This window comes from Gymnoscopelus braueri (genome assembly GCF_963280865.1).
Source record: "Gymnoscopelus braueri genome assembly, chromosome: 18".
NCBI lineage: Eukaryota > Metazoa > Chordata > Actinopteri > Myctophiformes > Myctophidae > Gymnoscopelus > Gymnoscopelus braueri.
The window spans coordinates 2083670-2196774 of NC_137618.1; the positions used below are offsets into that span (position 1 = coordinate 2083670).

Below are 113105 nucleotides of genomic sequence, written 5' to 3' on the forward strand. Positions count from 1 at the left end.
TTATACAGCTCTGCTCATAGAGCCAACATTACACTATATATATTATATAGTATATATATATATATATATATAACATTATACAGCTCTGCTCATAGAGCCAACATTATACTGCAGTGAGAGGTCTCCGTCTTTATAATTTTTATTTTGTCTTTTTATTTTTACTATAGTCAAAATAAACTAAAGTAGGCCTACTTCACTACTCACTGAAACAAAGGCTGTTTTGTGTTGTTTAAAGTCTATGGTCCAGGGTGGGAGGAGCCTCTCAGGACCCCACCTTCTCTGTAGAATACACTTTATGGGCAGAAATGTAAATATGTACCGCCAGATGGAAATTCTTTATTTCACTCCACTGCGCCCCCTATAGGTCTAGTTAATGGTATATTTATATTGACCAGACCTGTAGGGGACGCAGTGGAGTAATTAAATACTTTTACTTCTACTCCATTACATCTCAGAGGCAAATATTGTACTTTTACACTTACTTACACATACTTTTACACCACTGCAATTATTTGACAACTTTAGTTACAAGTTACTTTTACTTTTGGTACTTTACGTATATTTTGATGCCAATGCTTTTGTACTTTTACTCAAGTAAATTTGTAATACCTCTCAATGTGACAGAAAAACGCAACCACGACCGGATTCAATAGGTCACTAATTCCGATGTAACACCTACCACAGACACACCACAGAGAGGAGAGGCTGAAGTCCAGGTTTGGGTTTGGATTTATTTCAGTAAATAACAGCTAAATAGTGAAATATTAAACAACAACAACATCAATAACAGCTAAATAGTGAAATATTAAACAACAACAACATCAATAACAGCTAAATAGTGAAATATTAAACAACCAGAAGTCAGATCATGACTTATAGTGTACTATTATCCAGGATACATGAATTAAAACTCTGGTTCTGGTTGAGCTATAACTCTTTATGTGTTGTGTAGTGTTACAGTGAAAGCTGTGACCCTACAGTAAAGTGTGTACAGTTGTTTGATCCAATGAGAGCTGATATATTATTATATTATGTATTATATATTTTTCTTTTATATTATATATTATTATAATATATGTTATTATATATATTATTATATTATATTAATTGGTGTAAAGTAACTAAGTACATTTAATGCTGTACTTAAGTAAAATTTTGAGGTATGTTTAAGTTTGCTGGAGTATTTCCAATTCTCAGTCCTTTTACTTCTACTCCACTACATCTCAGAGGTCAATATTGTACCTTTAACTCCACTGCAATTATTTGAAAAGTTTAGTTACTAGTTACTTTGTAGATTTAGATTATTATTACAAAACATACATGGCTGTGGCCATGAGCGAACACAGGCTGAGGTAAGTAGATGCCAACTCTGTCGTTCTCTTGGCCTTGACCTTTATTGATGGTAACGGAGAAAGCTAACCTGACAGGGAACTGGCGTCTGCATAATGTGAAGGGAAGCTCTTCACTTCTGTCATGGTGAGGGATCCTTGGGAGGAAGGTTCTTTCACCCTTGTTTGTCCCTACTGCAATCTCACATTCAATGACTTTGTCTCCATCATCTGTACCACCACCATTCTGGTGCCATTCCTGAGAGTGCGCTCGGCACCTGCTTGCAGGTTTCTAAGCAGCATGACTGGGGCTCCTAGTTTCAGTTTCAGATTATGGTCAGGGAGTCCAGAGGGTGTCAGTGAATTTAGGAATTCCACAGGCATAGAGTTCTTGTGGTTGTCCTCCTTAATTGAGTCAGCTGAGAAGTACACTCTGTCTTCTCCAGGGAACTCAGCCATGCACCTGTTGTTGATTTCCCGGATATCGTTGTTTATGTCGTTGAGTATACAGTGCCTTTGAGAAAATTGTGTCTGTCAATACATTCATTCTGCAGGTCAGGGAAGGTGTATGAAATTAATGTATTCAAGTCTTTAACCAAGTGGTGTGGCGGAATGTGGATTTGAACTTCAGTGTGTCCATGTGCGAGTCTGTCTTCCCCTAATTCAAGGAGGTAATTAGAGAAGTCCTTCTCAGCTGTATCTATCCTCATGTTGATGTTAAATTTATGCTTCTGCATGGCAAGATATAGTGGTGACATCTGGATGCAAGCTCTAACTATTTGGGCCCTACCTCCTCTCTTGATAACAGGGAGAGTCTGCCAACAGGACCTTTTGATGTTTCCCAGGGGAACATGACAGCATGGCATGAATTGCAGACGCTATCCATAGTTGGTGTGTGAAACTATTTCTGTGGGTTGGTGTGGAGGTGTCCATGCTCTTCTGAAGTTTCTGTCCTTTTTTGTGGTCCTATTACGCTTTACGCTCTTGCTTTTACAGCGTGTTGCGTTTAGATGTTCTACTGCACGAAGGAAACACTTGCGCTTGGCGTTTCGGGTCCGACGGCCCAGAGATTGGGCCACGAAAAAGTTATCTTTTCCGTGGCATGGCTCTGTAAGAGATATTTATGGACCATGACGGCGACCTGGCCTAATTATAGCTCTGCACACACGTCATGCGAAGTCCGACCTCATTGCTTTGCGGCCCTAACCTCTAGTCACATCCTCCCAACCTCCCAACCTCGGTCATGTGATAAAGAGGTCAGACTTCCTGTGTCTGGTTGCTATGGCAACCTGCCAGATCAGGCTGAGGGTCTGATAGGCGTATCAGAGAATCAATCAAACCGAGAGTCCGATCACTGATGGAGGTGGAGTAAGATGCCTAAAACATAGCCATAGCTCTGATCAACAGTCTGTGACGGGTCTTGGAGGCATATGGAGTGATCCTGTGCTTGCGAATCCCTGCCGAACTTCGGAGCTTTTGACAATTATATAGTGGTAAGATTAGTCCTATATACGTTTATATATTATATATTATGTATTCTATATTATATTGACCCGTACAGGTGTTCACAATGAGAGCGGTGGTCCTGGCAGCAGGGTATGGCACCAGGCTGCAGAGAGACGTGGAGAGAGACACCAGCGGTCAGTTCAGCCATCTGTCCGGCAGAGCCAAGCCTCTGCTGCCCGTCGGACACCAAGCTTTAATATCACACTGGGTCCATGCACTGACCTCTGCTGGCTGTGTGGAACACATCTATGTTGTTGTAAGTGTTAACATTCCTTATGGTTATGTTTCCCCTCATTGGATCACTCCAATGTGGGTATCACTCCAATGTGGGTATCACTCCAATGTGGGTATCACTCCGCAGCAGAGGGATACATTCGAGGTAAGGATTAACTGATTCACTACCGTGCGCACTTGTTCGTGCGTGGGGGTGTGGCCTCCCCTATATAGGCACTCCACACCCACGCGCGCCTGCTTTTTCATTTCTTGGCGGAACATTCAGGTTCAAGGTCGGTAAGTGCAGAGAAGGTATGTAACCTCTACTATAGCTCAATTATTTCACATCCAAGTGTTTTCAGTGGCTAGGTTTAGCCTGGAGCTGCTAACTTTGTAGCCCTCCTCACGAGAACTCTTGATTATTGTGCCGTGTGTACCATTTATGCTGGTTGCTAAATGTTTGTAGCGCTGTTAGCGCTGGTTAGCAGCCGGCTGCACTAACCAAGCCTCAGCTTGTACTAGCTTTGCTAGCTGTTCTGAGGTCTTTTTGTGCTTTCTTTTCTTGTTTTGCAGGAATCCCAATTAAAGGAAATTCTGCTTTATATTCCAAGGTTTGTATTTACAGTCAACATTACACAAAAAGTCAGTTTTACCATAACCTGGTGCTGACTGTTATTCCCCTTAGCTGACAGGCATCTCCATAACCTGGAAGCCTGGTCAGTCTGTGCTTTATATTTCAAGTTTTGTGTTTTCAGTCAGTTTTACCATAACCTGGTGCTGACTGTTATTCTCCCTTAGCTGACAGGCATCTCCATAACCTGGAAGACTGGTCAGTCTGTTGTTTGCTGACTACATTTATTACTGTTTAAGAAATAAGTGTATTGTTTTCAGTTACAAGCGTGACACTGGTGTAAGACCCTTACGGGGCGGCCATTGTCATTGGGCCTCTCCTCTGGTAATTCCCTTACGGCGTGCCAGGTGCACAGGTCCACCACAGGATGTCAGCCCTTTGTGTCAAGTGCAGAGAGGACATCCCACCTGGGGATGCGCATGCATCTTGCATGCACTGCCTGGGGCTGGCCCATGCAGAGGAGGCGGTGAGGCGCCCTAATGGCTGCCTGTACTGCTCAGTCTTCTCTGAGCGCCTGAAAGTGGCCCGACTGGGGGCCATGCGGGCATCAGCAGGTGGACGCTGACCAGGGAGACGACATTCTCTCAGTGGAGGCCAGCGAGGGCCTTTGGCTGGGAGATGACGCCGGCACTGTTAACCGCAGTCCGAGCAGTCAGCGGGGAAAGAGGATCAGAGTTACCCTGGACATTGCCCAGGAGGGTCCTCTGGGCAGCCCGCCAGTGGTGCCCATATCCAGTGCCTTCAAGGAGGCCATGATGGAAGGCTGGGCTGAAAAAAGAGCCGCTTCCACTTTACCTCTGATTCGGGGCCATGGGCTTTCATGGCAGAGCCTGATTCCCGTGGCCTCCGGGAGTACCCAACCATGGACTCCATGATTGCAGCCATGGTCCTGCCAGATAAGGACATCATTGGCAAAACCCCCCGTCTTAAGCCTGGTCCTCCCAGGACGTTTGACGATGACCTCAAGACGGTCTATGGTTCACTGACAGCGGTGGGACGCCTGTGCTCGCCTGTGCTCCATCTCAGGCCTCTACAACTGTGGTTCAACTCCCACAGATTTCACTCGAAACGACACAGACATCGTCGCCTTGTGGTGACAGCACAGTGCCTGAGGGCGCTGTCGAGGTGGCACTAACGCTCCTTTCTATGTCGAGGAGTGGAGCTGCACAAGGTGTGTCGCAGGGAGCTAGTGACGCCTCCCTGGCAGGTTGGGGAGCAGTGCACAATGGCAGGTCAGCGAGTGGCCAGTGGAAGGCCCCGTGGCTGGACAGACATATCAATGTCTTAGAGCTCAGGGCAGTGCACCTGGCTCTTCAGAGTTTCCTCCCGTCCCTAAGGGACAAACATGTGTTGGTGAGGACAGACAATGCCTCAGTGGTGGCCTACATCAACCACCAGGGCAGGGTGAGATCTCCCTGTCTGCACAGAGTGGCAGAGAGGTTGCTCTTGTGGGCTCATGCGCATCTAGCTTCTCTACATGCAGCGTTCATTCCTGGGGCTCACAACACAGCAGCGGACATGCTCTCGAGGGCAGGGCCGCAAGAGGGGGACTGGCGTCTGCACCCTCAGGTGGTGCAGCAGCTGTGGATGAGGTTTGGCCAGGCCCAAGTGGACCTCTTTGCCGCCTCAGGGAACACTCAGTGTCCCCTCTGGTTCTCAGTGACGGGGCCTCCGGGACCCCTGGGACTGGATGCTCTGGCCCACGACTGGCCAGAGGAACCGCTGTATGCATTTCCTCCAATTCCCTTGATCCCTGCAGTGCTGGACAGGACCAAGCAGGCAGGTCACAGGTTGATACTAATTGCCCCGTTTTGGTTCAGTCTCCTGTCGTCTCTCCTTGCAGGGACTCCATGGCAGTTGCCCCTGAGGCCCGACCTGCTCTCGCAGGCCGGGGGGACCCTGTGGCACCCCGAACCACGGGGTGCCACAGGGTGGGGCCTGACCGGAGGAGTGTGCTTTGCCCTGTAAGGGCTCTGCAAGCATATGTGAGTCGCACGCAGTCGCTGCGCAGGACAGACCAGCTCTTTGTGTGCTATGCAGAGGGGGTCCTGGGGTCAAGTCTGTCTGAGCAGAGGCTGTCCCATTGGACACAATCCAGTTGGCATATGGTCTGGCTGGTAGGCCTGGGCCAGTTGGTGTGGTGGCTCATTCCACCAGGGGAATGGCCTCATCTAGAGCCCTCCTGCGGGGGGTTCCACTCTCTGAGGTGTGTGCCGCAGCCAGTTGGGCCTCATCTGCCACCTTTGCCAGATTTTATAATATCAACGTGGCGACACCTAATGCAGTGGTGTCGGCAGTTCTGGGCAGCTCCTCCTGACCTCACAGACGAGGCGGCTAGTTCGGGGTAGGTTCTATGCTTTCAGCCTTCTTGTTGGCCTGACTGTTCCTACCTCAACCACCAGGTGAATCGGGTACTTCTATACCCACATTGGAGTGATCCAATGAGGGGAAACATAACGAAGGTTACGAAGGTAACCACGGTTATGTGACCCTATTGGATCACTCCAATCCTGTCGTGGTGCTTGAGGCGCTTCGAAATGTCCTTCAAGCAGGCGCGCGTGGGTGTGGTGTGCCTATAGGGGAGGCCACACCCCCCACGCACGCACAGGTGCGCACTGTAGTGAATCAGTTAATCCTTACCTCGAATGTATCCCTTCGCTGCGGAGTGATCCCCACATTGGAGTGATCCAATAGGGTCACATAACCGTGGTTACCTTCATAACCTTCGTTTCTAGGGATGGGACTAGTCCCTTTCGGGACCCTGAATACCTTTTTAGTATTTGGGAAGGCGGTATCCAGGATAGTGCTTTTTTTTTTTAATATCGCCTTTTCAAAAATAGCAGATCTATGAGCTCATGCTTGTAGATCTGCACATTATTTAACCCATTAACTGCCGGAGGTATTTTCATATTTTTTTAGCCAGTGCCAGAGTTTTTCATTGGAAAAAAAAAAGTACTCAGGAGCCGAAATATAGACTTTTTAAGTTTTAAGTTAACAAGGAAGTGGATAGGAGTCTAGATCTTCTACTAATCATATCTCCTTGGTCTTTGGGTAGATCTACGCGATTGGCACGTGGCGGATTTAAATCGGTTCGCGTAGATCTACGTGATTGGCAGTGAATCAGTTAATAGCCAAAGTATAATGGTTAAAGTGGTTACACAGATGCGTTCCCGGTTTGAATAGGTTAATATATTGTGTGTGTGTGTGTGTGTGTGTGTGTGTGTGTGTGTGTGTGTGTGTGTGTGTGTGTGTGGCAACGTTCCACAGACCAACAGTGTTTACCATGGAGCTTTCACAGAGTGGGCGGCTGGGTTCTCCATGGTCCACGTCCTCAACGACCAGACCACGACTAATGATGTAAGAACCGTTAAAAGGGTTGGTTCTCAAAGTGGGGTCCGATAATGGCCACCAATAATTTGATGCCCGGTGTCCTATTGAGTCTCCTATTGAAGGATGTCCCGGTCATCAAATTATTGGCATAGGTGCCTCCCCCTGGTCAGCCGGGGCGCCTGATGGAGGGGAAAGGAACTGGTTGGAATAACGTGTTCCTTCCACACGCTACGTCCTACCGGGGAAACTCCCCCCTGTCAGGTGATAAGAAGTTACGTCCTACCGGGGAAACTCCCCCCTGTCAGGTGATAAGAAGTTACGTCCTACCGGGGAAACTCCCCCCTGTCAGGTGATAAGAAGTTACGTCCTACCGGGGAAACTCCCCCCTGTCAGGTGATAAGAAGTTACGTCCTACCGGGGAAACTCCTCCCTGTCAGGTGATAAGAAGTTACGTCCTACCGGGGAAACTCCCCCCTGTCAGGTGATAAGAAGTTACGTCCTACCGGGGAAACTCCCCCCTGTCAGGTGATAAGAAGCTACGTCCTACCGGGGAAACTCCCCCCTGTCAGGTGACAAGAAGCTACGTCCTACCAGGGAAACTCCTCCCTGTCAGGTGACAAGAAGCTACGTCCTACCGGGGAAACTCCCCCCTGTCAGGTGACAAGAAGCTACGTCCTACCGGGGAAACCCCCCACTGTCAGGTGATAAGAAGCGGCCTGCCAGCTCCTCATGCATTGAAGGAGGCATGAGCTCAGTTCTGGGCTCTCCCTAGGCTGGTAGAGGGAGAGTAGCGCCCAGGATTACATAGGCAATTGGCACTGGGTGAAAGAATGGGTTACAAAATTGTGGAATAGAAAATTAAGAAAAAACTGAATTTGTTTTAGGAATGTGACAAAAAATCTCCATGAATTCAAGGCTTCATGGGGTGTGTAAATGATGGAAAATAAGTCATTTTTTTGGGTGAACTACTCCTTTAATTGTGGGTGTGTTTCACTTACAGTGGTTGTTTGTGTGTGACAGCATTGGACAGACAGAACAAAGCTAAATGACACCCACACCCACAAAGAACATTATTACATAACACAGTGTTTACCCATTAAGACAGAAAGACATGTCTTACTCCCTCAGGAGCGTCTTGGAGCCGTGGCCTGTCTGCAGCTGGCTGTGAAGCACTTTGAGATAGAAGATGATGTCATGGTCATTGGAGGGTATGTTTTACTATGATTTATAAACATAACACCCAGCTTTGATGTGTGGTGTGTATGAAATGACCACATTTCATACGAGGGTATCCCTAAAGATGATGATATCGTAAATCAGAAGCTTAACCTATTAAGACCGGAAAATAATCTGTCATTTTTTGATTTCTTTGGCTATAAGAAAATAGCAGATATACAAGCTCATAGCGCGGCACCAAGTGCTATGAGCTTGTAGATCTGCTAGTTTTGTTTAAATCATGATCATTTGTGCAAATCTTTGAATATATATATGTTTTTAAAGCAAACATTTGTAACTCAAATCTTTGCTTCTGGGGGATTCTACAAATGTCTTCTAAATCCTAACAGTTTTTTGTGAAAAAAAACGTATGTTGTAGTGATGTGCGGGTCGGGTTTTTTCATGACCCGCCCCGCCCCAACCCGCGACGGAACGCGACCCGCCTCAACCCGCCCCGCGAACCCATATATAAATCTATGGCTCAACCCGCCCCGCGACCCGCGGTGGGAATATATATATATATTATATAGCGCTCTTTTAAGTACCCAAAGTCCCTTTAAATGTCTACAGTAGCACAACATTGTCATGGGCTGAATAAACAAGCATGTTGGTCAAAATAGGGTTTTTTTTTTTTTTTTCGTGGAGAGCGGCTGACCCGCTCACCCTCAGTCCGCATAATTTTCTCTGAAATCCTGACTCGACCTACCCGCGCCGCGGGTTGACCCGCGGGTCCCGCGGGTTACGGGTCGACCCGCTCATCACTAGTATGTTGCTACTGTATATCAGCGGTTTTCAAACTTTTTCATGTCAAGGACCCCCAAAATGGTATTTTGCCGCGGACCCCCATCTCAAAATATGTTGTTCCAGGGACCCCCTAGAAGCAAATAGTTTGAAAATGTTCCCTTAAAAAATATACATCAATTCAAAGATTTTCACGTTTTTTCAAAAATAGCAGATCTACAAGCTCATAGCGCGGCACTCGCTGCCACACTATGAGCTTGTAGATCTGCTATTACATTTTTGAATAGCCAAAGAACAAAATAATGGATAAAGTGGTTACACAGATGCGTTCCCGGTCCCAATGGGTTCAGCTTCTCTCTGATGATGTGATTAAAGGTCTCTTCTGTGTATAAACAAAGGGACACGCTGTTCAGAGAAGACTTCAGTCTGAGGCGGGTGAAGGAGAGGTTCTGTGAGCTGCAGACACAGAGTGAAGACAACTGTCTGCTTCTGTCTTACCAGTGTAAAGATGAAGGTAAAGCTCTCTGTTAGACTTCTGAAGGTTCTATTGACATTTTTATGGACCACACTCGGATATTCAATATGTCAGGAGGAGGATATTGTCAAGTTTCCTCAGAACTTCAACATAGTGGTGGTACTGGTCAGCTCCCAGTGACCAACAGTAGAAGACTGTGGTTGTACTGGTCAGCTCCCAGTGACCAACAGTAGAAGACTGTGGTTGTACTGGTCAGCTCCCAGTGACCAACAGTAGAAGACTGGTTGTACTGGTCAGCTCCCAGTGACCAACAGTAGAAGACTGTGGTTGTACTGGTCAGCTCCCAGTGACCAGCCGTAGAAGACTGTGGTTGTACTGGTCAGCTCCCAGTGACCAACCGTAGAAACAACCCAAACAATAAGTCGGGAGCCGGTCCCATTTCTAAATGTCCCTCTTTTTTGTTTTGCATAAAAATAAAAATAAATCACCAACGAAACAATTATTTAAAACATTTTCTAAAATCAAACATTTTCAGATAGATTTTCAAAAATATTTGAAAAGAAAAACAAAATGAGGGGGTCCTCAGAGCTACTATAGGGGGTCCGCCAAATCTTTGTGTGATAGGATTTCGTTTTTTTACATTAACCACTTGAACCCTAGAATTCCTTTTCTGAGGGGAACATTAGCCGAAAATAGCAGATCTACAAGCTCTGCGAGGCGTTGAGAGCTTGTAGATCGGCTATTTTTGGCAAAGAGGCTGTAGGTGTAGAGGGAAAAAAGAGCAGACTAAGTAAAAAAAAAACTTTAATCTGAAACACAATTTTATTCAATATAGAGTAGGGGGTCCCTGCTTCATCTCTCTCTCAGCTAGGGGGTCCTTGGCCTGAAAACGTTGAAGACCCCTGCATTAATTACAAAAAGCTATTACATAGTGGTAACTTAAGTGGTAAATGTATGTAATCGATTTTTCTACGTTTGGGTCCGGGGGAGACACCACATTTAACGTTTTTGTCTTGGCTGAAAAGGTTTGGAAGACCAATGGTTTACAGTAGAATCATGTCTGTCTCTCCTCACACAGAGAACCAATGGTTTACAGTAGAATCATGTCTGTCTCTCCTCACACAGAGAACCAATGGTTTATAGTAGAATCGTGTCTGTCTCTCCTCACACAGAGAACCAATGGTTTACAGTAGAATCATGTCTGTCTCTCCTCACACAGAGAACCAATGGTTTACAGTAGAATCATGTCTGTCTCTCCTCACACAGAGAACCAATGGTTTACAGTAGAATCATGTCTGTCTCTCCTCACACAGAGAACCAATGGTTTACAGTAGAATCATGTCTGTCTCTCCTCACACAGAGAACCAATGGTTTACAGTATAATCATGTCTGTCTCTCCTCACACAGAGAACCAATGGTTTACAGTAGAATCATGTCTGTCTCTCCTCACACAGAGAACCAATGGTTTACAGTATAATCATGTCTGTCTCTCCTCACACAGAGAACCAATGGTTTACAGTAGAATCATGTCTGTCTCTCCTCACACAGAGAACCAATGGTTTACAGTAGAATCATGTCTGTCTCTCCTCACACAGAGACTCATAAATATGGGATCCTGGAAGTGGATGAAGACCTGAGGGTGATCTGCATGAAGGAGAAACCTCTTCCTACAGACACCACGTCTAGGAGAGCAGTAAGCCCTCTTCTAACAACACATCTACACCACGCTGTTTTACAACATTTTCACTCAGATATTTTTTAAGATATTTAGAACATTTTCATTGTGGCCTATAATGACATGATGCCCAAAGTAGGGGCGCCAGCCAGGTTCAAAGTCATCTCTGAAAGTGGACTTTTTTTGGTTCAGTCAGTCAGTCAGCAGTGGTGGTATTGAGGTATTTTTACTTTACTGTATTTAAAATGTTCAGTACTTTTACTTCTACTCCACTACATCTCAGAGGGAAATATTATACTTCTACTCCACTACAATTATTAGAAAACTTTAATTACTTGTTACTTTGCAGATATAAATGATCATATTATACAACATACATGAACCACTTTAGCCCTATTTTATACATAGGCTATTTGAAAATAGCAGATCTACAAGCTCACAACGCGTTGCATCGCGACGCGTTGTGAGCTTGTAGATCTGCTATTTTCAAACATTTTAGCACTTTTACTTTTGGTACTTTAAGTACATTTTGATACCAATACTTTTGTACTTTTATTCAAGTACATTTTAATTCCGGACTTTAACTTGTAACGGAGCATCATTATGGTTAAGGTTAGGGTCCTGATTGTGGTCTGTCATTCCATCCTACCAAAAGAGTTGTAAAGTTTGTAGTTTTATAAAGAGCAGTGTTGATTTTGTCGACTTTCACTGATGAAAACTAAATAAAAACTTTTCGTCAACAAATACAAACTTGACTAAAATGTTAGTGAGGGATCTAGTGGAGAAGAGATCCAGTAGAACTAAAAGACAAGTCATTTTATGTCTGGTTGCACACGTGTTGCACTCTGAAAATAGCAGATCTACAAGCTCACAACTGTGACACGTTGTGAGCTTGTAGATCGGCTATTTTCAGCATGCAACCAAGTGTAAAATCAGCCATTACGACACCATCAAGGCACCGCCAACATACATTTTAGTCGACTAAATCAACTGTAGATTTAGACGACTAAAATCTTATGATATTTAGTCAACTAAAATATGACTAAAACTAAATGGAATTTTATTCAAAAGACTATGACTAAAACTAAATCAAAATTTGCTGTCAAAATCAACACTGCTAAAGAGAGGATTTGTGTCCCAGCCTGATGCTGCGTTCATACTAGTGGCAGCAAAGCCACATGAAGCTACAAAGTGACACCTGACACCTGACGTTGTGCTACAACCTTTTTTCAGCGCTTCAGTGACGCAGTGAGGCGTCAATCAATCGTATTGTTGTTGTTTCACCATTTCTACGCCCTTCATCTTTGCCCATAATTCCTGCTCCATTCTGTAGACGGAAGGAAAACAAATAGTTCTCATCATTAAGTAGTTCCCTCACCCTGTGCTGTTTTCATTTACACAGTGTGTGTGGCTTAGAGCAACACTTCAACTATGACTTGACAGAAATGTTGCTCATCACGCTTGGCTGTTTTTTTTTAAATCTTTGAATATATTATGTTTTTATAAAGCGAACATTCTTAACTCCAACATTTGCTTTTGGGTGGTCCCTGGAACAAAATATGTTGGTGGACAAATACATCATTTTGGGGGTCTTTGACATGAAAAAAGTCCCTCAGTGTCCCTGATCATTTCCGTGACATTTTGTCCCTCAGTGTCCCTGTTTCTACGTGTTTTCCAAGAGAAGCCTTCCGCAGTTAGATGCCTTTCTAGAAGAAAAGAGGGTAAGTTGTGCGTGCGTGCGTGCGTGCGTGCGTGCGTGCGTGCGTGCGTGCGTGCGTACGTGCGCGCGTTCGTCATTATGTGGCCTGGTCAATCAGAACTAAAATGTTTTGTCAATTTTAGTTTTCATTATTTCATTAGTTTTAGTCACTATAATAACCCATAATACTCCGCTCCATCCACGGCACACAGGTGATTAGCCTGCAGTTTTACCAGAGCCCTAACTGCATGTGTTCTTACTCAGTGAGCCCCCCCCCCCCATCTCTCATCTCCTCCCCCAGTTGGCTGGCTGGCTTTCTTCTTTTCCCCCCAATATATCGCCATTATACATATTGTTGAGTCTTTATCTCCTCCAGGCCGAAGGCATGGCCCAGACTATGTGTTGCACCCTGTCCGTCCGTCTCTCCGTGTGTCCGTCCGTCCGTCTGTGAAAAGCTAATCTCCGGCACCATTGACCCGATCGACGGGAAACTGTGCACTAGCCTCGATCTCCAGGCTTTTATTGCTTAGTTTTGCTAAAAAATAAAAGCCTGGCCCATCCATAGCCTGTACTGGGTATGAGGAAGTGTTTCATTTCCCAACCAACCAGAGTGCAGTGGGCGTCGCTCGTAATGTTGTGTTAACGGGGCGGGGGTTGACGGACAGATCGGTGAACCAATGGGATCATGCGCAGTCTCTCGCCGGCTCTATACACCCGCCCCTTTATACACGAAATCAGGAGGGTTGCAGCAGGCTAACTGTGCACAGACTGCACACACACTCCCTGGATGCCATGCAGAACCTCTGCCCCAAAGGAAGCCATTTTTACAAAACACATTTTTTGATTGTACTCCTACAGATTTTGTCCAAACATCATGCAAATCGGTACACAGTATCTCTATAGTCATGTGATCAAATCAGTACACAATATCTCTATAGTCATGTGATCAAATCAGTACACAATATCTCTATAGTCATGTGATCAAATCAGTACACAATATCTCTATAGTCATGTGATCAAATCAGTACACAATATCTCTATAGTCATGTGATCAAATCAGTACACAATATCTCTATAGTCATGTGATCAAATCAGTACACAGTATCTCTATAGTCATGTGATCAAATCATTACACAGTATCTCTAAAGTCATGTGATCAACACAGATCTGTCTGATTTTTCATATTCCATCCTGATTGGTGAATCTTTTATTATGATTTTATGTCATAACCAGAATATGGATAAGTTTAAAAGAAAAAAAGAAAAGAAAAACATTAAGATATCACGTAATGTGAATATATTTTTCATACTTCATGTTTTCCTCTCATAGGAAGCTCCTATAGAACAGAAAGATGCTCCAGGAAACTTTGTATCTTGGCTCATTCCAAGGTAAGATGTTTAGATGATTTGTTCCAGGGACCCCCCAGAAGCAAAGATTTGAGTTACAAATGTTTGCTTTAAAATATATATATTCAAAGATTTGCACACATTTTTCCAGGATTAAAAAAACAATATCAGATATACAAGCTCATTGCGCGGCACTTGGTGCCGCAACATGAGCTTGTAGATCTGCTATTTTTTTATAGCCAAAGAAATGGAAAATGACACAGATGCTTGTCTTATTTGACAAATGAGTCGTGCTGTTGTTTGATTTCAGACAGCCGGTGTACGTTCAGGAGATCTGTGGGCGTTTCGACGTCGGTAACCTGGCGTCCTACGTTGAATGTGACCTGTACTTCAGAGCAAAGCTTCACCATGTCACCTCATACATGGTGTAGAATAGACCTGTAACAAGATGTCACCTCATACATGGTGTAGAGTAGACCTGTAACAAGATGTCACCTCATACATGGTGTAGAGTAGACCTGTAACAAGATGTCACCTCATACATGGTGTAGAATAGACCTGTAACAAGATGTCACCTCATACATGGTGTAGAATAGACCTGTAACAAGATGTCACCTCATACATGGTGTAGAATAGACCTGTAACAAGATGTCACCTCATACATGGTGTAGAATAGACCTGTAACAAGATGTCACCTCATACATGGTGTAGAATAGACCTGTAACAAGATGTCACCTCATACATGGTGTAGAATAGACCTGTAACAAGTATTACATATTCCTCTAATCGCAATTACTTAAGATAATCGCAACTATTTTTTGCATAATCGTTTTCATGTTGAAAGATTTTCACAAATTTTCAAACAAAAAAAATCCGAAATAGCAGATCTACAAGCTTACAACGTGACACGTTGTAAGCTTGTAGATCTGCTATTTCTGCAATTTTTAAATGTATACAATTTTTTTTAAATGTCAACAATGTCTTTGTATATTTCAGTTATTTGTCATATCTGTTCTGTTTAATGTTTGATTACAAAGCCTTAAAAGTCTTCATATGTTCCAACGTTCACTGGCTAAAAAACACAACTGACAGATTACAACTTGTTCAAAATGCGGCAGCCAGAATTTTAACTAAAACCAGGATGAGAGAACATATCACTCCAGTTCTAGCTTCACTACACTGGCTCCCGGTTGTTTTTAGGATTGATTTTAAAATTATTTTAATAGTTTATAAAGCTCTAAATGGTCTGGCACCTTCCTACCTCTCTGACTGCCTAGAGAGATATGTTCCAAACCGGGCCCTCAGGTCTTCAAGTGCTGACCTGCTCGAGGTGCCTACAATGACATATAAAAAATACGGTGAAGCAGCATTCTGCTTTTACGGACCGACAGTGTGGAATAAACTCCCATTACACTTAAGACAGGCAGCCTCTGTCGATAGCTTTAAAGCACAGCTCAAGACCTATTACTTCACTCTTGCTTTTAGCTGATTCTTTGGTTGATTTTTAATTCCTCACTGTATTCCCTATTTTAATGTTGTTTTATGCCTTTGCTTTTGTTTTGTGTGAGTGGAAGAGAGAGTCACGGTAGTTAAAAGACAAGAGTCTGATAACTCCATCCGGAGGATTTAGTGAATTATCCTCTGGGGCACGTCGACACGTGGTGGACCCTCCAGGGCAGATCCTTTTGTCTATGTTTAGTCTATATATCTTGTATAACCCCGATATCATTCTCAGGGGTGTACGGTGTGTGGTTTGGATGTGATAAGTTAGCAGATCCCCTGGGCTAGTCCACACGTGGTAAACATGGTGAAAATATATTACTAAGGTGTAATATTGACAATTGTGTGAAGATATATTACTAAGGTACACATGTAATATTGGCAATTGTGTGAAGTGTGGATATTTCTTTAGCTGTGTTGTAGAGGACAGTGGCCACTACATTTAAGTTATATCCATTTGTGTTGTAGTTGTCTACATTCTAGTTGTGTTGTAGTGGCGAGGGCCACTGCATTTTATTATCTGCAATTGTATACTGAGAACGAGCCTTTGCTTTTATTTTATTTTATTTTATTTTTGTTTGCTTTATTGTTAAATTGGTTCTAACTGTAATTGTATTCTTGCTCTGTAAAGCACTTTGAGCTGCATTTCATGTCATGAAAGGTGCTATACAAATAAAGTTTATTATTATTATTATTATTATTATTAAATCTGTAATCGTGATTATTTGAGTGACAATTAATCATCATCTTACATTAGTAATGGTGACAGCCCTGTAGAGCAGTTTGTTCAGGCTAAGACCCTTTAGCTGAGAGAGAGATGAAGCCCCCCCCCCCCCCACTATATATTGTATACGATCGTGTTGCTTTTTGTGAACGCATCTGTTATTTTTAGATTTGAGCTAAAAAGCATTATTTTACACTTTGGGCTATTCAAAAATAGCAGATATACAAGCTTCTAGCGCGGCACCGAGTGCCGCGCTACGAGCTTGTAGATCTGCTATTTTTAAAAAATCTTGAAAATGTGTGCAAATCTTTGAATATATATATATATATTTTTAAAGCGAACATTTTGAAATAAAATCTTTCCTTCTGGGGGGTCCCTGGTATAAAATCAATGTGAAAAGATGGTTGCTTGAAAACCAAAGCTGCAACCATTTGTGATCATATTTTAGTTTTTTTTTTAGGCTATGTGATGTAATGTAATTGTATTTCACCGTTTGTCTGTTTTCTGATGTTATTGTTTTTCTGTTTTTCTGTTTTGTGTGAGGACTGCGGATGAAAATTAGCATCTTTGCTAAATCCGGTGTATTTACGTTCATGTGACGTTCATTAATATGCTCTGTCCTGTCTAAATAAACAAATAAAGTAAAGTAAGTAAAATATTTTGAGATGGGGGTCCGCGGCCAAATACATATAATTTTGGGGGTCCTTGACATGAAAAAGATTGAGCATCACTGATATAGAAAACATAGGTTTGTCATTATACTGTTGGGATTTAGGAGACATGTAGAATGGGCTTCAGGTCTTAATGGGTTAAAGGGATAGTTCACCTCATGGAGACTTGAATTCATGGATATTGTTTTAGTTTTTGTCTCATTCCTAAGACAATCATTTGATGACCGGCAGCGGTTCCGGCAGGAGACACAAAGAGTCTCCTTTGTGTCTCCTACCGGAACCGCTAGCCTACCGGTCCGCTTGGTCATCAAATGATCCAGTGGTCCCCCCCCCCCCCCCACTCCGTCTCCCTCAAAAGATTCTACTGAGGAGTCGAGGAGAGACTTTATGGGCTTTGATGTTTTAATATACATTCACACAATCATTTATATACTGTTTCATAATACAATTCAATGTAAAGGGCTGTGCACCAGACGCTCACACACAGACACATAGAACACTTAAATAGGATGTATGAGCGGACGTCTACGGAGCTTGATATGAACAAATACATAAAGTTAGTTATAGTGCTGCTGAACGGCCCTTAACTCTTTAACTGCCAGAGTAAAACTGTAATAGTGTCACCCCAGTGCCAGCGAAAACTGGTGTTTTTACCTACCTTTGAAAAATCATGGAATATTTTCTGTGAACACTGTCCGTACGTTGATCCCCTCATTACACACACAGGGGTCTCATAGAATTTGGAGGGGAAAATTGTGGTAATGATGGTAATCTGTTCCATAGTTACGGCAAGTTGAAAATAGCATGTTTTGAAAAAAATACCTAGTTAAACACAGGAGCCGAGATACAGAATATTTCCCAAATACTTTAACCAGGAAGTGAATAGAGCAGCAAATCTTTGGATCCTGTTATCTCCTGGTTCTGTGTGAAAAACGTTATCTTCTTTTCAAACGCGTCCATGGCAGTAAAAAGGTTAAGGTATTGAATTAAATGTTACTAATTCTCCAGGTACCAGAGAGACCCTCTCTATAGTGTTACATTGTTATGTTAAGGGACAGAGAGCCACAACACAAGTATTAACACACATGACAATAACGTTGAAGCTTAACTTTTTATTTGATTTTTTCTTTATTATTATTAGCCAGTGCAAGCATACAAATAATGTCTGTTGACGTTTGTTCCCCCCCCCCCAAAAGAAAATACAGCAGAGATGAATAAAAATGCACACAAGTACTACTACTTCTACTACTATAGTCATGAGTCTGGAACTATGCCTCCTGAATGTTATATAGAGTCTGGAACTACACCTCCTGAATGTTATATAGAGTCTGGAACTACACCTCCTGAATGTTATATAGAGTCTGGAACTACACCTCCTGAATGTTATATAGAGTCTGGAACTACACCTCCTGTGAATGTTATATAGAGTCTGGAACTACACCTCCTGAATGTTATATAGAGTCTGGAACTACACCTCCCGAAAGCCGAGAAAGGAAGCCGTCATCTGTTCTTCATTTCTGTTCACGAAAATATCTGAAAATTTCAAATATTTTCGTGAACAGAAATGAAGAACAGATGACGGCTTCCTTTCTCGGCTTTCGGGAGGTGTAGTTCCAGACTCTATATAACATTAAAATATTATATTATATTTGGAAATGCTAAACATATTTACATAATGAAATATTAACAGTTTTTAAATGGTATATATTTTAAATACTCAGTGTTAAAGGTAGGGTAAGTGATTTACTTTGGTTAAAATAAGTGTTAAATAGCTATATTGTGATATTAATCATTACTATAGAGTGTTTGTTCAGTAACAGTGTTAAATAGCTCTATATTGTGATAGTACTCATTACTATAGAGTGTTTGTTCAGTAACAGTGTTAAATAGCTCTATATTGTGATATTAATCATTACTATAGAGTGTTTGTTCAGTAAAAGGAGTCTCCATGTCTCTCCAGCTCTTTATTAAACAGAAAATGCATTTTCAGTGCTCTCTCCTGATTGGCTTAAATGTTGTCACCTGCCTGAAAATGTACTATATTGTGTTTACTAAAGAGCTGGAGAGACCCCTGTGACCCAACAAACACTCTGTAGCAATGATTACTATCACAATATACTACTTTAACCTTTTTAACAAAACAAAAACAAAAAATATCACTTACCCTACCTTTAATGTATCCATTTGTTACTCCCACAGTGTGCAAATGTAACCAAATGGACCCTTACAGGTCCATTTGGTTACATTTGCACACTGTGGGAGTAACATGAACAGTGAGTATTTTTACTGGTGTGTCCTCAGGGATGGACGGCATTAGGACAGATTTAAGCCTCTACCAGCAGGGGGAGCAGTGATGCCAATAACTGTACCCCATGTAGTTTTGAGCCCATGGTACAAACCATACTGTAATTACATTTATTGAAACATTGTGTCAAAGACCTCATGAAATGGCTTTATTGCTAACTTTAGTTTTTTGCTAAGCTTAGCTCAGAAACGGGGCCATGCATGTTTCTTTTGGCTCAACCAATCACAGTCTCAGCCAAAGGCCCCCCTTCCCTTCGGGCTATGGGATCAGACAATATCTTATAATTGGTCCTCACTAATGCTCATCAATCACAATGGCACCGTTCCTGTCTACTCACTCTGTCACACTTCTGTTCAGTTCACAAACCTGCCTACCAGTGACATCATCGATGGGGATTCCAAGCTAATAGAAACTACAGCCTTTTCTCTTCCTGGAAAGTAAACATGCTGAAATAGAAGCTACAACAAAAAAAAATGCATGTATTTGTATTTATTTTTAAATTAAATCTTGTTTGAAATGACCAAACCTGCCTACTGATGATGTCACTGGTAGGCGGGTTTCTGAAGTGTCCACAGCCCCTCCTCTGAGACACAGAGTGAGTAGAACAGAAATGAAGCCGTTTTATCATGAGCATTAGTGAGGACCAATTATGAAGATAAGGTGGAAAATGGGTGAAGTGCTCCTTTAAGAGAAACATCACTTCTCACAGATCCACTTGAGTGTGGCTGTACAGGACGTATCATAACATCCTCCATAGTAGTGAGAGTATCTTCCACAGTTGCCAATGTTACCAGGCGCTCCACTGGCCCAGTACCTGCAGAATAAACACCATGATGTATGAATCACATTCACTCAGTCAGTCACTCACCAGTGGTGGAAAAAGTACTCACTTTTCTTACTTAAGTAAAAGTATCAATACTTCATTGTAGAAATACTCAGTTAGGGCGCGCTCCCACCGCACTTTTCTTTTACCTCTGGGGCGGAATCTGCCAAGATGCAAATGCGTGGATTCTTGGGAAGACCATGAATCCACGCATTTGCATTGACAAAGCATTGGCAGATTCCGCCCCAGAGGTAAAAGAAAAGTGTGGTGGGAGCGCGCCCTTAAAGGTAAAAGTCTAGAATAAACAATTTACTTGAGTAAAAGTACAAAAGTATTGGTATCAAAATGTACTTAAAGTACCAAAAGTAAAAGTACTAAAAAAGTTTGAAAATAGCAGATCTACAAGCTCACTGAGAGCTTGTAGATCTGCTATTTTCAAATAGCAGATATAGAATAGGGCCAACGTGGTTAATGTATGTTTTATAATGTAATGATTTATATCTGCAAAGTAACTAAAGTTTTCAAATAATTGTAGTGGAGTAAAAGTACAATATTTTCCTCTGAGATGTAGTAGAAGTAAAAGTACTGAAAATTGGAAATATTCCAGTAAAGTAAAAATACCCCAAAATTGTATACAGTACTTGAGTAAATGTACTTAGTTACTTTACACCACTGTCACTCACACACACACAGTTGATAAACAACATGTATTGAATTTTACAATAATGAAACATGTAAAATGTCTCACTGTGCTGTCGCTGGTATTCCATTCACCCAGATCCAGTTGTCTCCCGTCTTCTTCAGACCAACCCATGATCCACCACCATACTGGTCCAATCCTCTGATGAATTCCTGAAGATTTTTGTACATGATTGAATCATCATTAATTTATTCATAGCTTTAGTGTTTCATGGAATCATGTGTGTTTATGTGGATGATTGACACATTTCCTTCACTTTAGCCCTCTATAAATGACCTAATCTTACAACTAATGAACAGAGCTGATCACAATGACATGTTATGAGCTTAGCTATTCTTCCTTTTTTAATTAAAACAAACAAACGTTTTGTAATGAATTTTGAAACGCGGTAATATGGTAGCATATATGTGTTAATGTGGTACAGTAGCATATATTAGTAATTAAAGTGTTAATTGTGATATAGATCAAACATACATTTTAATAATATCAGACAGTCTATAATTCACTAAAGTAAATGCATGTATTTAATTCAGTCTGACCAGAAGCAGGAATAAAACATTATGGACTACCGGACATAAACATTAAAGACCAGAGGGGATATCTAAAGCAGAGGTATGGATGCCCCTCCCCCACCCCCCCCCCTCTCTCTCTCTCGCTCTCGCTCTCGCTCGCTCTCTCTCTCTCTCTCTCTCTCTCTCTCTCTCTCTCTCTCTCTCTCTCTCTCTCTCTCTCTCACACACACGTACACACACACACACACACACACACACACACACACACACACACACACACACACACACACACACACACACACACACACACACACACACACACACACACACACCTGTTCTTCTGTACTGTTAATGACGACCAGATCAGCTCCCATCTTCAGACAGTCTTGTCTGCTGTCCTCCCAGCTTTTCCATTCAGTAGACATGTGATAACAGCTGCATCCAAACTGCTTCCATCCACTGGGACACGACATGACTAAACATCAAATATGGGTTTTATTCATGGATTTCCAATGCACAACAGAGAAGTTGAAATAATAGCAGTCGGTAATATAGTGGAAGGTAAACATATGTATTTATTATATAAATATAGTTTCTTCATGTGGTCTGCACTGTATGTTTAACTAGTATTTAATGAACTATAAATGCCACTGGCAATCCTCTTTTTTCACCAGAACTCTGCTGCTTATACAGCTAAACACTGCCCCCTTGTGTCTCAACTTGACAGAACAGGAGTAAGAAACACACACGCACGCGCACACACACACACACACACACACACACACACACACACACACACACACACACACACACACACACACACACACACACACACACACACACACACACACACACACACACACACACACACATACTCACACACTCTATGGACATTAAAGACATACACATTGGGCCTCATGCAGCAACCGTTCTTAAGAGGAAAATTCTTCTTAAACCCACTTAAGAAGTTTTTAAGAAGATTTTGGTATACTCCAATGTTTTCTTAGCTGTGATCTGTTCTCAGGTAAGAACAGAATCTACACACTCTGAAGAGCACTCTTAGGGTGGCCTTTGAGTTCTTAAGTGTTTGTGCAAAAATAATCAATTCTCGAAGTTTCTTCAATTCTACAGTATTAATTGAACCCTGAAGTGTTCAATTAAATACTTTATTAGTCAGAAATGTTAAACAGCCTGTGGTACAGTAAGACATTAATCGCCCTATTCTCCAGAACTTTTCCCCCCTCTAAACCACGTTAAATCCGGATAATGGAGCTGCGCCGCCCCAATAGGTTATTCTAGCACCTGCTCTACCCGTCACCATTATGCCGACGCCGTTATTTGCGCGTGGAGGTGTGCCCGTGGGCGTGTTGTTGCTATATCCCCCACATTGCAATTCTGCAGACACACATGGGTACGGCTTGGGGAGGGGGGATAGTGGAATTTAATACCACCCGCTGGTTTCTAAAAGCACCCGCCAAGTGCACACAGACACTACAATGGCTTTGTGCGTTGGACCATGAGCCGTGTTGCCAGCCTTGGCGAGAAATAAGCAACCGCAGGTCTATGAAAACAAAAAGAAGCAACTATAAGGCCACATGAGCACTTCAAACTACTAACTAGAGCTTTCATATCCCCTAAATATTTCAGCCCGGCTCGACTAATAATTGACAAATTAGGCCCAGCCCAGCCCGTCAGTAATTTTTCTAAAGAAGCCTTATTTCTCATTAAATCTTGGTAATTCGTTAATTCTTCCAACAGTCTATATTTTATTTAAAAAACAGCTTGGAGCAAATAGGGCTATATAAATATATACACTGCCCCATAACCATTTTAAAAATGATTATGGTTATTCTATGAAATATATGTTTCATAGAATAACCGTAATCATTTTTTGCGATGGAGAAATCACATCCGATGTTACCTTCTAGGCTACTGCCCGCTGCCTGTGCTCTCATTTGAAGAAATAATCCAACATTTACTTTGAGGTGAAAAAGACATGAAGAAAGCTCAATAGTCTGAAGATGTCATGTTATGGTTTAAACTTTAAAGGGGGCTCGATCTGCTGCTGCATCATGACAAGACAGTTGATTGATTTGACCTACTTTTGCGTTGCGCTGCCCTGTTGATTAATTATTTGGCATCAGCTGTGTAAGAATATATAACTATTTTAAATGGATTTCATATACTCTTGGGGATCTGACTAATATGACAAGTTGCTTATTGTGAACACAATAGCCTACGCTACAAATTAATTAATATGTGAATTTATTTGGATGTAAAAAAAACGTAGACCCGGCTCAGCCGGTGCCGACGGGCCGGGTCGGGTCCCGTTGGGTTTGGGCTAAAATCTTAAGCACTTACATTTTTTATAAGATGATAGGATCATCTAGTGTGATTTTCATTTTGGCTGCTGTCTCGTTAAACCCATGCTGCGGGTGAATATTATATTATAGCCTATATTATATATATTAGCCTATATTATTATTATATTCCCCGTGTAAACGCTACGTTCATGACCCCCCCAAAATAACCATATTTGAACTGGGGACCCCCCCATTTTGTTTGACTCTGAAAATAGCAGATCTACAAGCTCGCCAGGCGTTGGGTGCTCCATTGTGGTCTCGACCCACAGGTTGAGAACCACTGCATTACAAGCTCCAAGCAAGTTACATGTCTAGTATGTTGTTGACCACGTAGGCCTAATGTAATGTTTTTGGTTTAGTGTTAGGCTTCTCCGTGGCGCGCGCGCCTCATTGCATGCTGTCCAAAATAACAGATCTGTAAGCTGTCTGTTATTTTGGGTAGGTAGGCGACGCACATACGCATCGCAGCAATGTGTCTGGGTTTGAGAGGGTTTGATTGATGTAAACTTAAAGTTTAGCTCTGTTCGGGATTACTGAACAAAGGTGGATGATGAAAGATAACGGGGACAATATGGATGTAAGTTAACTTTAACTGCGTCACTTCAGAGGAAACTATGGAGCAACTTCAGAGATGTTTACACACCCCTGGAATCCATTAGAATGGTGGAAATAGAACAAAACAGCCAACGTGAGTACATAGGCTATAGACCTTTCCTAAAACTGTCCAATTTATTATACCCATGTGCTACTGTTTGTCTGTGTACCACGTAGGAGCGTTGTTGCAACATGATGTAATTAATTATTTGGGAGCAGCCGGTGTGTACCAATAGTATAAATATTTTAAATGGTTTTCATATACTATTCCGGATCTGACTAATATGACAAGCTTATTGTGAACACAATAGGCTACAAATTAATATAAAAATGTATTTGGATAAAAAAAATTAAAAAAGGAAAACAAGCCCAATGTGGCTTATAATAATCAGACCAGGCAACAGTGCAGACAGGTAGATAGGCTAGAGCATATATTGGATCGGGGATGACGGCTAGCGCAGTCTTAATAAAGGCAATGGCTTCTGGCACGGTGATTGGTTTTATCATTGTAACGCCCAAACCACACCTATGCATAATGTAACGGGTAGCTCAGGTGTTTGGCGGGTGAGAGGGGTTCCACAGAATACCGAATTTTGCGGGGAAACGCCTCTTGCCTAGTCCGAAATCCGTAATTAGTGGTTTGTTCAAATCTCACACAGAATAGAGCCCTAAGGGCCCTATGTTGTGCCCAAGTCGCACTACCCACTATTTGGGGATTTAGCATGGCCGTGGCCAAGTTGCTATCTTCCAACACCAGCCTTATCCCTAAAACACCTGTGCTACCCGTTACATTATGCATAGATGTGGTTTGGGGGTAAAACCAATCAGCGTGCCAGGTGCCATTGCCTTTAAGAGGAGCATAAGCCATTATAATGAGAGTTTTCTCCTGTTTGAACTAAATATGGGTGGTACCGAATACATTTCACTCACTAGTGGCTGTCGGTGTCATTCACTTGTATTGTATTTTTTTTGTTGTTGCTCAGATTAATGATAAATGATGAAGAAGATGAAAGAACAATGAATAAAAACAGTAATGTCTCACTGACCACAGAGTCTCCTCTTCAGCTCTTCTGGGCTTTCAGTTGGTTTGGTTTCAGTTGGTTTGGTTTCAGTTGGTTTGGTTTCAGTTGGTTTGGTTTCAGTTGGTGTGGTTTCAGTTGGTGTGGTTTCAGTTGGTTTGGTTTCAGTTGGTGTGGTTTCAGTTGGTGTGGTTTCAGTTGGTGTGGTTTCAGTTGGTTTGGTTTCAGTTGGTTTGGTTTCAGTTGGTGTGGTTTCAGTTGGTGTGGTTTCAGTTGGTTTGGTTTCAGTTGGTTTGGTTTCCGTTGGTGTGGTTTCAGTTGGTTTGGTACATCTGGACTCTAAGTCGTCACAATGTCCAGTCAGGTTGTTGTATCTGGACTGTAGCTGGTCCAGGTCTTTGACCAGCTTGTCTTTCTCTTTCATCCATTCTGTAAGAAGGACAATCAACAAACTGAAGACTTTTACATTACTCAATACAACATTTGTTGACTCAAATACCAATTGGTAATTTACCATGTTAATTTAACTATGTAAATGGTTCCGGGTCCATTTGGTTCCATTATGTGTAGGTTACCCTCTCTGGGTTACAATTACAAAAACACCCGAAACGAAAGAAACGTTCTATTTCATGACTAAAAGTAGCTTATTGTTATTCATCCATCTCATCATCATTTCCCCCAAGACCTAAAAAAGGCCAAAATACTCCCCCTGTATAAAAAAGGAGAAAAGAATTACCCTGGTAATTATCGACCGATGTCAATTTTGGGTTCTGTGTCAAAAATCTTTGAGAAGGTAATTAAAGAGCAACTAAACGAGTACTTAAATAGAAACAATCTAATGTATAAACTTCAATCAGGTTTTAGAAAGTCGTACTCAACCGACATATTATTATGATTTTAACAGAACAAATTAGGAAAGAGGTAGACAGTGGGAAGCTCTGTGGAATGGTGCTGCTCGATCTACGGCGAGCGTTCGACACAGTGAACCACAATAGGTTACTGAGCAAGCTGGAGGCCCTGGGGGCAGACAGGGCAGCATGCAGGTGGTTTCAATCCTAACTAACGGGCCGCGAACCGAGGGTAGAGGTAAATGGAGTTTTGTCTGACCCTAACATCATGGAATGTGGAGTTCCTCAAATAAAGCATTCTAGGCCCAGCCCTGTTTTTAGTGTACGTGAATGATATGACAGACGCCTGTAAGTGTGATTTATTCTTGTACGCTGATGATTCTGCTCTGCTCATGTCCCATAAGGAGCAAGCCACACTGGAGAGTTCCCTGAGTGAGGAATTGGCAAATGTTAATTCTTGGTTTATTGATAACAAGTTATCTTTACACTCTGGGAAGACAGAATCAATTCAGTTTGGCTCCAAAATCTAATTAGGAAAGAGCCCTGAATTCAAGTTTAAATTAAATTCGGACTTCATAGCAGCAAAAGCATCGGTGAAATACCTGGGTATCTTGGAGGTCCCCATATTTTTAAAGACATGTTTTACTCAGAGAAACGAAGTACACCATTTTTTTTACTAGAGCCAGTGTTGCAGATGTGAGCCATCTCATCTTTAAAGGTGAATTTACTTACACAGGAGCCACACAGTGGAACGATCTCGAAACCAGTGTCAAACTGACAACCAATCTGAGGTCTTTTAAGCAGCACACAAAAGCATTCCTGATAGAAAAGGTTCCCCTTTAGAGGGTCATTAGTTTAGGGAAAGATAAGGGAGCACTTGTTTGCTTTGTGCTTTGTATTGTATGTATTTTTAAATTATTTAATTATTTTATAGGTGTGACAGAGAAACGAGGGTTGGTTATCGATGTTAACATATCACCGTGTATTTTAACTTATTGACTTAAATGTGAGAGGACCTCAATGGAAATAAGTCTCAAGACTTTCTTGTGTAATCCTCGAACTGCTGTAACCATGTGGTTTTGCTTTTCAAAATAAATCAAATGAAATGAAATCAAATTAATAATCAAGCTGTCAAAAACACAGACTGAGTCGGGGGGGGGGGGGGGGGGGTGTTTTACCTCATTCCCAGCCGGCAGCTGTAGCCTACTGCCCGGGGAGATTGAGCAGGACCACCCGCTCGGTGAGGTGTCACCTTCGGCTCGGGACAAGGGAGTGAATAGAACGCAGTGTGTTGACAGGGACTAGTTTTGTTTCCAAACACATAGGCTACAACAAGATAAAATGTACACAGGGACCCCTCCAGTGTTAATTTACAGTGTTAATTTAACTTTGGGAGTGTAACCAAATGGACCCGATCGTTCCAATTTGTACCTCAGGGTTACGAAAACACCCAAGACGGCTCGGTTGTAGCTTATATTGTCTTTCCCCCTTTGCTGGTTCTTGGTCAGTTGGAGCTGGAAGAATGAAACCAAATATCCAACAGAACAATATCAACGCTCATTGGCTGTCAGGACGCAATGGGTGAAGTGGGGGGGGGAAGCGATCGTCGCTTCAGTTGGATTGTTCCATCCAAAGCTAAGATACCGAGGCGAGTGGTCGCTCCGTTCACGTCGCCCCGTTCGCGTCGCTCGATGTAACATTGTGCCCGGTCGTACCACGTCGCGTCTTTGCATTGACTTTGTATGTAATCGTGCCGCTCTAACAAAATATTGAGGTCTGAACGCACCTCTAAGGTTGTAGTAGCTGCTCTTTCTGTTCATTCAGGTTATTATATTTGCTCTGTAACTTCATTCAAGTTATTGTTTCTGGCCTGTAACTGGTTGTAACTGGTTGTTACTAGCCTGTAACTGGTTGTAACTGTTTGTGACTTCTTGGAAATGCTAGTAACTGCTTGTAACTGCTTGTAACTGCTTGTAACTGCTTGTAAGTAGTTGTAACTGCTTGTAAGTAGTCGTAACTGCTTGTATCTAGTTGTAACAGCTTGTATCTAGTTGTAACTGCTTGTAAGTAGTTGACACAACTGTTGACACTGCTCCTGGACACCCTTGCTGACCTTGGCATAAAAATAAAGTGGTTCTCCTCCTACCTGACTGGCCGTACCTACCAGGTTGCTTGGAAAAGGTTTGCCCTCCTGACAACAAGAGCTTCCTACAGCATGAACACTCAGGTACGCTCGGGTCCTGGGTACATGACGTATGTCATGTCTGAGCTCAACCATAGTAATTATAAGTAACTAGATTTTCACACTGCTTTAATGCTGATGTAGTGGCCCATATGTGTGAAATTTAGTTTTTTGTTTGTTGTGTAACATTTGTGGCGTCCATCGTCGGTTGACCGTCTAAGCAATCTTAATATCGGCTGTAAGACATTAAACACTGTCATCTCTTACATGCATTGACTGAACACCATTCTGGTCTACTTACCTTTCATTTCTTTCCTCGAGTTCTCCACCTGGTCTTCAGTGGTACTGAGTCTGGTCTGGAGGCTCTGGATCAGTGTATGGTTGCAGCAGCTAAACGTAAATTCATTCCTTAGTTATGGCTTAAAGGAATAGTTCACCCAAGAAATTACTTTATTTCTTTCGTTTACATACCCGATGTTGTCTCTGACTCGCACAAGAGTCAAAAGACAATTTGTAAAACATTCCCTAACGGTGAATCCAGAATCCAATTAGCATTATCTCTGGGGTGATGTGATCAAGATGTATGAGTCTATTTTTTCTGATCCTACTCCAAGTGGCTATGACTGCATTCCAAAGTGTGTGGGCCCTGGGTAGGCAACCCGGCCTGGCGGAGACCCGTGCTGAGAGGAGAATTTTTTTCTAGTTGGAATTTTTGGTTTGCTTTATAAGTTCTTTGCATCATGTTGAATCACATCGCATCGAATCGAGTCGCATCGCATTGTGTAGAATAAAATCGTCACCAAATCGAATTGCGTTTTGGCGGCCGGGGGTCCACGGGGGTCACCGGGGGGCCAAAAGCCAATGTTCTTTTTCGGGATGGTAGATCTTGGATTTTCGCATAAGAATTGAATAAGTCTGGAAAAACTCATTGGTTTGTGATCAGATTGACTGTTTAATGAACAGTAAAGGCAATAGGATTAGTTAAACCTGGCAGTTAGCCTGGTCTGGACCAGGACCTGGTCTGACTCTGGACCAGGCTAACTTCACCGCTAAATTACCATGGTAACTAATGTGGCATTGCTTTCATGAAACCCAGTCATGGATAAACATATCCAGGTTTACTGGCTAAATTAATCTGCCGAGATAACTCAGCTTTCATGAAACCGATACATGGCTGATCCTGGATAAATTAATCCTGGATAGCTGATAAATCCCGGCTTAATCCCCAATCTAGGTTTGGTGAAACAGGCCCAGCTCTAAGGCATTAACACAACAATGTGAAACAGGCCCAGCTCTAAGACATTAACACAACAATGTGAAACAAGCCCCAGCTCTAAGGCATTAGCACAACAATGTGAAACAGGCCCAGCTCTAAGGCATTAACACAACAATGTGAAACAGGCCCAGCTCCATGCATTAGCACAACAATGGCTGCGGGTACATGGACCATCATGTATTCATTCAGAATGAATTCATTCCGAATGAACTCATTCCGAATAGAGGAATCTGATCCACTCACCTGTTTACATGGGACCTGAATAAAAGTATTCCTCGTTTACATGACCAAAGCATTCATTCGGAATATAACTTTTGACATGCGCAAAGTGGTTCCCGCCTACGCCCGGGCATGGACCAGGGGCCACTACCCGGAGCAGAGCTTCCCCTGGTGGGCATGGGAGGAGGCAATAGCCCCCTTGTGCCTCCGCGGCGGAGGTCTGTCGGTCGTAGACAGGCCGGTAAGCAACGCACCGACTCCTGGCCAGGCAGCGTTGTATGCGGTGCAAGCCTGTGTTCCTTTGTTATCGCCGTTTTAATGCAAAAGTAGCAGATCTACAAGTTCAGCCCAGTTTATTTTTTTGTATTGGTACCAGACACGGTAAAACGTAGGCTAGCCTATACTATTTGTCACATTTCTCATGTAGGTACAATGACGTCATCGCGCATTCGCACATGGTCATTATAATAATAAATAATAATACATAAACACCAGACCGCTCATGGTCATTATAATAATAAATGGAGAGAGAGAGAGAGCAACACTACAGTCTATGAAACAAGGCATGCTCATTTATGGCAAAAGTACAAAAGTATTGGCATCAAAATATACTTAAGTAGAAAGTATAAGCTACTCATTATGCCGAGTGTCACGTTTTTCTTGTATTATTATGAAAAAGCTTTGAAACATGCTGTAACTCATTCACTGTGACGAAAACCCTCTTTCTGCACCGAGTAGCGCGCGGTGCGCACACGGAGAATGCGGAGTCTGTCGCCCTAAAACACAATCGCCCCGGGTCAAAATCCAGCGACCATGGAGCGGCCGTGGATGGCCCGCTCAAAAGGTGCGTGGGGCGTAGTGTTTTGGGACGACCGTTCCGGCTGACCATGTAATGAATTGATTAAGTAAAACTCATCTGTTTTCGCTGCAGCTGCGCCCTAATAATGTAGTTTTCATTTATTTTTGTTCACGTATGCTATTAAAACAATGCAGCTATTGCAGTATTGGGCCTTAACATGTGATTAAAAATGTATACGTATTTGGCCCCTCATATATAAAATAAATGTAAAATCTGAATTAAAATTGAAACTTGCAGCTGATCAATGCGTTTCTGCGTTTATGTGTGGACAGGGATTTAAAAAAAAAATCTTTGTCATGTGGCCAGGGATTCTTTTTAAAAACTGAGGACTAAAATACCCGTTTAGAAAAAGATCCATATAAGTGTAGCCTAGGCCGGCAATCCTTGGAGCCTCCTGGACAAGTCTGGGCTTAACCATGGCTTATTAAATGACGCTATAGAATAGAATCCCGCAGGAGCGACCGTGGCCGAATTAGAGATTTGATAGGTCATTTTTGGACAATTCTGACAGCACTATAAGCACGGACATGCGCAAAGGAATGCATGTATTCCAAACAGAGAGGAGCGTTTGGAATAAAGTGTTTACATGGTCAATTCCAATTGGTATATACCGATTCAAACGGTCTATACCACCCCTCCTAACCCGAATGAAAATTCATTCGGGTCAGACTGGAATGGAATATTCTATTCCAATTGAGGTGTTTACATGAGCATTTCTATTCTGAATGAATTCATCCATTCATTCATTCCGAATAGAAGTGTATTCATTCCGAATGAAACTGTCCATGTACCCGCAGCCAATGTGAAACAGGCCCAGCTCTAAGGCATTAACACAACAATGTGAAACAGGCCCCAGCTCTAAGGCATTAACACAACAATGTGAAACAGGCCCCAGCTCTAAGGCATTAACACAACAATGTGAAACAGGCCCCAGCTCTAAGGAATTAACATAACAATGTGAAACAGGCCCCAGCTCTAAAGCATTAGCACAACAATGTGAAACAGGCCCCAGCTCTAAGACATTAACACAACAATGTGAAACAGGCCCCAGCTCTAAGGCATTAACACAACAATGTGAAACAGGCCCCGGCTTTAAGGTATTAACACAACAATGTAACAGGTCCCAGCTCTAAGTCATTAACACAATAATGTGCGCATCGGCCGAATGCTTTGCTGAACTAAATGCCAACTTTTGCCAACAGACTACCAATCTGTTGTAGTCTGAAGTAGTCTGTTTGGTGGAGAGTCACCTTGAGATAAGTTTGATGGTAAGAAACAAGCAGGTGTGCTTCCTCTGGATGCCGTTTTTGTTTAGGCGCTCATCTACGAATATAACTAGGTTCAAATACAAGTGGAGAAAGCGGCACTCCAAAATAAAGGATGCAAGACGGGCTCAGATGCACATTCTTCTATTTGTTGCAGACGGTAATAATATCAATTTTAACTTAGTGTGAGTCTAAGTAAGATAAGTTTGAACTTAGTGTGAGTCTAACTAAGATAAGTTTGAATTCAGTGTGAGTTTAACAAAGATAAGTTTGAATTTAGTGTGAGTCTAACTAAGATAAGTTTGAACTTAGTGTGAGTCTAACTAAGATAAGTTTGAACTCAGTGTGAGTCTAAGATAAGTTTGAACTTAGTGTGAGTCTAACTAAGATACGTTTGAACTTAGTGTGAGTCTAACTAAGATAAGTTTGAACTTAGTGTGAGTCTAACTAAGATACGTTTGAACTTAGTGTGAGTCTAACTAAGATAAGTTTGATCTTAGTGTGAGTCTAACTAAGATAAGTTTGAACTTAGTGTGAGTCTAACTAAGATACGTTTGAACTTAGTGTGAGTCTAACTAAGATACGTTTGAACTTAGTGTGAGTCTAACTAAGATAAGTTTGAACTCAGTGTGAGTCTAACTAAGATAAGTTTGAACTTAGTGTGAGTCTAACTAAGATAAGTTTGAACTTAGTGTGAGTCTAACTAAGATAAGTTTGAACTTAGTGTGAGTCTAACTAAGATACGTTACTCAGTGTGAGTCTAACTAAGATAAGTTTGATCTTAGTGTGAGTCTAACTAAGATAAGTTTGAACTTAGTGTGAGTCTAACTAAGATACGTTTGAACTTAGTGTGAGTCTAACTAAGATAAGTTTGAACTCAGTGTGAGTCTAACTAAGATAAGTTTGAACTTAGTGTGAGTCTAACTAAGATAAGTTTGAACTTAGTGTGAGTCTAACTAAGATAAGTTTGAACTTAGTGTGAGTCTAACTAAGATACGTTACTCAGTGTGAGTCTAACTAAGATAAGTTTGATCTTAGTGTGAGTCTAACTAAGATACGTTTGAACTTAGTGTGAGTCTAACTAAGATACGTTTGAACTTAGTGTGAGTCTAACTAAGATAAGTTTGAACTCAGTGTGAGTCTAACTAAGATAAGTTTGAACTTAGTGTGAGTCTAACTAAGATAAGTTTGAACTTAGTGTGAGTCTAACTAAGATAAGTTTGATCTTAGTGTGAGTCTAACTAAGATAAGTTTGATCTTAGTGTGAGTCTAACTAAGATAAGTTTGATCTTAGTGTGAGTCTAACTAAGATAAGTTTGAACTCAGTGTGAGTCTAACTAAGATAAGTTTGAACTTAGTGTGAGTCTAACTAAGATAAGTTTGAACTTAGTGTGAGTCTAACTAAGATAAGTTTGAACTTAGTGTGAGTCTAACTAAGATAAGTTTGAACTTAGTGTGAGTCTAACTAAGATACGTTACTCAGTGTGAGTCTAACTAAGATAAGTTTGATCTTAGTGTGAGTCTAACTAAGATAAGTTACTCAGTGTGAGTCTAACTAAGATAAGTTTGAACTTAGTGTGAGTCTAACTAAGATAAGTTTGATCTTAGTGTGAGTTAAACTAAGATAAGTTTGAACTTAGTGTTAGTCTAACTAAGATAAGTTTGAACTTAGTGTGAGTCTAACTAAGATAAGTTTGATCTTAGTGTGAGTCTAACTAAGATAAGTTTGAGTGAGTGAGTCTAACTAAGATAAATTTGATCTTAGTGTGAGTCTAACTAAGATAAGTTTGAACTTAGTGTTAGTCTAACTAAGATAAGTTTGATCTTAGTGTGAGTCTAACTAAGATAAGTTTGAACTTAGTGTGAGTCTAACTAAGATAAGTTTGAACTCAGTGTGAGTCTAACTAAGATAAGTTTGAACTCAGTGTGAGTCTAACTAAGATAAGTTTGAACTTAGTGTGAGTCTAACTAAGATAAGTTTGATCTTAGTGTGAGTCTAACTAAGATAAGTTTGAACTTAGTGTGAGTCTAACTAAGATAAGTTTGAACTCAGTGTGAGTCTAACTAAGATAAGTTTGAACTCAGTGTGAGTCTAACTAAGATAAGTTTGAACTTAGTGTGAGTCTAACTAAGATAAGTTTGAACTTAGTGTGAGTCTAACTAAGATACGTTTGATCTTAGTGTGAGTCTAACTAAGATAAGTTTGAACTTAGTGTGAGTCTAACTAAGATACGTTTGAACTTAGTGTGAGTCTAACTAAGATACGTTTGAACTTAGTGTGAGTCTAACTAAGATAAGTTTGAACTTAGTGTGAGTCTAACTAAGATAAGTTTGAACTTAGTGTGAGTCTAACTAAGATACGTTACTCAGTGTGAGTCTAACTAAGATAAGTTTGATCTTAGTGTGAGTCTAACTAAGATAAGTTTGAACTTAGTGTGAGTCTAACTAAGATAAGTTTGAACTTAGTGTGAGTCTAACTAAGATACGTTTGAACTTAGTGTGAGTCTAACTAAGATAAGTTTGATCTTAGTGTGAGTCTAACTAAGATAAGTTTGAACTTAGTGTGAGTCTAACTAAGATACGTTTGAACTTAGTGTGAGTCTAACTAAGATACGTTTGAACTTAGTGTGAGTCTAACTAAGATAAGTTTGAACTCAGTGTGAGTCTAACTAAGATAAGTTTGAACTTAGTGTGAGTCTAACTAAGATAAGTTTGAACTTAGTGTGAGTCTAACTAAGATAAGTTTGAACTTAGTGTGAGTCTAACTAAGATACGTTACTCAGTGTGAGTCTAACTAAGATAAGTTTGAACTTAGTGTGAGTCTAACTAAGATAAGTTTGAACTCAGTGTGAGTCTAACTAAGATAAGTTTGAACTTAGTGTGAGTCTAACTAAGATAAGTTTGAACTTAGTGTGAGTCTAACTAAGATAAGTTTGAACTCAGTGTGAGTCTAACTAAGATAAGTTTGAACTCAGTGTGAGTCTAACTAAGATAAGTTTGAACTCAGTGTGAGTCTAACTAATAAGTTTGAACTCAGTGTGAGTCTAACTAAGATAAGTTTGAACTCAGTGTGAGTCTAACTAAGATAAGTTTGAACTTAGTGTGAGTCTAACTAAGATAAGTTTGAACTCACCAGGCTGCAGAGAGACGTGGAGAGAGACACCAGCGGTCAGTTCAGCCATCTGTCCGGCAGAGCCAAGCCTCTGCTGCCCGTCGGACACCAAGCTTTAATATCACACTGGGTCCATGCACTGACCTCTGACCTCTGTGTGGAACACATCTATGTTGTTGTAAGTGGTTTCTACTTTATGTGTTGTGTATATTGGACGTTAATATAATACTTGTGTAAGGTAGGTTCTGAATATTTGTACGTAGAACCTACCTGTATGTATGTCAGTCTGAAGAGTTATGCTCAACTTTATGTATTTGGTTTTTGCATATTTGGTATCTGCTGCGAGACTGCAGAACTCTCACACTATATGCATTTATTTTTTATTTTTTCAATCTTACCTTTTGAATACCCATAGACTAAGTGATATGACAAACTTATTTATTAATTGTGTGCCGCACTATGAGCTTGTAAATGTGCTATTTTTTGAAAAATCTTGAAAATATTTGCACATCTGTCCGTGGCCAAATACACATAATTTTGGGTGGTCCTTGACATGAAGAAGTTTGAGCACCACTAATATCATAGCATAGATATCTGTAGAATCATAGATATCTGTAGAATCCCCCCAGAAGCAAATATTTGAGTTGCAAATGTTCGCTTAAAAATATATATATATATTCAAAGATTTACATGATAAAAAAAAAATAGCCAAAGAAATCTTAAAGACACGGATGCTCTTTCCCTCGCCTGACTACAACCTAATAATAGGCTATAAAGGGTGAGGCCCCTTATAAGACCCATCATCAAATTGGGAGATCTTTTAGTCTAATACAGGCACTATGTTTTTGGCTGATTTTTTCTACCCCATCTATTATTATTAAGCAGCTAAATTCCATATTCGCACAAGTCAGAGACTAATTCCCCAACTCGGGTGATATGGTGAGATTACTCTAACAGACCCCAGGTCTCTAACGACAGCGCGTAAAGTCTCTCAACAACTTGCTCTCTGAACACTGTTTATAAAGGGCATTTTGGCCCATCCTATTTTTCCTACCACCCATGCTCTCTTGACCATATCCCGTTTATTACCCCATGGTCAGCGTGACTGTGCTTGATGCGTCATTACCCTTTTAATCTATGTCTGGGAAATATCACCTCTTCCCTATTCTTACACACTATTTCACCATATGCAATACCCTTAGGGAAATGATGTTTCCATCGTCTCAGTAGCTATTACCCTATACACTAGTCGTGACCATTATTTTCCTATCTATACTATTTATCTCAGTTTACTTATGGTCAGCTAACTAACCCAAATAAACTCTTATTTAAGTATAAAGCATTTACTCTTCACCCCACTATCGCCTAATCAGTGTATTAAACTTATTACATCTCTTTAACCCATTAAGACCTGGAACGCATCTGTGTCACTTTAGATTTCTTTGGCTATTAAAAAATAGCAGATATACAAGCTCATAGCACGGCACTCAGTGCCGCACTATGAGCTTGTAGATCTGCTATTTTTTGAAAAATCTTGAACATTTTTTTTTTGTGATTTTTTTTCAAAAAACTGTTAGGATTTAGATTTTTTTTAAAGAATCGCCTCAGGTCTTAATATTAACCTGGATGTTTACCTTTATTAATTTATTATTATTACTGATCTTAGTGTGAGTTAAACTAAGATAAGTTTGAACTTAGTGTTAGTCTAACTAAGATAAGTTTGAACTTAGTGTGAGTCTAACTAAGATAAGTTTGATCTTAGTGTGAGTCTAACTAAGATAAGTTTGAGTGAGTGAGTCTAACTAAGATAAATTTGATCTTAGTGTGAGTCTAACTAAGATAAGTTTGAACTTAGTGTTAGTCTAACTAAGATAAGTTTGATCTTAGTGTGAGTCTAACTAAGATAAGTTTGAACTTAGTGTGAGTCTAACTAAGATAAGTTTGAACTCAGTGTGAGTCTAACTAAGATAAGTTTGAACTCAGTGTGAGTCTAACTAAGATAAGTTTGAACTTAGTGTGAGTCTAACTAAGATAAGTTTGATCTTAGTGTGAGTCTAACTAAGATAAGTTTGAACTTAGTGTGAGTCTAACTAAGATAAGTTTGAACTCAGTGTGAGTCTAACTAAGATAAGTTTGAACTCAGTGTGAGTCTAACTAAGATAAGTTTGAACTTAGTGTGAGTCTAACTAAGATAAGTTTGAACTTAGTGTGAGTCTAACTAAGATACGTTTGATCTTAGTGTGAGTCTAACTAAGATAAGTTTGAACTTAGTGTGAGTCTAACTAAGATACGTTTGAACTTAGTGTGAGTCTAACTAAGATACGTTTGAACTTAGTGTGAGTCTAACTAAGATAAGTTTGAACTTAGTGTGAGTCTAACTAAGATAAGTTTGAACTTAGTGTGAGTCTAACTAAGATACGTTACTCAGTGTGAGTCTAACTAAGATAAGTTTGATCTTAGTGTGAGTCTAACTAAGATAAGTTTGAACTTAGTGTGAGTCTAACTAAGATAAGTTTGAACTTAGTGTGAGTCTAACTAAGATACGTTTGAACTTAGTGTGAGTCTAACTAAGATAAGTTTGATCTTAGTGTGAGTCTAACTAAGATAAGTTTGAACTTAGTGTGAGTCTAACTAAGATACGTTTGAACTTAGTGTGAGTCTAACTAAGATACGTTTGAACTTAGTGTGAGTCTAACTAAGATAAGTTTGAACTCAGTGTGAGTCTAACTAAGATAAGTTTGAACTTAGTGTGAGTCTAACTAAGATAAGTTTGAACTTAGTGTGAGTCTAACTAAGATAAGTTTGAACTTAGTGTGAGTCTAACTAAGATACGTTACTCAGTGTGAGTCTAACTAAGATAAGTTTGAACTTAGTGTGAGTCTAACTAAGATAAGTTTGAACTCAGTGTGAGTCTAACTAAGATAAGTTTGAACTTAGTGTGAGTCTAACTAAGATAAGTTTGAACTTAGTGTGAGTCTAACTAAGATAAGTTTGAACTCAGTGTGAGTCTAACTAAGATAAGTTTGAACTCAGTGTGAGTCTAACTAAGATAAGTTTGAACTCAGTGTGAGTCTAACTAATAAGTTTGAACTCAGTGTGAGTCTAACTAAGATAAGTTTGAACTCAGTGTGAGTCTAACTAAGATAAGTTTGAACTTAGTGTGAGTCTAACTAAGATAAGTTTGAACTCAGTGTGAGTCTAACTAAGATAAGTTTGAACTCAGTGTGAGTCTAACTAAGATAAGTTTGAACTTAGTGTGAGGTGCTGTGACTGACCACTGGTCTTCACCGGTACCCAGTCTGGTTTGGAGGACTTCAACCTGCTTCTGGCTGGCACTCAACTTGGCAGCCATTACTGAGGAGAGAAAATGAATGAATGAATGAATGAATGAATGAATGAATGAATGAATGAATGAATGTCACAGAGAAACATGAAGAGTTTTAAACCAACCTTCGTTGTCTCCTCTCAGGTCTTCCACCATGCCTCTCAATACTCTGACCTCCCTCCACACATCGCTCAGTGAGGGGGTCTCCTGAGTCCCCCCCGCCTCACACACACACAATAGTACGACAAGCAAAGCTGGACCAACCGTCATTGTGGACAAATGACTCTAACTGTGTCAATCAGCTCCATTTATACATTGTTCCTGCTAGGTTGTCTTGTTCTGATTGGAAGCTGGTGTAAGGCGATATGTTTACAGCTACACTGATTGGTTGGTTCAGGGGGACAATCATGTCTGTACACACACACACACACACACACACACACACACACACACACACACACACACACACACACACACACACACACACACACAGACACAGACACAGACACAGACACACATGCACACACACACATGAATATTTGTTTTAATGTTATAACATTAAACATGAAACATGATATTATGAAGCTTTATTATAGGACTCATTGTTAGATCAGTAGAGGAGTCTGTGTGTGTGTGTGTGTGTGTGTGTGTGTGTGTGTGTGTGTGTGTGTGTGTGTGTGTGTGTGTGTGTGTGTGTGTGTGTGTGTGTGTGTGTGTGTGTGTGTGTGTGTGTGTGTGTGTTGTGTCTTCCAGAGTCCTGAATTGACTGAATGGAAACAGGTCCAGTAAATGTTTGGTCAATATTTGACCATTTCATCACAAACAGCATGACAGCAACAAACAGAGTGTGTGTGTGTGTGTGTGTGTGTGTGTGTGTGTGTGTGTGTGTGTGTGTGTGTGTGTGTGTGTGTGTGTGTATATATTAGTCTACCTTTTGTACAAAACTTGTGAAATGGGACATTCTGCATAATGAGTAAATAATAATCAAGTACATTTTGAATACCAGACTTTTACTTGTAACAGAGTATTTCCACATTGCAGTATTGATACTTTTACTTAAGTAACAAATGTGAGTAGCTACTTTTTCCACCACTGATTATATTATGTGTCCAGGTGTTAAGGAGAGCTAATAGCTATAGCCTATATTATATATATTAGTCCTATATACGTTTATATATTATATATTATGTATTCTATATGATATTGACCCGTACAGGTGTTCACAATGAGAGCGGTGGTGCTGGCAGCAGGGTATGGCACCAGGCTGCAGAGAGACGTGGAGAGAGACACCAGCGGTCAGTTCAGCCATCTGTCCGGCAGAGCCAAGCCTCTGCTGCCCGTCGGACACCAAGCTTTAATATCACACTGGGTCCATGCACTGACCTCTGACCTCTGTGTGGAACACATCTATGTTGTTGTAAGTGGTTTCTACTTTATGTGTTGTGTATATTGGACGTTAATATAATACTTGTGTAAGGTAGGTTCTGAATATTTGTACGTAGAACCTACCTGTATGTATGTCAGTCTGAAGAGTTATGCTCAACTTTATGTATTTGGTTTTTGCATATTTGGTATCTGCTGCGAGACTGCAGAACTCTCACACTATATGCATTTATTTTTTATTTTTTCAATCTTACCTTTTGAATACCCATAGACTAAGTGATATGACAAACTTATTTATTAATTGTGTGCCGCACTATGAGCTTGTAAATGTGCTATTTTTTGAAAAATCTTGAAAATATTTGCACATCTGTCCGTGGCCAAATACACATAATTTTGGGTGGTCCTTGACATGAAGAAGTTTGAGCACCACTAATATCATAGCATAGATATCTGTAGAATCATAGATATCTGTAGAATCCCCCCAGAAGCAAATATTTGAGTTGCAAATGTTCGCTTAAAAATATATATATATATTCAAAGATTTACATGATAAAAAAAAAATAGCCAAAGAAATCTTAAAGACACGGATGCTCTTTCCCTCGCCTGACTACAACCTAATAATAGGCTATAAAGGGTGAGGCCCCTTATAAGACCCATCATCAAATTGGGAGATCTTTTAGTCTAATACAGGCACTATGTTTTTGGCTGATTTTTTCTACCCCATCTATTATTATTAAGCAGCTAAATTCCATATTCGCACAAGTCAGAGACTAATTCCCCAACTCGGGTGATATGGTGAGATTACTCTAACAGACCCCAGGTCTCTAACGACAGCGCGTAAAGTCTCTCAACAACTTGCTCTCTGAACACTGTTTATAAAGGGCATTTTGGCCCATCCTATTTTTCCTACCACCCATGCTCTCTTGACCATATCCCGTTTATTACCCCATGGTCAGCGTGACTGTGCTTGATGCGTCATTACCCTTTTAATCTATGTCTGGGAAATATCACCTCTTCCCTATTCTTACACACTATTTCACCATATGCAATACCCTTAGGGAAATGATGTTTCCATCGTCTCAGTAGCTATTACCCTATACACTAGTCGTGACCATTATTTTCCTATCTATACTATTTATCTCAGTTTACTTATGGTCAGCTAACTAACCCAAATAAACTCTTATTTAAGTATAAAGCATTTACTCTTCACCCCACTATCGCCTAATCAGTGTATTAAACTTATTACATCTCTTTAACCCATTAAGACCTGGAACGCATCTGTGTCACTTTAGATTTCTTTGGCTATTAAAAAATAGCAGATATACAAGCTCATAGCACGGCACTCAGTGCCGCACTATGAGCTTGTAGATCTGCTATTTTTTGAAAAATCTTGAACATTTTTTTTTTGTGATTTTTTTTCAAAAAACTGTTAGGATTTAGATTTTTTTTAAAGAATCGCCTCAGGTCTTAATATTAACCTGGATGTTTACCTTTATTAATTATTATTACTAGTCAGCGTATTCCTGTGCTACACCCAGTCTGTCTAGTAAGGCCTTTTCTCCCCCCTTGTAATACTATACGTTACCTTCTATCTTTATACTTTCCTCCCTAACACTCCTTTCAGTCATTACTTCATCCTTACCACTTCTTCTAGTGAGTAACACAATCTTTAAGCATATAGTAATCATCACCACACTTTATCGTTATTGTTACTCCATCTCCTCTTATTTCATTTACCTTTTACTGTCTTTAAGTATTTTTATTCTTATAGAGAGTAGAGTAAAAATAGTAGAGTATTTCTACTCTTTCTTCTCAAAGTCACACTCTCTCTGCTTTTTGGCTCCTCGCCCAGCTTTCATGGTTCCCTGTCCTCCACTAGAAGTTCCTCTTTTCTAGCTGTTTCTTTTACTGCTAACCTATTTCGTCATTCTCACACACACTGTCGTGGCCCTGTCTTTTCTCACATCTTCATTTTAACCCCTTGCATTCCAGCTTGAAACAGAAAAAGATTTTAAGTACCCTCCTCAGTACTCAGTTCATCAAATTAACATAGTTTAGGCATAAGGCATCCATACAATGAATATATGAAACAATATTGATTTATTGATTGATTGAAATTTGTATTAGGCAAAAGAATGTAAAACAACACATTTATAATACTTTTGTCTAAAAGGTCCGACCAAAAAAGTCCTTGCGGACTTGTTTCCGTTGGGGTCCTTGAATTAATTTCATAGACATGTATAGTAGCAACCAAACAGTTAAAAAATCAACATAAAAATACAGAGACAAAATACCACTATGTACAAAAAAAGCATGAAAAATAAAAAATATATACAAAAAAAGGGGAGGGGGGGTCGTGTGTCTACCGGGAAACTGGTACTACCTCCTCTTATGGCCTCCAGAAAGATGAGTTCTTAGGGCTGTTTTAAATGAGCCCAGTGAACTGCATTTTTTGAGGGATGGGGTTAGACTATTCCATACCTAGGTGGCCGTGCTGTAGAAGGAGAATTTGCCCGTGTTTGTTTTATGGGTGGTACCAGATGGTGGAGGATGGCTCTGATCTCCCTCAACTGATTCTCTTATGGACTGTCCGGTGATGATGGAGGGGTAGGTGAATTCCCCCTTCCTGGAGTGGAAGGCACGTAGACCAGGGAATGATGCAACCTGGTGATGATGCGGCCTGGTGATTGTGGTCGTTGCGACATCAACCTTATCAGCTGCTGCTGTTGGGGCGTCGCCTCTGGACCCTGTTCTAACTCCACCTCCCTGTGCTCCTCACTCCCCCGCTGCAACTCCTCTATGACACTCTCCTCATCACTTCTTAACACTATCACAGCATCTCTGTTCCTAGCGTCTGATTCCATCCTGTCTTCATCATCGCTGATTTCTATCACTACCCTCTGACGCTCTCTCTCTCTCTCTCATTGTTTCTCCTAATTCCTCCATATTCCTCTCCACATTTTCTCTTTCTGCATTAAGAGTGGCGATTGCTCTGGGCCCTGCTCTGTTACAAGGCATAGCGCCATCTGAAGGCCCCTGAGCCGCTGAGCTGGGCCCTCCTTGACTGTTATGGGGCATAGCGCCATCTGAAGGCCCCTGAGGTGTCGGTACCACATAAGCTACTTGTTTGGCCGTGGATCTCCATTCATACAAACAACTGTTACTGGAACTGATCTGCTATACAGTAACAATAGGCCCACCCATAACTCTGAGACTGTACTACAAATGGAACCAAATGGACCCGTACACTCTCACAGCTACAGACCTGTAAGGGTCCATTTGGAACCCCCTCAAAGGACCCCAGAGGGTCCCTGGACCTCTACAATAACATGTATCCCAATACTGTCTGTATGATTTAATAAGTGTTTATCAAACATTTTAATAAAGGTCCAAATTATATGGATTTATAAAATATATATGAATATATAAATTAAAGAGGGAATTCTTAACCCATTCAATCCAGGAACACATCTGTGTCATTTTAGATTTGAGCTATAACCATTATTTTATATATTTTTATGAGCTTTGTAGAAATCTAAAAATGACACGGATGCTTTCTCTGTCTTTTATTTTATTTATTTATTTATTTCTTAAAATCTTTATCCCACGATTTTGTAACCCTATTTTTTACACCCAGTGCCAATTATCTATGTAATCCTGGGCGCTACACTCCCTCTGCCAACCTAGGGAGGCCAGGGCCGAGCTCATGCCTCCTTCAATGCGAGGCGGCCATAGCTGAGTGGTTAGTGAGCCCGCCTAGGGAGCCAAAGGCCCTGGTTGCCCCAGGTACGATTCCAGGCCAGGCCAGCATATGTGTCAATGAAATGAAATGTGTCCCTGAGCAAGACTCTTAACCCCTAATTGCTCACAGGCCCTCATTGGAAACAAGCCCGCAAGGACTTTCATGAACGTCCTGTTAAAAGGAAAAGGAATTAGAGCCAACTGATCTACAAGCTGGCCATCGCGACGCATTGTCAGCTTGTAGATCAGTTATTTTGGCCACGTGACACGGTCGTACGACGGAGCATATAGCCTACTGGAATCAGCTGTGTTGATGAGACGGTGCCTCAGAGCGCTGCTACAGGGACTATTTAATGTCTCAGTCAAATAAACTCTTCTCTTTACAGGGAAACGGATAATAGCGAAACATTTTTATTATGGATTGCCCCACAATATGAATACATTTGGATGTGTTTTGTTGGTAACTGTTGTATAATCTCAATCTTACACTCGAGGGTGAGCTTTACTGCTATTTTTTGTTTAAATCATGAACATTTGTGCAAATCTTTGAATATATATATATATATGTTTTTAAAGCAAACATTTGTAACTCAAATCTTTGCTTCTGGGGGATTCTACATATGTCTTCTAAATCCTAACAGTTTTTTGTGAAAAAAACGTATGTTGCTACTGTATATCAGCGGTTTTCAAACTTTTTCATGTCAAGGACCCCCAAAATGATATGTATTTGGCCGCGGACCCCCATCTCAAAATATGTTGTTCCAGGGACCCCAAGCAAAGAGTTTGAAAATGTTCCCTTAAAAAATATACATAAATTCAAAGATTTTCACGTTTTTTCAAAAATAGCAGATCTACAAGCTCATAGCGCGGCACTCGCTGCCACACTATGAGCTTGTAGATCTGCTATTTTTTGAATAGCCAAAGAATAAAATAATGGTTAAAGTGGTGACACAGATGCGTTCCCGGTCCCAATGGGTTAAGCTTCTCTCTGATGATGTGATTAAAGGTCTCTTCTGTGTATAAACAAAGGGACACGCTGTTCAGAGAAGACTTCAGTCTGAGGCGGGTGAAGGAGAGGTTCTGTGAGCTGCAGACACAGAGTGAAGACAACTGTCTGCTTCTGTCTTACCAGTGTAAAGATGAAGGTAAAGCTCTCTGTTAGACTTCTGAAGGTTCTATTGACATTTTTATGGACCACACTCAGATATTCAATATGTCAGGAGGATATTGTCACTTTTCCTCAGAACTTCAACATAGTGGTGGTACTGGTCAGCTCCCAGTGACCAACCGTAGAAGACTGTGCTTGTACTGGTCAGCTCCCAGTGACCAACAGTAGAAGACTGTGGTTTTACTGGTCAGCTCCCAGTGACCAACAGTAGAAGACTGTGCTTGTACTGGTCAGCTCCCAGTGACCAACAGTAGAAGACTGTGGTTGTACTGGTCAGCTCCCAGTGACCAACCGTAGAAGACTGTGGTTGTACTGGTCAGCTCCCAGTGACCAATCGTAGAAACAACCCAAACAATAAGTCGGGAGCCGGTCCCATTTCTAAATGTCCATCTTTTTTGTTTTGCATTAAAAAAAAATATAATCACCAACGAAACAATTATTTGAAACATTTTCTAAAATCCAAAATTTTCAGGGAGATTTTCAAAAATATTTGAAAATAAAAACAAAATGCATTAATTAAATAAAAGAGCTACTATAGGGGGTCCGCCAAATCTTTGTGTGATAGGATTTAGTTTTTTTTACATTAACCACTTGAACCCTAGAATTCCTTTTCTGAGGGGAACATTAGCCGAAAATAGCAGATCTACAAGCTCTCAACGCCTCGCGCTGCGAGGCGTTGAGAGCTTGTAGATCGGCTATTTTTGGCAAAGAGGCTGTAGGTGTAGAGGGAAAAAAGAGCAGACTTCGTAAAAAAAAAAAACTTTAATCTGAAACACAATTTTATACAATATAGAGTAGGGGGTCCCTGCTTCATCTCTCTCTCAGCTAGGGGGTCCTTGGCCTGAAAACGTTGAAGACCCCTGCATTAATTACAAAAAGCTATTACATAGTGGTAACTTAAGTGGTAAATGTATGTAATCGATTTTTCTAAGTTTGGGTCCGGGGGAGACACCAAATTTAACGTTTTTGTCTCGGCTGAAAAGGTTTGGAAGACCAATGGTTTACAGTAGAATCATGTCTGTCTCTCCTCACACAGAGAACCAATGGTTTACAGTAGAATCATGTCTGTCTCTCCTCACACAGAGAACCAATGGTTTACAGTAGAATCATGTCTGTCTCTCCTCACACAGAGAACCAATGGTTTACAGTAGAATCATGTCTGTCTCTCCTCACACAGAGAACCAATGGTTTACAGTAGAATCATGTCTGTCTCTCCTCACACAGAGAACCAATGGTTTACAGTAGAATCATGTCTGTCTCTCCTCACACAGAGAACCAATGGTTTACAGTAGAATCACGTCTGTCTCTCCTCACACAGAGAACCAATGGTTTACAGTAGATTCATGTCTGTCTCTCCTCACACAGAGACTCATAAATATGGGATCCTGGAAGTGGATGAAGACCTGAGGGTGATCTGCATGAAGGAGAAACCTCTTCCTACAGACACCACGTCTAGGAGAGCAGTAAGCCCTCTTCTAACAACACATCTACACCACGCTGTTTTACAACATTTTCACTCAGATATATAGATATTTAGAACATTTTCGTTGTGTCCTATAATGACACGATGCCCAAAGTAGGGGCGCCAGCCAGGTTCAAAGTCATCTCTGAAAGTGGACTTTTTTGGTTCAGTCAGTCAGTAGCAGTGGTGGTATTGAGGTATTTTTACTTTACTGTATTTAAAATGTTCAGTACTTTTACTTCTACATGTCAGAGGGAAATATTATACTTCTTCTCCACTACAATTATTAGAAAACTTTAATTACTTTTTACTTTGCAGATAAATTATCATATTATACAACATACATGAACCACTTTAGCCCTACATAGGCTATTTGAAAATAGCAGATCTACAAGCTCACATCGCTGTGAGCTTGTAGATCTGCTATTTTCAAACATTTTAGCACTTTTACTTTTGGTACTTTAAGTACATTTTGATACCAATACTTTTGTACTTTTCTTCAAGTACATTTTTAATTCCGGACTTTAACTTGTAACAGAGCATCATTATGGTTAAGGTTAGGGTCCTGATTGTGGTCTGTCATTCCATCCTACCAAAAGAGTTGTAAAGTTTGTAGTTTTATAAAGAGCAGTGTTGATTTTGTCGACTAAAACGATGAGGAAAAAAATTCGTCGGCTCCATTTTTCACTGAAAACCAAATAAAAACGAAATAAAAACTAAGCCATGACGACTAAAACTAAGACTAAATATATTGACAATTTCATCAACAAATAAATACTTGTCTAAAATGTTAGTGAGGATCTAGTGGAGAAGAGAAGAAAAAGACAAGTCATTTTATGTTTGGTTGCACACGTATGTTGCGCTCTGAAAATAGCAGATCTACAAGCTCACAACTGTGACACGTTGTGAGCTTGTAGATCGGCTATTTTCAGCATGCAACCAAGTCTAAAATCAGCCATTATGACGCCATCAAGGCACCACCAACATACATTATAGTCGACTAAATCAACTGTAGATTTAGACGACTAAAACTAGACAAAAACTAAAACATTTAAGATGACTAAAATATGACTAAAACTAAATGGAATTTTATTCAAAAGACTATGACTAAAACTAAATCAAAATTTGCTGTCAAAATCAACACTGCTAAAGAGAGGATTTGTGTCCCAGCCTGATGCTGCGTTCATACTAGTGGCAGCAAAGCCACATGAAGCTACAAAGTGACACCTGAAACCTGACGTTGTTCTACAACCTTTTTTCAGCGCTTCAGTGACGCAGTGAGGCGTCAATCAATCGTATTGTTGTTGTTTCACCATTTCTACGCCCTTCATCTTTGCCCATAATTCCTGCTCCATTCTGTAGATGGAAGGACAAAAATACTTCTCACCGTTAAGTAGTTCCCTCACCCTGTGTGTGGCTTAGAGCAACACTTCAACCATGACTTGACAGAAATGTTGCTCATCACACTTGGCTGTTTTTGTAGCTTTGTTACAGCTATAGCGTGAACACAGCCTGAGATGACGTCATACCGCCTGAGTGGGGTCTCCTGTTGCATCACTTCTCACAGTTTTCTGGCTGATTCAATGTTTTGTTTTGTATTGTTTTAACCCATTAAGACCGGGAACGCATCTGTGTCATTTTCAGATTTCTTTGGCTATTAAAAAAATAGCGTATTTACAAGCAGTTTATCTGCTTGTATATATGCTATTTTTTTAATTAACTACGAGCTTGTAGATCTGCATTTTTTTTTAATCCTGAACAGGCAAATCTTTGAATATATGTATTTTTATAAAACTTTTTTTTTAAACTCCAATATTTGCTTCTGGGGGGTCCCTGGAACAAAATATTTTGGTGGCCAAATACATATCAGTTGGACATGAAACAAGTTTGAGAACCACTGATATTAAAGCAACATATATATATTTTTTTAACTGTTAGGATTTAGAAGACATTTGTAGAATCCCCCAGAAGCAAAGATTTGAGTTAAATGAAATCACTTAAAAATATATATATTCAAAGATTTGCAAAAATGTTCAAGATTTAAAAAAGAAAATAGCAGATCTACAAGCTCATAGCGCAGCACTCGGTGCTGCGCTATGAGCTTGTAGATCTGCAATTTTTGAACAGCCCAAAGAAATGTAAAAATGACACAGATTCGTTCCCCGATTGAATGGGTGAAAGTCTTACTGTGTTGTTCTCTCTGCTCTGTCCATGGAGTCGTGTTGATGTTGGTTTGTTGAGCTGTTGCCACAGAGGGAGGTTAACAGGAAATGGATTTGAAAAGTGATTGAAAGCACTGAGCGCTCGCAGCCACAACAAGAGACACTATTGTGACTATAAGCTTGAAAACGTGTCTAGTATCGTTTTAAATGAATACGTTTACGAGATCAGCATCGCAATATTTAGACTGTGTTCTTGAGAGCTGCTTGTCAGTCAGCTTTTCTAATGGGAATCAATCCTCATGATTTGCATGTCTGGATGAAAACTCTGGGAACGAAGCTAGAAACTGTCCCTGATCATTTCTGTGACATTTTGTCCCTCAGTGTCCCTGATCATTTCTGTGACATTTTGTCCCTCAGTGTCCCTGATCATTTTTGTGACATTTTGTCCCTCAGTGTCCCTGATCATTTCTGTGACATTTTGTCCCTCAGTGTCCCTGTTTCTATGTGTTTTCCAAGAGAAGCCTCCCGCAGTTAGACACCTTTCTAGAAGAAAAGAGGGTAAGTGTGTGTGTGTGTGTGTGTGTGTGTGTGTGTGTGTGTGTGTGTGTGTGTGTGTGTGTGTGTGTGTGTGTGTGTGTGTGTGTGTGTGTGTGTGTGTGTGTGTGTGTGTGTGTGTGTGTGTGTGTGTGTGTGTGTGTGCGTGCGTGCGTGCGTGCGTGCGTGCGTCCGTCCGTCATTATGTGGCCTGGTCAATCAGAACTAAAATGTTTTGTCAATTTTAGTTTTCATTATTTCATTAGTTTTAGTCACTATAATAACCCATAATACTCCGGTCCAGAATGTCTGAATGACATTCATATCATCCACGGCACACAGGTGATTAGCCTGCATTTTTACCAGAGCCCTAACTCTATGTGTTCTTACTCAGTGAGCCCCCCCCCCCATCCGCCCTGTTTCATTGTTTATAGATGGTTTTGGCCTGGGGAGGGTGTAGACTATTAGCATGAGCATCCTTCCATTCACATAGAGATCAAATCTGCTCCCCCAGTTGGCTTTCTTCTTTTTCCCCCAATATATTGTTCAGTCATTGTCTATGACTATGTTTTACACCATATAATCTCCGGCGCCGATGGCCCGATCGACGGGAAACTGTGCACACACACTCCCTGGATGACAGAGCAGAACCTCTGCCCCAAATCTCTCACATGGGCCTGTTATAGCGCCACCAGGAGGCTGATCTTTGTAAAACTTTTTTTTTTAATATTACTGTAGGATCTGTAGGATACTACTCCTACAGATTTTGTCCAAACATCACGCAAATCGGTACACAGTATCTCTATAGTCATGTGATCAAATCAGTACACAGTATCTCTATAGTCATGTGATCAACACAGATCTGTCCGATTTTTCATATTCCATCCTGATTGGTCAATTTATTATTATGATATTAAATGTCATAACCAGAATATGGATACGTTTAAAAGAAAAGAAAAACATTAAGATATCCCGTAATGTGAATATATTTTTCATACTTCATGTTTTCCTCTCATAGGAAGCTCCTATAGAACAGAAAGATGCTCCAGGAAACTTTGTATCTTGGCTCATTCCAAGGTAAGATGTTTAGATGATTTGTTCCAGGGACCCCCCAGAAGCAAAGATTTGAGTTACAAATGTTTGCTTTAAAATATATATATTCAAAGATTTGCACACATTTTTCCAGGATAAAAAAAACAATAGCAGATATACAAGCTCATTGCACGGCACTTGGTGCCGCAACATGAGCTTGTAGATCTGCTACTTTTTTAATAGCCAAAGAAATGGAAAATGACACAGATGCTTGTCTTATTTGACAAATGAGTCGTGCTGTTGTTTGATTTCAGACAGCCGGTGTACGTTCAGGAGATCTGTGGGCGTTTCGACGTCGGTAACCTGGCGTCCTACGTTGAATGTGACCTGTACTTCAGAGCAAAGCTTCACCATGTCACCTCATACATGGTGTAGAATAGACCTGTAACAAGATGTCACCTCATACATGGTGTAGAATAGACCTGTAACAAGATGTCACCTCATACATGGTGTAGAATAGACCTGTAACAAGATGTCACCTCATACATGGTGTAGAATAGACCTGTAACAAGATGTCACCTCATACATGGTGTAGAATAGACCTGTAACAAGATGTCACCTCATACATGGTGTAGAATAGACCTGTAACAAGATGTCACCTCATACATGGTGTAGAATAGACCTGTAACAAGATGTCACCTCATACATGGTGTAGAATAGACCTGTAACAAGATGTCACCTCATACATGGTGTAGAGTAGACCTGTAACAAGATGTCACCTCATACATGGTGTAGAATAGACCTGTAACAAGATGTCACCTCATACATGGTGTAGAATAGACCTGTAACAAGATGTCACCTCATACATGGTGTAGAATAGACCTGTAACAAGATGTCACCTCATACATGATGTAGAATAGACCTGTAACAAGATGTCACCTCATACATGGTGTAGAATAGACCTGTAACAAGATGTCACCTCATACATGGTGTAGAATAGACCTGTAACAAGATGTCACCTCATACATGGTGTAGAATAGACCTGTAACAAGATGTCACCTCATACATGGTGTAGAATAGACCTGTAACAAGATGTCACCTCATACATGGTGTAGAATAGACCTGTAACAAGTATTACATATTCCTCTAATCGCAATTACTTAAGATAATCGCAACTATTTTTTGCATAATCGTTTTCATGTTGAAAGATTTTCACAAACTTTCAAACAAAAAAAATCCGAAATAGCAGATCTACAAGCTTACAACGTGACACGTTGTAAGCTTGTAGATCAGCTATTTCTGCAATTTTTAAATGTATACAATTTTTTTTAAATGTCAACAATGTCTTTGTATATTTCAGTTATTTGTCATATCTGTTCTGTTTAATGTTTGATTACAAAGCCTTAAAAGTCTTCATATGTTCCAACGTTCACTGGCTAAAAAACACAACTGACAGATTACAACTTGTTCAAAATGCGGCAGCCAGAATTTTAACTAAAACCAGGATGAGAGAACATATCACTCCAGTTCTAGCTTCACTACACTGGCTCCCGGTTGTTTTTAGGATTGATTTTAAAATTCTTTTAATAGTTTATAAAGCTCTAAATGGTCTGGCACCTTCCTACCTCTCTGACTGCCTAGAGAGATATGTTCCAAACCGGGCCCTCAGGTCTTCAAGTGCTGACCTGCTCGAGGTGCCTACAATGACATATAAAAAATACGGTGAAGCAGCATCCTGCTTTTACGGACCGACAGTGTGGAATAAACTCCCATTACACTTAAGACAGGCAGCCTCTGTCGATAGCTTTAAAGCACAGCTCAAGACCTATTACTTCACTCTTGCTTTTAGCTGATTCTTTGGTTGATTTTTAATTCCTCACTGTATTCCCTATTTTAATGTTGTTTTATGCCTTTGCTTTTGTTTTGTGTGAGTGGAAGAGAGAGTCACGGTAGTTAAAAGACAAGAGTCTGATAACTCCATCCGGAGGATTTAGTGAATTATCCTCTGGGGCACGTCGACACGTGGTGGACCCTCCAGGGCAGATCCTTTTGTCTATGTTTAGTCTATATATCTTGTATAACCCCGATATCATTCTCAGGGGTGTACGGTGTGTGGTTTGGATGTGATAAGTTAGCAGATCCCCTGGGCTAGTCCACACGTGGTAAACATGGTGAAAATATATTACTAAGGTGTAATATTGACAATTGTGTGAAGATATATTACTAAGGTACACATGTAATATTGGCAATTGTGTGAAGTGTGGATATTTCTTTAGCTGTGTTGTAGAGGACAGTGGCCACTACATTTAAGTTATATCCATTTGTGTTGTAGTTGTGTCTACATTCTAGTTGTGTTGTAGTGGCGAGGGCCACTGCATTTTATTATCTGCAATTGTATACTGAGAACGAGCCTTTGCTTTTATTTTATTTTATTTTATTTTTGTTTGCTTTATTGTTAAATTGGTTCTAACTGTAATTGTATTCTTGCTCTGTAAAGCACTTTGAGCTGCATTTCATGTCATGAAAGGTGCTATACAAATAAAGTTTATTATTATTATTATTATTAAATCTGTAATCGTGATTATTTGAGTGACAATTAATCATCATCTTACATTAGTAATGGTGACAGCCCTGTAGAGCAGTTTGTTCAGGCTAAGACCCTTTAGCTGAGAGAGAGATGAAGCCCCCCCCCCCCCACTATATATTGTATACGATCGTGTTGCTTTTTGTGAACGCATCTGTTATTTTTAGATTTGAGCTAAAAAGCATTATTTTACACTTTGGGCTATTCAAAAATAGCAGATATACAAGCTTCTAGCGCGGCACCGAGTGCCGCGCTACGAGCTTGTAGATCTGCTATTTTTAAAAAATCTTGAAAATGTGTGCAAATCTTTGAATATATATATATTTTTAAAGCGAACATTTTTAAATAAAATCTTTCCTTCTGGGGGGTCCCTGGTATAAAATCAATGTGAAAAGATGGTTGCTTGAAAACCAAAGCTGCAACCATTTGTGATCATATTTTAGTTTTTTTTTAGGCTATGTGATGTAATGTAATTGTATTTCACCGTTTGTCTGTTTTCTGATGTAATTGTTTTTCTGTTTTTCTGTTTTGTGTGAGGACTGCGGATGAAAATTAGCATCTTTGCTAAATCCGGTGTATTTACGTTCATGTGACGTTCATTAATATGCTCTGTCCTGTCTAAATAAACAAATAAAGTAAAGTAAGTAAAATATTTTGAGATGGGGGTCCGCGGCCAAATACATATAATTTTGGGGGTCCTTGACATGAAAAAGATTGAGCATCACTGATATAGAAAACATAGGTTTGTCATTAAACTGTTGGGATTCAGGAGACATGTAGAATGGGCTTCAGGTCTTAATGGGTTAAAGCAGCGCTACTCAACCCGCGGCCCGCGGGCCGCATGCGGCCCGATCGCAGCGTCTTGGCGGCCCCCTCATGGTCCAAAAAAGCACAGGATAAAAATATACATTTCCGTTCAAATATATGGGTTGCTAAAACATTTTTCAAAAACAAACAGACAGACATACATACAGGTGCATCAATTGTTACAGGTATAATGCATAGCTTTCTATGCATTTCGGGTTTTTGGGGGGGTTTGACCCCCAAATTTTTCAAGCCGCGTGGCTTTGCCGCGCGCCCATGATAGGTTGCTGCCACTGGACATACACACAACACAAAATAAACTGGTACAGTGAAAAGAATATGATGTCAAAATGTACATTTTCTTGTGTGTTACAAAATCGAAAAATCCAAAATAGGACCGTCATTTTTATGGCGGCCCCTTGGACTTTTGGTATTTTGCTGAGTGGCCCCTGAGCCATCTTAAGTTGAGTAGCCCTGGGTTAAAGGGATAGTTCACCTCATGGAGACTTGAATTCATGGATATTGTTTTAGTTTTTGTCTCATTCCTAAGACAATCATTTGATGACCGGCAGCGGTTCCGGCAGGAGACACAAAGAGTCTCCTTTGTGTCTCCTACCGGAACCGCTAGCCTACCGGTCCGCTTGGTCATCAAATGATCCAGTGGTCCCCCCCCCCCCCCCCACTCCGTCTCCCTCAAAAGATTCTACTGAGGAGTCGAGGAGAGACTTTATGGGCTTTGATGTTTTAATATACATTCACACAATCATTTATATACTGTTTCATAATACAATTCAATGTAAAGGGCTGTGCACCAGACGCTCACACACAGACACATAGAACACTTAAATAGGATGTATGAGCGGACGTCTACGGAGCTTGATATGAACAAATACATAAAGTTAGTTATAGTGCTGCTGAACGGCCCTTAACTCTTTAACTGCCAGAGTAAAACTGTAATAGTGTCACCCCAGTGCCAGCGAAAACTGGTGTTTTTACCTACCTTTGAAAAATCATGGAATATTTTCTGTGAACACTGTCCGTACGTTGATCCCCTCATTACATACACAGGGGTCTCATAGAATTTGGAGGGGAAAATTGTGGTAATGATGGTAATCTGTTCCATAGTTACGGCAAGTTGAAAATAGCATGTTTTGAAAAAAATACCTAGTTAAACACAGGAGCCGAGATACAGAATATTTCCCAAATACTTTAACCAGGAAGTGAATGGAGCAGCAAATCTTTGGATCGTGTTATCTCCTGGTTCTGTGTGAAAAACGTTATTTTCTTTTCAAACGCGTCCATGGCAGTAAAAAGGTTAAGGTATTGAATTAAATGTTACTAATTCTCCAGGTACCAGAGAGACCCTCTCTATAGTGTTACATTGTTATGTTAAGGGACAGAGAGCCACAACACAAGTATTAACACACATGACAATAACGTTGAAGCTTAACTTTTTATTTGATTTTTTCTTTATTATTATTAGCCAGTGCAAGCATGCAAATAATGTCTGTTGACGTTTGTTCCCCCCCCCCCAAAAAGAAAATACAGCAGAGATGAATAAAAATGCACACAAGTAAGTACTACTACTTCTACTACTATAGTCATGAGTCTGGAACTATGCCTCCTGAATGTTATATAGAGTCTGGAACTACACCTCCTGAATGTTATATAGAGTCTGGAACTACACCTCCTGAATGTTATATAGAGTCTGGAACTACACCTCCTGAATGTTATATAGAGTCTGGAACTACACCTCCTGAATGTTATATAGAGTCTGGAACTACACCTCCCGAAAGCCGAGAAAGGAAGCCGTCATCTGTTCTTCATTTCTGTTCACGAAAATATCTGAAAATTTCAAATATTTTCGTGAACAGAAATGAAGAACAGATGACGGCTTCCTTTCTCGGCTTTCGGGAGGTGTAGTTCCAGACTCTATATAACATTAAAATATTATATTATATTTGGAAATGCTAAACATATTTACATAATGAAATATTAACAGTTTTTAAATGGTATATATTTTAAATACTCAGTGTTAAAGGTAGGGTAAGTGATTTACTTTGGTTAAAATAAGTGTTAAATAGCTATATTGTGATATTAATCATTACTATAGAGTGTTTGTTCAGTAACAGTGTTAAATAGCTCTATATTGTGATAGTACTCATTGCTATAGAGTGTTTGTTCAGTAAAAGGAGTCTCCATGTCTCTCCAGCTCTTTATTAAACAGAAAATGCATTTTCAGTGCCCTCTCCTGATTGGCTTAAATGTTGTCACCTGCCTGAAAATGTACTATATTGTGTTTACTAAAGAGCTGGAGAGACCCCTGTGACCCAACAAACGCTCTGTAGCAATGATTACTATCACAATATACTACTTTAACCTTTTTAACAAAACAAAAACAAAAAATATCACTTACCCTACCTTTAATGTATCCATTTGTTACTCCCACAGTGTGCAAATGTAACCAAATGGACCCTTACAGGTCCATTTGGTTACATTTGCACACTGTGGGAGTAACATGAACAGTGAGTATTTTTACTGGTGTGTCCTCAGGGATGGACGGCATTAGGACAGGTTTAAGCCTCTACCAGCAGGGGGAGCAGTGATGCCAATAACTGTACCTCATGTAGTTTTGAGCCCATGGTACAAACCATACTGTAATTACATTTATTGAAACATTGTGTCAAAGACCTCATGAAATGGCTTTATTGCTAACTTTAGTTTTTTGCTAAGCTTAGCTCAGAAACGGGGCCATGCATGTTTCTTTTGGCTCAACCAATCACAGTCTCAGCCAAAGGCCCCCCTTCCCTTCGGGCTATGGGATCAGACAATATCTTATAATTGGTCCTCACTAATGCTCATCAATCACAATGGCACCGTTCCTGTCTACTCACTCTGTCACACTTCTGTTCAGTTCACAAACCTGCCTACCAGTGACATCATCGATGGGGATTCCAAGCTAATAGAAACTACAGCCTTTTCTCTTCCTGGAAAGTAAACATGCTGAAATAGAAGCTACAACAAAAAAAATGCATGTATTTGTATTTATTTTTAAATTAAATCTTGTTTGAAATGACCAAACCTGCCTACTGATGATGTCACTGGTAGGCGGGTTTCTGAAGTGTCCACAGCCCCTCCTCTGAGACACAGAGTGAGTAGAACAGAAATGAAGCCGTTTTATCATGAGCATTAGTGAGGACCAATTATGAAAATAAGGTGGAAAATGGGTGAAGTGCTCCTTTAAGAGAAACATCACTTCTCACAAATCCACTTGCGTGTGGATGTACAGAACGCATCAAAACATCCTCCTGAGCTGTGAGAGTATGCTCCACAGTTGCCATCGTTATCAGGCTCTCCACTGATCCAGTACCTGCAGAATAAACACCATGATGTATGAATCACATTCACTCAGTCAGTCACTCACCAGTGGTGGAAAAAGTACTCACTTTTCTTACTTAAGTAAAAGTATCAATACTTCATTGTAGAAATACTCAGTTAGGGCGCGCTCCCACCGCACTTTTCTTTTACCTCTGGGGCGGAATCTGCCAAGATGCAAATGCGTGGATTCTTGGGAAGACCATGAATCCACGCATTTGCATTGACAAAGCATTGGCAGATTCCGCCCCAGAGGTAAAAGAAAAGTGTGGTGGGAGCGCGCCCTTAAAGGTAAAAGTCTAGAATAAACAATTTACTTGAGTAAAAGTACAAAAGTATTGGTATCAAAATGTACTTAAAGTACCAAAAGTAAAAGTACTAAAAAAGTTTGAAAATAGCAGATCTACAAGCTCACTGTGAGCTTGTAGATCTGCTATTTTCAAATAGCAGATATAGAATAGGGCCAACGTGGTTAATGTATGTTTTATAATGTAATGATTTATATCTGCAAAGTAACTAAAGTTTTCAAATAATTGTAGTGGAGTAAAAGTACAATATTTGCCTCTGAGATGTAGTAGAAGTAAAAGTACTGAAAATTGGAAATATTCCAGTAAAGTAAAAATACCCCAAAATTGTATACAGTACTTGGGTAAATGTACTTAGTTACTTTACACCACTGTCACTCACACACACAGTTAATAAACAACATGTATTGAATTTTACAATAATTAAACATGTAAAATGTCTCACTGTGCTGTCGCTGGTATTCCATTCACCCAGATCCAGTTGTCTCCCGTCTTCTTCAGACCAACCCATGATCCACCACCATACTGGTCCAATCCTCTGATGAATTCCTGAAGATTTTTGTACATGATTGAATCATCATTAATTTATTCATAGCTTTAGTGTTTCATGGAATCATGTGTGTTTATGTGGATGATTGACACATTTCCTTCACTTTAGTCCTCTATAAATGACCTAATCTTACAACTAATGAACAGAGCTGATCACAATGACATGTTATGAGCTTGTAGCTATTTTTACTTTTTTAATTAAAACAAACAAACAAATAACCCACGTTTTGTAATGAATGAACACACACACACACACACACACACACACACACACACACACACACACACACACACACACACACACACACACACACACACACACACACACACACACACACACACACACACACACACACACACACACACACACACACACACACACACACACACACCTGTTCTTCTTTACTGTTAATGACGACCAGATCAGCTCCCATCTTCTGACAGTCTTGTCTGCTGTCCTCCCAGCTTTTCTCCTCAGTAGACATGAAATACCGTCTGTCTCCAAACTGCTTCCATCCACTGGTACACACCATGACTAAACATAAAATATGGGTTTTATTCATGGATTTCCAATGCACTGATTTATAAATTCTACAACAGAGAAGTTGAAATAATAGCAGTCAGTAATGTAGTGGAAGGTAAACATATGTATTTATTATATAAATATAGTTTCTTCATGTGGTCTGCACTGTATGTTTAACTAGTATTTAATGAACTATAAATGCCACTGGCACTCCTCTCTGTTTTCACCAGAACTCTGCTGCTTATAAAGCTAAACACTGCCCCCTTGTGTCTCAACTTGACAGAACAGGAGTCACACACACACACACACACACACACACACACACACACACACACACACACACACACACACACACACACACACACACACACACACACACACACACACACACACACACACACACACACACACACACACACACACACACACACACACACATTGTAGGGAGTCACCATATAGAGCAATGCTCTTAAGTGTCACAGACAGTTTTTTCCCCCAATCTGATACTGAGGCCATGATAACAATGGCATTCATAATCCACTAATTAATATTGATTCAAAAAGGTTTGTAATCTCTCTCACCTGCTTCCTTTAGCTGGTTTACTTCACTTTGCAGCTGATCTCTCTCCAGGATCAGTTTGGTCTCCAGCTGATCTCTCTCCAGGATCAGGTTGGTGTAGTTGGCCTGCAGTCGTTCAAATTCTGAACGATCTGCAAAGAACAAAATGTGATCATAAACACAGTTGTTGTTGCAAGCAAGAAACCTCAGTGTTCCTGATCAGGTGTGTTTGTGAATGTGAATACCCGGCTTCGAATGCTATCAATGCATTGAATGGGAGATTATCACGTTTTATCAGACCATTGAATGGGCGAGTAGGCGGCGAGTAGGCGACATACTGACCTACCCACGATTTATCAGACCATTCATTGGGCGTAATCAGGAGCTACTGACCCACTCGGAGGCGGAGCAGTCCCTACAACATGATTTACCATTCTGTGCCTATCGGTACATCACTCCAACGGCGCTGAGTAGGCTCAAGGGAACGTCACAACGTTCGGCATGGCAACTCGCTCGCTTTAGCTCCCTCGGTGGTCCTCACGTGGTTCCAGTTCGCTTGAGTGCGCTCAAGGTGTTTGACAGGAAGCCTCACTCTTATCATCATTGTAACATACTCAGGAGGCTCAATTTTTTTAGCTTCGACAATTTCAAAAAGTTCAAACAGGTTGGGGTCATATACAAGACCTTACATGGTCTGTGCCCGCCCCCCCTAAGGGAATTCATTAAAAGGAAGCCTGAAAGAGGAATCAGTACCAGAGCAACCACTCGAGGAGATTGTGAAGTGCCGCACCGGCAAACAACCTTCGGTCAAAATGTCCTCTCAGTACAGGGTTGTGTAGCATGGAATGGCCTTCCTCTACATATAAGGGATTGTGCTACATTTCCATCTTTTAAATTCAATGTGAAAAGATGGTTGCTTGAAAACCAAAGCTGCAACCATTTGTGATCATATTTTAGTTTTTTTTTAGGCTATGTGATGTAATGTAATTGTATTTCACCGTTTGTCTGTTTTCTGATGTTATTGTTTTTCTGTTTTTCTGTTTTGTGTGAGGACTGCGGATGAAAATTAGCATCTTTGCTAAATCCGGTGTATTTACGTTCATGTGACGTTCATTAATATGCTCTGTCCTGTCTAAATAAACAAATAAAATAAAGTAAAGAGACTGCGGGCCTCCGTCATGGTCCCAAAACCAAAACCAAAACAGAAACAGAACTTTTTAAGTAATCTCCGTCAGTAGGTCAGTATGTCTTGATAACACCCAATGAATGGTCTGATACATCGCGGGTAGGTCAGTATTTCGCCTACTTCGCCCATTCAATGGTCTGATAAAAGGTGATAATGTCCCATTCAATGCACTGATAGCATCCGAATGGGGTGATAGATCTCAACCTGTATGATAGTACTAGGCCAGTGGTGGCCGCAACCCCCAAAATAGTCATATTTGAACTGGGGACCCCCCAAAATTATCATATTTGAACTGCGGACCCCCCAAAATTATCATATTTGAACTGCGGACCCCCCAAAATAATCATATTTGAACTGCGGACCCCCCAAAATGATCATATTTGAACTGCGGACCCCCCATCCTGACAAATACTTGGAATTATAGGAGTTGAGGCATTACATTTAGTTTGACTCGGTTCCACAGATAAATATTGTAAAAATTGCAAGGCGATGTGAGCTTGTAGGCAATTTTACAATTTGTGCCTCTTTCTTATATTATTTGATAGTATAGTTTCTTGATTACTTTTAACACAGTAATGTTATTTTGTTATTTTCTCGTGTTTTCTAGGTATTAAAAAGGTCTTAAAGGTCCTTAAATTGTCACTTTACTGACATTTAACAGTTGACCAGCTGATACTCACAGTCCATGGCCTTGTGTGTGGTTCTCAATGCTCCTAGAACACAGAGCAGCAGCAGACAGACTGCACACGCTGTGACGATGGCTTTCTGGATGACCAGTTCTCTCTGGACACCTGGAGGATATCAGTACAATACACTTACACTTTATTTAATATGACCACATTTAATGTTTCATTTAGAAGGAATTTGATTGATTGAATAATGTATTAGTAAAAAAAAAAAAAAAAGACATCATGGTAGCAATTATGAAGTATTATAATACTTGACATTATAAGTCATTATAACATGCTGTATGATGTGTTATGATTGCATTATACATTGTTATGAATATTTATAACTGTAATCATCACGTGTTATAAGCATAATACAATTTTTACTTGAACTTATAAGTCATTATAATAAGCTTTAAAATGTGTTATGGTTATGGGTATAAAGCATTATGATTATTTATAAGCTCCTATAAATATGATTATAAAGGATTATGATCAGATTTCAATGCCTTTTAAGTATGTGTTTAATGCGTTATACACATGGGATGCATAGCAAGTGCTACCGAAGTGTGTGTGTGTGTGTGTGTGTGTGTGTGTGTGTGTGTGTGTGTGTGTGTGTGCACGCGCACACTTGTGCGCGCACCACATTTAGAGGGGGATTGAGCATTGCAAAAAATGTTTTGCTCTCATAGAATATGATACGCTACGTATTGCAATACGTGTTGTGAGTTCCTTAATAAATGCAAATTAAAATATAAACTTTTTTAAAATGGCCTTTTCTGTTGTTTCTTGTATTTTTTAGTCTTTTGCTGCAAACAATAAACAAGCTGAGGTTGGTTTTTCATAACATCGTCACACCCCAGCATTCTCTGCCGTATGGATACAGTAGCCTCTGTATAGATCGTATAGATAGTTGGGCGAGTGAGCATGACCATATATCGCCGTATATATTTTTCTGAGCACAGCCCTAGTATCACCAACCTTGGAAAAGTAGTTGGATACATATTTGGGTACTACTGTACATGGTGTGAGTGAGAAGAGTGCAGTGGTGTAAAGTAACTGAGTACATTTACTTAAGTACTGTACTTAAGTAGGTATTTTTTCTTTACTTGAGTATTTCCAATTTCCAATGCCTTTACTTCTACTCCACTACATCTCAGAGGCAAATATTGTACTTTTACTGCACTATAATTATTTGAAAATTTTAGTTACTAGTTACTTTGCACATATAAATTATGATATTATGAAACATACATTAACCACTTTAGCCCTATTTTATACCTAGGATATTTGAAAATAGCAGATCTACAAGCTCACAACGCGTCGCATTGCGACGCGTTGTGACCTTGTAGATCTGCTATTTTAAAACATTTTTGTACTTTTACTTTTGGTACTTTAAGTACATTTTGATACCAATACTTTTGTACTTTTACTCAAGTACATTTTTAATTCCGGACTTTTACTTGTAACAGAGTACTTCTTGCAGTATTGATACTTTTACTTAAGTACAACATTTGAATACTTTTCCACCACTGGAAGAGTGTACCTTGATTTCCTGTAGCCCCCTGAGAACCGGAGCCTTGGTCTCTGACACTGTCTGCATTAACCCATTGAGACCTGAAGCCTATTCTACATGTCTCCTAAATCCCAACAATTTTCTGAAAAACGTATGTTTCTATATCAGTGGTGTTCAATCTTTTTCATGTCAAGGACCCCCAAAATTATATGTATTTGGCCACGGACCCCCATCAAAATATTTTGTTCCAGGGACCCCCAGAAGAAAAGATTTGAGTTAAAAATGTTCGCTTTAAAAATATATATATTCAAAGATTTGCACACATTTTCACGATTTTTCAAAAATAGCAGATCTACAAGCTCATAGCGCGGCACTCGGTGCCGCGCTATGAGCTTGTATATCTGCTATTTTTGAATAGCCCAAAGTGTAAAATAATGCTTTTTAGCTCAAATCTAAAAATGCCACAGTTCGAGGTCTTAATGGGTTAACGTAGACCGCGTCCTCCTCTCCTCTCTCCTCCTCTCCTCTCTCCTCCTCTCCTCTCTCCTCCTCTCCTCTCTCCTCTCTGCCTCCTCCATCGTCCCTCACCCTCCTTGGTCTGAGTGGCAGGTCAGACATCTTAAGGAACGACACAACAAAGTAACTCAACTTAATCAGTAGAAGTAACGTATATGTTATCATGTACTTCAATTATGCATCGTTAAAATATACGGCTATATTTCTAAATATGTTGAAAAGTTACCTTCTCACCTTGTCTCTTTGTCCTGTGTGGTTCTACATTGGTCTTCACTGTTGCTCTCTGATCTGTCGTCTGTTGGGGTCTGACTCTAACTACTGTTTAGGACACACCTTATAGCGTGCACACAGCGCACAATAAGCTATAGACTCTTTACCACAGGATGTACGTGTCAACTTGATGCGCTGTTTTGAGGAAGTGGTTTTAACTTCCTCTGGTGGTCCTGAGACCTTGATCAAGACACTAATCTATTCCAATGTACAATGCAGTCATTTATCAGACGCTCTTTATCCAGAGTGTCTTACAGTAAACAAGGTAAACACAAATACATAGAATGTAGAGAGACAGTGTAGTGTCTCAGTAAACTAGGATCACACACAGGTAAACAATGAACCTATAGCATCAGTCTAAACAATATAATATCAAACATAATAATCTGTACTTTGAAACTATAGGATACCAGGAAAACAATGAACCTAGCATCTGTCTAAACAACTATATAAATGACATTTTAACCTTTGCTCAGATATATGAGCTTGAAGATCTACTATTTTTGAAAAAATCTTTGCAAATCTTTGACTATATATTTTTACGTTTTTTTTTTAAACACATCTTTGCTTCTGGGGGATTCTACAAACGTCTTCTAAATCCTACAGTTTAAAAAAACAACAACGTACGTTTCTATATCAGTGGTGCTCAAACTTTTTCATGTCAAGAACCCCCAAAATGATATGTATTTGGCCGCCGACCTGCATCTCAATATATGTTGTTCCAGGGACCCCCCAGAAGCAAATATTTGAGTTACAAATGTTCCCTTTAAAAACATATTCAAATATTTGCACAAAATGCTCAAGATTTTTCAAAAATAGCAGATCTACAAGCTCATAGCGCGGCACTCGGTGCCGCGCTATGAGCTTGTAGATCTGCTATTTTTGAATAGCCCAAAGTATAAAATATGGATGCGTTCCCGGTTTGATTGGGTTTGATCTACCCTGAGGCCACAATGTCCTGCACTGCCCCAGATGATAGTACCGTTTACCAGGCCTGGAGCAGATTAAAGACACATACATAGTTCATTGTTTTGTTGTGTTCATACTAGTGTTGACATTGTGGTGATGTGTAGATAAACTAAAAGTTTTAACAGTATGTCGATTGACTCGATAAGGACTGTGCATCAGTTTGTGGTCAATGACACATTGTTGTTTTTTTAATCGATACAGGAAACAGAGTCTGTTGTGAACACAGCTCCACTTCCCCTTCTGACTCACGTTGTGTTACAGTAAAACCAGCAGTTTGCACGCTTGCATGTGTTCCGTGCGTGTGCAGTTTTATTTCTGGGCTTGTTACTTTTTTTTTTTTTTTTTACTTTATGTCGGTACAAAAAACTCCTTGTACTCCAGGAAGTGTAGATGTCGGAGTTTTTTTTATTTTTTCTTTCTTCATCCCAAAAGTGGGGTAGAAGTCCCTGATAACTGAGTATGTTCAAACCCCCGCCTCCTGCGTCCCCGAATTTGTCGATAGGACATGACAAGAACTCTGTGGGCAAGTCTTTAACTCTTGGCCTGTCTATGGTGGACATCATAGTTTTGGGGCAAATCAACTCCAGTTCTCGCAGCATTTCCATTGATGCAGGTACAGTAGGCACATTTGATACTGCACCAGCAGTTTTTAAGTTTTTTAACATTATTGTAGTCACCCTACACGCTGAATGAGCAAACCAGTTATATTAGTAAAGCAGATTAATGGCACATTTTAAAAGAATCGTTCACTTTGTGATACAAGGATGACATTTGGCACAAATACTCTCTAAGGGCCACTCTTATAGAAAAAGGCGCTGGCCACTCAAAAATCCAAGATGGTAACCATGTTTTCAAGATGGCCGCCACCTTAGCAGAGCAGATAGTGATATAATCTTTCAGGTTGTGATAGAGGGATGACATTTGGCACAAATACTCTTTAGGTCCATTCTTGTGAAAAAGGGAGCTGGCCACCCAAAAAAATCTACATGGCCGCCATTTTTCAAGATGACTTCCAGGAGTTGTACCAATATGTTGTATATAGCTTATTATAGTGAATGTCATTGCACAACCAGGGCACAAGGGTGGCATCACTGCTGTTTAACTCAGCATGAGGTTCAGTGTCGGCTGATCTAGTTTTTGTCACGGTCTGCTCCTCAGGCCGTGGACTGTGACTTTATTATTTAGCCCTTGACTGCCCTTATATGGTATTGGACTCTTCTTAGGCCTGTTTAGGCCATTCTTCTGTTGTATTTGTAGTACATTTTCAGTGGAGACTGTCCATCATGTATAGTCTCATAGACATTATTGCAGTCACTCTGGCGCTTTGCTGAATGAGCAAACCAGTTATATTAGTACAGCACATTAATGGCACATTTTAAAAGAATCGTTCACTTTGTGATGCAAGCATGACATTTGGCTCAAATACTCTCTAAGGGCCACTCTTATGGAAAAGAGCGATGGCCACTCAAAAATCCAAGATGACGACCACGTTTTTCAAGATGGCCACCACCTTAGCTGGAGCAGATAGTGATATAATCTTTCAGGTTGTGATACAGGGATGACATTTGGCACAAATACTCTTTAAAGTCCATTCTTGTGAAAAAGGGAGCTGGCCACCAAAAAAAAACGACTTTTTCAAGATGACTTCCAGGTGTTGTACCAATATGTCGTATATAGCTTATTATAGTGAATGTCATTGCACAACCAGGGCACAAGGGTGGCATCACTGCTGTTTAACTCAGCATGAGGTTCAGTGTCGGCTGATCTAGTTTTTGTCACGGTCCGCTCCTCGGACTGTGACTTTATTATTTAGCCCTTGACTGCCCTTATATGGTATTGGACCCTTCTTAGGCCTGTTTAGGCCATTCTTCTGTTGTATTTGTAGTATTGTTTCCTGTCTGATTAGTTACTGTTTACCTGTCTTGTCTCACCTCCCTGTTGATTACTAGTTTTCTCCACCTGTGTCCTGTTGTCCCCCAGCCTATCCCAGTGTTGATTGTCTTTTGAGTTCACCTGTGCCTCGTTAGTCCCTGTCTATTTTGTTGAACATCTGGAAATGTATAAGAACGTAATTTATGTTGAACAGCTCACTTTAGGATATAGGCTTTAAATTATTTTATCACTTGATTTGCCTAAAGAAAGAATATGATATTGACTGGTTGAAATGACTGCTGAGGTGCACTCGAAGGCTTGCAACAGGCAGAGGCCTGCATTTCCTGTATGAGAGCTGCACTCGCGGCGTAGAGTGTGGGTGGCTGTTGGCAAAGTCACACATACACACACATACACACACATACACACACACACACACACACACACATACACACATACACACACATACAGACACACTGACTTCTGAGAATCACCTATAGCGTCTGACTTCTAAGAATATGCAAGCACGCCTATGTGCACGCAAATACACACACACCGACTTTCTTAACTTTCGAAAAGTCACCTACGTGCACACCTACGTGCACACACATACACACACTGATGTCTGGAGAACTTCCTTTAGACCGTACTACCGTATGAAGGGGCGTTCACAAGAGCATCACAGCAGAGGCAGAGGCTGAGGGAGACGTGGGAGGTTTTGGACACGGACGGCTGTTGGGGGCCCTTTGGGCCCCTTGGGCTCTTAGGTTTTGGGGGCTTCTTCTCTTGCACCTTGCTCAGATGTTAAACAGTCATGGCTCCACATGGAGGAAGGTAAAAATTACTTAAATTAGGAAGGTAAAATATTACTTAAACAATTAATTAAATCAAAAAGGGGTACATTTCTCTATTTTGAGATTAAGCCTATTTAGTGCTATTTTAAGGACATTTTTGGAATTACCAAATTTAGACTAGCCTGTATTTCAGGCTGAATGAGATCTAAATGGAACCTCCTCTTTTTAATCTAAATTATGAATTAGTTTAGGACAAGCCTAACTTAAGGCATTCGTAAATCTGACCAGACAGACATGAAACATTACTAGATTTCATTTTTATTTGTATTTACGGGGCCAGGCTGCCAGCATGGCTCCGTTTTGATATTGGCATTATTTTTACGGGGCCAGCCTGCCAGCATGGCAGCGGGCCCTGTTTTAAGATTCGCATTATTCTGTCGAGTCTGCCACCTTTCGCAGTTCTGGCTGAACCGTGCTGTCGCTTTTTACGAAACTCGGCCATATGATAGATGGTCATGAAAAACTATCAAGAAATAATTCTCACAATCTTTAGTCAAAAGGTGGCGCTATAGCACTCAATTGAAAATGCCAACTTTGAACAGGTACAACTCATGCCCTGTTTGACCTACAGCCATGAAACTTCAATACACATATGCGTCTCTTCATGCTGAACAACTTTCCCTCTCTGACTTTTGACCTCTGATCTTTACATCTCCCACCATTTTGAATTATATGAAAAACAGTTAAAACCTATCTCCTCCTGGGATTTTTGAGTAATCTGCATGAAACTTTTTACACGTGAACTTTGGACCTATGCCGACAAACTGATGCAGCGGATTTTCCATAAGTGAAAAAATGAAGCTTTAATGAGCCAATGAATATTGCAGTTTTATGACAATTATTCATCTGCCCCTAACACATACATGCAGACTCACATTTCTTTGAAACTTTGCGGTAATGTTGAGGGTCATTCCAAATATCACTGAAACCAATCTTACTCAAATTGGTCAAAGGGGGGCGCTATAGCGATTTTTTGAAAATGCAAACTTTAAACAGGCAAAAGTCATGCCTTGTTTGGCCGACAGCCATTAAACCTGCTTACACATGTGCCTTGACTCATGAGGAACACATCTATCACGTTGACCAGTAAGCTCCGCCCTTAGATTGTCCGCAATTTTGAGCAGTCTGAAAAACACTTAAACCCAGGATTTTTCAGCTATTTGCGTGAAACTGTATCATCTGTGTGATCTCTTTTTGAAATGCTTATTGTCTCCGCCAGGCCGAAAGGCATGGCGAGAGAGTATGTTTTCCACCCCGTCCGTCCGTCCGTGTGTCCGTGTGTGTGTGTGTCCGTCCGTCCGTCCGTCTGTGACCAGCTAATCTCTGCCACCGTTGGCTTGATCACAGCGCCACTGTGCACACACACTCCCTGGATGCCAATTCAGAACCTCTGCCCCACATTTTTCACATGGGCCTGTTATAGCACCACCAGGACGGCGATTAGTGCAAAATATATTTTTTTACAGTACTCCTACAAATTTTCTCCAAAAATCACGCAGATCGGTACACTATATCTCTATAGTCATTAAACGAAACGGGTCTTTCAGATTTTTCATATTCCATCCTGATTGGCTAAAAATGTCTTCCAAAGTTTGCAGGAGTGCTCCGTTTTGAACAAAATGCCTCAAATCATGAACACAGCATGCAATTTCCGTGACATTTTGCGAGCACATTCTCATTAGGCCGAGGAAGAAATACCATTTGAAAATTTTCAAATCAGCCTCATGGTGGCGCTATAACAGGCCGTTTTGTGTTTTTACCTATAACTGCACTGATCTGTGTAAAACTTTGTAATCACACTCCCTAGAGGCCAAGGAAAAACCTTTGCCCTGCATTTTTCACATCTGCCTTTTATAGCGCCACCAGGAGGCCGACTTATGTAAAACACATAATTTTATACTACTCCTTCCAATTTTATCCAAATTTCACGCAAATCGGTACACATGATCTCTATAGTCATGTTATCAAGATGGATGTGTTTGATTTTTCATATTCCATCCTGTTTCCTGTTTCATGTCCTAAGATTGACATCTAAAGTTTGCATTATTGGCTTGTTTTGAACAAAATTCCGCAAATCATGAACGCACCGTCCGATTGCGGTCAAACTTTGCATGCACATTCACACTATGTTGAGGAACAAATGCCACCGTTTTAACATTGGCCTGTTATAGCACCACCAGCAGGTCTAATTTAGCAAAACAAATGTTTTTAACAGAATGCCTCAAATCATGAATGGAGTCAGTGTCCGATTGTCAAGGCCAAAGAACTAATGCCAACCTTTTCACATTGGCCTATTATAGCGCCACCAGGAGGCCACAATAGCCTACCTGAACTGGCGGAGACCTGTGCTCCGAGGAGCACTTTTTCTAGTTTGAGAGTATGTTTTTGCAGCCGATCTACAATCTCACAACTTTTCAGATAGCAACGTTTTGTGAGCTTGTAGATCGGCTACTTTCACTAGTTTTCGTTCCGAGGAGACACAAAAATGCCTTTATTGGTAAATGGTTTGTGAACCAGTGATCTAGAGTAGTTCGGGACACAGAGGCTTGGTTCTTAATGGACGGAAATACTTATAAATATCAACAGACACTACCAGGGAGGCCATATATCTAGCTCAATGAGAAGAGAGGCAGCCTCGGAGTCCGTAGATCGCTGGTTCGATCCCTGTCCGCGACAATGTATCGAGGTGATCATGATTAAGCATTCTTGGGTTTACACATAGTGTTTCTTGAGGATAGGCTTAGGCGTTGTTTTACTGAGGTTAGGGTTAGTGAGGGTTTAAAATGCTCATTTGTTAATTGCGTGGTCTTCTTTCTCTCAAGTTCATTCTTCTATGTTTCTATGGCTTATTGTGCATATTACTTATCATTGCTTCTTTCTTTTTTCTTTCTGCATTCCCTGGCCCCGCTTATCGCTGCTTGCAGCTATATTTTGTATTTGTATTTTGTATTGTTAAATACACATCTGTAATCCCACTATGAACTGAGCAAATAAAGGGAAACTTTTAATCTTCCAAAAAGCCTCATTTTCTGAGTTAGTGTTATAAAGATAAATAGACAAGGGGTTTCTTTTGAAGGACACCATCCCGCCCTCGGTGAGTATGAGAATTCCACACAACGGCTAATACACATTTACAGATACCATACACACTTCATACAGGTAGAGATTTGTAGCTGATGTAAAGTTTGATGCCAATGTTTGATGCAATGTTGAGTGGGGCAATGTGTTAAGCAATGATTTTGGAGTGCAATGTTTGGTATGCAATGAATTGTGAGCATTGAGTTGTTTTTGTGTGCTATGATGATGTGCTGTGGATTGGCATGATGGTGTAAAGAGTGATAAGGTTTGCATGTGTTGGCTTACTATCCCTATGTGACTAGATTTAGGAGTAACAATAATTTCTAGGTTGTAGGCATAGGAGATTGAGTGGGCGTATAATCTACATGAGCATCAGTGCATTTCTCTAGACAAAGAAGTAGCTAGGTTGTTTCAGTCTTTTGATTGAGTTAGTGGTCAAGTTAACATTTCTGTTGAAGCAGGCCAGTACGTTTAGGGGGCCCCTCTGCTCTCTGCCCTTCTTATAACTGTGATATCCCCAGGTCCATGGTTTGTCTTAAGTCGGGGACTGGATTGATGGGCGGGGATTAAGTTATTAAGGGGCTTACTGATGGTGACCAGACTTAGACTAAAACTTAGCCGTAAATTCCCTGAAGGCCACGGGCCTGCTAACACGGTAGAATTTGCTCTGAAATCACCATGGCGGAGAACAGGTTGTTCTTCCGTCGCCACAAGTAATATGCAGTTTTTATAATAGACGCTTCTGTGTGTTGCTTGTTCAAAGGGTCCCTGAGAGTCCTCAGGGACCCCCTATCTGGGATTACACCGCTCCAGCCGCTCCAGCTGGACGGTCTTACAATTTATATGCCCTTCTGTTTACAGTCTGTGTTGGTTGGTTAATGTTGTTACTGTGTTCAGTCAGTTACCTAGTGTTGTCTTTATATTCCCTGTTTAATTAATAAACCCCCCTGCATCTGAATCGTTCCGTCTCCGCTTCACTGTCTGCGCTTGGCTCCTACACCTCTCTGCCTCGCACCGTGACAGTTTTACTAATACTGTAGTGATAATAGTATAGCTTATCAGTGTCCCAAATGCTGTCTAACAGCCCCGGTCAATTAGCTATAGTAACAATGAAAGCAGTCTGGTTAGTCTGGACTAATGTTTCCATGAGGAAGACAATACTCTGATCTTTGTACATGCCAGGCAGGCCACAGAGGAGGGTAGAGACAGAGGCACAGAGGCATCTCCCATCTTCACCAAACTAAGCAAACTAATCACTATTATTGTTGCATCATCGTTTCCATGTTGACAGATTTTCATATATTTTTTGAATATTAAAAGAAATTGCAGAAATATCAGATCTACAAGCTTACAACGCGTCACTTTGTGACGCGTTGTAAGCTTGTAGATCTGCTATTTCTGCAATTTTTACATGTATACAATGTTTTTTAAATATGTCAATAATTTCTTTGTATATTTCAGTTATTTGTCATATCTGTTCTGTGTAATGTTTGATTACAAAGCCTTAAAAGTCTTCATATGTTCCAACGTTCACTGGCTAAAAAACACATTAAATCTGTAATCGTGATTATTTGAGTGATTAATCGTCATCTTACATTAGTAATGGTGACAGACCTGTAGAGCAGTTTGTTCAGGCTAAGACCCTTTAGCTGAGAGAGAGATGAAGCCCCCCCCCCCCCCCCCCACTACATATTGTATACAATTGTGTTGCTTTTTGTGAACGCATCTGTGTCATTTTTAGATTTGAGCTAAAAAGCATTATTTTACACTTTGGGCTTTTCAAAAATAGCAGATCTACAAGCTTGTAGATCTGCTATTTTTGAAAAATCGTGAAAATGTGTACAAATCTTTGAATATGTATATTTCTAAAGCGAACATTTTTAACAAAAATCTTTGCTTCTGGGGGGTCCCTGGAACAAAATATTTTGAGATGGGGGTCCGTGGTCAAATAGATATTATTTTGGGGGTCCTTGACATGAAAAACATTGAGCATCACTGATATAGAAAACATAGGTTTTTCATTATACTGTTGGGATTTAGGAGACATGTAGAATCGGCTTCAGGTCTTAAAGTACCAAAAGTAAAAGTACAACATTTTTTGAAAATAGCCTAGGTATGAGCTCACAACGCGTCGCTGTGAGCTTGTAGATCTGCTATTTTCAAATAGCCTAGGTATGAAATAAGGCTAAAGTGGTTAATGTATGTTTCGTAATATCATAATTTATATCTGAAAAGTAACTAGTAACTCCAGAGACCTTCTCCTGGAAGAAGGTTGAGACCAAGGGGAAAGGACCCGCGTGTTTGTCGACTTTGATGGGCTGTTGCACGGTGGGAGATCGTGTCATCTACTATGATCGAAGGCGTTCTCTAACAGATAATATAAACCTGTACATCTTAGACTTAACTCCTGGTCTGAAGACCTTATGCAAGCTGGCGGTTATTCAGCACGGCCTGGAGCAGTCGGGGCTCCCGCACAACGTCAAGTGGGAGCTGGCAGCCATGACCAACAACAGCAAAATAAAGACCCACCAGCTCCCGGGGCCTGTCCCCGGCGAGGCCTCTGCCTCTGACCAAAACTAGAAAATATGACAATATTACACCAGTCCTAAAATCCTTACATTGGCTACCAGTCCCCCAGAGAACTGATTTTTAAATGCTGTTACTTGTCTATAAATGTCTCTGTGTCTCTGGGCCCAGCTACATCTTAGACATGCTGGAGCCATATGAACCCCCTAGAACCCTTAGGTCATCTGGAGCCATATGAATCCCCTAGAACCCTTAGGTCATCTGGAGCCATATGAACCCCTTAGAACCCTTAGGTCATCTGGAGCCATATGAACCCCCTAGAACCCTTAGGTCATCTGGAGCCATATGAACCCCTTAGAACCCTTAGGTCATCTGGAGCCATATGAACCCCTTAGAACCCTTAGGTCATCTGGAGCCATATGAACCCCCTAGAACCCTTAGGTCATCTGGAGCCATATGAACCCCCTAGAACCCTTAGGTCATCTGGAGCCATATGAACCCCTTAGAACCCTTAGGTCATCTGGAGCCATATGAAACCCCTAGAACCCTTAGGTCATCTGGAGCCATATGAACCCCCTAGAACCCTTAGGTCATCTGGAGCCATATGAACCCCCTAGAACCCTTAGGTCATCTGGAGCCATATGAACCCCTCAGAACCCTTAGGTCATCTGGGGCCATATGAACCCCTTAGAACCCTTAGGTCATCTGGGGCTGGCCTACTGATTGTTCCAAAAGTTGGAACAAAACATGGTGAAGCAGCATTTCACCACTATGCACCACAAACCTGGAACAATATTCCAGGTTACATTAGACAATCCCTAGCCTCGATCTCCGGGCTTTTATTTCCCTTCACGTTTTGCTCGAAAATAAGAGCCTGGACCAGCCAGTTGACGTTCCTGGCATAGGAAGTGTTTCATTTCCCCAACCAACCAGAGTGAAGTGGGCGTCGCTCCAAATGCTGTGACGTCAGGGCTCCCAATGCTGCACATTGGGGGAGGAGGAGGGGCATGGGGCAGGGCGGGGGCTGACGGACAGATCGGTGAACCAATGGGATCTCGCGGAATGTTTCTCCGGAGATTTTGAACCCGCCCCCTCTAGACCAGATATCAGACGTGATAGGGCAGCCTAGACAATCCCCAACCAAGTTAAAACCATATTTATTTAACATGGCTTACTCTACCCAATGATGGCTAAGAACAGCTAGGTCTTGCCTGGGCTTTAAATGAGCTGCGCTGTCACTTTTTATTATTATTTTTTAATATCAAAAGTGGGAGTATTTTTTATCATTTATATGCTCCTTATTTTAATTGTATCTATTATATTATCCATTTCTTTTTAAGTGCATTGTTGCACTCTGTATTTTGTATTCTGTGAAGCACTTTGAATTTCCCTGGTGTATGAGTGTGTTATATAAATAAAGTTGCCTTGCCTTGCCTTGCCCGGCCCGGGGCGTCCCGAGCTCAGCCTGGGTACTCGCTCGCCTCCGGGGGACCCCCCCAGATAGATGTACACGCACGCACGCACGCACGCACGCACGCACGCACGCACGCACGCACGCACGCACGCACGCACACACACACACAAGATAAAGGCACATAATTATGCAGCGACACTTGAGGACTCAGTCGGCTAATCTATTGGTTCTCAAAGTGGGGTCCGGGGACCCCCAGGGTTACTTGAGGGGGTTCCAGGGGGTCCCCAGCTAAATGATGGACAGGGACCAAATGGATCCTTATGGGTCTGTAACTCTGAGAGTGTATTTGGTCCATTTGGTTCATTCCATTTGTACACTCTCAGAGTTAAATTAACATTGATTTTACAATATGAATTGGGGTCCCAGAGGTATAAATGCCATTTTATGGGGGTCCGTAGCCTAATGCATGTCAAACTGGGGGGGTCCTTAAATTACAATGATTGAGAATCACTGCTAGAGCCGTAAAAATCTTCTCTTATGGGGGTCCCTGGCTTATCTTTTCAAATAGGGGTCCGTGGGCTAATAAGAGTCAATTTGGGGGTCCTTGACATGAAAAAGTTTGAGAACCACTGGGCTAATCTCATGTGATCCTTTTTGGGTCCAGATCCACTTGTTGACAAACAGTGCTGTACTTTTTTTCTTCTTTTTCCACCCTCTGGATATTGGATAACTTGGTGCTGTTACCTGCTTACTGTACCTGCTACAGCATGCTCGGCTGGTATGTGGCATCCAGGCCTTTGTCTAAAAAAAACTAATCTGCCTTTACATGTTTTTACAATAACTACTATCGAGGGAAGTTCATCTCATGCCTCAAGCAGAATAATGCTTGAGGCAGCATGTGTTATTTGAGTCCCACCAAAGCACTGCTTGACTGCACATGTATGGTAGTGAACAGGAATGAAGATAAATTGTGGAACAAAAGAGAATCATTTTATTACAGAATGTTACACAATGTGGAAACAGATTAAAAAAATACTTATCTAAAAGATGTTGGCTGCTCAAGTAATCTACTTGGAATCTACTTGAAAATTTGAGTACAATGCTAAAAGTTTCCTTCCCCACCTAAAACAATCTAAAGACATGTCAGGTTAGTGATTCAGAAGAATCAGTGATTTTTTTGAATTTGTTTTCTGGTTCAGGTTAAAAACTATACAGCAGGTTAAAACTAGCCTGGAAACCATACAGACGGATCTGCCAGCATTAAGAATAAGCATTTTGAATAAGCATTAAGAACTGTAGTGTCCACGCTCCACGCTCCACACACGCACACACACCGACAACTCCCGACAATTAGCCTACTAGTGAGGACCTTTATGCAGAGGTTTTTCTATACTTGTGAGGACTTTTTGTGTTGTTGTGATTGTGGTGTGCTATACTTGTGAGGACTGTGGTGAAACGGTATGCTATACTTGTGAGGACCGGTAGCTTAGCTAGGCTTACCTTTAGCCTGGTGGCCAGGCTAACCGGCTTCTGGGACTCCTGTGAAGCCCCGACACAGCTTCCAGACCCGGGCCTCAGTTCCAGTGGACTGCCTACAGCAGTTCTTCTCATCGCAGAGAGAGACTAGCTTGGCTCGTCTTTAGCCAGGACGCTAGTGCTCTGCTCCTCTCAGCTGTAGTGGAATCCTGACGATCTCCTCATCCTCAGTCCGGTGGCTACGCTAGCCACGCTAACCGGCTCCCAGGACTCCCTTCCAGCAACGTGAAGCGGCGATCTGGCTACGAGCCCCAGGGCAGTGGCTACAGTGGGCTCCCCGCAGCGGTGCTGCGTCCTGTCCGCCTCCCGGAAACAAGTCAACAGCTCCCGCAGTGGGGCTGCGCTCGGTCCGGACCAGGCTAACAGCTCCAGGGAGTAACTTCAGAAGGCTACAGTGGCAAACTTGCAGCGACCAGCTTGGCTTGTTTCCAGCCAGGAGCGCCTTACCGAGCAGTAAGGATGGCTCGCTTGTCTCTTTTTAACTTTTTTATAGTTTTAGCTTTGAGTGCTTTTACCTCCTCGGACTGGGGGTCTCCTCCACCGTTCCCGTCATCTGGGGTGAGTGTTCCCAGCAAAGGAACCAGCACAACTTTTGCACATTCCAAGTGTTTTTTTGTTTTAGCTGCTTCTTGCTCTTCGTGTTACAATGTTGTCTGTACTGCACACTTCCCAGCTCTCATGCTACTTCAGGACTATGTTCTTTGTCTCAGCCATAGGCATGTGTCTTCCTATGTAAACAAGGACCCTGTAAGTGCTCTCAGAAAAAAATGTTTTATCCTCCTGTTACTTCTGTTGTCTGGCAATGTTGAACTCAACCCTGGTCCTGTCTCACGGACAAATCTTTCACCTCCCGACTTTGCGCACCTATGCAAACCCTTTCAAGAAAAGGGCCTGCATTTTGTGCATCTTAATGTTAGGAGTTTGTGGCCGAAGATCGATGAGATCAGAGCCCTGGTCAAATCAATTAAAGTTGGAGTATTTTGTCTCACTGAAACCTGGCTCGATGCTAGTATCAGTGACTCCGAACTATCTATTGATAATTACTCCATTGTACGGAAAGACCGTAATCGTGGCGGCGGTGGTGTATGTGCATACATCAGAGCCGACCTTGATTTCACCATTAGAAAAGACCTTGACACCAATTTGGCTGAAATTCTAATGATTGACATCCGTCCTCCCCATATATCGCCCATACTCCTGGGTGTATGCTATCGTCCTCCACAGCAATACTCCTTTTATGACCTTTTCGATTAAGTTTTGTCAAAATGTCCTAATTTGCTGACCAGGGAATGCATATATATTGGTGATTTTAACACAGATGCTGCTAATAAATCCTGTGCCACTTTCAAAGGGCTGGATAGGTTTAGCAGGGCCTTTGGACTCACACAAATGATCCACGAACCCACTCGCATTGATGATTTTTCTTCTAGCACCATAGATTTAATTTTTGTTTCAGACACTGATCTTATCTCTCAAAGTGGTGTTTTAACCTATGGCATTAGTGATCACTTTCTTACTTACTGCTCCAGGAGAGCCCAACGAGTCATTTTTAACTCCCATAAGTCAATCACTGCCAGATCCTTTAAGCGCTACTCTACGGCTCAATTTTGCGAGGCTTTACAGAAGCTAGACTGGTCCCCAGTTCTTAATTCTGATGACATCAATCAGGCATGGGGTAGTTTTAAAAAACTTTTTATCTCTGTAATTGACACAGTAGCTCCAACTAGAACAGTCCGAATCAAGCAGAGATCCAATGTATGGTTCACACAAGCAATCTTTGAAGCCATTAGCGCCAGGGACAAAGCCCTGTCTCGTTTCAAGCAATCAGGTAATCGAGCTGACCTCCTACGTTTTAGAAGGCTCAGAAATCAGGTTCAGCGCAAAGTGAAAAAGGCCAAGTCCAGCTATTTCACAGAGCAAATCAGGGAACACAAGGATAACTCTCGAACCTTATGGAAAACCCTAAAGAACCTGGGTTGCACCACCAAAACGAAAGATTCGAGTCCTTGTATCTCGCTAGATATTGAAGGTAATAGGGTGTATAACAAAAACCTGATTGCAAACCACTTTAACTCTTTTTTCACCTCTATTGCCATGAAACTTGTTGCTTGTCTGCCTGCAGGCCCTGTTACCTACGGGCAAAAAGAACTGCAAGCTTTCTATGACCGTCGCGGTGTCACTCCTAACAGCTTTTCTTTCAAGCCAGTCACTGTTGTAAACATAAATAAAATGTTAAAGAGCCTTAACACCAACAAGGCCACTGGGCTTGATAACATCTCTGCAAGGTTCCTAAAGGATGCAGCGGACCTGATTGCACCATGTGTCACACACATAGTTAATTTGTCCCTAGAGCAAGGAACTGTCCCCTTGGACATGAAACATGCCAAAACAATCCCTCTTTTTAAGAAGGGTAATAGGTCTGACCCGGGAAACTACAGACCTATCTCCATACTCAGTGTCGCTTCCAAAGTACTGGAGAAAGTAATTCATGAACAACTTTATGGGTACCTTAGTGACTCCAAACTACTGTATACTTTCCAGTCTGGTTTTAGGAAGTCCCACTCAACTGACTCATGTCTTCTCTACCTTACTGATTTCATTAGATCTGAAATGGAAGCTGGTAAGCTAAGTGGAATGATCCTAATTGATCTCCAAAAAGCCTTTGACACAGTACACCACGGCTTACTGTTCAACAAACTTTCAGCCTTAGGCCTGAGCTCTTCTAGCTTAAATTGGTTTATTTCGTATCTTTCAGACAGGGATCAAATCACAGACTTTCAAGGCCATCTCTCAAAGGCTCTGCCTGTGACCTGCGGCGTCCCGCAAGGGAGTGTTTTGGGCCCCCTGTTGTTTCTAATTTTCATAAACGACCTCCAAGCTGCCTGTACTGTTAATTTGTTCTTGTACGCGGATGATTCAGCCATCCTGGCCTCAGATGAGGATGTAGACAAGTTGAATGGCACCCTTGTCAAGGAATTCAATCGTATTAAGACCTGGCTTTCAGACAATAAATTATCCCTTCATATGGCCAAAACTGAATATATTTTATTTGGTTCTCAGCCCAGGTTGCACAAACTGGCCTCTCCTAGTATCACTCTTGGGGGCCAGTCCTTTCCGGCTAAACCCTCAGTCAGCTACCTTGGTTGTCTGCTTGATCGCAGCCTGGGTGGTGAAAACATGGCTCTTAAGACCATTAGTAAGGTAAATGGTAGAACCAAATTCTTAGCCAGGAAAGCGCAGTTTCTGGACTCTGCCAGTCTTCGCTTATTAGCAAACTCACTGGTTTTATGTTGTTTTGACTATGCCATTGGCTCATGGTACGGTGGCCTAACCAAAGCCCTAAAAGAGAAGTTGCAGGTTTCTCAAAATAGGTTGGTCAGGCTTGTCTTGGGGCTGTCTGCAAGGGACCATGTTGGAAAACATCATTTCCAGCAGTTGGGTTGGCTCCCTCTGGCAGCCAGGTCAGTTCAACTACAGCTGAACTTGGTGCATAACATCTACATAAACAGCGCCCCTGTGTACCTATGTAATCTTTTTCAGAAGCGTAGCGAAGCCCATTCCCACCTAACCAGAGCCAGCATAGCAGACCTGACCATGCCCACGTTCACCACTGAAATGGGAAAACGCTCATTTAGATTTGGAGGAGCAGTTAACTGGAACTCGCTACCCCTGACCATAAAGAGCACCAGCAGCCATCTCCTTTTTAAGACAAGGGTCAAAGCATGGCTATTAGAAAACGTTGCCGAATAGTAGGGTCACTTATGTTAGCAATGTGATTATATGTATTTATGCTGTAGGTAGTGTAGTAATTGATTGTTTTATTTATTATTGTACTGTTTACCTGTATGTATTTTGTTGCAGTGTTGTTTGTCTCAGACCAAGGACCACAATGAAAACAAGTCGCAAGACTTTTCTGTGTCTGTATCCTTGACGTTTCTATGATGAACATGGTGTAACATGTGTTTTTCTCGTGTATAGCGTCTAATAAAATCAAATCAAATCAAATCAAGGACACAACCTCTGCAAACATTGACTATTAATTAGATCTTACAATTCCGCATGGAAAAGTGGCTTTGTTCTTGTACTTGTTGTGCGTTCTGTGAGAGCAGAACCAGTTTGAGCAGAGAACGGTCACAATGATCAAATCCCAGCAAGTGGGAGGAGTGGACAGATGGCTCCATCATGTAGGTGCTCTCGCATCCAGTGACTTTCTTCAAGAAGAACAAAAACCTGTGTCCATCGTCCTCGATCTGGTCTGGAAGACGGTCCTACAGAAACATATAGAGGAGGAAGATAAACATCAGGACGAGAAGACGAGGAGTTCCACCTATAGCCCCTTTCGGGACCCTGAATACCTTTTTTGTATTTACCTTTTTTTTATAAGACGGTATTCAGGGTCCCTTGCCAGTCAATGCACTCTCCCATGTACCCGCTGGTACCACTCGGACACATTTTTAGCAGTGTCACAATCGTTTTGGTGGCTATTCAAAAATAGCAGATCTACAAGCTTGCAGCGTGTCACTTCGTTGCAAGCTTGTAGGTTTTATTTTTATTTTTAAATAATGATTTTTTTTTTGCAAATCTTTGAGTATATTTTTTTAAGCGAACATCTTTAACTCAATTCTTTGCTACTGGGGGGGGGGGGGGGGGGGGGTTCCTGGAACAAAATATCTTGAGATGGGGGTCCGTGGCCAAATACATAACTTTGGGGGTCCTCCACATGAAAATGTTTGAGCACCACTGACATAGAAACATTTTTTTTAAACTGTTAGACATTTTTGTAAGACTCTGCCTCAGGTCTTAAAGGGACACTTCACCCCCAAAAAAACGTTGTTTCAATGGATTAGTCACTCCATGGAGACTTTTTTTGGTTTTTGTCTCATTCCTAAGACAATAATTTGATGACCGGCAGCGGTTCCGGTAGGAGACACAAAGAGTCACATGATGTGACCATGAACACTCACCAGGGTCTCCACGTGAACTTTATGTTCCTTACAGCTCACAACTTTGAATGTGTCATGTTGTCTGACATAGAGCATTACTGGCCGCCCTCTGTTTCTGTCCTCTGTTCCATTCGTAGGAATGTTTGGTCCTCTGTAGTTGCTGATTGTGAAGCAACAGTCTAAAAAATAAAGGAAAGGGAAACATTTATTAACTATTTCTTCAGCATATATATATATATATATATATATGTGTGTGTGTGTGTGTGTGTGTGTGTGTGTGTGTGTGTGTGTGTGTGTGTGTGTGTGTGTGTGTGTGTGTGTGTGTGTGTGTGTGTGTGTGTGTGTGTGTGTATGTATATATATATATATATATATATATATATATATATATATATATATATATATATATATATATATATATATATATATATATATATTTATATATATTTATATATATATGGCTGAGCAGCATTAATGACATGAGTTGTTAGATGCTGTTCATTGTGTTTCCCCAGGAAAACAGAGAGACACTAATATATTAATATATATATATATATTTGTTTATGTATTGGTGTCTGACTATGGCTAATGCAACATTTATTTCCCAGTGCCAAACCATCTCTGGAAACATTTGCATACTGTACATGCATACCTGCACACACTGGTCTGTAATTGTGCTATTCTGTAATACTGCTTTGCTGTTATTACTGCACTACATTTATATTGTGTTAATTATTTTAATGCTTTTAAATTATACGTTTGGAAGGTCTGATAAAATGAATATCTAATGTCTAAATAGTGAATCAAGCAACCTAAAAGCTGTCTGAGGTGCTCACAAAAGCCTGAGTAGATGTTAAAATGTTAATATTTCACTTTCAAACATGTTTGAAAGTGAAATGTCCCCTTAAAATATGACAATGGCTCTGTTGCTGGACTCTTACCAGCTGAATCCAGCTGCTGTTTGCTTAATGTTTCAAAGATCAACTGGTCTTCTTCCCCAACGAGCAGAAAGTAGTTGTCCTTGTTCTTAATCCACATCACATTGGTTTTCTTTGTCCTTTGATACATACAGTCTGTCTCCTCCCATTGTATCTCTGAAGATGTGAAAGAGAACAACACATTATGCAACTTCACAGCCACATACATTTCAAGCGTCAATTGGGTATGGCAAGGTATGGCAGGTGCCATACCTTGGCTCCAGAAAAAAAAAAAAAAAAGAAATGCAAAAAAGAAATAAATCATGAATAGTAGCCTAATGCAGGTGTAAGACCATTGTGTTTGTATTGTGTTATAGGTATAATGCATAGTTTTCTATGCATTTTGGGGGTTTTGGGGGGGTTTGACCCTCCAAAAAGACACCGATTTGGCCGCTGACCCCCATCTTAAAATATTTTTTTAAAGCGAAAACAACTTCGCTTTAAAAAAATGATTGATATACAGTATATTCAAAGATTTGCACAAATGTTCACAATTTTTTTTTTTTTTGCAGAACTACAAGCTCATAGCGTGTCACTTCGTGCCGCACTATGAGCTTGTAGATCTGCTATTTTTTTAATAGCCAAAGTATAAAATGACACGGAGGCTTTCACGGTCTTAATGAGTTAATGGGGCAACATCTAAAACAGACATATTCACCTTTAAAATAGAAGGTGTCACCCTTTATGTCATCAAACTTCACATGGCGGGTGATCTCACAGTCCATCGTTGCAGTAGCTCTTCGCTCTCTCTCTCACTGAGATGCACCGGATCAGATCTCCTGAATGTTCTTTTCTCCCCTTAGTAAACAGAATGAAAGGACAAAGGACTTCTCTCCACCTCCCCGTCTCTTTTTTATTTTTTTCCTCTCTTAAACACCCAACACCCCTATCATCAAATTCATTTGTTTGTTGAAACACGTCTTGAAAAACAGGGTTCAAGAGTTTAATAAAAGAACAACAAACAAAAAAAAGCTATATTACAACATGGCACAACCTGCTCACACACGTACAGCAAGACAACAAGAATGCAGAGTTTGCAGAAGATGTTGATGATGATGAAGAGGATTACAACCAGTGGTGTAAAGTAACTAAGTACATTTACTCAGGTACTGTACTTTTAATTCATTTTGAGGTACTTTTACCGTACTAAAGTATTTCCAATTTTCAATACTTTTACTTCTACTCCACTACACCTTAGAGGCAAATATTGTGCTTTTACTCGAATACAAGTATTAGAAAATTTTAGTCACTAGTTACTTTGCAGATCTACATTATTATATCGTAAAACATACATTAAAGGTATCATGACATTCATTTTCACTTTTTTTATTTTCAATGTTTTATTTGGGGTTTTATGACCTCAATTACACCCAAAAAAACTGAACTTAAAACATTCAGTGGATTTTCTGTGGTCTGGGGTTTTCTGAATAATTAGGCTGAAAAGTAATCTGAGCTTGGCCCTTCGACAGTGAGGTCACTGTCGATTAATCCCGCCCACTCTCCTCCTCGCCCCTCCCCTCCCCTATCCTTTCCTTTGGGGGGGGGCGGAGCAGAGGCGATGATTGACAGGCAAAATCCCTCACCAGCGACACCCGCAGGCAAAGATTTCTTTTTTCATTGCAGTTGAAAAGGCTTTAGAAATGTGAGAGAAAAACGCCTGCCATTGATCACTGGAATGGAATTTTTACTTAAAACTTTTTGTACACTTTTGAAGGACCAGGACAAAGACTTTGAATGTGGTGTAAAAGTGAATGTCATGAAACCTTTAACCACTTCAGCCCTATTCTATACATAGGCTATTTGGAAATAGCAGATCTACAAGCTCACAACGCGTCGCATCGTGACGCGTTGTGAGCTTGTAGATCTGCTATTTTCAGAGCGCAACACCCGAGCGCAACCAAATATAAAATGTCTTTTAGTTCTACTGGATCTCTTCTCCACTAGATCCCTCACTAACATTTTAGTCTAGTTTTTATTTGTTGATGAAATTGTCAATATATTTAGTCATAGTTTTAGTCGTCATAGCTTAGTTTTTATTTAGTTTTCTTCAGTGAAAAAAGGTAGTCGACCAACATTTTTCGTCGTAGTTTTAGTCGACAAAATCAACACTGCACAGAACCCAGCGGAGAGACAGATACAGATACATTTTTTTAAATTATTAAATTATTATACACACGCACACACACACACACACACACGCGCGCGCACACACAGACACAGACACACACACACACACACACACACACACGGACGGACGGACGGACGGACGGACGGACGGACACACACACACACGGACGGACACACACACACACACACACACACACGGACGGACACACACACACACACGGACGGACACACACACACACACACACACACACACGGACGGACACACACACACACACACGGACGGACGGACGGACGGACGGACGGACACACACACACACACACACACACACACACACACACACACAGGTTTCATGCATTTAAAGATTGATTGTGGTGTTGATAGATTGTTGAAGGTAATAGGCTAATGATGAGAGCAGAGCTACAGCGACGAGGTCAACGACACAGTCTTTCAAACAGTGTTGTTTGCAGTGGCGGTACTAAAAAAAAGTACTCAAATGTTTTAAGTAAAAGCATCAATACTGCAAAGTAGAAGTACTCAGTTATAAGTAAAAGTCCGGAATTCAAAATGTACTTCACTTGAGTGAAAGTACAAAAGTATTGGTATCAACAAGTAAAAATAGCAGATATACAAAAATAGCAGATCTACAAGCTCACAACGCGTCGCGATGCAACGCGCTGTGAGCCTGTAGATCGGCTATTTTCAAATAGCCTAGGTATAAAATAGGGCTAAAGTGGTTAATGTATGTTTTATAACGTAATTATTGATATCTGAACAGTAACTAGTAACTAAAGTTTTCAAATAATTGTAGTGAAAGTACAATATTTGCCTCTGAGATGTAGTGGAGTAGAAGTAAAAGTATAGACAATTGGAAATACTCAAGTAGAGTAAAAGTCGGCTACCCCAAAATTGTACTTAAGTGCAGTACTTGAGTAAATGTACTTTGTTACTTTACACGACTGGTTGTTTGTGGGGTTAAGAGCGTCCCGTAAACACAACGACACAGGTCATACCAGGATTGAACATTACTCTATTAGCCCTTGTTGTTACCATGGCTCATTGGGGTTCTGCTTGGTCGGCGCTCCGTGTCCTTCGTATAAGGACTGTTAATGAGAGAAAAGCCTTGTTCTCAGCATTTAGATGGCCTCGGGTTGGACAAATTGCGAGCGAGGTTGAGAACGATAGCCTCATCTAAATGGAGGAGAGGTTAGAGCCCCCCCCCTCTGCCAAGGTAATGGCTTTTCACAAAAGACAAACAAATACAGCCTGAGTGGGCGTTAGGGCGTGTTACCGCGCTGACAGAGAATCCATTTGGCGGGCGATGGCGCCTAAACGGATCATTTTCCGATGGCACCGTGCACAGCACGTGGTGGAAAGTAACTAAGTACATTTACTCAAGTACTGTACTCAAGTAAAACTTTGAGGTATTTTTTACTTTACTGGAGTATTTCCAATTGTCTATACTTTTACTTTTACTCCACTACATCTCAGAAGCAAATATTGTACTTTTACTCCATTACAATTATTAGAAAACTGTAGTTTCTATACTTTGTTGTGCAAATGTCTCCAACGGGGCAGAACTTTAGTCGCAGAGGCAGGATTCAGCGACTCGTAAGTGGGTTTGAATTAGAATGTGTGTTGTTTAGGGGGTGTGGGTTTATTTGTTTAGTTTGTGAGACTCTGGTTAAAAGTGTGTCTCTCTAGAAGTGTAACTTTTGGGTGATAAGAACCAGTGGTGGAAGAAGTACTCAGATGTTTTGCTTAGGTAAAAGTAGCAATAATACCACAATATAGAAATACTCTGTTACAAGCTAAAAGGCCTGTGTTCAAAATGTTACTTGAGTAAAAGTGCAAAAGTATTGGCATCAAAATATACTTAAAGTAAAAGCACTAAAAAGTTTGAAAATAGCAGATCTACAAGCTCACAACGCGCCGCGTCGCAAGCGTTGTGAGCTTGTAGATCTGCTATTTTCAAATATGTATAAAGTAGGGCTAAAGTGGTTAATGTATGTTCTACAACATAATCATTTATATCTGCAAAGTAACTAGTAATTAAAGTTTTTAAATAATTGTAGTGGAGTAAAAATACAATATTTGGCTCTGAGATGTAGTGGGGTAGCAGTAAAAGTATTGCAAATTGGAAATAATCCAGTAAAGTTAAATAAAAATTCTACTTAAGTACAGTACTTGAGTAAATGTGTAGCTGTTCCAGAGAGTGGTTGAATTTTGTGGTATTTGATTTTATTATTTTTCTGAAAATATGAAAAGTGAATATTGTTCATTTTGGGTAATATGCTGTATTGTATGTGTATGGAGTATGATAACATAGTGCCTTCTACTGTTCTCTGCATTGTGGCCTGCTGGAGCAGATATCACGTGACACCAATCACGCAGCATTGGGTTCACCTGGGTGAGTTAAAGGTGCTGGTAATCAGAACAAATAGAGTTTCAGAGCTGTGAGGAGTTCGGTGTATGTCAAGAAGAAAATATATAAAATGATAAAAAGTACTAACACTCCTGAATATATATGGGCAGAAGGCGCACACGGTATGTGTCTTCTTTGTTTTCTCTGTACAATGATTGTTGTTGTTTTGTTGTGTGTGTTTATGCAACTAAACATGCAACTAAACATTTAAAAAGAAGATAGCATGGCTGTCAACAAGGACATTCATAATTCATTGTGGTTAAAACATATTATTTGTTTTGTGTCATTTCATTCACAGTTTCTCACGTTGTCTACATTGGGTGAAAATAAAAAGCCCTCATGAACATCAGTGGAGCGTGGTTTACTCTGCCTCAGTAAAAGACAGTTTAGGAGCAGTTATATAATGTACTTAGTTACACCACTGCTATGATAACAAACATAATTCACTGTTAGTTTTATTATTCAGGTCAGGTTGGGTCTCCCTGCTGGATACATTGATTCCACATAAAGCCTGGAGTCACACAGGTTACAGGGTTCTAGCTAGAGGGAAGGAATCTGAATGTCAGTATTCACTAAAGCATCTGGCATCTGGGGTGCATTTGACGTGTGTGTGTGTGTGTGTGTGTGTGTGTGTGTGTGTGTGTGTGTGTGTCCCACATTTGTGGGCCGTGGCCCAAAAATGTATATATAATAAATTTTTGGATACAAAATTGCCCACCCGCTCCTGCTCAGGCCCAGCATATACTAGCGTTCTGGCTGTGCCACTGCCGTGTGCGTGTGCATGCACGTGCATGTGGTTTGGTTATGACTTTTACAGGGGCCAGTTTGGAGTTGCAGCCTCCTGAAGGTACTCTTTTAGGGCAGTTTTGAAGGATTGATTGATTGATTGAATACTTTATTTAGAAAGACATGGAAACAGTACATGGAAGTACAATTCACAATACAAGGTCCTCTAAACTGGATCGCTCATAAAAGCACTTGGCTTATTTAAAATGAGATCCCCGTAGGGTTTTACACATGGTAGTGTAACAGAATATAAGTGGTATAATACCATAGGGCTGGTAGTGTAACCCAATGGTTCTCAACCTTTTCAGGCCACGACTCCCCAAAATAATCATATTTGAACTGGGGACCCCCGACACTGACAAGCACTTGGAATGGTAGGAGTTGAGGCATTCATATTTAGTTTGACTCGATTCCGCAGATAAATATTGTGAAAATAGCAGATCTACAAGCTCACAACGTAGAGCCGTTGAGAGCTTGTAGATCGCCTCTTTCTTATTATTTGCACATTTGCACAATGTTTGAGCAGTTTTTATTTAGTATCGTTAATGGATTACTTTTGATGCAGTAATGGGCTTTTTCTTATCTTTTTTTTATTAGATATTAAAAGTCCTTAAATTGTCACTTCAGTGTCATCTGGGGACCCCCTGGGGGTCCCGAACCACAGGTTGAGAACCACTGGTTTAAACAGGCAAAGAGTATAGTACATTAATAAAGAGATGTTAAAGAGATAGATGGTCAGATGTGCAAATAATGGGTCACAGGAATTCTAGGTATAATCCTGTCCATTTGCTGGCATTTCTATGATAATCTAATCTGGATTTAAAATGTTATGAAGAACTCAAACATTGTAAATGTCTCCATTTTCATAGTTATTTCATAATCAGGTACTATTCATTCTAAACTCAGCTATTGCTTACATTTCATCATTTGTCCACTAGATGTCTCTCTAACCATACTGTATGTCTGGAGAGTTTATTCTTCATTTAAAGTCAAATGTATGCTCACTTTAGACCTGTTATAGAGGTTCTAACGCCCTCACTTCAGACCTGTTATAGAGGTTCTAAAGCCCTCACTTTAGACCTGTTATAGAGGTTCTAAAGCCCTCACTTTAGACCTGTTATAGAGGTTCTAAAGCCCTCACTTTAGACCTGTTATAGAGGTTCTAACGCCCTCACTTCAGACCTGTTATAGAGGTTCTAAAGCCCTCACTTTAGACCTGTTATAGAGGTTCTAAAGCCCTCACTTTAGACCTGTTATAGAGGTTCTAAAGCCCTCACTTCAGTTATAAAGGCACTGTGTTGTGCGTTACATAGATTGTGCATTACATTCACACATTCACACACACCATGCAAGGCACCAACCTGCTCATCAGTAGCAGTTAGGGGTTCAGCGTCTTGCTCAAGGACACTTCCACACTAACTCTGGGGGGGCCCGGGATCCAACTGGGAACCTCACGGTTGCCATCCGGCCGCTCTACCGGCCACTCTACCCCTGAGCCACTGCCGCGCCTTGCGCACCTGGTGCGGTACGGTGTGGTTTGGTGTGGTTTGGTGTGGTTTGGTGTGGTTTGGTGGTGTGCAGATCAGGAAGGCAGAGTTCTGAAGTCAAGTCAAATGTACAGTATTCATATAGCACATCAACTCCATGTGCTTTACATTAAAAGACAGCAATTAGTTTGATTACAAATGTATACATTTGAGGCATATGGACAGATACTCCAAACGGGAAGTCCTTGCCAGAATTGCTCAAACAACTGCTGCCCTGGCAAAACTCAAGCCCATATGGAAAGACAAAAACATCAGTCTGGCATCAAAAATGAGACTAATGCGCTCACTTGTCATCTCAATCTTTCTATACGCTTTGTGAAACTTGGACCCTGACAACAGAGCTCCAGAAGAGAATACAGAGCATGGAGATGAGATGCTACAGAAGACTCATGGGTATCTCCTACACCCAACATGTCACCAACGAGGAAGTCCGGCAAAAGATCAGCCAAGCCATCGGCCCACATGATGACCTGCTTACTACTGTCATAAAGCGAAAACTGAGGTGGTACGGACACATCACCAGATCCTCAGGCCTTGCAAAGACCATCTTGCAAGGCACCGTACAAGGTGGCAGGAGACGAGGGAGACAGAAGAAAAGATGGGAAGATAACATCGGAGAATGGACTCACTTGAAACTCAGTGAGGCAATGAGAGCTGCCGAGGACAGAGAGGGACGGAGAGAGCTGGTCAACAGATCGTCTGTGGTGCCCCAACGACCCTCCGGGGTTATGGGATAGGTGAAGGTGAAGGTGAAGGACAGATACTGTATAAGAACAGTTTAACCACCCCCACACACACACGCACACACGCACGCACGCACGCACGCACGCACGCACGCACGCACGCACGCACGCACGTACACACACACACACACACACACACACACACACACACACACACACACACACACACACACACACACACACACACACACACACACACACACACACACACACACAACAGCCTTTTCCAACCCCATCCATCCACACAGGCACAAGACAAGCATTTATGACCCCGCCCTCACCCCCCACCACCCACCCACCCTACTGTTGTTCTTGCATGAATTAAAAAGCCGCCGGCTCAGTGTGAAGCCCTGTGGAATGTGTAATGGCTCAGCTGAGCCGGTGAACTGAGGCTATGTGGGTGTCCTCAGAAACACAACATGAACAACAACAACAACAACAACACCAAAGCAAAACATTTTCCATGAGTTTCTCACAGAGTCAGTGTGGGATGAGAGAAGAAGCTCTGGTGAGGGAGGAGGAACTGGAGATCTGCGTCGTGTCCATAATAATAGACGATAATAACAGCAGCAGCGGCGTGGGAGGATATGGTGGGCATAGGGTAAATACTATTATGTGAAGCCAGGAGGATCAATTTGACCGGGGCGAGTTCTTCAGGCACCCTAAATCGTTGGTTCTCAAAGTGGGGTTCGGGGACCCCCAGGGGTCCTTTGGGGGGGGTTCCAGGGGGTCCCCAGCAAAATGTGTTAATATGGCATCACAATAATTTTAACCACTTTAACCTTTTATACTTTGGCTATTCAAAAATAGCAGATATACAAGCTCATAGCGCGGCACCGAGTGCCGCGCTATGAGCTTGTAGATCTGCTATTTTTTGAAAAATCGTGAATATTTGTGCAAATCTTTGAATATAATATTTTTAAAGCGAACATTTGTAACTGTTGTGGGGGGGGGGTCCCTGGAACAAAATATCTTGACATGGGGGTCCGTGGCCAAAATACATGTCATTTTGGGGATCCTTGACATGAAAAAGTTTGAGATCCACTGCCCTAAGGGCCCGTACACACTGCAGGAGATTGGGTCCGAGATTGCTGTCGCCGACATTTTTTGGCGCTCGCCGACAAAACCTCCCGATCTGACGCAGATCGGCCTTTGATCTGCGAGATAATGCTCGCTCTGTGTGAAAGGTTCCGCGAGACGATGTGGCCGCGATTATCCGCTCTGAGACGGCTTTCCGACCGTTTTCAGATAACTACCATGTTAGATATTCAGCTCTGTCCCAGACAGGAGATCGGACAGTATCATACATTATGAAAGGGTCTGCGAGGAGATCCACGCTACAGCCAATGAGAGCACATTACAGCCACCGTGGCCAGGGGAGCGTCACTGGATCTGACCACAACAAACAGTCCCTACCGCAATATTACCGTCCAGTCCTGTATTAAGTTAACATTATAAAACAAAATGAGAGAGTGAGCGAGCCTGGTGGTGGGCTGTTTATTTTAGAGGAATTGTACAGAGAGAGAGAGAGAGACAGACAGACAGAGAGTGAGAGCAAGAGCGAGCTCTGTGTGTGTGTGTGTGTGTGTGTGTGTGAGTGTGCAGCATGTGCACGCTGTTATGAACAGCGTTGCCAGATGTTGCGAGAGAAATAAGCAACCAGGTCTATGAAAACAAGCCCAAGAAAAGGCCACTTGAGCACTTTAAACCTATTTACAAATACATTGGATATTTGAAAATAGCCGATCTACAAGCTCACAACGCGTCGCAGCTATTTTCAAATAAAAATCTTGAGAAAATTGTGGAATATTTTCCAAATCTTGTATGGGGGTCAGTGATGGCACAACATATTTACAGAAGGGGGGTCTGCGGACAAATACATATTATGTGTTGTTTAAACCACTGGTTTAAACAACATTAGGAAACAAGGCCAAATAAGCAACTACACAAATAAGCCCAAAAAATGCACCCCGCAACAACCAATATTTACAAGCAACTCTACAGAAAAACAAGCCCAAAGTCGCTTATAATAAGCGGACATGGCAACGCTGTCACTGACGGCTTCTGCGCACTTGACTGCGAGAGAGGGAGAGCGAGAGAGAGGGAGAGAGAGAGAGAGAGAGAAAGAGCGAGAGAGGGGGGAGAGGGAGAGGGGGAGAGGCATATCACGGGATACGTCGATTAAAATGAATTGGAATAAACTCAAATGTATGTATTGGGTCTGACTCTGGAGATAGCATTCTAGTGAACTATCCTACAGTGTGTCAGCCCTTGTCGGGGATCAATCCTGTTGTGAAGACCACAACGATATTATGACAGCCGATTTCAAGAAATAAACTCCTGCAGTGTGTAATGCTTAACGATCAGACGACTCCCCGAACACTTTAAAGTCGTACAGTCTGTACCTGCCTTAAGAGTGGTCCAGGCAGGACAGGCAGGCATCCTTAAACCCTTAGATTCAATGAATTATTTTTCAATGGACTAGAATCTTGTTTTATTTGATGGCCTTCCTGCCCTGGCATTTGGCCTTTGTGCCCTCAAAAGATGGACAACACCAAGTGGCCTTGCCCCTAAAATGATGAAATTCCAGGCCTGGGTCCACGGGATGCCATATTTCTGCATGGACGCAGGACGTTATAGCAGCACTTCCTGGGTCTCTGGACAAAAGTTAACCACTTAAACCCCAAATGAGCGGCGTCCCTCAGGGCTCTACACTAGTGTATTTTCTGTTATTGTCACCAACTGAAGAAGGTCAAATAATGTTCTGAAATGTTCCCCTCATGTCCTGCATGTGGCTTGATGGGATACAGTGTTCATTTTGACATTTTGTACTTTTCTGTTTGTGTCCAGAATCACTGCGCCACGGCAGCCTACTCACCCACAAAATATATGACACAAAAAATAGTACCATGTGACAGAGGGGCCGAAGTTGAACGGAACCTGCACTATATGGTAGAAATAGGTCAACAATACAAATGACGCTAGTTTTTTTAAAATTAATTTATTTTTAATGAGCGGCCCCCACCAAATCTACTAACCTACCGGAACTACTTCATATTCATCAGAACCGGACCATAACCGGACCAGAACTCTGACCACGGGACTCGGGCAATCAATTAATACCTTTGCAACCACTACATTCAAGTATTTCCTACAGCTTTAAAGGGATATTTCACTTTCAAAAAAACGTTTGGTCATTTTATCGTCTACTCAGGCCTTTGTGAGCCCCCCAGACAGTTTTTAAGATGCTTTATTCAATATTTAGATATTTGATATTATTTTTTATCAGACACGCCCCCTTCCTTCAAACTCCATTTTAACCATGTTAGATTCATCAAAAACACCCGTCCTTGGTTCTGGTGACTCACCCTGCCCTCCTAATGCGTGAGGGGGCCGTGTTTTTCCGATTAATGTTTTCATAAATTTTATTTAAAAAAAATATTGTATTTTATTTTTTTCATTTTCCAAAAAATATATAAAAAATTAATGAAAAAAGTAATTGAAAGAACATGGCCCCCTCGCGTATTAGGGGGGCGGTATGAGTCACCAGAACCAAGGACGGGTGTTTTTGATGAATCTATCATGGTTAAAATGGAGTTTGAAATTATAATGGGTTTGTATAGGAAGGGGGCGTGTCTGATCAAATGAATATCAATTATCTAAATACTGAATTGAGCAACTTAAAAACTGTCTGGGGGGCTCACAAAAGCCTGAGTAGACGATAAAATGACCAAAAGTTTTTTTGAAAGTGAAATATCCCTTTAAGTCCAAAAATCTGAACTAACCCTTTAAAGCGCCATGGTTCACAAGTTTTCAAAACGTATAAGAATCTTTAGAAAATAGCAGATCTACAAGCTCACACCACCAATGCATTTTGATGCAATGTGTAACCAAATCGATTTTAAGTTTCACCAACAGATTCAGCCAAGGACGTAAATAAAGTAAATAACTGATATCTACAGCAGCAGCTGTGTCTTATGTGGCAATTTCAGTGGAATTTTCCCACCTTATCAAAGTGTTACGTGTCTGTGCTGAGAAGTGACACCGACTCTGGTGATACTTTACTGGAGTATTTCCAATTTCCAATACTTTTACTTCTACTCCACTACATCTCAGAGGCAAATATTGTACTTTTTACTCCCACTACATTTATTTTAAGACTTTAGTTACTGGTTACTTTGTAGATTTGGATTAATATCACAAAACATACATTAACCACTTCAGCCCTATACACATTTCGGCCATTTGAAAATAGCCGATCTACAAGCTCACAATGCGTCGCGATGCGACGCATTGTGAGCTTGTAGATCTGCTATTTTCAAATGATTTTTGTACATTTGAAAACTGGGGTAATGGGAGATTCTGCATAATGACTTTTACTTTTGGTATTTAAGTCAAATTTGATGCCAATACTTTTGTACTTTTACTCCGGTAGATTTCGAATTCTAGACTTATACTTGTACCATGTTGCAGTATTGATACTTTTACTTAAGTAAAAAAATATATATACTTTTTCCACCTGGTGAATGAACGCAAACTGAAGGGGAGATGAGGGGGAGGGGAGTTGAGAAGAGGGGGGGGGGGGGGCTCTTACAGGCACACATGATGATTTGACTTTCTTTCTTTTTTCATAAAATGTCTAAACACATTCTTTAATCAAATGTGTCTTTCAGTCTATCTGGGTCACATGTGTAAGTGTACGTGTCATTGGTCATCGTGCAGTCCAGGTGGCGGCAGTGACTCAGGGGTAGAGTGGCCGGGTAGAGTTGAACTGGAAACCGCAAAAGTTCCCAGTTCGATCCCGGGCTGGGGGGGCTCTCCCCCAGAGTTAGTGTGGAAGTGTCCTTGAGCAAGACACTGAACCCCTAATTGCTCCCGATGAGCAGGTTGGTGCAATGGGTGAATGTGATGCACGATCTATGTAAAGTGCTTTGGATGAAAGCGCTATATAGATGCACCATTGACCATGCAGTCCTGGTGTTTACTTATCATCGCTGTCGTAAATAAACCTCCTATCTCCATGTCTTAACTTTTTGTGATTTTTCCCCCTAAATTAACGCACCCACTTGATCATACCACAGCATCACACGAAGGCATCAAACGTAGCAGATCTAAAAGCTTGATTTTTTTAAATATGTTTTTGAATTTGAATCCTGAAAAGCTTGAACATATTAGGTTTCCACCCGACAGACGATATGCTCTCTGTGTCCTGCTGCACATCATGTGATACGGTTCTGTTGTCAACATGTGTTTATCACCAACACATTCACACACACACACACACACACACACACACACACACACACACACACACACACACACACACACACACACACACACACACACACACACACACACACACACACACACACACACACACACGGTCATACAGGACTCTCTACCAGCAAGTAGAAAGGTCTGAACCAGGACCAGAGTTAACAGTCGGGGCCACAGTCTCCAGAGAGAGGACAACATGAGGGTATTTTTAAGCGTAGTGGTGGTGCTTCTGTTCTGCTGTGTCAGAGACAGCGGAGCAAACATCCTCAGTGAGACAGAGAGAGGAGTTAATATGAACAAGAAGGTAGTGAGTGAGGAGAACACAGAGAGAGGAGTTAATATGAACAAGAAGGTAGTGAGTGAGGAGAACACAGAAAGGAGGAACTGTCAGCCTGACTTGTGTGATCTGCTGATGGTGATTGGAGCCATGGAAGCCCGGCTGGAGGCCACAGAGACGCAGAACGAAGGTAAACATCAAAGTCAACATGTTTTGTTTGAACAATCCTAAAGCTTGTTTGAGCTGACGCTGAATCTGTAGGTTAACCCATTCAATTCAGGAACCCATCTGTGTCATTTTAGATTTCTTTGGCTATTGAAAAATAGCAGATCTACAAGCTCATAGCACTATGAGCTTGTAGATCTGCTATTTTTGAAAAATCATGAAAGTTGTGTGCATATAGCTTTGAATATATATATATACATTTTTAACTCAAATCTCTGCTTCTGGGGGTCCCTGGAACAAAATATTTTGAGATGAGGGGGGGGGGGGGGGTCAGCAGACAAATATCATTTTGGGGGTCCTTGACATGAAAAAAAGTTTGAAGCACTTTGAGAAAACTTATGTTATAGCAACATAAGTTATTTTTGATGTCCAAGACATTTTATGTCCAAGACATTTAGAGGACATTTGTAAAATCCCCAGAAGCAAAGATTTGAGTTAAAATGTTTGCTTTAAAAGATTTGCACAAATTGTCACGATTTTTTAAAAACTAAATAGCAGATCTACAAGCTCGTAGCGCGGCACATCTGCTATTTTAAACTAATGGTTAGCTACAAATCTAAAATGACAAAGTATGAGTTCCCGGACTAAATGGGTTAAAACAATATGTAGACAATGTAAAATCTTCTGTTGGGAGTTTTATGAACTTTAACCACGTCATTCATTCAATGCATGATTGTGTAAATATATTTCTTCCTTCAGCCATGGAAGCCAGGCTGAAGACTACAGAGCAGCAGACGGCCATTCTACAGACAGAGAATGAAGGTACAAGATAAGAGTCCTTATATGTCAATGTGAAGACCTTGTAGATCCATTAAAATCACAGTTCACATTTTTAATATGATAAAAAAAAGCCATGCAATTTTGTGGGTGTATTCATTCTGTCTCTTTCTTTCTTTCTTTCTTTCTTTCTTTCTTTCTTTCTTTCTTTCTAGCCATAGAAGTGAGGCTGGCGGCTGCAGAGACAGAGAATGAATGTAAAGTCACAATTGAACATCTTCTGTTTGTAGGTGGGAACTCACTTTTGCCATAAATGCTATATTTATATGTTTGTTTGTTTGTTTGTTTGTTTGTTTGTCTTCAGCCATGGAAGCCAGGCTGAAGGCTACAGAGCAGCAGGTGGCCATTCTACAGACAGAGAATGAAGGTGTGACATCACATGTTTGGTGTGACATGCACACTTTTTGTTTTAACCAAAAAATATCACTTACCCTACCTTTAAGTAAAAGTATCAATACTGCAATGTAGAAATACTCTGTTACAAGTAAAAGTCTAGAATAAAAAACAAATGACTTGAGTAAAAGAACAAAAAGTACTGGTATCAAAATGTACTTAAAGTACCAAAAGTAAAAGTACTCATTATGCAGAATGTCACAGTTTTCAAAATGTATTGATATCTTTTGAAAAAAGCCGAAAAAAGCCGATCTACAAGCTCACAATGAGTCGCGATGCGACAAATACATATCATTTTGGGGGTCATTGACATGAAAAAAGCTTGAGAACCACTTTGAGAAAACTTATGTTATAGCAACATAATATATTTTTAAAAAGAAAACACTGTTAGTATTTAGAAGACATTTGCAGAATCCCCAGGAGCAAAGATTTGAGTAAAAAAAAATATATATGATAAAAAAAAAAAAAAAGCAGATCTACAAGCTCAAAGCTATAAGCTTGTAGATCTGCTATTTTTGAACAGCCCAAAGTATAAGATAATGGTTATAGCTAAAAATCTAGAATGACAAAGTATAAGTTCCTGGATTGAATGGGTTAAACAATATGTAGACAATGTAAAATCTTCTTTTGGGAGTTTTATGAACTTATAACTTTAACCACGTCATTCATTCAATGCATGATTGTGTAAATATATTTCTTCCTTCAGCCATGGAAGCCAGGCTGAAGACTACAGAGCAGCAGACGGCCATTCTACAGACAGAGAATGAAGGTACAAGATAAGAGTCCTTATATGTTAATGTGAAGACCTTGTAGATCCATTAAAATCACAGTTCATATTTTTAATATCATATAAAAAAGCCATGCAATTGTGTGGGTGTATTCATTCTGTCTCTTTCTTTCTTTCTTTCTTTCTTTCTTTCTTTCTTTCATTCTAGCCATAGAAGTGAGGCTGGTGGCTGCAGAGACAGAGAATGAAGGTAAAGTCACAATTGAACATCTTCTGTTTGTAGTTGGGAACTCACTTTTGCCATAAAACGTTGCTATATTTATATGTTTGTTTGTTTGTTTGTTTGTTTGTTTGTTTGTCTTCAGCCATGGAAGCCAGGCTGAAGGCTACAGAGCAGCAGGTGGCCATTCTACAGACAGAGAATGAAGGTGACATCACATGTTTGGTGTGACATGCACACTTTTTGTTTTAACCAAAAAATATCACTTACCCTACCTTTAAGTAAAAGTATCAATACTGCAATGTAGAAATACTGTAAGTAAAAGTCCAGAATATGTTTTTTTACTTCAGTTTAAAGTACAAAAGTATTGGTATGAAAATGTACTTAAAGTACCAAAAGTAAAAGTACTCATTATGCAGAAATGTCCCATTTCAAGTTTCCAAAATGTATCGATATCTTTAGAAAATAGCCGATACAAGCTCACAATGCGTCACGATGCGACGCATTATGAGCTTGTAGATCGGTTATTTTCAAATGGCCGAAATTTATATAGGGCTGAAATGGTTACTGTTTATATTTTGTAATAATAATCAAAATCTACAAAGTAACTAGTAACTAAAGTTTTCAAATAATTGTAGTGGAGTAAAAGTACAATATTTGCCTCTGAGGTGTAGAAGTAAAAGTACTGAAAATTAAAAATACTCCAGTAAAGTACAAAATACCTCCACATTGTACAACAATAAGTACGGTACTTGAGTAAATGTACTTAGTTACTTTACACCACTGTCAACATGTTTTGTGAACAATCTAAAGCTGACACTGAATCTATAGGTTAAAAAACTATGTACACATTGGACAATCTTCTGTTGGGAGTTTTAGGAATTTATAACTTTAACCACGTCATTCATTCAATGCATGATTGTGTAAATATATTTCTTCCTTCAGCCATGGAAGCCAGGCTGAAGACTACAGAGCAGCAAGCGGCCATTCTACAGACAGAGAATCAAGGTACAAGATAAGACTCCTTACTTACAGTATGTTAATGTGAAAACCTTGTTGATCCATTAAAATCACAGTTCACATTTTTTATATGATAAAAAAAAGCCATGCAATTTTGTGGGAGCATTCATTCTGACAATCTTTCTGTCTTTCTTTCTTTCTTTCTTTCTCTCTTTCTTTCTAGCCATAGAAGTGAGGCTGGCGGCTTCAGAGACAGAGAATGAAGGTAAAGTCACAATTGAACATCTTCTGTTTGTAGTTGGGAACTCACTTTTGCCATAAAATGTTGCTATATTTATATGTTTCAGCCATGGAAGCCAGGCTGAAGGCTACAGAACAGCAGGTGACCATTCTATAGACAGAGAATGAAGGTGACATCACATGTAATCTAGTTTACAAACACTATAACACATTTAAAATCTTTTGTTGGGCGCTGGGAACTAACTTAAACATGCAATGACACAGATGTGTTCACGGTCTCAATGGGTTAATAATTAAACTAACATGGAAACTAACCTGCTTAAAGAAAGCATTCCTCAAAGTCCCTCTGAGGAATAGTCTGAGACACTAGATTACATAGCTACCTCGCCAAGAGGTGGAAATGCACAAAAGGCAGTTGAAGTGCTCTGGAGCAAGGCACCTGTCCTCTGCCCAAGTCAAGTAGTCCATTGGTCGACAGAACAAGAGGGTAAATGTAATGTTTAAACAGGGTGGTAGTGATTGTGGTAGGCCTACCGCATTTTATTTCACATTAAAGCTCTGGCCTCTGGGGGCACCTGTCATAAGTCTTAACCTACCCTCCCCACCAAACCCCCCCCTCCCCGAATTTTTCTTCTCTTGTACATATTTTTCGTGCTGTCTACAGAGCTAACAGTAGCATTGTGTTAGGGTGACCATATTCCAAATTCCCAAAAAGAGGACACTTAACGCATTCACACGTGTGCAATTTTTCGTTTTTTTTTTTTTGTTACCTTAAAGGTTTCATGACGTTCAGTTTTACCACACATTAAAAGTCTTTGTCATGGTCCTTCAAACGTGTATAGAAAGTTTTATCAAAAAAATCCACTCCATTGATCCATGGCAGGTGTTTTTCTCTCACATTTCTAAAGCCTTTTCAACTGCAATGAAAAAATAAATCTTTGCCTGCGGGTGTCGCTGAGGGATTTTGCCTGTCAATCATCGCCTCTGCTCAACCCCCCCCCCAAAGGAAAGGATAGGGGAGGGGAGGGGCGAGGAGGAGAGTGGGCGGGATTAATCGGCTGTGACCTCACTGCCGAAGGGCCAAGCTCAGATTACTTTTCAGCCTAATTATTCAGAAAACCCCAGACCACAGAAAATCCACTGAATGTTCAAAGTTCAGATTTTTGGGTGTAATTGAGGTCATAAAACCCCCCAAAAAACGTATTTTTTTAAAAAAAAGCTAAAATGAATGTCATAGAACCTTTAATTTGGTTAATTCGGTACAAAAAATAGGACATGCCCGGGTAAAAGCTAACAGTAGCATTGTGTGCTATCTACAGAGCTAACAGTAGCATTGTGTGCTGTCTACAGAGCTAACAGTAGCATTGTGTGCTGTCTACAGCGCTAACAGTAGCATTATGTGCTGTCTACAGAGCTAACAGTAGCATTATGTGCTGTCTACAGAGCTAACAGTAGCATTGTGTGCTGTCTACAGAGCTAACAGTAGCATTGTGTGCTGTCTACAGCGCTAACAGTAGCATTGTGTGCTGTCTACAGAGCTAACAGTAGCATTGTGTGCTGTCTACAGAGCTAACAGTAGCATTGTGTGCTGTCTACAGAGCTAACAGTAGCATTGTGTGCTGTCTACAGAGCTAACAGTAGCCGTGGACAGCAGCGTTTCCCAGCTGAGAGACGTTCTCGCCAGACTGAGCTCCTGTGAAATGCAACTGCGACAGCTGCTGGAGACATCAGGTAGGACAATCTGTGATCTACACATGAAGACTGGATGGTAGAAATACAGGAGAAGAAACATCATCTCCGGGGGTTTCAACATTCAGTGTCTCTAAGAAACCTCACAATTTTCGGACAGTAATGTTTAGTCTTTAAAGCTGATGGAACCTGCCGTCTTGCTCTTAATTAGCATGATAAAAATAGTAGCCACGGTAGTTCAAATTAAATCAAATAAACATAAAAACAAGTTTGAAATCTAGGTTGATGTCATCAGTAGGTGGACACTTTGGAAAAATGGTGAAGTGGTCCTTTTCTCTTGAGGAATTATCTGAAGGTTTATTCATTATACAGTAAATACAAATTGAGAGATTGTTGAACACGTACTGACATTGAAGCTCCTCCGCAATGTAATGGTTTGTGTGTTTATAGATAAATCTACGGTGGCATTCTCAGCTGGACTTAGTGGCAGCGATGGAAACACTGGACCCTTCTACACAGACATCACCCTGAAATACAGCAAGGTTAACACCAACATCGGAAACGCTTACAGTCCAAACACAGGTATGAACTACCATAAGCACAACTGAGAAGTGTGTGTGTGTGTGTGTGTGTGTGTGTGTGTGTGTGTGTGTGTGTGTGTGTGTGTGTGTGTGTGTGTGTGTGCATAGCCGTGGGAAATAGGGGTGCTTAGGGGGCTGCAGCACCCCCTGAAAATAATGTATGAAAGATAAATTAATAAAATAATATATTAAAACAAATATTTAAAACATTTTTTCATAATATGCCTGTCGTTGGTCGTTATTTGGGGGGGATTTAGTGGAATATGTGTTCTGGAACCAAATTAACCAAATTAAAGTAAGAAAACACCCCCAAAAAAGTAACAAACCTGGAGAAAAAAAAACACACACATTTTCGCTCACGCATGCAGCACCCGTAACCTAAAACGTCTTCCCACGGCCCTGTGTGTGTGTGTGTGTGTGTGTGTGTGTGTGTGTGTGTGTGTGTGTGTGTGTGTGTGTGTGTGTGTGTGTGTGTGTGTGTGTGTGTGTGTGTGTGTGTTTGTACATGTGCGTGCGGCCGTGCGCGCATGCGTGCGTGTGGTGGGGGGCTAGCAAAAATCAATGAATTACAAATCTTCCTTACAGGAACCTTCAGAGCACCAGTAAAAGGAGTTTATCACTTCAGTTACCACAGCAGCCATCACGCTGGACATGTCAGCTATGTGTTCCTCTACAAGAACAAACAACGACTTGCAGCCTCATGTACCTATAATTCAGATGGCTCGTTCAATTCTTCTAATGGTGTCACTGTGCAGTTAGAGGAAGGAGACGAGGTCTATGTCCTCTTAATGTCAGGGTCATGGATATATGGTCATGATTACAGTACCTTCAATGGTAATCTGTTGTTCATTCTGTGATGGCATGTAATCGTGGCTGTCGGGTAGATTAGATACCTAGTATGTCCAAAACCTTTATACTTTTCATGAAAAGGAAAAAAGAGAACCATGCGTTCCAAAGGATCCAATATAGTTATTATTTGTCACGAGCTCTTGTTAAAGGGATAGTTCACCCCCAAAATGACTTTTTTTTCCTATGGATCAGTCACCCCATGGAGAGTTTAATTCATGGATATTCGTTTTTGTCTCATTCCTGACAATAATGTGATGACCAGCGGACCGGTAGGCAGCGATTCGGGGAAGGAGACACAAAGGAGACTCTTTGTGTCTCCTACCGGAACCGCTGCCGGTCATCAAATTATTGTCTTAAGAATGAGACAAAAACTTAAATATATCCATGAATTCAAGTATCCATGAGGTGACTAAACCATAGGAAAAAAAATCATTTTGAAGGTGAACTATCCCTTTAATACTTTTCATTGGTTCCATATTTATAAAACCCACAGACACTTAAAATAACAAAAAACAGTCGATCTACAAGCTCACAACGTGTCACGATAAGAGGTTGTAGATGGGGCTATTTTTGCTCCTTCGATGTGACACTGTACTGTTGTATGACAAAGTATAGCACATTCATTTAGGGGGGAGAAATACGTAAAAAGTTGAATTATGGAGACAATTCTGCCCGACAACAGCGGTGTTCAGGGTTGCCAGATCTGCTTATTATAATTTACCCGCAATATTTTATTAGAAAATAGCCGATCTAGATCTGCTATTTTCAAATAGCTGATGTATAATGTTAAAGTGCTCATGTGGCCCATAGTCGCTTCTTTTGGGCTGGTTTTCCTGGACCTGGTTGCTTGTTTCTCTCACAGAATCTGGCAACACTGGCGGTATTGTCTCAGTGTGATGTTAAACAACACATGACGTTCACATTATGCATCCATGGCTTTTTCACCAATCATTGTGACGGTTATTGTGTGTCTGTCTCAATGTCCAATCACTGTGAGAAAAGCCATATATAGAGATGCACATGCCAACAAAATAATTGTTTAGACCCTCCAGAAAAACGCGTGGATTATGTGGGCTAAAACTCTTGATTATATGCGGCCTGAAATCCTTGATTTTGCGATGAAATATGCGTTTTTTTTGACAATTTTATGCGTTGAAATTGCGGGAAGTTGCGAAATATGCGGAAAGTAGTGAAATGTACGCGAAATATGCGATATGCGTAAAGTTGCGAAATATGTGGAAATATGCGATGCGAAGCGCATATTATGCGATGCAGCCTTTTTGAAAAAACTTTACCCCCGCATAATTATGCGCCATTTTGCTGATTATGCGGTAAATTCTGCGATCGCATAATCGCATTTCTCTGGAGGGTCTAAATTGGACTCCCTTTGCACTTCAGTCACGGTCTTATCTTAATTCCTCACCTGAAAATGTATTTGGAAATCAATTGAAAATGTAAATGAATGAAAATTGGACTCACCATAATTGTATATGGCTTTTTGACAATAATTGGTGGACATCTTGGATTGATGCCAATTAAACATATTTCCGCATCTAGGATTTTGTGGGACTTTTAGTATGTTGTTGATGGTGAAAAAATTCTGTTACAATTACTTTAATGTGAAATGCTAGTTTAATATACTATCTGGTAAAAAAACATCCTGTAGTTCTGTTATATTGGTTACAAAATGGCTAAAATGTTTGTTTTAATATTTTATCTGAATTCCTCTCCTCAAAATGTATTAAGTCAATTGAAATCTCAGATGAATGAAAATTGGATTCACCATCATTGTATATGGATTTTTGACAATAATTTGGCGACCATTTTGGATTCATGCCATGCCAATTCAACATATTTCCGCAACTAGGATTTTTAGTATGTTATTCTGGTGACTTAAAGGGATAGTTGGGTGAAAGTAAAAAAATACTTTTTTAATGGAGACTTGATGACCAGCGGACCGGTCAGGCAGCGGTTCCGGTAGGAGACACAAAGGAGACTCTTTGTGTCTCCTACCGGAACCGCTGCCGGTCATCAAATTATTGTCTTAGGAATGAGACAAAAACAAAAAAATATCCATGAATTCAAGTCTCCATGGGGTGACTGATCGATGGAAAAAAAAGTCATTTTGGGGGTGAACTGTCCCTTTAATGGAAATGGTCTGTGAAGAAAATAAATCTGTTACAATTACTTTGATTTTGAGGTCCAAAATTTGCCTGGACTATTAGAGGACATTGCTCACCTCTCTGTCACCTGTCCTGCATCACTTGTCCCTTATTGCTATCTGAACTGTACCGGATGCCTTATTAAACCAATGAAGAAATGCACAAATGCCTTGCAAATAAATCTTTGAAAAATGACTATTTTCAAAATGCTCTGTATCTGTTATGGGGAGAAAAACATCATTTATCATTTTGCCAAACAAGGGACTTCTAGGTACATTTTGTCTCTGTACAGCATTGGTTCTCAAAGTGTGGTCCGAGGACCCCCATATATTTCACGCCAATAACCTTGACCTCCCTCACTGACATAATCATGCATCTTCGACCCACAAATTGCCCTTCAGACTGCATACCTTCCCGGCTCCTAAAGGAGGTCTCCGGTACTGTTGGTCCAAGCATCCTCACTTTAATAAATAGTTGCCTCACCTCTGGATGTGTCCCAGCTGCCTTTAAGCACGCTGTTGTTAACCCGTTAATTAGAAAGAAAAATCTCGATCCATCAATCCTGTCAAATTTTAGGTCAATTTCACAGCTACCGTTTTTATCTAAGGTTCTGGAAAAAGTAGTTTACTCACAATTACAATCATTCCTACTCACCCATAACCTACACGAAAAATTTCAATCAGGCTTCAAACCAGGCCACAGCACGGAGACAGCTCTCCTCAAAGTTTTTAATGATTTGATTTTAACAGTTGACAATGGTAATCCTGCCATCCTTGTGCTCCTCGACTTATCTGCTGCATTTGACACAATAGACCACCAAATTCTTTTAAATAGGCTCCAACATCACATCGATATCACTGGCTTAGCCCTAACCTGGTTTGAGTCATACCTCGCAAATAGAACCTTCTCTGTTCATTTGGGGCGATTTCTCCTCACCTAGCGCCCCCCTTACTTGTGGGGTCCCCCAAGGCTCCATCTTAGGCCCACTCCTGTTCCTATTATACATGTTGCCTCTAGGGTCCATATTTGAAAAACACAACATATCATTCCACTCCTATGCCGACGATATCCAAATTTACTTACCTATACAAACAAACTCCGCCAACTCTTTCCAGTCATTACTCGGATGTCTACATGACATTAAATCATGGATGAATAATAACTTTCTTACTCTCAACGACAATAAAACTGAAATTATACTATTTGGCCATATCCCACCCTGCAATATCCCGGACACCGTCACCCCTCTTATTCGCCCATCTGCCAAAAATCTCGGTGTAACCCTTGACAGTTCATTTAAATTTAATCAACACATCAGCTCCGTGGTTAAAACCAGCTTTTTTCAGTTAAGGCTTCTGGCCAAGATTAAGCCTTACCTCCCTCGCCACCAACTGGAAATGGCTATCCATGCCTTCATTTCTTCTAGATTAGATTACTGCAACTCTCTATACACCGGTTTGGATCATACATCACTCAGACGCCTTCAACTAGTACAAACTGCTGCTGCCCGCCTCCTTACAGGTACAAGAAGGCGTGAGCATATTACCCCTGTCCTTGCCTCTCTACACTGGCTCCCCGTGAATTTTAGAATAGATTTTAAGGTGTTTTTATTTATCTATAAATCATTAAATGGGCTCGCTCCATCCTACCTCTCCGCACTTATAAAACCATATGTCCCAACCAGGGAATTGAGGTCTGCTGAACATTTTTTGCTTGAAGTTCCAACCAGAAAATGTAAAAAGACTAGGGGTGACTGCTCTTTCATGGCCACGGCCCCGCGACTCTGGAACAGCCTGCCCCTCCACATCCGATCCCCCCAATCGATCGGGGCTTTCAAGGCCAAACTCAAAACCCATCTCTTTTCCCTCGCTTTTAATAGCATCTAATTTCCATGTATGTAATGTAACTTCCACTTATACTTATTTCTCCTTCCCTCTTTTATGTTGTCTTTTAAAAGTGTTTTCCTTTGTTGCTCCTAAATATTTTGTGAACTTGCTCTGTTGTTTTTGCATTGATGTTTTTGAATTTGCCTGTACAGCACTTTGGTTCAGCTTGCCTGTTTGTAAATGTGCTATAGAAATAAAGCTTGATTTGATTTGATTTGATATAGGGTCCTTGGTGGGGTACCAGGGGGTCCCCAGCAAAATAAGTTAAATTTAGCGTCACAATCATTTTAATCACTTTATAACCATCATCGGATACTTTGGCTACTGAAAAATAGCAGATCTACAATTTTTTTAATTTTCTTCTTTTTTCTTCTTTCTTTCTACATTTGATATTTTCAGATAGCCAAAGTGCATACAGGGCTGAATTCGTTAATGTACGTTTTGTAACAGTAATTAAAAGTAACTCTTCCCTAAAGCTTTCAAGTAAACTGGAGATGTAGTGGAGTAGAATACAAAGTATTGAACATTGGAAACACTCCAGTAGTAAAAGTACTTCAAAATAGTACTTATAAGTACAGTACTTGAGTAAATGTACTGTTAGTTCCCACAAAAATACACAAAAAAATAGAGGGGCAGCAGTTATCTGATAGATGTAGTGCAGTGCCAGTAGATAGAACTGAGGCCATGCTGGAATTGTGGTATAAATGACCCCCCCAAAAAAATATATATATACAAATAATAATTATCATTTCAGTTTGGAAACCACTGCATCACAGTACTAATCTCTTGTATCAGTTCCATCACTGCCATTTAGATTGCCTCCTGTATTGTATGTGCTGTAATTTCCCCTAAATAAATAAATAAATAATGGTAGCAGGGAAATTGGTGTATAATTGGGGAACAGATGTCTATCTATTCATTTGCTCTTTACATTTTGCTGGGAAACAAACCTGTTTGAAGGATTGATTGCTCGCAGACACAGACTGTGGGAAAAAAACCTGCATAACTGAGTGAGAAACAGGTGGACTGCATGATAGTGAAATACCACTCGTTTATAGAACAAACGTGGGAGAATTCTCATTCTACTAACTAGACTCTGCCACCCCAATGTAGAACGCCCTACCGTCCACCAAGCAGTGGTGGAAAAAGTACTGAAAGGGTTTACTTTAAGTAAAAGTATCAATACTGCAATGTAGAAGTACTCCGTTACAAGTAAAAGACCAGAAATAAAAATGTACTCGAGTAAAAGTACAAAAGTATTGGTATCAAAATGTACTTAAAGGACAACTTTGTTTTTTTACAACCAAGGTTTATATTTTAGCTTGTAATTAAAGTAAATAAAAGATGAGTGACATTTTTTTTTCATTTACTGCTTTCTATAGTTTTGGCAATTTTCGTGATATTTTTTATAGTGGGCGGGGGCATTCTGTCCGGTGGCTAAATATGCCTTTTTTACACAATAAAAAAGGTCCCGTGGTCTTTGATGGCCAGATGTGAGTTATTGGGGGCTAGAAGAGCTACTGTAAATAATAATAAAGAAAACACTGGGTTATTGTGTAAAAAAAGACATATTTAGCCACCGGACAGAATGCCCCCGCCCACTGTAAAAAAGATCGCGAAAATTGCTAAAACTATAGAAAGCAGTACATTAAAAAAATGTTACACTCATATTTTATTTACTTTAATTACAATCTAAAACATAAACCTTGGTTGTAAAAAACTAAAGTTGTCCTTTAAAGTACCAAAAGTAAAAGGGACCCCCAAAATTATATGTATTGGGCCGGGTGGACCCCCATCTGAAAATGATACTTTTTTTTACCAGGGACCAGACCACCCCCCCCCCCTCCCCCAGGAAGAGATGATTTGTGTAAAAAAAAAAATCGTTATCGTTATGATTCACTTTTTTTCAAACACTTTCAAGATTTATCAAAAATGTTCAGAAATTGCAGATATACAAGAGCTTGTAGATCTGCTATCTGTGAGAAACAGTGTATCCATCCAGTATTATAGCTCAAATCTAAAATGACACGGATGCGTTCCCGGTTTTAATGAGTTAAACGATGCTTGAAACGTCCATGGCTTGAATGATACATTATTGCAATAAAAGATGAAAAAAAAAATAAAGATTCGTTTTTTTTATCTGACTTTAAGAAGAACAGATTGAATCAGGGTTTTCAGCTTTCTTTTGTTGTCATCTGTATGCAAATGAAGAAGGTAAAAAAATCTGATTACATTGGAGAGGTTTTTTTTTTTGTATCTCCTCCAGTCGTATCCGAGGAGCCATCTTATTATTATTCCTCCTCTTCCCTGAATAACCCCTTCAGTCCGGGGACGCATCTCGTGTCATTTTTTTGATTTATTAGGGCTATTCAAAAATAGCAGATCTACAAGCTCATAGCGCGGCACCGAGTGCCGCGCTATGAGCTTGTAGATCTGCTATTTTAGAGAAATCGTGGAAAATGTGTGAAAATCTTTGAATTATGTATTTTTTTAACTTGAACATTTTGTCATTTGTCAAAATGTTCATTTGTCAAACATTTGACAGATGTCTTCTAAATACATAAAAACTGTTTAAAAAAAACGTTTGCTATATCAGTGCTTCTCAAACTTTTTCATGTCAAGGACCCCCAAAATGTATTTGGTCGCGGACCCCCATCTCAAAATATGTTGTTCCAGGGACCCCCCCAGAAGCAAAGACTTGAGTTGAAAATGTTCGCTTCAAAAAATCAAGATTTTTCAAAAATATCAGATCTACAAGCTCATAGCGCGGCACTCGCGCTATGAGCTTGTAGATCTGATATTTGTTTAAATCGCCAAAGTCTAAAATAATGATTAAAGTGGTTTTACACAGATGCGTTCCAGGTTTGAACGGGATAAACAGCCTATATCTCTGGCAGGAGGCCCTCGATTGATTCCCCTCTTTTCTTTTTCGAATCACTCCGTGTGCCTGTGCCGTAGCGCTCAGCCCCTGAGCTGGGTTATGCCATCCAATCCATCCTGGTGGGCCAGAGCCGTCCTTTCACTTTTGTCTGATTGATATCTGGCCCAGAGTAAACACAGAGCGAGAGGAAGATTCCTCACCTGGCATGAGCAAGTCCAGAACAAAAAGGGGGGAAAAAACGACAACAACTACAAAATGGAAACCAACCAATATGCGACATTTCCAGGCTCAGTATCGGTCCATTATTGCGGTGGTTCTCAAACATTTTAGTGCCAAGGACCCCCATATTGATTTTAGTGCCAAGGACCCCCACCTGATAACATGTTGTGCCAGGGACCCCCAGAAGCAAAGATTTGTGTTAACAATGCTCGCCTTTTAAAAGAAAGATTTAAAGATTTGCACAAATTTTCAAGATTTTTCTAAAAAAAAATAGCAGATCTACAAGCTTGTAACGCAGCACTCGGTGCCGCGCTTGTAGATCACAGTGATCTGCAAGATCACTGTGATCCTGTAGATCAAAGAAAGAAAGAGGGGGAGAGAGAGAAAGAGAGGTTGAGAGAAAGAAATGTTCAAACAGAGCAGCCGTGTGTGTCATTGAGTCATAATGGGCTCTGACAGAGATGAAGAGAAACAGAGAGAAAGGAAAAGGTCAGGGTGAAAACAGAGCACCGGGGTGGAACTGAGTCACTGACCTCTCAGCCTCCTCCTCCTCTTCCTCTTCCTCTTCCTCTTCCTCTTCCTCTTCCTCTTCCTCTTCCTCTTCCTCCTCCTCCTCCTCTTCCTCCTCCTCACAACTGATCAAGGGCCCTCTTTTGGCCGGTGCCTTACCCGTTCCCACTACCCGCTGCCCGTGAATTACGCACAAGGGCGCTGGCACCGTCCCTAAACGGTATCTTACGGCCCGCTTGACCCACTATTCATTATGCCGACTGACCGTTATTTGCGCCTGGAGGTGTGGCCGTGGGCGTGTTGTCGTTGCGCTTTCCCTATAATTGCTATCTTTGCCCACACACGTTTGGGAGAGCGCACAGCGGATTCTAAAACCACCCGCTATGCCACATTCCTTTGGTACAGCGTGCCTGCAATGGACGTGTCGGGAGTCGGGCCGCGGGGGGGCGCACAACGGCACAACATTCCAGGTCTCCTTCTCTGCTAATTCTCAACGAATCTCTGTGAATCTCTGTGAATAATTCTGTGTATCGAATATAATTGTATTCCAACGCAACGTCAGCTCTCTTCCATCATGTCCCATGGAACGGTTCCATGGGCAGAGAGGGAGAGAGCGTAAGACTGCATGGGGGATTAATGGCTTGCGCAGTCTTCTCTTAAACCAGGGGTCTTCAATGTTTTCAGCCCAAGGACCCCCTAGCTGAGAGAGAGATGAAGCAGGGACCCCCTCTAATTGTATAAAATTGTGTTTCAGATTAAACTTTTTTGTTTACTTGGTAAACCTACTTGTGGTGGTACACCTATACCTCTTTACCAAAAATAGCCGATCTACAAGCTCACAACGCCTCGCAGCGCGAGGCGTTGTGAGCTTGTAGATCTGCTATTTTTGGCTAAAGTTCTCCACAGAAAAGGGATGCTAGGGTTCAAGTGGTTAAGGTAAAAAAAAATAATCATATCACACAAAGATTTGGCGCCCCCCCCTGTAGTAACTCTGAGGACCCCCTAGGGGTCCCGGACCCCCTGTTGAAGACCCCTGTCTTAAAGGCAATGGCATCTGGCACTGTGATTGGTTTTATCCTTGTAACGCCCCAAACCACTATACAGTATATGCATAATGTATAACGGCTAGAGCAGGTGTTTTAGGGATAAGGCTCGTGGTTACAAATCAGCGTGCAGGTGGAAAACATTTAGGCTAAGTCTTCTTAACACATTGATCGCATTGATGCGTTCTTAAATTCTTTTGGGAAAATTCCACAAGGGGCGCCCTAACACAGCTTTGGAATGATCGATCGTCACCCAGAGAATTAGAATGTGGATGTGACGTCGTTCCAAAAAACCAGGAAGCCATCCGCTTCCTGTTTGGGATTTTCAGAAAAACAGCTGTAACTCAGTTTCTTTTTTTTTTGCATTGTAAACCACTAGTTTTCAGCGGGCCGAAGCCCCAAAATGGCGGATGGCGGTTGGAACGTTGTCGTTCCTATGGATACACAGATCCCTCCGCTAACCCCACGGGGACTATTTTGCAGTGGTGGAAAAAGTACTACAATTCTTTACTTAAGTAAAAGTACCAATACTGCAATATAAAAATACTCTGTTACAAGTAAAAGTCCAGAATTAAAAATGTACTCGAGTAAAAGTACAAAAGTATTGGCATCAAAATGTACTTAAAGTACCAAAAGTAAAAGTACTAAATATTTGAAAATAGCAGATCTACAAGCTCACAACGCGTCGCGATGCGACGCGTTGTGAGCTTGTAGATCTGCTATTTTCAAATAGCCTAGGTATAAAATAGGGCTAAAGTGGTTAATGTATGTTTCATTATATCATAGTTTATATCTGAAAAGTAACTAGTAACTAAAGTTTTCAAATAATTGTAGTGGAGTAAAAGTATAATATTTGCCTCTGAGATGTAGTGGAGTAGAAGTAAAAGTATTGGAAATTGGAAAAACTCAAGTAAAGTACAAATACCTCAGAATTGTACTTAAGTACAGTACTTAAGTAAATGTACTTAGTTACTTTCCATCACTGCTATTTTGTTTGTGTTTTTGGGACACAATGTCGGTTCCACAGCGTTTCAAACATCATCAGATTGAGGTAATTATACGCTGGCAAGGGGATAGAAAACTATGTTTAATATCTTGGCCATCAATGTGTTAAAGGCTTTCTTGCCGCAATTTCTAAGTCAAAGAAAGACTACTGTACCTTTCTTTAAAGGGACAGAAAGGTGAGAAAAGGTAGAGATTAAACATGGAGCATACGGTGGGAATGAAAGGGCAGACGAGGCTGACCGGCTGGGATGGAAGCAGCCAGCAGAACGCCCGCCGTTCAATTTCCTATGACGTTCAGCATGTATACCAACATGTGACTGTAGAGCAGATACACACCTTCATGTTCCATTACTGAGTCATTCCTCTGTGTGTGTGTGTGTGCGTGTGTGTGTGTGTGTGTGTGTGTGTGTGCGCGTGTGTGTGTGTGCGCGCGTGAGTGCGTGTGTGCGTACGTGTGTGTGTGTGTGTGTGCGCGTGTGTGTGCGCGCGCGCGTGTGTGCGCATGTGTGCGTGCATGCGCGTGTGCGCGCACGCCAAGGCAAGCTGTATAATTCTGGTGTCGCATGCAGTGGTGGAAAAAGTACTCAAATGTTTTACTTTAAGTAAAAGTATCAATACTGCACTATGTAGAAATACTCTGTTACAGGTAAAAGTCTGGGTAATTAAAAATGTACTTGAGCAAAAGAACAAAAGTATTTGCATCAAAATATACTTTAACTACCAAAAGTAGAAAGTACTCATTATGCAGCATGTCACGTTTCACAAGTTATACTCGTATGTATAAAATGTATTAAAATTATTTTGCTCACAGACGCGTTGTGAGCTTGTAGATCTGCTATTTTCAAATAGCCAAAGTTTAAATAGGACTGAAGTAGTTAATGTATGTTTTGTAATAATAATCAAAATCTACAAAGAATCAGAATCAGAATCAGAATCAGAATCAGTTTTATTGTCACATCACAGGTTTACAAGGTAAAAAAGTGGGTGAAATTCTTTTTTGTACATCGTTCCCATCGCAACGTTAGTTTCCATAGAAAGAAGAGGGGGGGGGGGGGGAGAAGAAGAGGGTGGGGGGCAGGTGGGAAGGAGATCAAAAACAAGAGAGCAACAGAAGGCCAGACAAGTTATCTACATATTTACAAAACCTGAGATAATAAAAATAACTAAAAAACTAAACTAAGGTGCCTAAGCATAGCAGCAATGTATTGTATACTGTGCATGTTATACTTATACTGTGCATGATAGACAAAGGACGTTAATGTGCTTAGAGGAAAAGGAGCACAATAAAAAGACCCAAAAAAAGTCAGTGCGTTATACAAGGGATTAAGGTGCAAAAGGTAAGTGCGTGTCCACCTAGAGTGGACTGACCCTAGTATAATCCGCATGTAGCTCCATGAGGGAGTGCAACAAAAAGTCATTTGTACCTGGTGTAGTCCACAGGTGTGTCCGAGGGGGGGCTAAAGTCCAAGTAATTGTCCCTGGTATAATCCACAGGTGTGTTCAGGAAGAGCCAGAAAAGTCTGCGCCGCCTGCTGTCAGGCTGCTGAACTCATCCAGGCTTATGCCCCATTCAGCATTCTGACAGCGGCTGGATTGAAACTACACCAAAATCTGGTGGTGGAACTCTTGATACTGCGGTAGAGCCCCTTGCCCGGTCGCGGTCGTTGTAGGGGGTTGAACAGTCTGTGACTTGGGTGGTGCTTGTCCTTGATGATGCGCTTGGCTTTGACCACGCACCGCTTTTTGTACAGTTCCTGGAGCGCTGGGAGCTCGATTCCCATTATCCGCTCTGCCGATCGCACTACTCGTTGTAGGCTGACCTTTTCTCGGGCAGTGCAGTTCCCGTACCAGGCCGTGACACAGCCTGTTAGGATGCCTTCAACAGAACTGTTGTAGTACAGCCTGAGGATGCGACGTCCTACTCCGAGCTTCTTCAGGCGGCGGAGCCAGTACAGTCGCTGCTGAGCCTTTTTCCTCACGTGTGTGGAGTGCGTCTCCCATTTGAGGTCCTCCTCGATGTGTACTCCGAGGAACTTGAACTCGCTGACCCTTTCCACTGCAGCACCGTCGATGAGGATGGGCGCATGGTCTCTCCGCGGCCTCCTGAAGTCCACGATCAGTTCTTTGGTCTTGTCGACGTTGAGAGAGAGGTTGTTCTCACGGCACCAGTGTTCCAGTGATTTGATCTCCTCTCTGTAGTCAGACTCGTCGTTGTTGACGATTCGGCCTATCACTGTCGTGTCGTCCGCGTACTTTATGATGGTGTTGGAGACATGTGTGGCTATGCAGTCATACGTGTACAGGGAGTAGAGGAGAGGGCTCAGCACGCATCCCTGGGGTGCTCCGGTGTTGAGGGTCAGGGGGTCGGATGTGATGCTGCCCATTCTCACCACCTGATGTCGGTTGGACAAGAAGTCCTGTATCCAGTCGCACATGCTTGGGTGTAGCCCTAGGTGTCTGAGCTTTTTGTCAAGTATTGCTGGGACAATGGTGTTGAATGCTGAGCTGTAGTCCACGAACAGCATACGTACATATTTGTCCTTCAGCAGCTTGTTGTCCATGTGCGAGAGGACGGTGTGGAGAGCCATGGCAATAGC

At 40.9% G+C, this 113105-nt stretch overlaps 4 protein-coding genes and 1 long non-coding RNA gene across 5 annotated transcripts; 2 read left to right on the forward strand and 3 right to left on the reverse strand.

The window, feature by feature from the left end:
* The first annotated feature begins 621 nt into the window (after positions 1-621).
* On the forward strand, positions 622-14798 carry LOC308073745 (mannose-1-phosphate guanylyltransferase catalytic subunit beta-like). Its single transcript, XM_080412854.1, has 9 exons — positions 622-716; positions 2890-3090; positions 6946-7035; positions 8137-8216; positions 9363-9478; positions 11035-11132; positions 12767-12835; positions 14143-14201; positions 14470-14798. The coding sequence occupies exons 2-9, from the start codon at positions 2899-2901 to the stop codon at positions 14588-14590; spliced, it is 825 nt and encodes a 274-aa protein (XP_080268980.1). The 5' UTR covers positions 622-716; positions 2890-2898; the 3' UTR covers positions 14591-14798.
* A 5257-nt stretch (positions 14799-20055) lies between these two features.
* On the reverse strand, positions 20056-64321 carry LOC308105815 (CD209 antigen-like protein A; the record flags this gene model as incomplete). The annotated part of the gene is made up of 6 exons (XM_080456740.1): positions 20056-20173; positions 20931-21034; positions 21727-21869; positions 58660-58788; positions 60503-60613; positions 64231-64321. The coding sequence occupies 6 exons, from the start codon at positions 64319-64321 to the stop codon at positions 20056-20058; spliced, it is 696 nt and encodes a 231-aa protein (XP_080312866.1).
* Positions 39682-50443, forward strand: LOC308105749 (uncharacterized protein; the record flags this gene model as incomplete). Its single annotated transcript, XM_080456676.1, has 7 exons — positions 39682-39873; positions 42380-42432; positions 44610-44725; positions 46114-46211; positions 48862-48930; positions 49925-49983; positions 50253-50443. The coding sequence occupies 7 exons, from the start codon at positions 39682-39684 to the stop codon at positions 50371-50373; spliced, it is 708 nt and encodes a 235-aa protein (XP_080312802.1). The 3' UTR covers positions 50374-50443.
* LOC308073754 lies at positions 56383-57558 on the reverse strand. Its single transcript, XR_013932039.1, has 2 exons — positions 57452-57558; positions 56383-56696 (listed from the first exon to the last, which is right to left on the reverse strand). It is a non-coding gene; the product is annotated as an uncharacterized lncRNA (long non-coding RNA).
* Positions 64322-79054: 14733 nt separating the features above from the next.
* On the reverse strand, positions 79055-81754 carry LOC308073749 (interleukin-18-like). The gene is made up of 4 exons (XM_080412859.1): positions 81620-81754; positions 80926-81078; positions 80006-80163; positions 79055-79309 (listed from the first exon to the last, which is right to left on the reverse strand). Exons 1-4 carry the CDS (start codon positions 81684-81686, stop codon positions 79082-79084), a joined length of 606 nt encoding a protein of 201 aa, XP_080268985.1. The 5' UTR covers positions 81687-81754; the 3' UTR covers positions 79055-79081.
* Positions 81755-113105: the final 31351 nt, after the last annotated feature.

Coding starts and splice junctions, on each gene's coding strand:
- LOC308073745 (XM_080412854.1), top strand. CDS start 2,899: ATGAGAGCGGTGGTCCTGGCAGCAGGGTATGGCACCAGGCTGCAGAGA. Junction 7,036..8,136: donor ACCAGACCACGACTAATGAT/GTAAGAACCGTT, acceptor TTACTCCCTCAG/GAGCGTCTTGGAGCCGTGGC. Junction 9,479..11,034: donor TTACCAGTGTAAAGATGAAG/GTAAAGCTCTCT, acceptor CTCCTCACACAG/AGACTCATAAATATGGGATC.
- LOC308073749 (XM_080412859.1), bottom strand. CDS start 81,686: ATGGACTGTGAGATCACCCGCCATGTGAAGTTTGATGACATAAAGGGT. Junction 81,079..81,619: donor TGACACCTTCTATTTTAAAG/GTGAATATGTCT, acceptor TCACATCTTCAG/AGATACAATGGGAGGAGACA. Junction 80,164..80,925: donor ACAGCAGCTGGATTCAGCTG/GTAAGAGTCCAG, acceptor TTTATTTTTTAG/ACTGTTGCTTCACAATCAGC.